This window comes from Pongo abelii, chromosome 11 (assembly GCF_028885655.2).
Source record: "Pongo abelii isolate AG06213 chromosome 11, NHGRI_mPonAbe1-v2.0_pri, whole genome shotgun sequence".
NCBI lineage: Eukaryota > Metazoa > Chordata > Mammalia > Primates > Hominidae > Pongo > Pongo abelii.
In genome coordinates, this window is record NC_071996.2 from 127,346,782 (window position 1) to 127,447,986 (window position 101,205).

The window sequence follows — 101,205 nt, forward strand, 5'->3', positions numbered from 1 at the left end:
TGAGCTGCTGAGGAGAAGTAGAGCTTGATCTTGTTATCACTAGATAGCTCTGTGTGGTCAGAGAGCCTAAATATCCTGCACTATGCTGACTGCTACCTCAAGCAGCAGAGATAGTAATACCCACCCCACCCTTACAGAGAACACAAATGACATGCTAGCACATTCAGGCAAGAGGCAGGAAGAAGGCATGTGCTTTTAAGACAGAAAGACAGACTTAATAACACAAATTCTCTTGGTTTTCTCATCTGTAAAATGGGAGGAATAATGCCTTGCCCAAGTGTTGCCAGGATTGAGTAAGATAATGTAGTGAAAGCACCCAGCACACAGAGGGTGCTGAATAAATGGTTGCTACTGTTATTGCCCTACGTCCAGGCCGACTACAACAAAAGTGATATTAGGCAAACATAGTAACAAGCAAGGAATGTTTTATTGTGTACATTTTCTCAAAAAAAAAAAAAAACCCACAAAAACAGAACCCACAAATAGGAGCAAAGAACAAAGTTTTCTAGCATCTCTGGGATACACAGGGCACCGTATCTTATAGAAACATAGCTAGTACAAGAACAAAGTGTACTAATTAACATTACCCCTTGCTTCCCCAGTCAAAAAAGGTTATAGAGAAAAACACTTTAAATTGTACTCTAATACAAATTTGTTGCACAATTAAACTTCAATTTACTCAAAGAGTTATTGTATTGTAAACTGCAGAAAATAGGCATTCAATAAATCTGCTCACAATTAACAATTAAGCAATAGACACTTGAATAAATATAGCATGTATTACTTATTTGTTAAGCCTCACACTTACAATGAGCAGATGGTTTATCATTATAGTAACAGGTTTTTTTTTACATTTTAGGAGATACCATATCCAATAACGGAAGTGGAAAGTACTTTAATGAAAACTGATTTTAGAAAAATATCTCCTTGGGTCTGAGCTACTATGGTATTTATTACATATTTGGGTCAGTTTCACCAGTTTAAAAATATAGGTACTAACAAACTGAATTATTTCGTGGGAGAACAAAGTGATACATTCTAGAGCAATAGTATTTCTTTGTATCCTTTAGGTAGCAGGACAGAGCTAGGACATAGTAAAGAGATTTACAATGTAATGAATAATTTGTTTCTACCTAATGCTATAGGGGTATTGCTATCATTTGAACTAAGAAAGAACAATTTTAAAACGTGTTTATAATGAAGAATTGGCATTTCCTTATCACATATATACTAGATGTAAATATAAGGATCTTCTCTAATAGTCTGTATTCCTTAATCCCTATCTGTACAAATTAGCCTGCATATTCAGGAATGGAATGACCAGTAAACTGTTACTTGAAGAACTAATTTAAATGACCCATTTAAGAGAAATGCAGTCAAAATAAGGCAATAACCATCAGCCTATCTGTACTTTTCTTCTGTGCCTACTCAGTAAAATTGAGAAAATAATTTTTGCCCACTTCTATAAAAATATCACCCCATTTGCTACCTAGCATGTGAGAGAGACAAGACAAGCCTGTCATGTTTGTCTCTAAAAAGAAAAATGATGATAGGCCTGGTGGAGGGCAAGCTATATGGAAACATCTGCCTTTCCTTTTCTAAGATATGTCACTCCAATTCTTCGTTAAATATAAATTTCCTCCTTGATTTATATTAACCCCTTAGGAGGCACTATAATAACTTTATGTTCCCAAGGAACATAGGGTTTTTTAAGAATTTCTTAAAATAAAAAAGGTTTGAAAGCTATGGAGTAAACTCAGCAGCTATGATATTCCGTTCAATCTACCACAGATGTCAAACAGTCACATTTTACAGAAGTCAAAGGAAAACAAAACCACAGTTCTGCAGTCTTCCACAGGGCAAGGAATTGATCATCTTCTATTTTCCTTTCAGGACTTCATAAAATCCCCAGGATAGCACCTTTGTATGGGCTGAACCATTAACTGAACTAAAATTAATACAGGAAGCTTAACATTCAACATTGTGCTTGAACAAAACTTACCACTACTCAATTTTTCTTCCAAACTATGTTAGTAATATACATTTTGCAAAGAGTCTAGAAAGTTTTTAAAAGAAATCTCTTTAGGTGATGTAATATGAAAACTCTAAGGAACAACAAAACCCTTCAGTCTTATTTCTGAAGACAAGTCAATGTTTAATGCAGATCATTCCAGTACATGATGTGCCTGACCCCCTTTCCTTTCCTTACGTGTGTCACACAGCCATTAAGACATTTTAGTTTGATTGCCTCCTTAAACTTTTCAGTCCAAGACGTCACTATAAAACAAATTTAGTCCTTTAGTTTTATCATATGGAATGACCCTATTGTCTTGGTATGATCCCAACACAGTGATGCAGTACTGAGGTGTTTTTTTTTTTTTAATCAATATCCATTAGTAAGATTAGCAAAGATACTGTTGCTATCTATTTTTATATTTGTCCTTTAAAAAGGTAGGCCCTTCTCCACTTACTTCCACATCCCTAGAGAAATAGATATATGTACTGTTGTCAAAAAAAAATCAAACACACAAATACTGGAATATTAAAAGACAGGCTCCTCATTTCTTCTCTTCCTCATCCTGGTACACAGTGCCCAAAAGCTTTAGAAATGCCATTATGAACAACAGCTTTTGCTAGTTGTTAGGAAAGCAATTTACGAGTTGGGAATTATTGTGGAAGACCTGATGAATGATTACAGCTCTGGGTCACTAACTTCTTTTTATGAAAACATGAATAATACTAGTAATAACTCAAAGTCAAAATAGTGTAAAAGCGGTGGAGTGCTTTTGTGGGGGGTATATTAAATTGCCAGAATATTGCAGAGGCTCATCTTGGAACAACAAGTAGAATGCTGTTTCAGTTAAGAGGACTGGGCTGTTCCAGGCAACAGACTGATCATTTCGCATCACAATGGTGGCTGGGTTTTCCATCAGTCATTACTAATGGCAATGAGAAAAAGTTAGGCGGCTTGTGTGACTCCCATGTTAACAGCACCATAAAAAATTTTGTCCTAGGAATTTGGGGGAAAGGGAAGAATGCAGACTGCCTTGGTTATTACAGAAATTTCACAACTTACTTAATGACAACCTCAAAAGTTCACCTGTGGCATACTGGCTGGGAAGAGAAACAACTGAAGCAAGCCAATGCTAAGTGCAGATTATGGCACTACCTGAAAATAACAGATCTCTTTAAGAAGTTTATCAATAACTAAGTGTAGAGGATATTCACATATTGCCAGCTCATAGGGAAAGGTCTCTGGTTTCGTAAGTTCCTAATGCCACCCCTCAAGAAAGAGAGAACAAGTCTTCCTTCCCCCAGCTCCTGCTCTGACAACAGCCACAAGAACCCTGGAAGGCCCCCTAGGCTAAGTGAAGTGTCTGTACTTGTGACTGCTTTGAGAAGGTTCTAAGCGTTCACTTTTTTGTTTGATTTTTTGTCCCCGCTAAAACTCATTTGCTAGCTCATTCTTTCACTACACATTAGCTGCTCATGGGGAAGTTTCGCTGAAGTAATTCCAGTCTTCAGGGAACCACTACGGATAGACCTTTTCCATGTTAGTCCCCACGGGTAAGTTCCACAAATGCCCCAAAACACACCTTTACATTTTCTTTTTAAAAATGTTGATTTGTTTGTAAGTGGCTACTGTCCATTCACGAGACAGCGCTGTGGAGCTGCGTGAGAAGGACTTCATTTGGTGGAGTTGCTGTTCTTAGGTGTGGACGTCGCCCAGCTCTCAGATCAGTGTGGAGAAAACCCAGTCGCCAGACTGCAGCCCACCACAGGCGTCATGTCCCAGATCTACAAGGAAGGAAGAAACGCGGAAACGGCAGCAGTGATAACCAGGTCTAATGGCAAGAGTCAACACAGACAAACAAACGACTGTCAAAAGGTATCAAAATAATGAATTTTCTCATTCTCTTCTTTCATAACACCTCCTTAAGATTTATAGAAAGAGGCCAGGTGGCTGGGCACGGTGGCTCACGCCTGTAATCCCAGCACTTTGGGAGACCAAGGCGGGTGTAGTGCTTGAGCCCAGGAGTTCAAGACCAGCCTGGCCAACGTGGCAAAACCCTGTCTCTACCAAAAAAAAACACACAGAAATTAGCCTGGTGTGGTGGCACATGCCTGTGGTCCCAGCCACTCAAGAGGCTGAGGTGGGAGGATCACCTGAGCCCAGAAGGCAGAGGTTGCACTGAACCGAGGTCACACCACTACACTACAGCCTGGGTGACAGAGCGAGACCTTATCTCAAACAAAAAGATTTTCAGAAAGATAAAACAATGTAGTTCACTAAAATGTGAATAAAGCATATAGGTAGTGTCTTTACACATAAAAATTACATCATAATAATGTTTTAGTATAAATTCCATTTTTTTTTTAGAAAAGCCCATCAGGAATATATAATATCTCACAGTTTCACCTTTGAAGAGTGGTACTTAGGCCAGGCATGGTGGATCATGTCTGTAATCCCAGTACTTTGGGAGCCTGAGATGGGAAGATCACTTGAGCTGAGGAGTTTGAGATCAGCCTGGGCAACACAGTAGGACCCGATCTCTACGAAAAATCCCCCCAAAATTAGCCAAGCCTGGTGGCAGGCACCTGTAGTTCTAGCTACTTTGGGAGGCTGAGGTGGGAAGATTGCTTGAGCCTGGAAGGTGAAGGCTGCAGTGAGTAGTGATTGTGCCACTGCACTCCAGCCTGGACAACAGAGCAAGACCCATCTCAAAAAAAAAAAAAGAATGGTACTAAGTATAAAACACTTCATTTCAATTTATGTGTTAGTGACCCAGGGATTTAATTTTAAAAATGTGTGGTTATTCCTTATAATGAGGACACATTCTGCCTAGGATGAAAAGGAACATTGACAAGGGTAGGAATGTCTTGAGATGGGTCAGGGGTGAGGGCCCAGCCCAGCAAGGGGGAACCCTGAGGTCAGCTCCACCCATAGGGATATACAGGGTGCCAGACTCACTCCGCCAGACAGACACTGCAGAGGGAGGTGCCACTGGGATTGACCACCACTGAGTGCATGGAAACTCAGAGGCAAGCAATTTGTTTCTCAAGGTTTTAAACTGGCAATCAGTTGCTTATAAAGCTTGCCAATCAGAAAGAGTGACTGTCTCCTGCACATTCACAGCATGATAATGGGCAATCTCAACTGAGATGCTGACAGACAATTAGCCAGCGTACCTTTACAATGCGGTCGGTCCCACAGGTCACCATCAGTCCCCTGGCAACGTCCATGGACATGTGGGAAATGTTATGTTTTCCTTCATGAAAGGTCGCTAGAGAAGTCCGACTAACAAGAGAAAAGAGATCACTGAAAATTTACTTGAGTGTACCTACAGCTAGTGGGGTAAGCTTTTTCAGCAACATAAAATAAGCAAATATGGCCAGGTGCAGTGGCTCATGCCTGTACCCCCAGCACTTTGGGAGGCCGAGATGGGTGGATCACTTGAGGTCAGGGGTTCAAGACCAGCCTGGTCAACATGGTGAAACCCCGTCTCTTAAAAATTAGCTCTGTGTGGTGGCACACGCCTGTAATCCCAGCTACTCGGGAGGCTGAGGCAGGAGAATCGCCTGAACCTGGGAGGTGGAGGCTGCAGTGAGCCGAGATTGTACCACTGCACTCCAGCCCAGGTGATCAAGCAAGACTCAGTCTCAAAAAAAAAAAAAGTAAATGCTTATGATAATAGTGTTAAAATTTGCTCCTAAAATTGTGGCTATGGTTTTGAAAACTAACCTATAATTTAATGATGACAGAAAGTATGTTAAATCACAAGATTGTTTTATAAAACTCCCAAAATAACTGATTTTTTTTTTTTTTTTTTTTTTTACTGGAAAGGCTGATACATTCCTAGATATAAAAACAAGAATCTTCAATATAAAAGAAGAATTGCATTGAATAAAATCATACAGCAAGGGCAAAACATCAGAGAGCTGCCGTTTTCCCTGAAACCTCCACCATGCACAGGAGCAGTGTCTCTTACAGCACCGGCTTCAAAGCCCAGCTGCCCCAATCCCATCACTAGTTCGTTTACCAACACCAGTCGTGATGCACTAGCTTTCCAATGTGGACCTCTGCCAACATTTGTCTCTGCTGCTTTAAAAGATGATTCAAAGGGAAGGAAAGAAAATGGTGGTTCTGTCCTAATAGATTTGCCTAAAAGTCAGGGCAGAGTGGGGTATACAAACAGATGTGTCTTACACACAAAGAGCAATTTAAGAATAGACTGCTAAGCCAGATTTTTGTGGAAGAAAGAACATTGGTCTCTAGAGTTTTCCCACTAAATTTACATGCATGTGTGAACAAAGGTCTGGGCACTGGATACTTTTATAGAGAACCAGCTCAACCACTGCCATCCACAGGTGCATGGACTTATCCCTGCATAGCAGCCAGTGGGATGCGGAGGCTCAGGATGTCCACCCAGTTACTGGACCATGTAACTTAGCATTCCTCACTGTGTTCAGGACAAAGCTGCCTAGTCAGAGGGGCAACTTGAGATGCACACTCATGGTCTTAAGGCATAAAGCTAGGGCAGGTCCTCTCTTCAAAAATGGCTTAGGGGCCAGGCACAGTGGCTCGCGCCTGTAATCCCGGCACTTTGGGAGGCCGAGGTGGGTAGATCACTTGAGGTCAGGAGTTCGAGACCAGCCTGGCCAACATGGTGAAACTCCATCTCTACTAAAAATACAAAAATTAGCCAGGTGGTGGGGGGGCGCCTGTAATCCCAGCTACTCGGGTGGCTGAGGCAGGAGAATCGCTTAAACCTGGGAGGCAGAGGTTGCAGTGGGCCGAGATCACGCCACTGCACTCCAGCATGGGTGACAGAGCAAGACTCTGTCTCAAAAAAAAACAACAAATAAAATGGCTTAGGAAATTCAGGAGAAACAAACACATGGCTAAACATATCCTATCACTTCTGAAGTCCTTCACATTTCAGAGAACCATTAGACAGATGTAATAAGAAGCAATGAGACAAAAATATGCAAACACTCACTCTTCGTCTTTGATGGAGTCGTAACAAGAATCACACACCCGGACTTGGAACTCGAAGCCCATGACTGGGTAACTTGAGCGCTTGCTGCTGCACTTCCCGCAGACAGCCTGCCCGCATTTCCTGCAGTGATGCTTCACGGGTGACCGGGAGGAGGAAAACAGGGTGTTAGCTTTTGCTTTTTGTTTTTTGTTTTGTTTTGAGACAGAGTCTCACTCTGTCACCCAGGCTGGAGTGCAGTGGCGTGATCTCGGCTCACTGCAACCTCTGGCGCCTGGGTTCAAGCAATTCTCCTGCCTCAGCCTCCCAAGTAGCTGGGATTACAGGTGCCTGTCACCACGCCTGAATAATTTTTGTGTTTTTAGTAGAGATGGGATTTCACCATCTTGGTCAGGCTGGTCTCGAATTCCTGACCTCATGATCCACCTGCCTCAGCCTCCCAAAGTGCTGGGATTACAGGCGTGAGCCACCGCGCCTGGCCTAGCTTTTGCTTTAAAGCACATGGTTTCCCTTTAGAGTAGGGGAACAGGAGCGGGGAGGATATGCCTTGAATTGTAATCACCCCAATTCAACGTATCAATTAACACTCATAAGACAGACAATTTTGACACTAGTCAAAGATTTCCAAAAAACTTTGCTGTACTGGTCAAATGTTGCTTTTCATTCATTCATATTATCTGTCTACATGTTAACAAACAATATTAACAACACCAAATTTAGTTCATTTAGGAACCTAATCACTGTAGATTTAGGGAAAGAAAAATTTATTCCTCCATCATAAAAAAGGCATTATTATTATTTTTTTTCAGAGACAGGGTCTCATTCTGTCACCTAGACTGGAATGCAAAGGTGCAATGGCGTACGGCTCACTGCGGCCTTGACCTCCCAGACTCAAGCGATCCTCCCATCTCAGCCTTCCAAGTAGCTGGCACTACACGTGTCTGCTACCATGTCTGGCTAATTTTTTGATTTTTTTTGTAGAGACAGGGTCTTGCTATGTTGTCCAGGCTGGTCTTGAACACCTAGGCTCAAGTGATCCTCCTGCTTCGGCCTCCCAAAGTGCTAGGATTACAGGTGTGAGCCACCATGCACAGCCTAAAGGGTTTTAAAATAAGTTTTATTTATTTATTTTTATAGAGACGGGGTCTCATCATGTTGTTCAGGCCGGTCTCAAACTCCTGGGCTTAAGCCACCCTTCCACACTGGTCTCCCAAAGTGCTGGGATTACAGGCATAAGCCATCACACCGGGCCTAAGATAAGTTTTAAATGCACTATGCTCTCATTAAGAAACTAATGCCCATAATCATATGTTTTGCTATTTTTTAAAATCTCTCAAACTGTGACTCTGGAAATAAGCCTCAAGAACATTACAAAATAGTCCAATTATTATTACTGATTTTGACATATTCTTTTACCACCAAAAGTTTAGTGACCAGCACCTCTTCTCTCTTCTGTTAACTGTTAATAAATGGAAGTAAAATCCATTTCTCTGTGTTTCCTTTAGAAGTAGGGAATACTTCACCTATTAATTATACTGCACTAATTACCATCAGCCATGCATTGTGAGAACTTGGCTAATGACAGACAGAACTCAGGTGCTATTTCAGAGCTTTATAATGGTCTGAGCACTAAAATAATTCCCTTCTTGCCTGCCAGTCTCATATGAGACCTTACTGTGGAGTAGCTCTGTGAGTAAAATTTTTTAGATTTTATTTATTAATTAATTTATTTTTTGAGATGGAGTCTTGCTCTGTCACTTAGGCTGGAGTACAGTGGTGTGATCTTGGCTCACCACAACCTCCGCCTCCCAGGTTCAAGTGATTCTCCTGCCTCAGCCTCCCGAGTAGCTGGGATTACAGGCGTCCGCCACCACACTCAGCTAATTTTTGTATTTTTAGTAGAGACAGGGTTTCGCCATGTTAGCCAGGCTGGTCTCAAACTCCTGACCTCGGGTGATCCACCCACCTCGGCTTCCCAAAGTGCAGGGATTACAGGACTGAGCCACCATGCAGGGCTAAAAAAGTTTATTAACACATACAAACTTTAGGCTAATCGCTCACAGAGGTGCAACCAATAATAAAAGAAATAAAATCAGCATTCTTTTTTACTTACCTGCTTTTTTTTTTTTTTTTTTTGTAGAACTTTAGTATTACAAGAATCCTTTAACAGCACCTTTGAAATCTACAGGCTATTTGGAACATATTTCTTTAATTAAAAAAATTTAAAAACAGTACTCAAAACATGCTTAATAAAAATATTCCAGGTATGCTTATAAGGGAACAATTTAAAATAATCGAAAACTCATAGGGTCAGGCATTCAAGTGAGGACTAAATTATTACTTTTTATCTGTTTGTGACAGCGTAAGGTATATAACTGTATGACTTAATTTATTCTAATTTTGTTCTTGGCTAGCATAAAACACTGACTTTAATAAGTAATAGTCTTAAACTGAAAGATCTTTTATCTATTTAAAAATAGGCTCTCAGGATCTTCTACGCACCCCTGCCTTTCCAATACAGGACAAGCAATGGAACAGTGAGCTAACAGTCTCACTGGCCCTGGGAAAGGTCTTCCTCATTGTTAGCCACACAATGATAAAGACAGAGAAAATGTAGGAATTAATAGCATTTGCAAAAACAAAGTGTGTTTCAAAAAACCCCAGATTAAGTATGCAAATAGTGAAACACACAATCAAGCCAGCGATGACTCGACAGTGGCTACTCACTTGTCTTAGTCCCAGCGTCTTGGTGTCCCACATCTGCTTTATGTTCCAGAAAAACGGCTGCTCACATTTCTGACAAGAATCACTTTCCAACCACTGAGGAGCCTGTGAGAGCAGAAAGTCAAAGGCAACATCAGTGTGTCTATATTTACTCCCATGTTTCAGAATTAATACAACAGTTCTAGACCTTGCCAGGGTTAGTATTTCTTTTCTTCTTCTTTTTTTTTTTTTTTGTCTCCCAGGCTGGAGTGCAGTATGTGATCTTGGCTCACTGCAACCTCTGCCTCTTGGATTCAAGTGACTCTCCTGCCTCAGCCTCCCAAGTGGCTGGGACTACAGGCATGCACTACCACTCCAGGCTAATTTCTGTATTTTTAGTAGACATGGGGTTTTGCCATGTTGGCCAGGCTGGTCTCAAACTCCTGACCTCCCAAAGTGCTGGGATTATAAGCATGAGCAACCATGCCCAGCCAGTTAGCATTTCTTTTTAATTCCACAAAATATTCTAGCTAGTTGTCACATTCAATATTATGTTTGATTGTGTGTGTGGGGGGGTCTTTTTTGGACAGGGTCTCACTCTGTCACTCAGGCTCGAGTGTAGTGTCGTGAACATGGCTCACTGCAAGCTTGATCTCTCAGGCTCAAATGATCCTCCTGCCTCAGCCTCCCGAATAGCTAGGACCACAGGTGTGTGTCACCATGCCCAGCTAATTTTTTATTTTTATTTTTTTGTAGAGACAGGATCTCACTATATTTCCCAGGCTCGTTTTGAACTCCTGGCTTCAAATAATCCTTCTGCCTCAGCCCCACAAAGCACTGGAATTACAGTCATGAGCCATTGCGCCCAGCCTTAATTGTGTGTTGAGTACTCATGACAATTTTAGCCATGGTTACAGGGTGTTCAATTTGTAATCTATAGATAGGAGGGAGTAAATCAGTTTTTATTGTGAACCCTTAAGGGTTGTCTTTATGTATTTCTTTTTTATGCCAAAGATGTTTGAACTCTAAATCCAGCTGAGTAGAAACCCAGTGCATGCAGCAGAATCTGGTGACCTACCACTTGGAAAGGCTTGCGGGGTCACAGGTGACTAGTAGAAGAGATCTGACAAAACCCCATCACCTAGTTGCTCTTGGTAGGGACTATGCTGACAGATTTGCCCCCCTTCCCTTCCCAGCCACAGCAGCAGGTCCCTCCCTCCTGGGGCCACACAGGCATCCTGCAGCTTCACTGAGCAGCAAGCTCTGGTACTGGAACTCTTGGTGCACGTTTCTTCTCCCCTCTAACCAATGAGTTACTTTTTGGTATTATTCATCTTGATCTAGCCACAGCCTGTCACACAGTAGGTTCTTAATGCATTTTTGTTGAAACAGAGGAAGCAGTCTCAAAATTAATTTGTTAAAAAACTTAGAAAATAGGCCAGGTGTGGTGGCTCACGCCTGTCATCTCAGCACTTTGGGAGGCCAAGGCAGGTGGATCACCTGAGGTCAGGAGTTCAAGCCTGGCCAACATAGTGAAACCCCGTCTTTACTAAAAATGCAAAAATTAGCCGGGTGTGGTGGCGCACACCTGTAATCCCAAGCTACTTGGGAGGCTGAGGCAGAAGAATCACTTGAACCCAGGAGGCAGAGGTTGCAGTGAGCAAAGATCGTGCCATTGCACCCTAGTCTGGGTGACAAGAGCAAGACTCTGTCTCAAAAAACAAAACAAAACAAAAACTTAGAAAATATTTCTCTAAACAAAAAATTACAAACTATACACAATTCTAAGACAAACCTGCTAAAAGCCTGTTTAGGCCGGGCACAGTGGCTCACACCTGTAATCCCAGCACTTTGGGAGGCCAAGGCAGGCGGATTACCTGAGGTCAGGAGTTCAAGACCAGCTTGGCCAACATGGTGAAACCCCATCTCTACTAAAAACACAAAATTAGCCAGTCGTGGTGGCACATGCCTATGCCTATAATCCCAGCTACTCAGGAGGCTGAGGAGGGAAAATCACTTGAAACTGGGAGGTGGAGGTTGCAGTGAGCAGAGATTGCACCACTACACTCCAGCCTAGGCGACAAGAGTGAAACTCCGTCTCAAAAAAAAAAAAAAAAAAAAAAGCCTGTTTAACCCCAATCACTTAACATTATATAGGTGCAACAAAAATAGTAGAAAATACTTTTTCTAAAATATATATTAATATATTTGGTGGTTTGAATGATGGGTACCCCTAGTTCTTCATTTTCTCTCCTATTGCATCAAAACTTTTGGCCTTCCTAATTCTTATTTTGGATCTGTCACTAGAAATATTTCTACACATAACAGACATCAGAAAGGTCTTTTTTTGAGGGGGGGTGTGCGGAAGGCACTCACAAGTAGACTGAAATAGGCTGAGATAGAAGAAAGGTTTCCTTAAATAACTGGGGAATGTTGGAGATGAGAAGGGATGAAAGAAGAATAAAGAGATGTGTATCTATGTGAGAAAAATTATTTTCTTGATATGGAATTACTTCTTTGTTTCTGTGATCAATGCAAGGCAGGTGGTGATGGAGGCTGGTGATGTGTGGGGATACTACCTGGGGACACTGTCCCTAAGAGAGACGCAGCAGGCTGTGCTGCCAATGGCACAGGGTATTTAATTGCCGGAGGAAGGAAAGTAAGTATAGCTTCCTAATCTTATGTCTGGGACATGCCTAAGCGTAACTCTTGCAAAACCACAGTCACATGGACCAAAAAACAGCACAAAAATGTATTCACTAAGCCATCTCCAAACAACTTCAGTAAGGGCTAATGTGCTGTAAGGACGACACAACGAAGGCTTTAATGGAAACAGAATAATAGATGAAAGTTTGTTCCCGTTTATACTTTCCATACTTAGCAGCAGGGAATTCAATGTTTAATTTAGTGCACAAAAATGTTAAGTGTAAAAAAGAACTGACTTGCAAACTTGCCCATTATTGCCCAGTGCTTCAGAAATTTACTTCTTTGTCTACAGTTAATGGCTGGATTTTCTATTTTCCTTGACCACACAGTGTCTATTAGGTATTACTTAAAATACAAATCTTAAAACAAACTTTACTGGTCTGGAATTCAGAAATCTCGCTCTCAACTATAACAGAGGGAGGATTAAATTTTCTATTTTTCTTGAGTTAAAATTTGGTTAAAAAAAATAAAGAAAAATCAGTGAATGAAATGTCTGCATTTTCCCCCCTTAGCCTCTCATTTATGACATTACTGGCCTGGTTTGATCCACAAATTTTTAAATTTGTTTCCTAGGACATAACAGATTAAAGGGACTAAGGTGGGTAGAATTGAAAGCAAGAACATAGTTTGAGGAAAAACGTTCTCAGTCCTACACGAAATAGTTTTCTACACAGATACAAAATTGTATTACCATGAAACACACATGCAATATTTGTGGTCAGAATGGTGAACCTGCATCATCAAGAAATTAGTAAATTACATTAAATTTACACTTTTTTTTTTTTTTTTTTTTGAGACAGGGTCTCGCTTTGTCACACAGGCTGGACTGCAGGGGCACAATCATGGCTCACTGCAGCCTCAACCTCTGTCTCATGCGATCCTCCTTCCTCTCAGCTGCCGTAGTAGTTGGGACTAGAGATATGCACCACCACACCCAGCAAATTTTTTGTACAAACAGGGTTTCTCCAAGCTGCTCAGGCTGGTCTTGAACTCCTGGACTCAAGTGATCTGCCTGCCTCAGCTTCCCAAAGTGCTGGGATTACAGGCGTGAGCCACTGTGCCCAGCTGTACATTTTCATCAAAGTGATTGTCTTTACAAGGGGCTGGCATTTGAATTATGTTTCAATTACCCAGAGCATTCCCTTAACACAAAAGGCCCCTATCTCCAGCAATGTCTGTTAAGCAATACATCAATGGATTTCCTAACATCTTAATGTTTTCAAGTGATTCAATTTCAAGCAAGGATTTAAAAAATAAATACAGATAAGCCATTTTTAAATTCTCAATTTTTTTTTTTTTTTTTTTTGAGATAGAGCCTCGCTTTGTTGCCCAGACTGGAGTACGTTGGCATGATCTCGGCTCACTGCAACCTCTGCCTCCCGGGTTCAAGGAATTCTCCTGCCTCAGTCTCCTGAGTAGCTGGGACTACAGGTGCCCACCACCACACCCAGCTATTTTTTTGTGTTTTTAGTAGAGATGGGGTTTCACCATGTTGGTCAGGCTGGTCTCAAACTCCCGACCTCAAGTGATCTGCCCGCCTCAGCCTCCCAAAGTGCTGGGATTACAGGCTTGAGCCACCGTGCGTGGCCTAAATTCTCAATTCTATTTTTTTTTTCTTTGAGATGGAGTCTCGCTGTGTCGCCCAGGCTGGAGTGCAAATGGCGTGATCTTGGTTCACTGCAACCTCCGCCTCCTGGGTTGAAGTGATTCTCCTGCCTCAGCCTCCCAAGTAGCTGAGATTACAGGTCTGCCACCATGCCTGGCTATTTTTTGTATTTTTAGTAGAGTTGGGATTTCACCATGTTGGCCAGGCTGGTCTCGAACTCCTGACCTCAGGGGATTCGCCTGTCTCAGCCTCCCAAAATGCTGGGATTACAGGCATGAATCACAGTGCCCAGCCTCTCAATTCATTTCTAATAGTCATAGCGAGTGGTTACAATCACCAAGTCTAGGAGTCAGATCTCTTGCCTTCCAATCCTGGCTCTGCCACTTGTCAGCACTGTCCTCAGGCACGTGACTCAACTTCTCTGTGCCTAGGTTTCCTTATCCACTGTTATGGTTTGGCTTTGTGTCCCCACCCAAATCTCACTTAGAATTGTAATAATCCCCACATGTAATGGGAGGGACCCAGTAGGATATAATTGAATCATGGGGGTGGGTTTTTCCCATGCTATTCTCCTGGTAGTAAGTCTCACAATATCTGATGGTTTTATAAAGGGGAGTTCCCCTGCACATGCCCTCTTGCCTGCCATGTAAGACATGACTTTGCTCCTCCTTCATCTTCCACCATGATTGTGATGCCTCCCCCAGCCATGTGGAATTGTGAGTCCATTAAACCTCTTTCCTTTATAAATTACCCAGTCTCAGGTATATCTTTATTAGCAGCCTGAGAACGGACTAATACATCTCTAAAATGGGATAACAGTAGTATATACCTCATAAGGTTGTGAGGATTAAGTGAGTTAATATTTGGGAAGTATTCAGAATACTATGTGGCATACAGTAAGTGACACCTAAGTCCAGGCAATGTGCCAAGTGTTTCATGTTTTTTTATTTTACTTAATTTTCATTATGTCCTAGGAGATACCGAGCAACACTATCCCTATTTTACAGGCAAAGAAACTGGCTCAGAGATTAAAGCAACTGTCAATGAGTAGATGCAGATCCTGGGCAGATCCAGAAGTCCAGCCTGCATCTCCCTGTGTATCCCTATGCTCCACACAGCCTCTGTATATGAGGCCTATCCACTTCTACCTGTGGGGGTCTCCAAACATGGTCCTGGGCTAGGGCAACCTACAGATCTGAGCTCTTGCCTCAGGGAGCATGATTCTGTTCACAGGTTTAAGAAAGAGTATTACTTTGGCTGGGCGCAGTTGCTCACATCTGTAATCCCAGCATTTTGGGAGGCTGAGGCAGGTGGATCACTTGAGGTCAGGAGTTCGAGACCAGCCTGGCCAACATGGTGAAACCATGTCTCTACTAGAAATGCAGAAATTAGCCAGGCATGGTGGCACATGTCTGCAGTCCCAGCTACTCAGGTGACTGAGGCACGAGAATCCCTTGAGCCCAGGAGGCAGAGGTTGCAGTGACGAAAATATATGCTTAAAATAATTTGAGATAACAAATTAAAATCAAAATCAGAAACAAATAGCTTTTTAGAACTTATGTTAATATAAGAGATACCCCTAACTTTATTTCAGTTAATACTCAGAATATAGCATTACACTATAAGCTAACATGAGCCATCCTTATACTTATTATCTAAGGAGAAGCTTTTGTTTTGTGCTGAGAAGAGCAAGAGAGAGTATTAATCAGGTATTATAATTGCTTCACTCACTTTTCTACATTTTTTTCCACCTGCCAAATATGAACAAAAATATGGCAAGAATAAATTTCATTGCTCTACTACCACTAACTGCTGCACTCGTCACACTGCACTAGTATATAAAATGCTATACATTCTGTAATCTACTAGCTTTAAAATAAAGTTCTCTTTTCAAGAAGATTCATTCTAATTATTGTTACTTGCTCATTTATATTTTGTGCCTACTTCCAAAAAAGTATCCCTTCTCATTATGATCTGGCAGGGAGGCAAATCTGGTTCCAACTCAACAGCGTAGTGGTTGAAGCCACAGTGGGTAGTAAATGCTCCAGTTAGTATTGACAGGGGACTTAGAGAAAAATTCCAGGCAAGCATTGCAGAGCTAGAGGATCTGGGATCAATCCTCTATGCCCTGGTCTAAGAAAGTCCTATAAAACCCTAAAGGCCGGGTATGGTGGCTCATGCCTGTAATCCCAGCACTTTGGGAAGCTGAGGCGGGTGGATCACTTGAGGTCAGGAGCTCATGACCAGCCCGGTCAACATGGTGAAACCTCGTCTCTACTAAAAATACAAAATATTAGCCAGGTACAGGTATGGTGGCATAAGCCTGTCGCCCCAGATACCTGGGAGGCTGAGGTGGGAGAATCACTTGAAACTAGGATGCGAAGGTTGGAGTGAGCCGAGATCGCACCACTGCACTCCAGCCTGGGTGACACAGCTAGACCCTGTCTAAAAAAAAAAAAAAGCCCAAAAATCCTAAGGCAGGGTCAGAACCTTATAGATTACAGCCTGTTTATCCTTGCAATACATTTTCTCAGTTATTAAAAAACAAACAAAAAAATCTACTAAAAATAATGCATCTTTTTGACACAATTTGCCTTCCTGTCTCTTCTACAGATGCAGTGAATTGTGCACACAGGAAATGCCTTGATTGATGGGACTATTTTTTCTTTCCCTAGACAGAGAAATACACTCCACAATGATGCACTTTGAAGGCAGGAATCCCACTTCTACTTTAAGTACTTTTTCTAAAAGAATTTACCAACGATAAAAACAGCAGGTTAAAATCTAAGTTGTGAAACCCTCGGGAAAGCCGCCAGCAGTGCTGGGCACCAACAGTCTCCTCCCCTCATCATCCAGGGAATACAGCCTCTCTCTGAGTTTTCTGCTCTCTCAGAATAAGACTGAAAAATAACAGGCCAAGAGCCAAGAACAGTTTACTAGCTTTTCTTGGTGCATATAACTAGTAGCTGATAAACGTAAAACACAGTTCCAATAAATATTTGCAAATATAGTATTATACATCCTATAATTTTTATATATATACATATTTTTTAGATGGAGTTTTGCTCGTCGCCCAGGCTGGAGCACAGTGGTATGAGCTTGGCTCACTGCAACCTCCGCCTCCTGGGTTCAAGTGATTCTCCTGCCTCAGCCTCCCAAGTAGCTGGGATTACAGGCACCTGCCACCATGCCTGGCTAATTTTTATATTTTTTTAGTAGAGACCGGGTTTCACCATGTTGGCCAGGCTGGTCTCCAACTCCTGAACTCAGGTGATCCACCTGCCTCAGCCTCCCAAAGTGCTGGAATTACAGGCATGAGCCACTGCGCTGGCCACATCCTATACTATTGAGCCAATGTATCTGTGTTTAATAATAAAATATTCTAAGCCTTACCAAATAATTTTTAGAAAATTCAAAAAGAGAAATTAATCAGCAGACATGTAATCCAAATTTCCTCTATCTGACTTGTCTTACAAAGTTACCAAAAAATCTCACAATCAGTACGTCTCTGTCTGTATTATGGATTGCATTTTATTATTTATAGGGTAGTCTATTTCTTCCACTAGATTACAAATTTCTTGTGGGCAAGTATCTTTGTGTACGGTAGCCATAAAGTCTGGAAATGAGTAATGTCACCATTTAAAAAAAAATAGATGAAAGCCCCTTGATTACTTCTACTGGAATATGCTAAAAATGAAGGTTTAATCAGTGAGAATCAGACTCACAAAGAACCAGAGACAACACAAAGCAGACACATGTGCAGGGATTGGTGGGAATTCTGCATCAACGCATAATGTCTGTTACAATGGTGCACAGCACACTGAACAACATATTGCCATAAAGGACAGGATACTGAACAGATCACGTGATGTCATGCAACATAGTAGGTACTGCAATGCAATATCAATAAGCCATTTATTATATACATTCACTTAAGTTTCCCGACTGTAAGGACACCCTGTGGGTGCCCAACAAATATTTCTGAAGTTAAACTATAAGTCATTAACATCCCTCATGGTCTAAAATCTTCTCTGGAATCAACTTTTTTGCTAACAACATCATAAGTTGTAGATGTCACTTAGAAAAGAAAGATAATGAAAGTATAGGCAGAGATGAGAATGGAAACCTTGATTGGAAATCATTTGACGACATCTATAAAAAGCCTTAAGAATGTATATATCCTTGGACCCAGAAGGTCTATTTCCTGAAATTTGTCTGAAATAAATAATTGATCAATCACACAATGACAAGATCAAGAATATTCACTGCAGCATTCTTCAAAATATTTAAAAAAGAGGATGTACACAGTGCCTCATGCCTATAATCCCAGCAATTTGGGAGACTGAGGCAGGAGGATTGCTTGAGCCCAGGAGTTTGAGACCAGCCTAGACGATACAGCAAGACCCTGTCTCTACCAAAAAAAAAAAAAAAAAATTGAAAAATAAGCTGTGCATGGTAGCGTATGCCTGTAGCCCCAGCTACTCAGGAAGCTGAAGTGGGAGGATCACTTAAGCCTGGGAGATTGAGGCTGCAGAGAGCCAAGATCATGCCACTGCACTCCAGCCTGTGTGACAAAGCAAGACCCTGTCTCAAAAAAAAAAAAAAAAAAGAGAGAGAGAGATTGTTTAGACAATTAGACTGTCTGTCTAAAGAACTGGAAGACAACTGAGAAGTCATTTCATTCCACAATTCCACTTTATGTAGGAGGGAACAGACACTTAGAGAAACTAAGGCACTTAGCACTTAACCAAATAAGGTCTCACAACTAGTTAGTTGCCCAACCAAGTTAGAAATTAGGTCACCTGAAAAGAATACTATGTCGACATGGCCTCAGTGAACTAGAACTCAATGGGAAGTAAAAGCAGAGAAATGGAAATATATTTTCCCAGAAACCTGTCAAGTGTTTAGCTATGTCCCTGACAGCAGTCACTGACGCATCTCTCAGGGTTTCCTACAGGAATGCTACGGGACCACAATGGTGCTTCGGAGGACCTCTATGCAGTCCAAATCCCTGGATATGCCAGAAATCTGTCTCAAAGTGTTGTCTCAGTGTATTGCTCAAGGCTGAGAACCAGCCTAAACGCTGATTGTATATACTGCATGTCATTGGTAGAAACTCTCAAATGAGCAAAGGAAGCAATGCAAAATGACACAAAGGACCTTGTCAGAAATAACCCATTAGCAGAAGGGGAAGCTGGGACTGTCTGCACCTGGACCGGCATTTACAGCTCGCGGGGCGAAAAGCCAAGAAGAAGTCAGGTTCTTGGGGGTCTCCCCCGATCAGCCTGGACTTGCCCTTGTCTCTTACCTCTTCTCTGCTAACATCCATGTTCCACACCGCAATTCCGCCGTCCGAGGAACAGGAGACGAGCTGCCTGGTGAACTGAAGGTAGCACAGCGACTGCACCTTGTCACTGCAAACAGCACACACAACAGTCACTTGTCTCCACGCAGAAAAACACAGGAACTGTCTTCATTTAGGCTCAAATCGCTCTCCTCATTAAAATCAGCAAGTGGTATTTTACCACTGACTATTTAGCATGGTAAAATGAATTCTAGTATAAACTTTACTTGGCATTTTATAACTCATAACACAGAATGATACTTTCTATAAAATATACGACTACTTTCAAATCAGTCATTAAGAATTGTAGGCCAGAGATTTGATGAGGGCTATGGTTTTCGGGACCAATCACCATGATTTCCCTTTCAGATGCATAAGATTTACCTACTTGTTCAGAAACAAGAACAAAGGAGGTATAACTCCCCTACTGGACATAATTCATATGAACAAGGAGTCAAACACCACAAAGATCACTAGTGTGCACACACAAACACACACACAGATGGGGTGAAGACCTCTGTCCCTCCTGCATGCCTGTCATACTACCCCTTAGGATGCCCAAGGAAACAAGCTCTTGGCCTGTTATACTTGTGTATAATATGTTTCCTCAGCTAATTTTCAGCTTGACTATGATTATAGTAACAGCTGCAGCCTAGCCAAAAAGGAAAGAAAAGAAAGCAGGGGGAAGATGTATTTCTTTTTCTTTCAGGGCTAGAGGGCAAGATACTAAATATACAATGGTATCACTCAGGTGAATTCCACTGTCATACTAGACAACATTTCTTAATTTAGTATCTTTTAGAATAAAAAAACAAAGAACAAAAAACAAGTTAGGCTCCCAGCTCAACAATAGCTTAGTATCATGTTACATGAAACCTTTCATGGTCAAAGTCCTCACCTGAATCTCTGTCCTATGCCTGCCTTAATCAGACACTTCAACAGGGTGACTCCTTGAAAGAAAGTGGGAAGTGCTCTTTGGACTAAGGAGGAAGAAAGCCCTGTACTCGTTTTTTTGTTTTGTTTTGTTTTTTGCTACTAAACATCAGACACTCGGGGCTGACAGAAAGCAGTTAAAAGTGAACTGAGCCCTATCAATGATAATTACCATCTTAGAATGTGGGGTTTGCAGAAAGTGGTATCAGACTATTAATGCCTTTCACTAGCTCCCCACTAACTCAGATTCTTTCCCCACCCCCACAAGTGGTCACGCACTGATGGCCCTGAAGTAAGAGCGTCCGGCCTTTTCTTCCTCCGATGTCCCACATGATGATGCTGTTGTCAGATGCTCCTGAGAAGAGTAACCGCTGAATAGGGTCCCACCAGAGGCAGGCGACACTACCTAGGGATTTGTGAGAGAGAGAGAGAGAGAGAGGCAGGGGAGAGGTAAAATATAACTCTACATCAGGATGTACACATTTGACAGCTGAAGACCAAACTAGGAACAGCTGAGTCTTTAAGCAAAAAGGTACCTTCATGGTGTACAACGGGTCATTCAACCATGCTATCATGAGTCATACAGAAGACACAGCACCATTATCCACAGTCATAAGATTAGAATTTTCAACTGTGCACCAAACTACTTGGGGCCGGGCATGGTGACTCACACTTGTAATCCCAGCACTTTGGGAGGCCAAGGAGGGCGAATCACTTGAGGCCAGGAGTTCAAGACTAGGCCTGGCCAACATGGTGAAACCCCACCTCTCCAAAAAAAAAAAGTTAGCCAGGCATGGTGACAGGCGCCTGTAACCCCAGCTACTCGGGAGGCTAAGGTAGGAGAATTGCTTGAACCCAGGAGGTGGAAGTTGCAGTGAGCCAAGATAGCGCCACTGCACTCTAGCCTGGGCAACAGAGTGAGACTGTCTCAAAACAAAAAAACAAAAAAAACAAAAAAAAAACACCACCACCACCACCAACAACAAAAACTGCTTGTAATACAAAAAAAACAAAACAAAAACTGCTTGTAATACAAAGATTTTTAAAGAAGTTTTTCCTTGTTCTGTGCCGAAAATTACAAAGTAGCTTACATACAAAATGTTCAGAAAAAGTTACTGAAGAAAAAAATTGCTACTAATATTTAGTGAGAAAAACCAGTAAAGTTTACTGTGTCCAACCTACACAAGATAAAAAATCTAGATTATTCTGGGTCTCTGGGACCTGGCAGGTGTTTTACGCCAAGATGTCTATGTTTAAGAAAACTACATTAAGTACCACAGAAAAAAAGTCTGTTGTACACTACATAATTATGCCAAATAATTTAACTGAAAAATCTGAACTTCACATTTCATACTTTATATTGGCTAACTTATCAAATTTGAAACCCTTGGGGAAATCTTTCTTTCTACAGGTATATCTTTCAGTAGATCCTTTCCTTGTTCATTGACTGCTGTTTGTCTAGAAAAAACATTAATCAACTTAGTAAAACTGAACCAGCCACACAAGCTAATAATAATAATTTTGGTAGGTATATAGAAAATTAATGATGCCATATTCAAAAACAAACAGAAACTACTTTATCACATACACTTTCCAAAAACAGAACAAAAGTAGAAACAAAGAAATATTCTGCAAAGGCTTCAGGGGTTAGTTTCACATGACTTTCGACCCTATGTAATCTATGTGCCATCCATTTCAGTTAGCGGCTTAAGAGCAGATAAATACGGTCTTTCAGCATGAAAACCAGTACCCATTCTGGTAGTTACCAGAACCCATTCTGCCTTCAGCAACCCTGAAAAAACCGACAAGCCTGGGGTCATGAGAGAATTAGTCATAAACAGAAAGTGGTTTCTTCACGGGCCTCTGCTTTCCTGCCCAAAGCTATTTTAACTTGCTGTTCTCTTTTCTTCTTTTCCCCTACAGGGTCCTTGATTTGATATACTCCATTTCACCTAAATAGATTACATAGAAAGCATAGTGTACATTTATTATAACTTGTTACAACTAAAACGCTTACTATGGTCATAAATAAGTCCATCATTAATTCTTTCAGCAACTCCCCAGTTCTCCATAAACCAGATGGCCTCAAAGCTTGTACTTTGTGACACATATCAGAATGTGATCTTGTGATCTGTATGAAAACTGCAATCCATCACAGCTTAGCATCTGACATAGTTTAGACATGTGTCCCCTCTAAATTTCGTTGAGATATATATATATATATATTTTTTTTTAGACGGAGTCTCCCTCTGTCACCCAGGTTGGAGTGCAATGGCATGATCTTGGCTCACTGCAACCTCTGCCTCCCGGGTTCAAGAGATTCTTCTGCCTCAGCCTTCCCGAGTAGCTGGGACTACAGGCGCCCGCCAACACGCCCAGCTAATGTTTTTTGTATTTTTAGTAGAGATGGGGTTTTGCCATGTTGCCAGGCTGGTCTCAAACTCCTGACCTCAAGTGATCTGCCCAACTCAGCCTCCCAAAGTGCTGGGATTACAGGTGTAAGCCATCGGGCCCAGCCTCTAAATTTCATGTTAAACTGTAATCCCCAATGTTGCAGGTGGGGCTTGGTAGTTGGCTCACGGGGGTGGATTTCTCACGAATGGTTTAGTGCCATCCCCTTGGTGCTCTCCTTGAGTTAGTAAATGAGCTCCCTTGAGATATGGTTGTTTAAAAGTGTGTGGCATCCCCACACCCCCACTCCTGCTTTTGTCATGTGATGTGCCTGTTCACACCTCACCTTCTGCTATGACTGTAAGCTTCCTGAGGCCCTCACCAGAAGCATGCTGGTGCCATGCTTCCTGTACAGCCTGTAGATCCATGAACCAATTAAGCCTCTTTTCTTTATAAATTACCCAGTCTTAGATATTTCTTTACTGCAATGCAAGAATGGCCCAATACAGCATCTAATGAAACCTCTTTATTACACATGTGTATGTGGCGAGTCACTCAATACAATCAACAGACTTTAAAAACCCCTCCACAGAGCTTCACCAACCCACTGCACTATAGAAATGAAATTCCACCCAGTAATTCTTTTCCCTCAGTCCCTACGCAAGGTATGTTTCCCAAGCAGAGGCTGAACCAGCCCACACATTTCTTCTAATTGTATTTATCAGGTCTTGCTCAGGGGCTTAGAAACTGACAATTTTTTTTCAAGTAATAACAACAATTCTTCCAAAAAGGTTTTTACCAGTTAGAAGTAATTTTAAAGGTCTTCTCAGCACAATAACTTATTTTATTTTTATTTCTATTTTTTTTTGAGACAGAGTCTCACTCTGTCACCCAGGCAGGAGTGTAGTGCTGTAATCTTGGCTCACTGCAACCTCTGCCCCCCAGGTTCAAGTGATTCTCCTGCCTCAGCCTTCCAAGTAGCTAGGGGTGGGATTACAGGTATGCGCCACCATGCCTGGCTAATTTCTGTATTCTTAGTAGAGAGGCGGTTTTGCTGTGTTGGCCAGGCTGGTCTCAAACTCCTGGCCTTAAGTGGTGCACCTAATTCGGCCCCCAAAGTGCTGGGATTACAGGTATGAACCAATGTGCCAGCCATAACTTAATTTAAAAAGGTAAGGAACGTAGAAAGTATTATCCACACTAGCAACTTAGAAGGGATTTCGACAATATGAAATGAACCCATCACCCCACCTTCACTTAGTTTTCACTCTAAATCCCGTATCTGGCCAATCAAAATGAAATCTGACAGATCATGAGAAACAGAGCATTCATGAATCCACGTAGTAGAGAACTGAATTTGGATATCCAAGTTAGGCAAAAAAAACCTCTTGGGTGATAATATAGCCTACCTTCATGTCCTTTGAGGGTTGTGATGACTGAACACGTGTTCTGTTCAAGCTTCAGCAGGGTGATCTGCCCAGAATAATCACCAACGAAAGCATACTGAGTGTCAAAGTCATATCTGAGGAGAAGCAGTCAAGGATGTAGAACAGAAATCACCTGAAAATCCTCTCATAAGAGAGATACCAGTATTAGTCAAAGTTAGAAAGCATGCATTTTAAAGAGAATAAGCATACACGTAAACTATAGCAAGAAAGGAAACACCCAACTGAAAAGCAGGCAATATGTAAATATTGAAGGTAAAAATTAAAACAGCTGTTATTACTGAGAAAGTTTATATTCATTCATTCAACAGGAACTCACTGAGTGCCTGTAACTATATCAAGCAAGATCCCAGGAACTGGCAATAAAAAAAGAGCTGATAGGGCAGACACACACGAAAACAAGTAGATATAATCAAGTACAATAAGTGTCAAAGAGTAAAACTGATAACTACTGGGCTGGATGCAGTGGCTCATGCCTGTAATCTCAGCACTTTGGGAGGCTGAGGTGGGCAGATCACTTGAGGTCAGGAGTTCAAGACTAACCTGGCCAACATGGTGAAACCCCGTCTCTACTAAAAACACAAAAAATTAGCTGGGCGTGGTGGCACACGCCTGTAATCCCAGTTACTCGCGAGGCTGAGGCAAGAGAACAGCTTGAACCAAGGAGGCTGAGGTTGCATTGAGCTGAGATGGTGCCACTGTACCACTCCAGCCTGGGTGACAGAGCAAGACTCTTTCTCAAAAAAAGAAAAAAAAAAGAAGAAAAAAACAGAAAGAAAAGAAAAAGAAATTGCTAATTACTGAAAACAGCAAGAAAGCTCTGAAACGTAATGGTTATTTATGAAATATCTCCGAAAATAATGTAAATCTGACAGTAAATACAAGACATGAATCCATGTTTCTTTTGGCCTAGAGAATTTAGCTATAAATGAAGAGGATGTTTCACATTAAATTACTGTGGATAGTTTAATAATCCAAAACACAGTTATCTGTGGTGGTAATACATTTAAATTTAGAAAATATATTAACTATTGGTCACAACTCATTACTTTCTCAATTTGTGGTCATAGATATTTGTGGAAAACCACAAATTTATACACGACAGGTTAACTACTATTTATAATAGGAAAGCTATTTAAAATAGGATAACTATCAGTCTTCCAAAACATGGGTCAAAAAGAGCACCGTAAACTAGGGCATGACTGTGATTCTGTGTCACTTTCTACAAATCCATTTTGAGAGGCTTAGCACGTAACAAAAACACTTATGTAGCGCATACTATATCAGAGTATTTTTTGCTTGTTTGATCCTAAAGTATATGATACTATTTTAAATATCTCATGCTGTGCATTGATTTGTAGCAAACATTTTAAAGAAAGGCTTTCAATGGAGAGAATTTTACTATGCCAGACATTCAACTCTGAGAGAGAAACTACTGCGGGGTGTCTGCCTGTTGTTGATAACCTTGATCTTGCCATCACTAAGATACACAGCAAGCAGAGGTATCCTTAGGTAAGGGCGAGCTCTACATGAAGCAAATTCCATGTAGTAGCAGGAATTTTTTAGGCCGTGATTTTTGGCATTTTGGGGGATCCTGAGCCATCTTTGAGAGTATTATAAGGATTATGGGTCCTCTCCACACAAAAAAAAGCATTAAGCAAAAGTTTTGTGTAAAACTCCTTGTAGCCCATTTAGGAACAAACTCCAGGGCTATAAACCCTTAATATTCAGTATATATACTTACGGAGTCTGCAAATAACCAATTACTAGAAGACAAGTTCCTTTTTTCCTTTCTTCGCACAATAAAAAGTCTTTCCATTAAAAACACAAAGACATGAGAGGAAGAGTTTGCATTAATGGGCTTGGGTTTTCCACAATTTTGAATTAAAAACCTATAGCACCTCCCAGCACAGAACAATTCATTTCATTATTATTTTTAATAAACCCAATTTACAGCAAACTTACGGAAGTTCTTGGATTTTCAGTGAAATATGTATTAGGTTGGTGCAAAAGTAATTGCAATTTTTGCAATTACTTTCCATGGTAAAAAAAAAAAAAAATGCAATTACTTTTGCACAAACTTAAATAGGTTTCATTCAGTCTTTAGATCTCAGTTAGCAATTTGGGATGAGATTCAGAACCAAACACTGAGAATCAGAGGCCAGGGGAAGGAGAGGTCCATGGCTCTGAAGGATACTGCAGACACGAAGCCCAGGACGTGAAGAAGTGCCTCCCGAGCATGTTCCCGCTCCGCGTGCACATCCAGCTCACACACTTGTCGTGGCCGGTACTGATCACCCACTCTGTGGCCAAGCTGAAGATAATCGCAGACACCCGGTTCTGATGAGCTGCAGGAACAGAAAGGTGAAGAGATGTCATCTCCAGAAACAGCACTCTACAGGGACGAACTGAGGCTCAACCTCTCAATCTGCTCAGCCAGGACACAGCTGTGTACAAGAGTGTACTGGAAATGCCTGTCCTCTGTGAGTATATTTCACACAACCCACCCCAGCTCAACAAACTCACTAGCACAGGCTCTCTCCAAGGCCCTGCCCTCTGCTCCCCACAGGCGTGGCCACCAGAAGCTAGGAATCATTAAAGAGTAATGCCCAAGGAGAAATCAAATAATAGATTAGAGAATAGATTTTTTTTTTTTTTTTTTTGCTATGTTCAAGAGAACATTTTTACTTTGCTGTAGAAAACTGTATGAACAAGAACCATGTGGAAGGCAGCAGTTGTAACAGTGCGATGTTTTAATCATCTGTAACTTCAGTGTTTTGAACCTTCAGAAAACACTGGCATTCTAAATAAGAGCAATGGCAGTTTTCTAAAATTAAAAAATGGTGTCATGTGTTTTGTTTCTGGAATACTTTTTATCAGTGTGTAACATTTTATTATTCATAAAGACAAAGCTTTTGTAAAGTTCTCTATTCCAAAATAACAGCTGAGAATGAGGAAGGTATTCTGTCTGTTACCTAACTCCGGAAATATTTCCAGGTCTATCATAAGCCACACCGGGGCGGTATAACCTGCCTTCTACTTCATCTGGTACAGAACTTTGCATGTAGTAGATGTTTAATAAGCATCCAGTCTGATGAATGAAGTCAAAGGCCAGACAGAGAAACTGCTGACCTTGCTCTCAGCTGTACAGACGGCTTAGGAAGAACTGAGGGACTCTCCCCAAAAGTCTACATGAAGGTCAGATTCATCCACTGCTAAAAGGTTACATTGAACAATTAAATACTCATGAAGGATTCTGAGGCTTAAATGATGCCACGATAGCTATTAATCTTAAATTCAGCTGGGCACAGTGGCTCACACCTATAATCCCAGCACTTTGGGAGGCCGAGGCAGGAGGATTGTTTGAGGCCAGGAGTTGGAGACCAGCCTGGGCAACAAAGCAACACCCTGCCTTTACAAAAATTTTTCTAAAACCAGCTGGGCATGGTGGCACTTGCCTGTAGTCCTAGCTACTCAGCAGGCTGAGGTGGGAGGATCTCTTGAGCCAAGGAGTTGGAGGTTACATTGAGTTATGATTGCACCACTGCACTCCAGCCTGGGTAAGACAGCAAGACCCTGTCTCTAATTAAAAAATAAAAATTTAAAACTGAAAATAATGTTAAATTTGAGTAGGCCATATCTCGAAAGATCTGTCTCAGCATCTGATGTGGAGTCTAATGCTTTTTCTGCTTTAATGATATTTAATTTGAATACATACTTACAGGGTGTGTATTATTATACTGATTTTCAGGTAAGAAAACCGAGAAGCAAATATTAACTATTTATTAAATATTTATAAATATAAATTGAATATAAATACTAATATATGCCCAAAGTCTAATAAGTAATAGATTAATTTGGTCTGTCTGACTCAAAACACTTTTTCCACTAAACCTGTAGTTGTTAAACTCGGGCCAAACAGTCATAGGGTTTAAACTAGTTTGTGGTAAAGATGCTGTAGTGAATAGTCAACTATTTTTTCCTAGGAAGAGTCATCCTATTTCTAAGATTATATCCTTTCTACTGTTTGGTTTTTTTTCAGATATCCTTTCTTTTATGAAAGTATGGTGAGATACAGTCATGCTTATTTTGCTTCATTTTTAGTTTTTAAACTCTCACTTGGCAAAATAAAAAATACAGCAATCCCTATATTAGTCCTCCAAACGTTTTCTAAAATGTTATTAGTCAATGAAATATAAAGGTCCAAGAACCACTGCAAAAGAAACCTATGCTGCCTTATAGGCCATAAAGAACTTTGACAACCAGTGGGGCGTGGTGGCTCATGCCTGTAATCCCAGCATTTTGGGAGGCCGAGGCGGGAGGATCACTTGAGGCCAGGAGTTCAAGACCAGCCTGGCCAACATGGTGAAACCTCTTCTCTACTAAAAATACAAAAAATCAGCTGGCCGTGGTGGCTCGCACCTGTAATCCCAGCTACTAGGGAGGCTGAGGCAGGAGAATCGACTGAAGCCAGGAGGTAGAGGTTGCAGCGAGCCAAGATCGTGCCACTGCACTCCAGTGTGGGCAACAGAGCAGACTCTTTCTCAAAAAAAAAAAAAAAAAAAAAACCTGACAACCAAAATATAGATAATAACATGAGATGTGAATATGAAATAATGTGATCCTTAATGACAGATGAAAAATACACACACACATACACAAACACACACAAACACACACACGTTCTTTTTTTTTTTTTAAAAAAAAAAAAAAAAAAAGGGACAGGGTCTCACTCTGTTGCCCAGGCTGGAGTACAACAGTCTGATGATGGCTCACTGTAATCTCTAACTCCTGGGCTCAAGTGATCCTCTCACCTCGGCCTCCCAAGTAGCTGGGACTACAGTGTGTGCCACCATGGCTGGCTAATTTTTTATAGCAGTACAGTCTCTCTATGTTGCCCAGGCTGGTCTCAAACTCCTTGGCTTCTCAAAGTGCCAGGATTACAGGTGGGAGCTACCACAACTGGCCAGATGAAATAATTTATTAAGGAATTTGCCTTTTGACAAAAATATTGACCAGGCATTTAAGGGTCTCCAAGCCAGGCACTTAAAGGTCTCCAAACTCATAGGTATATACCTCATAAAGGAATTTATGGATTCTTGATTATTTTAAAGATAAACCTGCACATGATAGCTGAGAATTCAAAGTTGCTTCTGGTGTTATAATAACACCATAATGCTACTACATTACTCAGTGCAAGATTGGAAAGTGTTATCATTCATTGTTACAAAACAGTTTCCCTGACCAACATACTCTGAGGGCAAATGTATGGTCATTGTTATATCACTTTTCTCCTATTTTATTTATTGATTTATTTTTGAGACGGAGTCTCGCTCTGCTGCCCAGGCAGGAGCGCAGTGGTGCGATCTCGGTTCCCTGCAACCTCCGCCTCCCGGGTTCAAGCGATTCTCCTGCCTCAGCCTCCTGAGTAGCCGGGACTACAGGCATGTGTTACCACGCCCAGCTAATTTTTGTTATTTTTAGTAGAGACGGGTTTTCACCATGTTGGCCAGGCTGGCCTCAAACTCCTGACCTCAAGTGATGCACCTGCCTCAGCCTCCCAAAGTGCTGGGATTACAGGGTTGAGTCACCGTGCCTGGATGCTTTTCTCCTATTTTAAATTTGGAACAGATGAAACAATATGTAGGGAAAAGCAATTTGGCCTTCTTATTAAAGTATACTATTATTAGACCACATTTCACCAAGATGAACAACACATATGTAAAACATCTACACTCTAATTTTTACCTTTATCCACAAGCATTAAGTATAAAATTTTAGAAATATAGAGTGAATAAAATGAGGCTAAATGTTATGTCTTCTGGTGAAGTTTCTGGGAATCAGCTAATTGCTCTGATGGGAATCCACAACTTAATCAAAATGCTTTAGTTTTGCAACTTCAATCTGAAGTTGTCATTGGGATCTTGCTTTTGTTAAGTTTTAAAATATTGAAATTTACAAAATAAAGTAAAAACTGAAAAAAAGGTATATGTCACAGATGCCACAAAGTATTGATAGCTTTGTAGTGAAAAGTGCTTACAATTCAGTTAGAAAACACTCCAGCTCCCTGGGAATATGCGCAAAATCATAAATGGACATTCAGAAAAGATGAGAAATGGTCAACATTAAATAAAGCTTAAATCATTTTCAAATTGAGAACCTTCTTGACTATTAAACAGGAAAAAGAAATTATAAGGCAGCAATGTTGTGAAGACTTCATGAGCAGGTATTCTCAGCCACCACTCGCAGACTGTAAAAACTTACACTATTGCTGTGAAGCAGTTTGCAAAATAAATCTAGGGCATTTAAAAAACTTTTTAATGTCTGACCCTGTTATTCCACTTTGTAGGAATTTGTCTTTAAAAAAAAAAAAAAATTCCTCACTGAGCACCTAGGGATTTGCCTTAAATAATCAGAATTATAGAATTTGGCCAGGTGTGGTGGCTCACACTTGAATTCTAGCACTTTGGGAGACTGAGGTGGGAGGGTCACTTAAGGTCAGGAGTTCGAGATCAGCCTGGGCTACATACTGAGACCTCGTTTCTATTTAAAAACAAAACAAAACAGAAACAATGAATTATAGGATTAGAGTCAGAATAACAGTCGAGAATACCCACAGACACGTATGTGTATACACTTATTCAAGAATACACACACACACGTGTATACACATATCAAAAAATTGTACACACTCAGTTATATACACACACATACATGTATGAAGAGTAGTGTGCGTTATCAAAAAAATGGAAGCAGTACACATATCCAATAATAAAAGAATGGTTAATTAAATCTGATACATGTGACTGATATACAAAATTTTAAATGTTAATGAGCAAGAAAAAGCTGAAATATCACTAAAAGACAACAGTCTCTTGCATAGTGAGGGTAACAAAACTAAAAAAATGTGAAAATCTAATTTTCATCATAAGAGATGATGTTCTAGTTTTGTGTATGTCTACATGTATGTGTACGCAAGATAATGTGTATTATAATTACCTGGGTAGGTCTTGATAAAGTTCATTTTATTAAAATCTTCAGAAACATGAAATTCCTAAAAGCAAATGCACAAAATTAAAAATTAAAAAAGAGTTATGGTTTTAAAAAACAACAGAAACGTAACTTTCTAAAATGAAGTAAAATCTAAAAATGATTATCACAAGACCTGGGACTTTAGACGAGTTATTTAGGAATGATATGAATTGCTTCTTTCACCAGACCTGTCCTCAGGCCAACCATTGCTTTGGGAGAACAGACCAAATTGAATAAAGTAAGTGCTGCTGATCAGCATGGGATTTGCATCCACTTCTTCCTGCCCAAATCAGCACTCCGTGTTCCTTCTCCCTCCTACTACAAAACTTTATTCTCTTAGTGACACAAAAAATCCCTCAAGACACTGCATATTAAAGCAAAACTGCAAACACCCCTCCCTAACAGAGCTCTCAGCTACAGTAAAAACAGGGCACTGGGTAGCTCAGCAATTTAGTGGGGGAAAGTACACCTATTTAATATACAAACACAACAACAACAAAAGAGAAATTTTGAGATTGTAGGTGATTTTTGTCTTTTTATGCTCCCGTATTTTCCAAATTTTATTTATTTATTTATTTAGAGACAGAGTGTCGCTCTTGTTGCTTCCTCGGCTCACTGCAACCTCTGCCTCCCGGGTTCAAGCGATTCTCCTGCCTCAGCCTCCCGAGTAGCTGGGATTACAGAAGTGCACCACCACACCCAGCTAATATTTGTATTTTTAATAGAGATGGGGTTTCACCATTTTGGCTAGGATGGTCTCGAACTCCTGACCTCAGGTGATCCACCCACCTTAGCCTCCCAAAGTGCTGGGATTACAGGTGTGAGCCACTGCACCTGGCCCCAAACTTTCTATAGATGTAATACTTTATAACTTGGAAAAGAAATTTAAAGTACATGTGTTTTATTGCAAAAAAAATCAACCTCAACATAAAACTATAAAGATAAAACTCTAAAGAAAAATCACTAATTACTACTACTACTATTATTATTATTATATTATTTTGAGACAGAGTCTCACTCTGTCACCCAGGCTGGAGTACAGTGATGCAATTCAGCTCACTGTAACCTCTGCCTCCTGGGTTCAAGCGATTCTTGTGCCTCAGAGTCCTGAGTAACTGGGACTAAAGGTGCGTGCCACCACACCCGGCTAATTTTTTTGTATTTTTAGTACAGACGAGGTTTCACCATGTTGGCCAGCCTGGTCTTGAACTCATGGCCTCAAGTGATCCACCCGCCTTGGCCTCCCAAAGTACTGGGATTACAGGCATGAGCCACCGTGCCCAGCCAAGAATACTATTATTGATCAATGCTAAATTGACATGGATATTATGAATTGCTGACAAACCAGAGTGAGGGGGAAAAAAGCACAGAATACAGATTTCTTGTTTTCCATCTTGTTTTTGCAAAGTAGAAAAAATGTATCAGCACTGTATATATTAATCTGTATTCAGTGGAAGAGCAATTGATCAACTGCTAACTAATGCTAAATTGGATTTGCATTGCCCCTTTCCATTGAACAACTGTAACAGTTCTTATGTGCCATCCTATAATGACAGTCTCCCCTTGAACTGAAGGCCACAAGAAGGGTCCCTAGGGAGATAAATGCACCAACACTGCACCACTGCACTATATGAAGCTTGTACTTAATGGCTTCTCATTATATGTGTGTATGCACATCATGATATTCCTATAAAATTTTCTGAAGCTAAAACGGAGAGCTTTGGCATTCACTACTGTGTCATGCATTTCCAGCACCCTCACCTGCTGCCTGCTGCTGTGTGAATTGCATGGGCAGGGAGCCTGTCCCTTCCACTGGATCTTTCTTCTCAGCCCTTACATCAAGGCTGCTGCTGCTTTTTTTTTTTTTTTTTCTTCTTCTTTTGAGACAGGGTCTTGTTCTGCCATCCAGGCTGGAGTGGGTGCAATCTCTGCTCACTGTAACCTCCACTTCCCAGGCTCAAGTGATCCTCCCACCTCAGCCTCCTGAGTAGTGGGGCTATATGGGTATGCCACCACACTAAGCTAATTTTTTTATTTTTTGTAGAGATGAGATCTCACTATATTGCCCAGGCTGGTCTCCAACTCCTGGGCTCAATCCTCCTGCCTCAGACTCCCAAAGTGCTGAGATTATTGGCATGAGCCACCACACCTGGTCCAAGGCTGCTTCTTTCATTAAAAAAAAATAATAAATAAATAAACAAACAAATAAATAAAAACAACAATGAAACTCTCATAACTGTACTTCTACTTTCCTTGACCCCTTCTCAGCCAAAAGCTTCTCTAATGACCAGACCACTCTGGTTACCCTCAGGCTCTCTGGCTCCCTCATCTCCCAGTCACACTTCAGTCCATGGCTCACCAGGACTACCCCACTGCGTGGAAAGGCTCTTCTTGTTACCAGCAGCTGCCTTCTAAGTGCCATCCCAAGGGCACTAGCCAGGCCCAATTTCATCCTCTCCCTCCTGCCCTCGACACCTTTACTCACCTCGTCCCTGAAACTCACTGCCCTCCGGCTTCTGTGGCTGCACTGTCCTGGCTGGCTCTCCTCCCACTTTGCCCATTCTTCCTGTCTCTCCTTTAGGCTCCCAGTCCTCTGGCTTTTCTTTAAATATTGACATTTCCCTAGGAATGTGACCTTGGCCCTCTGCTTTTCTCAATCTACCCGCTCTCTCTAGTTCACGGCAGCCACCGTTGTAGTTTCCACTGACGTCTATGTTCAGGGAACTGCCAACCCCTGCCCAGACCAAACCCTGAGGTTCAGGCACACACACCCAAGGTCAGTTCTCAAAACTGAACTCATCACCTTTCCCCAAAAAAGATCAGCATCTTTTCTGTCTCTGAAGACAGCTAACTCCTGGCTAGAAACCTGAAAGTCATCTTAAAGCTGCTCCCTATTTCAACACGCACCTTTATTCACACACCCAGCCCTGCTTCCCAGACAGTTCTTGAGGCCACAGCCTCTTCTCCATCACCACCCTGGTGTTTCATGATTTCACACTGGGGTCCAGAGGCAGCCTCCTAACTGGCACCTGCACTTTCAGCCTTGTCCCTTCAAAGCCTGCTACACATTTCTGAGCTCACAAAAACCAGAAACCTGCTCCTGCTCCTCAGTGGTTTTAGTGAAACCGTGTAGTTTCCCTAAAGCACTTGATCCTAGGGTTCACCTACAGGACTTGCTACTTATTATACAGATCCCCAGGCCCCTCCCTAGTGATTCCGAAGCTCTGGGTCTGGCATAGAGCCGGGGAATCTGTATTTTAGTAAGTTCCCTCAACGATTGGCGTGACTATGCAAGGTCAGGAAATTCAGCTTACATAAGGTGGTCTGGGCCCCTTAAAGTCACACTCAAGGATCATCATTTCCCCTCCTCCCTGGCTGGCCTCCCCTTTGACCTCACTCCAAAACACTGTCATTATCTAGGCCGCAGGTCTGGGCCCTGACTTCTTTCATTCCCTCTCCAGCTACTCACAGTCATTCTTGTGGCTTGAAAAATGACCTGATGATGATGCCCTCTGCCCAGACCTCTCCGGGACTCCCATTTTGTTTATCCTGTGCCAACTTCACATGGCCAGTTGGAAGCTCACTGGTATCTTAAACTAGGCTGGCTCTCACTGTCCCCTCTCCCTCCAACTGCCTCCCCCGCCCAGCCTTACCCTTCCCAGCGAACAATACTACTTCCTACCCAGCTGCTCAAGCCAAAAACCTGGCTGTCACTCGACTTCTCTTCCTCTCCTCTACACAGTCAACTTATCTCAGATGTCTCTAAGACTTATCTCAGGTCCATCCACTTGTCCTTCATGGCCACCGTCCTTTCGCCGCTAAAACAATCTGATTCTCCCACCGCCACTCTGGCCGTGCCTCAATCCGTTCTCCACCCAGCAGCTAGGGGGATCTTCGAAAAATGTAAATTATATCATGCTATTCATCTGCTGAAAACACTTTAACAGCTTCTCACTGCAATTACAATAAAATTTAAAGCTTTACCCAGACCTACAAGACCTCGTATGACCTGGCCTCTGCCCAATTCTCCAATCGCCCTAGGGTGCCCTCCCTATCACCCCTCACCATCAAGCCACTGTAACATCAACTTCTGGAAACTCTTCCCTGGCTCTCTACCTGGCTGGCTCTGTGACAAAGATGCCAAGAAAATTAAATGGGAAAAAAAATAGTCTTTTAAGCAATTGGTGCTGGGATAACTGGATGTCCACATACAAAAGAATAAATGTGGAACCCCTCCCTGATACCACTATAAGAATCAACTTACAATAAATCAAAGATCTAAATGTAAAGCTAAACTATAAAACTCTCAGAAGAAAATACAGGTGTAAATCTTGGTTTATACTTATCTTTATAAATGTAAATGACCTTGGATTAGGCAATGGTTTCTTAGATATGGTATCTAAAGCTTAAGTAGCCAAAAATAAAATAAAATAAAATAAAAAATAAATTGGACTTCACCAAACTTAAAAAAAAAAAGTGAAAAGGCAGCTCTTAGGAGAAGATATTTGCAGATCATATATCTGATAAGGGTCTAGTATCTAACATACAGAAAAAAACTCTTACAACTCAACAGTTAAAAAATACTCTATTAAAAATGGGCAAAGGACTTAAATAGATATTTCTCCAAAGAAGATATAAATGACCAACAAGTACCTAAGAAGATCCTCAACATCACTAGTCATTAGGAAAACGCGAATCAAAACCACAATCTGGTACCATTTCACACCCCCCAGGATGACCATAACAAAAACAAAGCAAAACAAAACAAGCAGAAAATAACAAGTGTTAGCAAGGATTTGGAGAGCCGGAACCCTTGTGTGTTGCTGGTGGGAATGTAAATGGTGCAGCCACTATGGAAAGCAGTTTGGCAGTTGCTTAAAAGTTCAATATAGTCACCGTATGACCCAGCAATTCCACTCCTAGGTATACATACCCAAGAGAATAGAAAAAATATGTTCATACAAAAACATGTACATGAATTTTCATAGCAACGTTACTGATAATAGCCAAAAAGTGAAAACAACCCAAATGTCTATCAACTAATAAAGGGATCAACCAAGTGCAGTGTAGAATACTATTCCACTGTAAAAAGAATTAATTCAAACATGCATGAACCTTGAAAACGTTATGCTAAGTGAAAGGCAGACATAAAAGGCCACACATATTGTATGGGTCTATTTATATAAAGTGTCTAAAATAGGCAAATCCTTGGATTCAGTAAATTAGTGATTTCCAGGAGCTGGGGGAAGGGGCAATGGAGAGTGACTGCTAATGGGTATGGGATTTTTTTGCAGGCAGGGGTGATGAAAATATTCTGGAGTTAGAGAATGGTAATGGTTGCACAATCTTATGAATATACTACAAGACCACAGAATTATATACTTAAAATGGTAAATGTAATTAGGTTATATTTCAATTAAGAAAAAATAAATATATGCATACAATTTCACCCACAAAAATGCTAGTCTATAATAGACTAGAAACTTAAATATCAGGTCCTTTGCCAAAGATAGCTTGAGAAGTACTGCCTTAAAGAGTTCTGTGAGTTGCTGGCTGAATGGACACACACACACACACACACACACACACACACACACACACACACACACACACACACACACACACACACACACACACACACACACACACACACACACACACACACACACACACACACACACACACACACACACACAGTGACAGAGGCTCTCCACCATCACGGCTGAGGGATGGGGGCTGCTATAGGTGACATATTCCCTCTATGAAGGCTATGATCTGTGGGTCAGCCCGAGCACCCAGCTATCAATTATGACAGCATTCCGAGCTCCAAGGAACTAGTTTAAAATTAAGCAATAATTTAATTTAATCCATTTTTGACCTAATATCTATACTGAATTAAACTTTTTTTTTTTTTTTTTGAGACATGGTTTCCCTCTGTTGCCCAGGTGAAAGTGCAGTGGTGCAATCTCGGCTAACAGCAGCCTTGACATCCTGGGCTCAAGCCACCCTCCCACCTCAGTCTCCTAAGCAGCTGGGACCACAGGCATGCACCACTACCAACTAATTTTTTTGATTTTTCGTAGAGATGAGGTCTCACTATGTCACCCAGGCTGGTCTCAAACTCCCAGGCTCAAGCGATCCACCCACCTCGGTCTTCTAAAGTGCTGGGATTACAGATGTGAGCCACCGTGCTTGGCCTAAATTAAACATTTTTCATGCCAAACAATCGAGCATCCATTGTTAATCCAAAGTTAACTAGCCAATATGGGACATGGGAGGTCAATATAAAGAACATAATATAAAGAATATAATAAACACATTCTAAAAGCTACCTACCATTACGGCTCCATTATCCTGGCCCACAAATATCCGTCTGCTGTCATGATGGTAAGCCATAGCAGAGCAAGGAGCTGCCAGAAAGACAAAGACCACATTACCAGCAAAGCTAAGCGCTTTAAGTCGTTCTTCAAAGTGATTGATTAAGAACTACATGATTAAGAACTGTACAATTTAGGTTCACAGAAAGAGGGTAAAAATGTTTTATACAAATTACGTAAATTGAACATGTTATTAAGGTTCTTTCTGTTGTCTTAGTTTAAAACCTCGATTTCACAAATCTTCTCAGTTATTTCTATAATGCTGGGTGAAGCGAGCAAGCATGAAGTTTCATCTGACTGAAAGTCCTACCTATAGTCTGGCATGCCTTGGGGACCAGTGCTTGCAGTGTGTGACCTGCTGCCCAAAAGTTCAGGAGGTCATCCCGCCCCTGCCACCCTTCCCATCAAATGTCAAAAAGTAGCTGTGCAAAGATGGGTTCCCAGCACCAGAATTCCCATTCTATGGCATAAGTGAGCATATGTGAGGTGCAGATATATGGCATATGTGAGTTGTGAGGTGCAGACAGGTTTCCTTGTCCATAGCAGTCTTATGTGACTGGGAGAACAGCTGCCTCTCCTCATGTAAACACTCCTTCCATGTTCTACCCTACCCTCTTCCAGAAATCACAGGCTAGAGAATGAGTTTCAGAAAGGAGAAATTCTAAATTGCCTCTTTTTACCAAAAATTAGAATTAAAGTGATTTATAAATTAGAACATTTGGAAAAAAAAATTTGGGTTTGTTTCAGCCTAAGGAATTTTAGTTAGCAATGGAAGAACCAAAACAAGGAAACGCATGCTAGGGAAAAACAAAACAAAACAAACAAATTTGAATTTACTTTGGAATAAAACTTCTCGTAAAAGACGGGTGGGTAGGGTGGCTCATGCCTGTAATCTCAGCACTTTGGGTGGCCAAGGCAGGAGGATTGCTTGAGGCCAGGAGTTGAGATCAGCCTGGGCAGCATAATGAAACTCCATCTCAAAAAAAAAAAGATAAAAGAAAAAACGTCTTTTAAATGAAGTCACCATTTGAATATAGTTTAAAGTTCTCTCTCTCTAGTTGGCTGATATCCTCGCCAAAGGAAGGAAGTAAACTATAATACTGGATTGTATCCCAAAGCAAAAACATAGCTAACTGCATGATCAGACCATACAGACTGTTTCAGTTGCATCCAAGAACTATGTAGTTGGCTCTGAAAGGTACATACTGAAATTGCGCACAAAACAATCAGAATTGACTATGAGCCTGTATACCCTTATGCGACATAGTGATGTTTGAGATTAAAAGAACAATCAAGTTTAAGTATTATGACCACAAAGATATATATACATATCTTTATACAATCAAACTGTTCTTTAATAAACCATGCATACACTTATCTTTGACAAATCAAATCACGCTTTGATGCGTTCAGAGATTCACTGTCATCATTTTTGCTTGCTTTCTAGCTGGCACTAAATGCATTAGTTTTAAGCTTCTTTTCAATTTTTTTAATGCCCAACCCTATAACAAACAACATAAATATGTAAAATCCCTCTTTTGTGTAAAAATTACAAAGTGCTGGGTAATTTTATGAAGCTAGACAACTATAACATTTCAAAAAAAAAAAAAAAAGGCTTCCTTTGTTTTGCATTATATAGTAATATCCTGGCTCTCTCCCTAGAAAGGAGGTTTCTAATTGAGATAAGCAATATAAATTTAATGTAGAAGGGGAGGAGTTGGATATAAAGCAAAATAGGAATCATCTTTCAAATCAGTTAGCTTTTTTTTTTTTTTTTTGAGATGGTATCTTGCTGTCACCCATGCTGGAGTGCAGTGGCGCAATCTCAGCTCACTGCAACCTCCACCACCTGGGTTCAAGCGATTCTCCTGTCTCAGTCTCCTGAGTAGCTAGGATTACAGGCACCCACCACCACACCAGGCTAATTCTTGTATTTTTAGTATAGACAGGGTTTCACCATGTTGCCCAGACCAGTCTTGAACTCTTGACCTCAAATGATCAGCCTGCCTTGGCTTCCCAAAGTGCTGGGAATACAGGCATGAGCCACCGTGCCCTGCCAAGTCAATGAACTTTTAAAAAGCCATCACTGCAGTCTGAAATCAAATGTTGAAAACTTTGGATCACACCAGAAGGCCAAATTCAGCTGACTGCATATTTTGTTAATAAATAGTTTTTTTTTTCCTTTGGAACATAAACCCTTTCATTTATGATTGCTTGCGTGCCACATTTATGTATAACTTATGATTGCTCACATGCAACATTTATGTCTTGTTTATGACTGCTTGCATGCTAGGAAGGCAGAATTGAGTAAGTGCCACAGAGATTGGCCCACATAGTCCAAATGTTTACTGTCTGGCCCTTTGCATAAAAAGTTTGTGGACCTACCCATCACTGTGGTGAGAAGCATAGGTTTGGAGTCATAGATGAGCATGGATTGGAATTCCAGTGACAAGCAATCAACTTAACCCTTCTAACCTCAGCTTGCTTATTCACAAAATGGTAAAAATATTATCTGCCTTGCATAGCTGTTGTGATGGCTTCATAAAATTATATTACCAAAAAAAGGTATGAAGTACACAGTAAAGATAGAAGCCAAGAGTTACCATTTTTCTTCAGCTAAAGCAGATTCTGAAAGTTATTTTTTTATGTGAGGTAATGTTATAGAACATAATTGGACTGCATATGGCAATATACTAAGGCTTGGCTTATTGATCACTCTGTCAAGTCGCAGGAAAAAGTTTACATTGGTGGATACAACCACTAAGACATCCTAAATTGGATAATCTGCAGATAGCTTTTAGAACTAACATGACAACCTTCTTTTTGTATCCTAAATTTAATTTTTAAATAAAAAGTCATTCTAAAACAGACATGCAGTTATTTCTCACAATTCGTTCACTCTGTTTTCTTCTTGTGGTGTACCTGCAGTTTTATCAGCAGATACAGGTCCAAATAGAAGCAATAAAGAAGCATCTAGAAGTAACACACTGAACATGTGCAGATACAAACATGCAGGTGTCGACTACCCACTGCGAAGCTGTGTCTGTTCTTTCAAGTTCCTCCTTCCTGAGCTAGAAGCTCCTTCAGGAGGGGACAGTTAAGCCAAGTTAGAAAGGGCTGAAGACAGAGAGATCCACTGCCACTTGCCCGAGATCTAACAGCCAAGAGAGCTCACACATTTCTACTGCTAAGGTTTTGGTGTCCTGGGAGAAAAATTCATTACAAAGTTGTACTATTTGGGGGTAATGCAAGTCAAGGAGTAACTCAACTAAATATGGGACAAAATCCCTCTAGTCTCTGTCTCTATTCTAATGAGCAAGAACTTCAAGGTTAAGGACTCAGGGAGATTAAGCTATGACCAAAATGCTAATGACGGAGGAAGGGAAGAGTGGGAAGCATAAGAGCCATAATATTAACAAAATTTTCCCCAATGATGACAAAACATTTCCCAGCACTGATATGCGTTCCTCAGGCTGTTGCTCCTTCCAGCTCTCAGATCTATCTCTGGGCCACTGGAAAGTAAGGAGTTAGCCTAACAGAAGTCATTTTGGGAGACTGGGGCGGGTTGGGTAACAGCTGAGCTCAGAGACCCAGGATGTCCCACCTACCTCTGCCCTGCTGCCAAAATTTCCAAAGTAAATTTATCAGACAGGCTCCATAAGCACCTTCACTAAGACATTGGTTACTTCATATCTCAAGGTGAGAATTTAGTGTGAGAACCAAGGTTACGCATCCACAGTACATGCAGACGTGGGTAACAGAAGAGATGCCACTGCTTGGCACAATAAATTATGATCAGGTTTTCAAGAAGTCTTCAAATGTCCTATGTATTATAAGGCTTTACTCTTCCTTTCATAATAGTTATCTTTACACCAGGGTTCCAAAAGATCTCTCTCAATTTCACTGAATGACTACCAAGACAGAGAAGCTGGCCAGCCTGCCCAGGCTGTTGGTAGAAGGCAGAAAAATAAAAAATCCTAATAAACTACTAACTTTTTGTGAAAATTATTACAGAATCTAAATGCTGCATGCACAATGAAATATATGTATAAAGGAGAAAGTGCTACCAGAGGAGAGAGGTGCCTGAAATGATGACTAAAGCAGATGTGATGCAGTTTGCTGAATAACTGGCTGCTCTGTTTTTATAACAAACTCCACAGCCCTGGAATACCTCTTAAGAAAGCAGTGGACAGCATCAGCAGCATCTGCAACCACTGTCAAGAGCTCTTTGGAAAACTTGATAATGATCTTCAGTAACAAACCATCAAGCATGCACTAAAGCCTTTTTTCTTTTCTTGCGTTGGGGGGGGGGGTCCTCTGTGTATTAAAACCCTTAACTGAAGAAAATCACTCATTAAAGACCAAACCTCAAGGAAATTAGCAGCTACGGAGGCCTCCTGTCTGGCTACTTGGCATAACGGAGTTGACTCCCCATTTGAACTTTGGTGACATCCAGGCATTCTCTACAGGGCTTTCTTTTCAAGAAAGGTTGAAGAAAGGAAGTGGGAGACAAGGACGGTGACGCTGCTTAGATTCACATGAAGGGCTAAAGTTTATGTGTCATCTTATGTCGGTATATCCCAAGGCTGCTTTTTTTTTTGAGATGGAGTTTCGCTCTTGTTGCCCAGGCTGGAGTGCAGTCGTGTGATTTCAGCTCACCACAACCTCCGCTTCCCGGATTGAAGTGATTCTCCTGCCTCAGCCTCTTGAGTGGCTGGGATTACAGGCATGTGCCACCATGCCCGGCTAATTTTGTATTTTTAGTAGAGATGGGGTTTCATCATGTTGGCCAGGCTGGCCTCGAACTCTCGACCTCAGGTGATCCGCCTGCCTAGGCCTCCCAAAGTGCTGGGATTACGGGCATGAGCCACCAAGCCCGACTCCAGGGCTGCTTTAAAGCCTCAAAGCAGAAGATTCACTGTCCAGATTTATTTACAGAACATACCTGACTGCTGAGAAAATTCTCTATTTAGAATGTGTTGTACCTTGGACCATGTGTCTCGATAGGTCCAGAGGTTGGTGAAAAGGTTGGGCAAAGGTAGTCATGACGCTATGGAGGGCACAGTCCTTTTTTAGTGTCGATATCAGCTACTATAAAGGACAAAGTTACTACTAATATAAGTTGGCCAAATTAAGACAAAGAAAAACCGAGGAAAACATGTTCATTTTCCTATTTTTTTTTTCAGTTTTGTTCAAGTCTGCTTCAGTTAAGCCATAGACTCAACTTCCTTTGCAAAAGAAAAGGACTTTTCCTGCAGTTTATTACGGCCTGTCAGAGGTATTAGGCAACTAAGAAACTCATTTTGAAATCTAGCAGCAATATTTAATCAGATATTTTGAAACTTATTTATTTTTATTTTTTTGAGATGGAGTCTTGCTCTGTCGCCCAGACTGGAGTGCAGTGGAGCAACCTCAACTCACTGCAAACTCCAACTCCAGATGTAAGTGATTCTCCTGCCTCAGCCTCCCAAGTAGCTGGGATTACAGGTGCACACCACCATGCCCAGCTAATTTTGTATTTTTAGTAGAGACAGGCTTTCACCATGTTGGTCAGGCTGGTCTCAAACTCCTGACCTCAGGTGATCTACCCGCCTTGGCCTCTCAAAGTGCTGGGATTACAGGTGTGAGCCACCGTGCCCAGCCGACATTTTGAAATTTAAATCATCAAAAACATTAGAGACATTTCTCTCAAATGGAACAGTTCAGCTACTTACAGGCCATTGTGTGGTAAATGCTGGGCCAGTATTGACCACTGTCTCTTTTCAGCCATACCCGGATGGTTCTGTGGAGAAAAGAAAAGAAAAAATAGAGTAGTTTTTAGTAATTTTATATTTTGTGTTCCATGAGAACTTAATTTTTAAAATTCGTTTAACACTATTTCCTAACTGACCTTATAAAATTAACTGGACAAACTGGACAAATATATACATATATATACACATACGTATATAGTATATAACATATATATTATATACAGATACATATATAGCATATCACATATGCACACCATATACATATACATACTATATATAGTCGCATAAAGTATGATGATATAAGGTAAGTTATGCAGTACCTAGGAGTCAGGATTTCAAATCATTTCAATAATATGAAAATGTTCGGCCAGGCGTGGTGGCTCACGCCTATAATCCCAGCACATTGGGAGACCAAGGCAGACGGATCACGAGGTCAGGAGATCGAGACCAACCTGGCTAACACGGTGAAACCCTGTCTCTACTAAAAATACAAAAAACATTTAGCTGGGCATGGTGGCGGCCACCTGTAGTCCCAGCTACTCAGGAGCTTGAGGCAGAAGAATGGCGTGAACCTGGGAGGCAGAGCTTACAGTGAGCCAAGATTGCGCCACTGCACTCCAGCCTGGGCTACAGAGCGAGACTCCATCTCAAAAAAAAAAAAAAGAAAAAAAAATGTTCATTACTAAATGACATAGAAAGAAAACAGAACTGTTAACTGCTTTTCTTGGTAAGAACAAATTATGTGCACTTGGTGGTTGATCGTCTGGGCCGAGAGGAAGGCGGTGGCTGTGAGTGGGAAGAGGCTCATGGAGGAGCGGCATGGAGAGGGGCGGCATGGAGAGGGGCGCCACGCACACCGGGAGTACACAGCAGGCTCGGGCTTGGGCATGGCAATTCTGCCTTCTGCTCCCCGAAGGAAATCATTCCACACCACATCTCTGGGGCCCTCTTTCATCGGAACACGCGCAGGGCGATGAGGAAATCCTGTACCCATGCAGGAAAATGACAAACGACCAAAATAGCCAAAGTTTAATATTCGGGTTTACGACCTCAGAGAAACAATGGAAGCCCTGCGGTTCCTGCTCCTGCACTCTCAGGGCCTCTGGGTGCCAGGCCTCTCCGTCTCCTGCATCCCTAGGACACCGGGGACTCCACGGGTGATTGCCCTGCTCTGCCTCTGTAGTTACTCATAACCACCTTATTGTCCCCATTGCCAACTCTGTGACAATCACTTTTATATTTCTCATTCATTTATTTATTTATGAGACAAGAGTCTCGCTCTGTCACCCAGGTTGGAGTGCAGTGGCACGATCTCAGCTCACTGCAACCTCCACCTCCCGGGTTCAAGGGATTCTCCTGCCTCAGCCTCTCAAGTAGCTGGGATTACAGGTGGCCGCCAACACACCCAGCTAATTTCTGTATTTTTAATAGAGATGGGGTTTCATCATGTTGGCCAGGCTGGTCACGAACTCCTGACCTCAAGTGATCCGCCTGCCTTGGCCTTCCGAAGTGCTGGGATTACAGGCATGAGTCATCACACTCGGCCCTTATTTATTATTTTTTAAGACACAGTCTTGCTCTGTGGCCCAGGCTAGAGTGCAGTGGTGCAATCACGGCTCATAGCAGCCTTGACTTCCCAGGCTCAAGCAATCCTCCCACTTCAGGACCCCATGGTGCTGGTATTAGAGACATGAGCCACCACATCTGACCCATTTTTATATTTCTAACAGCAATGTAGATTCTGGCGTAAGTAGGAGCTGAATAAATATTTACACCCTTAACCTAAAATACATGAAGCCTAAATATTGATACCATATGCTTCCAGTTTTGAGGCCAAGACAAGTAAAACTGGGTGGTGGGATGCATAGGCAGTGTGTCCTGGAGGCAGTGTCCTCCCTGACCCTTGAGACCAGGGAGACCCTCACACACCCTGACCACAGCACTTCCCAGGAGGTTCATCCACTCTCTCCTCGACACAGTGCCAATCACCACAAGGCCTGCAAGCCAGACCCATGCAAGCACAAGGCGGAAACCATTTGTCTGTGGCAATGAAGGGCATGATAAGACCTTCGTCAGGGACTACCACCTGAGTTCCCGCGTCCTCATTCACACTGGAGGAAAGCTATGCAGCTGGTGGCTATAAGCACAAATTCAACACAAAATCAAACTTGAAGAAATATTTTCAACGCAAACATGAAAATGCACAAAGACAACAGGTATGCGATTTGAAGGCTGTCAGAAGATCTTTAAGAAGCATCAGCAGCTGGACATCCACCAGGGCCAGCACACCAGTGACCTGCTGCTCAAGTGTGCCCGGGAGGATCAGGAAGCACCCACTGCACTCAGCAGGCTGGGCCCACGCAGCCAGGCCCATGAGGGCTGTACAGTATATAGCAAAGGGATGTTCCTTGGTGGCCAAAACATAGAACTTCTGAAACGTGAGAGAAACTCCTAAGAAGGAAATATTAATAACGTGTAGTATGCCAGAAAACATTTACATGGAAAGATGATTTTCAGCAGCACATGAAAACACATCCAAGAAAGGGAAGTGGGTCGCTGCCCAAGAGAAGAACAGGGTGGAACCTGCACAGCTGTATGTAACCTCCAGAGCCACAGTCTCCTTTCAGGAGTAAGAGTGCCCTGTTGTGTGTGAACACGCTGGCTGTGGGAAACCTTGCAGCAAACCTTGCTATAAAACAAAGTCTCACCAGGCATGGCTGGCGCACGATCCTGAGGAGAAAATGGAGCTCAAAGTAAAACCATCCCGTGAAAAAATGGAGTTTGGCCCTTGCCTCAGTGGATGCATCCCTCCTCAAGGGAAAAAGATGGACAAGGCTTATCTTTGCTTAAAACAGAGTGGCTGAACCGTACGGAAGACAAGGTACTCTCGACAGTGGCTATCCTCGCCTTCAGCTAAGCATCACATCGCTTTGTTTACAGGACTGCAGACCAGTGGGCCTGGTTACCTTCTCTCAGAAGTCTGTTTTTCTTTATTAAAATCACTGATGCAGAACAACAACAAAAAATACAAGTAAAACTGGTCAGAGACCAGAAGGACAATCAGAATAGTGGTTGCTTCTGGGGTAAGAGGAGAACTGAATGCAATTGGAAGAGAGAAAACTTTCTAGGGGAACGTCAAGGCTCCGGGTGTTGGTAACCATGGGTACATGTATTTGTTAGAACCTGTCCAACTCTACCCAAGATCTGTACACACTATTATATGATTAAAAGTAAAACTAGTAGTTGGTCTTTATTTATCCAAACAAATAAGATGACCTAGCACCACAGTGAGATTAATGCTATTCTGTATATGAACTGGATAGAAACAAGCCTTAGGGCTAACACAACTGGATCAATCCTCTAGATCCACCAACCAATTGATAGGAAATACAGAGGACATGGGAACATATTGAGCACCATTCAGCAAAGTCAAGACTGCAGGAAACTCCATAGAGAAATGACTCACTTTCTTCTACAAATAATTTGCAAGGGAAAAAAAATAGAGAGGAAGGACAAACCTATGATTAAAGAGATTTTAGAGGTCTATCCAGCAATTAAAATATGTAGCCTTACTTAAATCCTAATTCAACCTAAAGGTTTTGTATAGATATTTGAGGATATTTTAAAGATTTTTTTTTTTTTTTTTTACAGGATTTCGCTCCGTCACCCAGGGTGGAGTGCAGTGGTGTGATCATAGCTCGCTGAAGCCTCGAACTCCTGGGCTCAAGTGATTCTCCCACCAAAGCCTCCTGAGCAGCTGGGGACTACAGGCGTGTACCACCACATCTGGCTGTTGCTCATTCCTTTGGGTGTGTTAATGATGCCGCTGTTTGTTTTTTAGAAGTAAACAATAATTCCTATATATCACGTTTGCCATCTCATTTGTCATCCTCAGCGTGACTACCATGGTCTAGGTCCCATCTTTCACACAGCAGTAGGCCTGCTCTCACAGGAGTAGTGGACTCTTGCCTCCCTCTGCTCCACCTCCAGTGTGCTGACCCCCAGCTACCTCTCCCAAGGAGCCACCTGGATCACAGTGCCCCTATGCTCAGAATCCACCAGTGGTTATCTCAAATCCAGATTCAACTGACAGCCTTAGCGCCTATGACTCCCCATCCTAGAGCCTGCATCCCAGTGAGCTGTCATCCTCACATTCCCTGAATACGTCCAGCTCAGGTTATGCCCTAAAACCGCCTTCCTCCCCACCCTACCAAGAACTCTTCTCTCCAGACAGTGTTTTCTGAGCAGATCACAGGATGGATGCCATTTCGGCACAACTTCTTCATCTAAAAGAATCAGTGGATACTTCTATCCAATGATGATCCTTAGACATGAACGACCAATATATTATTGCAGTGTGTTGACTATATTCCATATTTCTTAAATCAGAACGTTTATGGATACATTCCGACATAGGGGATGAAGCCAAAACCATGGAAATAAACAAGAGGCCAACTTCCTGCTAAGCATTAACTCTGTTCAAGGATTCTCCTCCACCTCCAAACACAAGGTGACAAAGGCCAAGGCACCTGGAGATCAAGGATTCATGTAGCACCACTTCACACTCACAGGCTTCATTCGTACAATCACAAAGTAAACCTGCCAGCTGCCTGTGTGTTTGGGTTTTTTAGGTCAAAGGAAGAATAGAATGCTGACATGTTCTAAAACTCTTCAAATCAATCCCAGCATCTTAGGTCATGAAGGTGCAGGTGGCTCAAAGGATCTAGTGGCATGTGCTCTCCCTCGGTGCTCATGGGAAGAAGGGCACAATTCATACATAGAGAACTCTGCTGGGAGGAGAAAATCTTAAAGATTGTCTCTTCCAACCAAGTATTTAACCTGGAAAAGTCTAATGTTAATTTCATACAGCTTTAGAATACTTAAACTAGCCCAAAGTCAAAATCGAACCTAGACTCCAGCATTTTAAACACAGTATTACTTCCTCTGGAAGACAAACATCAGCATATAGCTTGCTTGGCACAAATTGGACCCATGCTAGGACCCAACTAATAAACTAGGAAATTGTCAAGACTTCCACGATCTCTTAGGGTTTTTTGTTTGAAAACAGTCGCTCACATCCCAGATGAGAGAAGGCCCTCGTTGTCTGGGAATCAGGTTCCAAATGAGGCAACTGGCCTGGATGGTTGGCACTACCTTTGTCTTCACACCTTCACCTGGCATTCCCTTCCATCTCTTTTCAAACCAGACCCTTCCTCTTCCAAGATTAAATCAAGCCAATGCTAAGTTTAACCTTTAACACTATTGTACCCCAAAACCTATGTATTAAACAGAGATGCTCATTTCTATGAGTAATATACGAATGTATTTTGTATTATGTCCAGAATATTTACCAAATGGTTGTAAAAATAGTTTTAAGTTGGGCCACTTATTTAAAATTCAACAAATTCCAGACTAAAAAATTACTATCCAGTAAATTGGAAGTAAAATCTACTATTCAGTAAGTTGAAAGCAACATAATAATAGTTTAGTAATATTTACAGGGGCAAACTATTTCAAAGTCTAGGATAATATTAATAAACTGTAATCCCAGCATTTTGGGAGGCCGAGGCGGGTGGACCACAAGGTCAGGAGATCGAGACCATCCTGGCTAACACAGTGAAACCCCGTCTCTACTAAAAATACAAAAAATTAGCCAGGCGTGGTGGCGGGCGCCTGTAGTCCCAGCTACTCGGGAGGATGAGGCAGGAGAATGGCGTGAACTCGGGAGGCGGAGCTTGCAGTGAGCTGAGATCGCGCCACTGCACTCCAGCCTGGGCGACAGAGCGAGACTCCGTCTCAAAAAAAAAATAAATAAATAAATAAACCATCTAATCACTAAAGTGTCAAGATCAGATGGTATTATTTTTGTATAAATCACAATATTTTCTGTCTAGATTGAATGTCTAAACCACTCTCCACTAAGATAAAACGGCTTATGTTTTCCTTTAATATTTTGACAATTTTACACCCACATAAACTCATCTTATGTTTTTCCTGCTGCTTATTCTGCCCATTTTTCTAATGGCTGGATTTTCTTTCATATTCCAGGACCACATCAGTCTGGGGAAAAGAAATCTTTCCTTAAAACCACAACCTTAGAAACGTGTTCATTCTTTTCCAAGCTCTATTTTTAAGTTGTTTTAAAACAATAGTCTGATATTTTTCCAAAAGATCCTTAGAAAGGAAATTTATTAGGCTGCTTTCAGAGCCTAATAAATCTTTTCCAAACTTCTCCATGCTACCATTCCTGTGGAGGGCTTCTACCATCTATCTCCTCTGCACTTTTAATTAGAGAAGCAAGGACTTGCATATAGCTGCAATGTCTTCCAGGAACAGATGAGAAAAGGTATCTCCATATATGACTATGTTATACATATATAATTTACAGGGTATGCACACCACTACCATCACTTTATTTATTTATTTATTAAACAGAGTCTCACTCCATCACCCAGGCTGGAGCGGTATGGCACGAGCTCAGTTCACTGTAACCTCTGCCTCCCGGGTTCAAGCGATTCTCATGCCTCAGCCTCCCCAGCAGCTGAGATTACAGGCATGTGTCACCATGCCTGGCTAATTTTTGTATTTTTAGTAGAGACAGGGTTGCACCATGTTGGCCAGGCTGGTCTTGGACTCCTGGCCTCAAGTGATCTGCCCGCCTTGGCCTCCCAAAGTGCTGGGATTACAGGTGTGAGCCACCGCACCTGGCCCCATCACTTTATTTGTTTATCATTGTTCAGCACTGTAGATGATTCATTTATTTTCCAAGTAAATAAAATTCCAAAATTGATTCTTTTTTATGCTAAATATTTCAGATTAAAATGTTTTTAAAATGTACTGCTGTGCAGGGAAAGCAAAGGAACAACTCAAAACAATAAGAAAATGCCACCTCTAGGGCTCTCATACTTGTCAAAACTGTAAATTAGAACTAACTCTTTGGCAAGAATTTTGCTCCAATATAGAGAGAAACAAATACACCTGCCCAATAATAATGACAACAACACTAATGATAAACTTTGATTAAGGAATTCCAGGTTGGAAATTATTTAATAGAATAAAAAAAGAACTACAAATTTAAAAAACTTCATATAAGCCTTATCCAAGAAGTAAAAATGGGGAAAATATGTTAAAGAATGAAATGGGTTAATGATAGAGTAATTCAATAGCTTATATAATCATTACAAATAGTTATGAAGTCCTGGAGCCCCGATAAAATGCTTATGAAATGGTCAGCATTTTGTTCCTAAAAAAAAAAAAAAAGCATAACACAGAAATTATTATAACCCTCAGAGATATTGCGGGTTTATCACAATAAAGCAAATGTCACAACAAAGTGAGTCACACAAATTTTTGGTTTCCCATATGCAAGCTGTAGTTACACTACAGTCTGTTAAGTGTGCAGTAGCATTACGTCTAAAAATCAATGTACATACCTTAGTTTCAAAATACTTTATTGCTAAAAAAAAGTTAACGATCATCTGAACCTTCAGCGAGGGGTAATCATTTTGCTGGTGGTGGGTCCTGCCTCAATGTTGATGCTGCTGATCCGTCAGGATGGTTGTTGATGAAGGTTGGCGTGGCTGTGGCAACTTCTTAAAATAAGACAACCAAGAAGTTTGTTGCATCGATTGACTCTTCCTTTCCCAAAAGACTTCTCTGTAGCATGCAATGCAATTTAATAGCATTTTACCCACAACAGAACTTCTTTCAAAATTGGAGTCAATCTTCTTAATGCCTGCTGCTCTTCCATCAACTAAGTTTATGGAATATTCTAAATCTTTTGCTGCCATTTCAACAATGTTCACGGCATCTTCATTAGATGTCGATTCCATCTCAAGAAACCACTTTCTTTGCTCATCCATATGAAACTCTTTAAACATTCAGCTTTTATCATGAGATTACAACAATTCAGTCACATCTACATGTTCCACTTCTAATTCTAATTCTCTTGCTATTTCCACATCTGCAGTTACTGAAGGCTTGAACCCCTCAAAGTTATCCATGAGGGCTGGAATCAACTTCCTCCAAATTCCTGTTAATACTGACAGTTTAACTTTCTCTCAAGAATCACGAATGTTCTTAATGACATCTAGAATGGTGAATCCTTTCCAGAAGGTTTTCAACTTACTTTGCCCAGATCTAACAGAGGCACTTTCTACGGCAGTTATAGCCTTATAAAAAAATTTTTTTTGAGACAGGGTCTCCCTCAGTTACTCAGGCTGGAGTGCAGTAGCACAATCAAGGCTCACTGCAACCTATGCCTCCCAGGCTCCAGGGATCCTCCCACCTCAGGTTCCCCAGTAACTGGGGCTACAGGCACACACCATGACACCTGGCTAACTTTTTTAAGGCTTTTATAGAGATAAAGTCTCATTATACTGTCCAGGCTGGTCACAAACTCCTGGGCTCAAGTGATCCTGCCACCTCAGCCTCCCAAAGTGCTGAGACTACAAGCATGAGCCAGTATGCACAGCAAAAGTATATTTTTTAAATCATAAAACTTGAAAGTTGAAATTACTCCTTGATCCATGAGCTACAGAATGAGTGTTGTATTAGCAGGCATGAAAAACAACATTAATCTCATGGTATGTCTCCATCCTCAGAGTTCTTGGGTGACTAGGTGCATTTTCAATAAGCAAATATACATACATTTACATATATATGTGTGTGTATTTATATATATACAAGTGTGTGTGTGTGTGTATATGTATATTTTTGAGACAGAGTCTCACTCCATCACCCAGGCTGGAGTGCAGTGGCACGATCTCAGCTCACTGAAACCTCTGCCTCCTAGGCTCAAGCGATTTTCATGCTTCAGCCTCCTGAGCAGCTGGACTTACAGATGTGCAACAAACACCGTGCCTGGCTAATTTTTGTATTTTTAGTAGAGCCAGTGTTTTGCCGTGTTGGCCAGGCTGATGTTGAACTCCTGACCTCAAATGATCTGTCTGCTTCGGCCTCCCAAAGTGCTGGTATTACAGCCGTGAGCCACCGTTCCTGGCCAATAAGCAATAACATTTTGAAAGGAATCTTTTTTTCTGAGCAGTAGGTCTCAACAATGGGCCTAAAATATTCAGTAAACTGTGCTGTCAACAGACATGTTGTCATCCAGGCTTTGTTGTTCCATTTATAGAGCACATGGCAAAGTAGATTTAACATAATTCTTAATGGTCTTAGGATTTTTGGAATGGTTAATGAGCAATGACTTCAACTTAAAGTTACCAGCTGCATTAGCCACAGGAAGAAAGTCAACCTATCTTTTGGAGCTTTCAAGTCAGGTACTGACTTCTCTAGCTATGAAAGTCCTAGATGGCATCTTCTTCCAAAAGAATTGTTTGGTCTACATTGAAAATCTATTGTTTAATGTAATTGCTTTTGCCGATTATCTTCGCTAGATCTTCTGGATAACTTGCTGCAGCTTCTACATTAGCACTTGATGCTTCACTTTGTACTTTTATGTTATGTAGACTGCTTCTTTCCTTAAACCTAATGTGCCAATTCTGCTAGCTTCAAACTTTTCTTCTGTAGCTTCCTCACCCCTCTCAGGCTTCATAAAATCGAAGAGGATTAAGGCCTTGCTCTGAATGAGGCTTTGGCTTAAGAGAATGTTGTGGCTGGTCTGATCTTCTATTCAGATCACTAAACCTTTCTCCATATCATCAATAAGGCTGTTTTGCTTTCTTATTCATGTTTTCACTAGATTAGCACTTTTAATTTCCTTCAAGAACTTTTCATTTGCATTCATAACTTGGCAGTTTGGTGCAAGAGGCCTACTTTTTGGCCTGTCTCAGCTTTTGATGTGCCTTCCTCACTAAGCTTAATCATTTCTAACATTTGATTTAAAGTTAGAGACATGTGACTCTTCCTTTCACTTGAACACTCAGAGGCTATTGTAGGGTTATTCACTGGCCTAATTTCAATATTGTTGTGTCTCAGGGAATAAGGAGGCCTGAGGGGAAAGGGGGAAAGGAGGGAGGGAGGGAAGGAGGGAGGGAGGGAAAGAGAGAGAGACAGACAGACATAGAGTAACAGCCAGGTGATGGAGTATTCAGATCACACACACTATCATTTAAGTTTGCCATCTTATGTGGACACAGTTTGTGGCTCCCCAAAACAATTATAATAGTAATATCAAAGATCACTGAACACAGACCACAACAGATATAATAATAAAGTTTGGAATATTGCAAGAATTACCAAAATGTGACACAGAGACACAAAGTGAGCACAATGTACTGGAAAAATGGCACAGATAGACTTGCCTGAGGCATGGTTGCCATGAACCTTCAATGTGTACAAAATGCAGTATCTGAGAAGCACAGTAAAACAAGGTATGCTTGTATCAAATCATATAACTAAATTATGCATCCACACTACATCAGGCTAGGCAGGGCAGGGAGGGAGGCTGATAAGGGACAGGAGAAGGGGAGAAGAGAACCCACCTCCAAGGCAGACAATGTCTTGGGCTCCTTGTGAGAACCCCAGAGAAAAGATGCAGAGGCTGAGTTCTGGCAGAACAGCAGGATACCTGCTGACCTCCCCAGTGAGCCACAATTAAACACTTTGTGCAATGAGCCTTGAGGCACTTAGGGACTTATTTTATCTGATTTTCAAGAGTGGCTACCTAAAACTCTACATGTAAAAATGTTCCACTCCCTAAGAGTCTATCCTTTAAATTGCTGTCCCCACCAGAAGCAAAAACAGAAGTCATTGGAATCAGAAGCAATTTCAAATATAGTGGCACGACTTTCCTTTTTTCAATAAGGCAGATACCAGAGGCTTCAGTTGTCCATCACTGAGGACGCTCACCCTGGCCTATGCTGGCCTTCAACATGAACTTGTGCCTTGGGTCAGGCTTGGGATTCTGGAGCACCATCTGCCCCCAATGAGTCTATCAGGGGATTTGACATGTCTGCAGATGTTATTGCAGGGGGTGAGAGAGCCCCAGGACCAAAAAGGAGACATGGACCTGGACACAAGACTAGAGGTGCCTGGGTAGCCAGGGGCCTTGATAGCATCGTTCCCAAAGGAGCAGTGAGCAGAAGGCAGAGCCAGCAGAGCTGGCCAAGACATCAGATGCAGAAGGACAGTGAAGGAGAAGATGCTCCCAAAAGGCACCTAGCTCTTGGGCCTGAGAGTTATAAGGCAATAAACTGTGCCTCTCCATCAACACGTGTCCCCGTCTAACTTTTTTTTTCTGTTTTTTTTTTGTTTTTTTTTTTTTGAGACAGAGTTTTGCTCTTTATGCCCAGGCTGGAGTGCGATGGTGAGATCTCTTCTCACTGCAACCTCCACCTCCCAGGTTCAAGCGATTCTCCTGCCTCAGCCCCGCTAGTAGCTGGGATTACAGGCACCCACAACCATGCCCAGCTAATTTTTGTATTTTTTGTAGAGATGGGGTTTCACCATGTTGGTCAAGCTGGTCTTGAACTCCTGACCTCAGGTGATCCGCCCACCTCGACCTCCCAAAGTGCTGGGATTACAGGTGTGAGCCACTGCGCCCAGCCTCCTGCTTAACTTCCTGCAAGCTCACAACACTGAACTGTTGTGGCACACACAAGGCTACTGCCTGCATTCTAGACACACATCAAGATTCATGAAAAGCAACTCTGTGATTTCCCACCTCCCTGCACCTCCCTGAACTTCCCTCTACCACCTTCTCTAAAAAAAATTTAAAAAAGTAAAGATTCATGAAAAGCTTGTGGTCTGTTGAGAACGAGGTGCCACATCCTGATGGCAGGGATGACAGGCGCTTCTGCCTTCATTTTACACTTGAGGAAGCAGACGCAAGGAGAGATACGATCTGAAAATCACACAAACCAACAGCAACACTGCATCAGACTGACTTCAGTTAGTTGCTTGACCAACTTTCTCTCTTATCAGAAGATGGTGAAAGTTCCTCTTTCAAAACATTACCAAAGTAAACAATTCAAAGCAAAGCAGCCTTATGTGGTAAGTAAGTAAAACTTTTTTAAAGGCTTTTTAGAAATCCACACTTTATCCTCCAAAGCAGTAACTCCTAAACAATAAGGAAACAAGAAGCATTAAATTACTTTTTCCCCCCAAATAAATCAGAGTATCGAAAAGTTCAGGCCTAACTTCAAAGCTCACTTGGTTCAAAGAAATACTGACCTCTGTGCTAAATAGGAGTGGTGATTCCAACAGTCTCTCACTACCTCCAGCTCTAGATTTAGCCCAATCTGGCTACAGAGTGCGATATAGTATGTAAGTGCCTGTGGTGAAACAATTTAAAAAACCATGTGCTCAATTCTTTACTGCTCCCTGCATCCATGCTCCTTACAATCAGCCATTTTGCAGCTCTTTTCATCAAGAGATGGAATATATTTCTCTGAGCCTTGTTTTTGTTTTGAGACGGAGTCTGGTTCTGTCAACCAGGCTGGAGTGCAATGGCTTGATCTCGGCTCACTGCAACCTCCGCCTCCCGGGTTCAGGCGATTCTCCTGCCTCAGCCTCCTGAGTAGCTGGGATTACAGGCATGCGCCACCACGCCAGGCTAAGTTTGTGTATTTTTAGTAGAGATGGGGTTTCACCATGTTCACCAGACCAGTCTCGAATTCCTGACCTCACGTGATCCGCCCTCCTTGGCCTCCCAGGCATGAGCCACCGCGCCTTGCCTATTTCTGGGAGCCTTGAATATGGGTTGGCTAGTGATGCTATGTTTAAAAAAATGTGGCTGAATGGGGTGCTAGTACTGAGTCCAGAGGCCTGGTTTGCTCTCACTCCGTGTCTTGGAAGACTGCCACATCACATGCCACAGGGGCCAGCCTACCAGAGGACAAATGATGACATGGGAGAGAGCTCAACTGTCCCAGCTGAAGCCATCCTCGGCCCGCCTGTAGCAAGCTCACTCCCAGGCATGAGAAAGAGTCCAGCTAAGCTCAGCAGAGCTGGCCCACGGCTGGCCACAAGCATGAGTGAGTCTGGCTGAGGCCAGAAGCACTACCTAGGTGACCTGTAGGCTCATGAACAATGACAAATCCCTGCTGTTTTAAGCCACTGAGTTTTGAGGTAGTTTGTTATGTAGCACGAGCTAACTGACACCATGCTTTCTGTTGCAAATAAATAATATACCTTTAAGAATCATAGGAATCTGAGGTTAAAATTAAAAATAAAAAGCATTTGGCATTTATTGAATGACAAGGATTTCAAAGTAGATAGTACGAATAACTCCATTTCAACTCTTAATTGAAATACAGGATTCCCATTTTGCACAAGTGCTAATTTGAATCCTTAAAAATGGAAGCAGTCACTGGAAGTACAAAATAAAGTTATTACTCTTAAATATCATATAGTAATGTGTGTTATCCTGTCTACCAAGGATAAAACTTCTGTATGCTTTACCTTCCTATAATAGATACATGAAAAGTGGAGTTATAACTACAGTTATGATTAAGAATAAAGTGTTTATTCCACGGAGATTAATCTTCGATCTGCTGAAAGATATGCCTGATGATCGTAATAAGTAGAAGGATTCCTTTTTATTTCTTCTACTGTTAAACTCTATCAAAGAGCCAATTAAAAACAAGGTTAAAATACACTTAAGGGAATCACTAAGTCTCAAAAGCCTCATCTATTTAAGCCACAATACAGTAGGAGCAAAGATAGATTCAAGGTACGATTTTTTCCTCTGAAAAGCACTGGCTCACAAACCAGGAGGCATCTTGCAGGAGTCATTAATATTTTTCTTTCTTTTTTTTTTTTTGAGACAGAGTTTTGCTCTGTTGCACAGGTTGGAGGCAGTGGCATGATTTCAGCTCACTGCAGCCTCTGCCTCCCGGGTTCAAGCCATTCTCTTGCCTCAGCTTCCCAAGTAGCTGAGACTACAGGCATGCACTACCACACTCAGCCAGCTAATTTTTGTATTTTTAGTAGAGATAGGGTTTCGCCATGTTGGCCAGGCTGGTCTTGAACTCCTGGCCTCAAGTGGTCCACCTACCTCGGCCTCCCAAAGTGCTGTGCTGGGATTACAGGCGTGAGCCACTGCACCTGGCCTAATTTTTTTTTTTTTCCCCGTACCAGAAAGGGTACTGGAAATGTTTTTAAACCTGTAATTCCATAAGGATATACATTTGGGTTCAATACATATTTTCTCGTATGTATTACCAGTATGAGTACCTTTTTTTTTTTTTTTTTTTTTTTTTTGAGACAAAGTCTCGCCCTGTCGCCCAGGCAGGAGTGCAGTGGTGCAATCTCGGCTCACTGCAAGCTCCGCCTCCTGGGCTCATGCCATTCTCCTGCCTCAGCCTCCCAAGTAGCTGGGACTACAGGTGCCTGCCACCATGCCTGGCTAATTTTTTGTATTTCTAGTAGAGACAGGGTTTCACCGTGTTAGCCAGGATGGTCTTGATCTCCTGACCTCGTGATCTGCCCGCCTTGGCCTCCCAAAGTGCTGGGATTACAGGCATGAGCCACCGTGCCGGGTCGATTACCTTGAAATTGATGTCCACACTTTAATAAGCAGACTCAACTAGCACATAATTATTTCTATAAAATCACACCAAGTTCTACCTGGCCTGAAACAGCAACATCTCTAAAACTGAATATCTTTTTTAAACTTTCTCAAAAACACACCCTAATCACTCCAAAAACAGCTAAATTTAAGCAATTTAACCATCCATAAATTCTAAACTGATAAAAAGAGATCATTCAATTAATCATTTTAAAAGGGCATACTATATGTTACAAATTAAGTCCAAGGTCCTGATTTCTTTTAAACTCTGGGCAAACAGTAATTCTGAGAAAATCTGATTTTCTGGTCATTCTTAGGGATGCTGATACTATTTCAAATCTTGGTAAATCTGTGAACATTTCTGTCACCTATAGCAAAGGATATTTTTTCCTAGTCTGACAGTACTTCCAGGGGATACAGGAAAAAAAAAGTGTACTTCTGGCACGCTAGATGGTTTCTATAACATTAAGACGTTTGCCTGAAAGGGGGAATGAACAACATAGCTATCAGTGCCATCTGTTTTTATCGAATAAATAGCAATTTCCTTCCAACGAGTCTCTGGAATTCTGCCCTGTTCATTCTTGCTGCAAAAAGAAGTCTTTCTCCTATGGTAACAGGGAGAGAAAATGTTAGATTGTTATTGAATTTATTCTCTAAATTAAAAGGCAGAGAAACCAGCCTCATTTTGTAGAGGAGAATTAGATTGGCTAAGAAAAACAGAAATTTCCATCCCCTCCCACCATCTAGGAGAGGAATTACTGGACAGCTTCAAGGGTCTATGACCAAGAATTAGACTGCTGATGTCACCACAGGCAGATTTTATCCAGGGAAGAAGCCACTGGGTGGCCCCAGCATTTGCACCCCCTTTAAACAAATACCGCCCTTCCAGAAGCCAGATTGGCTGAAAACCTGCAGTTTTTTTTTTTTTACTCCAAACCATTCTTGCTGTAATCTTTTCACTGTTAGCATAAAAATAATTTTTTGTGATCCTTGTGCCATCAAGAAGCCTAGAAACTATTCTAATCACTGAAGAGCAGGAATAATCTAGACAGGCTGGAGTCCATGGAGGATCTAGGCAACACTTTTCTTACATTACAAAAAGTCTGGCCAGGCACAGTGGCTCAGACCTGTAATCCCAGTACTCTGGGAGGCCGAGGTGGGAGGATCACTTGAGCCTAGGGGCTTGACACCAGCCTGGCAACATAGCAAGACCCTGTCTCTACAAAAAATAAAAATAAATTAGCTGGGCATGGTGGCACACGTCTGTTATCCCAGCTACTTGGCAGACTGAGGCTGGAGGATCACTTGAGCCCACGAGTTCAAGACCAGCCTGGGCAACATAGTGAGACCCCCATCTCTACAAAAAAAAATCAAAAATTAGCAAGGAGTGGTACTGCATGTCTGTGGTCTCAAACTCAGGAGGCTGAGGTGGGAGGATCGTTTGAGCCCAGGAGGTGGAGGCTACAGTGAGCTCTGATTGTGCCACTGCACACCAGCCTGGGAGACAGAGTGAGACCCTGCCTCAAAAAAAAAAAAAAAAAAAAAAAAAAAAAAAAATCTCAAACCCTATCCATAGCCTAGAAGTCTTGAAACACAAATTAAAGGAATCACAAAGAAGCACAGTTTCTAATAAGGAATAGTAGCCTTTTTTTGAGAAAGAGAATCTCACTCTGTCACCCAGGCTGGAATACAGTGGCACAATCTCAGCTCACTGCAACCTCCACTTCCCAGGTTCAAGCAATTCTCCTGCCTCAACCTCCCGAGTAGCTGGGACTACAGGCGCACAACACCTCACCCAGCTAATTTTTGTATTTTTAGTAGAGATGGGGTGTCTCACCACATTGGCCAGGCTGGTCTCAAACTCCTGACCTTAAGTGATTGACCCACCTCGGCCCCGCAAAGTGCTGGGATTACAGGCGTAAGCCACCATGCTCAGGTAGTGGCCTGTTTTTAGATTATGTTCCATGCTTCTTTTTCCCTAACAGATTTGTTGACTGATTCAATCAAACTAACACTTGAGACATTACTATAAGCTTTACACTGTTTTTCATGTTAGAAAAATTTTATTTTATTTTTTTAATTTTTGAGACAGAGTCTCACTCTTCTCACCCAGGCTAGAGTGCAATGGTACGATCTCAGCCCACTGCAACCTCCACCTCTCGGGTTCAAGAGATTCTCCTGCCTCAACCTCCCCAGTAGCTGGGATTACAGGCATCTGCCACCATGCCTGGCTAATCTTTGTATTTTTAGTAGAGATGGGGTTTCGCCATGTTGGCCAGGCTGGTCTCGAACTCCTGACCTCAGGTGATCCACCTGCCTCGGCCTCCCAAAGTGCTGGGATTACAGGTATGAGCCATTGCGCCCAGCCAGAAAAAGTTTAAAGGTCACCATTTAATTAGTAAAGACAAATATGTAAATGAATAACAATAACAATATAATGTGGTAAGAGCTATGAGGACAGAAAAAGGGTAGATTAATGATAGGGAGTGGGAATGGTGGTATAGTACGTTGGGGGATTTGGCAAACATTGCACAAGAAGTCCTAGTGGATGAGAAGGAGTTAATCAAGCAAATGTAACTGAGAAGAGGGTTTCGGCGAGGGAGAACAGCACAGCAGGACGAAGCCTCTGTGGGACACTGCAGGTATCCCAGGAATTCCATACTAGGCTGTATTTTCTACAAACCATAACCTAGAAACCAAAAATGCCCCCCATCAATACTGGTTGCACTACAAGCACCCTCATCTCCCCATTGACCTTTGCAACTGGACTCTACTGATGCAGTGTCTAAATCAAGTATAAAGACGAGGAGAAAGAAAAAAAATCCAGATAGGCGACTTTTTACTTAAAATTTCTTTGACGGTGATCTGCTGTAGATTCACCTTGACCTTGAAGGAAGTGTTTTGAGCAAAGTAGTATGTGGTTGACAAAGAAAAATGAATAAAGAAATTATTTCACCATGAAGTATGACAAAAACACATCATGAAATCAGTATATATGTGCTCATAATGTCTTAACAACTCTCAGAAAGATTTGCTGAGCATACTTTGTAGACAGGGAAGATGAATACCTAAATTCTAGAAACAAATATCATTCATTATATTACAATCTGCTTCTTAGGAAAGAACTAGCAGATTATTAAAGCTAAACACAGCAGAGGAAATGTCTACTGTGCAGAAATGGTTAAGTCTGTATCATTCAACCAGTAGCTAGTTATGCAGTACCTGGTGGAGTACAGACTATGTGGGAAGATAAGATGAATAAACACAAAGCAACAGGAACTAATACCTGATTGTAATTAACTAGGCATCATCAGTAATATACTAGGAGTGTTGAAGGAAGCTCAGAAAGGACAGAGAATGATGGGCAGGGAAGAATTATTCAATGGAGGAGGTGGAACTTGAAGTGGATCTAGGAGACGAAGGAGGGTCTGAATACAGGAGACAGGGCAAGCGAGGTTCCTGGTGAGGGAGACAAAGGCACCCAGGTGGGAAATGTACCAGATGTGAGTGGGACAGAACACACACTGACTTCACTGGACACAAAAGAACCATAATAAATGAGAGATAAAAGGTGGAAATAAAGCTTAGCAGGGAGTAGTTATGGGGTTCCCAAAGTCTTTTTTTTTTTTTTTGGAACAGAGTCTTGCTTTACTGCCCAAGCTGGAGGGCAGCAGCACGATCTTGGCTCACTGCAACCTCTGCCTTTTGGGTTCAAGCAATTCTCGTGCCTCAGCCCAGCTTCTTGGGAGGATTATAGGCATGTGCCACTACACCTGGCTAATTTTTGTATTTTTAGTAGAGACAGAGTTTGACTATGTTGGCCAGGCTGGCCTCTAACTCCTGGCCTCAAGCAATCTGCCTGCCTCAGCCTCCCCATGTTCTGTGATTACAGGCATAAGCCACCGCGCCCGGCCCCCAAAGTCCTTTTACAGACATGATTAAATAAGGAGCTAATGAAAGGTCATGAGCAGGAAAAAGACACAATAAAAGCCTGGTTAGATAGGAGATTAGAGGGACAGATCCAAGTACAGCATGCTTGAACTCAGGGAAGCCAGTTAATAGGCTTTGAAAAATGAGGTTTAAAAGATGATGAGGGCAAACACTAGGGTAATTATGGGCAGGTGGGCAGAAAAGAGTTCCCATAGCAGGCCTGATGCTGCTGTCCTTAGAAAGGCTTGCTTGCGAGGTTGGCCCTTGGCAGGTGTCTGGGACCTCGTTTATTTGGAGGGGACCTCACCATTCCCTAACTCCTAAGAATGACTCACTGTGCTTCATGCCTGTATAAAATATGTGGTTTATGTTGACCACCTACCTTCCTTCTGAGAGTCTGGAATTTTGGAACATTAGCCAAGGGCACCTACATGACCAGCCTCTAACACTGAATAAAGTCTCTAAGGAGCTTCCCTGATAAACAATATTTCACACATGTTGTCTTAATTCAATCTGAATTAGCATGTCCTGTGACTCCACAGGAAGAGGACCCTTGGAAGCCTTGTGTCTGGTTTCCTCTGGATTTCACCCCATGTGCTGATTTTGTTTTGCGTCTTTTGGCTATGATAAATCACAGCCATGCGTATGACTATAATGTGTCAGTCTTTCTAGTGAATCAATGAACCCGATCTTGAGGATCTCAAATACAGCAGGTGAAAGATGTCTAAGTGAAACTAATCACTGACATGACCTGCAAGTAACCAAATATGGAAATAAAGAAAAGGCATGACTCAAAGGCAGTTCTAAGAATTTAGGATTGTAAATAACCCCCCAAATGGTATCGTCCTATTCAAACAGGAAAAATCTTTTTATTTTCACATATGCACGTGCACACACAAACATGCATACAGAGTAAGTAGAAACATATTACTCTTTCATAAGATTAAAGTAATAAAATGCAAAATAAATGGAAATGAAAATAATAATAGCTAACACTTGTGTAGTGCTTTCTCTGTGCCAGTCTTTGATAAGATTAAAGCAATTAAATGGAAAACAAATGGGAATGAAAACAATAACAGCTAACACTTGCATAATGTTTTCTCTGTGCTAGGCACTGTTCCAGGCGGTTTAATTCATCTAATCCTCACAAAACTCTGTAAAGCAGGTACAAAGTGGACTCACGTCCATTTTGCACACGAGAAAACTGCGACACAGTGAGGTTAAATCACTTGTCTAAGATCACAGGGCTGAGATTCAAACTGAGGCATTCTGGCTCCCAAGCCTCTGTTCTTAACTATGCTATAAAAAGAAAATGATGGTAACAATGAAGGATCACTCTAACAATACAGGAGTAAATGTGTGGCCGCCCAGGCTTCCTGCCTTCTCAAGTCTTACGTTTATTTTATAACACAAGTAAAGTCTACTTTTAGGCTCTGCATGACAATGAAAATACAGCAGTTAACATCCTGGTTTTCTGTATCAACTAATGAATTCCAGCTATGCCAGCCTTCCTCCCAGGCATAACACTTAAAAATCAAGTTATTTATTTAAGATTGTTTCTATGTGAACAATTGGTAAATATACAAATTTTTCCCCAAACCATCTTAATAAACTTAGATATATCTGAGTGGAAGCAAATATATTACATATTTGGTAGAATTTTTAAAAAAGGAAAATGCTAAAAAACATCTAAAAGTTGGTTTTCTGTAATCTTTGCTCTCTCCCAGCCTAAGTGCAACATCTTAGAACATTTTAAATCGCATGAGATTTATCTTTAACTTGGGACAAACAAAACTGAGTCTCCTGCAGAAACCAGTCTTGGCCTACGAGCCCCTAATGCAACAGTATAAGTATGTCCATCCACAAACTCTATTTCTCAAAAGTGAGGACAGTAGGCCTATAGCCTTAACTCACTTATAAGGCTTTTTATAAAGCTTTTACCTTTTAAAGACTGTATCATTCAATCAACTGACGGTCTACATTTTTGGTGCAGTCCACAGCAAAAAAGTCCAAAAAGCAAACTGTCTCACCATTTTAGTTCCGTTCTGAAAGCAGAGTCTTATTTTCTGTTTCCCCTACCAGGAAAGTCACCACTGTAGTTCAAATTCTTAAACTTAAATTTAAATTAAAGAGCTTAAGGTAATTATTACTTCAGCAAAATACTAATGACTTCATACAAGAAGTAGTACCATTTTCTATTAACCATTCACGAGACATTAATCCATAAAGGTTTCTAAGCAGAACCCTAAGCTGACCACCCAAACCACTAATGACCTGTGACTCCCAGGTGTAATGGCATTAAGCTTTGATATTCCACATTGGCTTAATACTCTTTGGAGGGCCGACCGTATCTAGCTTTGTAATATGCAGTTTGATTACAGTGAACTAGGTGGCTATCTGTGAATGACCCCAGGTAAATATATCGCAGAAGGTGACAAAAAAAGAGGATAAAACGTAAGCAGTTTTTTTTTTGTTTTGTTTTTTGTTTTTTTTTTTTTTTTGTTGAGACAGGGTTTTGGTCTGTCACCCAGGCTGGAGTGCAGTGGCACAATCTCAGCTCACCTCAACTTCTGCCTACCGGGCTCAAGTGATCCTCCCATCTCAGTCTCCCAAGTAGCTGGGATTACAGGTGCACACTACCATCCCTGGCTAATTTTTGTATTCAGTATTCTTTCTTGGTGGTTGTACCTAGGCAAGCACAGTGACAAATAACCCTCCTTTCTTGTAGAGTCGTGGTTCTAAGTGTGGTCCCTGGACTAGCAGCATCAGCATCAACGTCACCTGGAAACTTGGCAGAAATGCCAACTCTCAGGCCCCACCTGACTTTCCAAATCAGAAACTCTGGGGGTGGGGTCCAGCAACCCGAATTTCAACAAGACCCCCAGGTGATTCTGATGCTGACTCAAGTTAAAGAACCAGTGTTCTAGAGAGGCCAGATAAACAAGTACATGAAGCCTGGACTGGGGTTTCTCAGTATCAGCACTATGGATATTCGGGGCTCAACAATCCTTTGGTGTGGGGCATAACAGGATACTGAGATGCATCCCTACCTCTACCTAGATGCCAGCATTAGTTACATACAGTATTAGTCCGTTTTCACACTGCTGATAAAGACACACCAGAAACTGGGTAATTATAAACAAAATGAGATTCAATGGACTCACAGTTTCATATGGCTAGGGAGGGCTCACAATCATGGTGGAAAGCAGAAGGCACCTCTTACATGGTAGCAGACAAAAGAGAAATGGCAACCAAGCGAAAGGGGTTTTCCCCTGTAAAACCATCAGATCTCCTGAGACTTACTCACTGCCACGAGAACAGTATGGGGGAAACTGCCCTCATGATTCAATTATTTCCCACTGGGTCCCTCCCACAACACATGGAAATTATGGGAGCTACAATTCAAGATAAGATTTGGGTGGGGACACAGCCAAACCATATCACCTCCCCCACATCATGACAACCAAAAATGTCTCCAGATATTACCAAATGTCCCCTTGGGGGGCAAAACCACCCCTGGCACAGAACCACAGGCCTAGATTTTACCAAAGTGGACACTAACTTCAGGAAGACCTTCATACCTTTCACTTTTCTTCTCAAAATGCTCTCAGCTAGTTCTCACTGCTTTTAGCGTTTGTAAAATGAATTTACTTCAGCTGGACCCTACTTTAAATGTAAACAGCTACTGGCTCATGCCTATAATCCCAGCACTTTGGGAGGCTGAGGTGGGTGGGTCACGAGGTTAGGAGTTCAAGACCAGCCTGGCCAAGATGGTGAAACCCTGTCTCTACTAAAAATACAAGTTAGCTGGGTGTGGTGGCGGATGCCTGTAATCTTAGCTACTCGGGAGGCTGAAGCAGGAGAATTGCTTGAACCTGGGAGGCAGAGGTTGCAGTGAGTCAAGATCATGCCACTGTGATGCATGCAGTAAATAAAGATTACAAACAGTCTCATTTGTTCAGGCAAAATTTTAGCACCAAATGAGCTTTCAGGTCCAATTTACACACACACATACACACTTCTGACATTTAGAATGCACTAAATTTTGGAACTGCTGATAAGAGAAGGTGACTGTACTTGCCTTATAGGGAGGGAGTGTGAGGATTGGATCCAATAACACATAAGGTCCAATTCTGTACTCATAGAGAAAAGGGACTTTCAACAGGTTAGCTATTGTTATTTCTAAATTACAAATTCTGATCATATCATTTGCTTGTTTTGAACTCTTTGATGGTTCTATATTGCCTGCAAAATAAGGTCCAAATTCCTAAGAGTGGCACACAGGAAGACCTTTCCAAAACTGGATGCTGGTCAGGCATGGTGGCTCACACCTGTAATCCCAGCATTTTGAGGGGCTGAAGCAGCCTCCTTTTCCTGTGTCTTCCCAGCACTGGATGCTGAGTCCAGTGGTTCGGGCTGCAGTGAGCTACGATCACACCACTGCACTCAGCCTGGGCGACAGAGCAATACTCTATCTCTTAAAAAATATATATATATATATATATTATTTTTTTTTTTTGAGACACAGTTTTGTTCTTGGTGCCCAGGCTGGAGTGCAGTGGCATGATCTCAGCTCACTGCAACCTCTGCCTCCCGGGTTCAAGTGATTCTCCTGTCTCAGCCTCCCAAGTAGCTGGGACCACAGGTGTGTGCCACCATGCCCAGCTAATTTTTGTGGATTTTTTTGTTTTTGTTTTTTGAGACGGAGTTTCACTCTTGTTGCACAGGCTGGAGGGCAATGGCATGATCTCGGCTCACTTCAACCTCTGCTTCCTGGGTTCAAGTGATTCTCCTGCCTCAGCCTCCCAAGTAGCTGGGATTACAGGCATGTGCCACCACGCCCAGCTAATTTTGTATTTTTAGTACAGATGGGGTTTCTCCATGTTGGTCAGGCTAGTCTCAAACTCCTGACCTCAGGTGATCCACCCGCCTCGGCCTCCCAAAGTGCTGGGATTACAAGTGTGAGCCACTGTGCCCAGCCAATTTTTGTATTTATAGTAGAGATGGGGTTTCACCATGTTGGCCAGGCTGTTCTTGAACTCCTAACCTCAGGTGATCCGCCCTCCTTGGCCTCCCAAAGTGCTGGGATTATAGGCGTGAGCCACCGCACTTGGCCTCCAAAAACTTTTTTTTTTTTAATTTAAAAAACAAAACTGGACACTGGTCCTTCCAGCTCTCAGTCCTCTCTGTTGCTATTGTCACTGCCCACCTTTTGCTCTGGTCACCTAGAAATAGCTATGGTCCTTTCCTCCTTCCTCTGCCTGGGATGAGGGTGCATCCCTTCTTCCTTTCTAGATGCCACTCCTCTATCCATGAAGACCAGCTCAACGACCTTCTCTAGGAGGCTGTCCCCAAACCCTAGCCCCAGCCCAAAGAGCCTCCTCTTCCTGTGTCTTCTCAGCACTGGATGCTGAATACACAGGGGCCATCTCTTCACTAGACTGTTCAGCCCTTGGGAAAGAGCAACTTAGCTGTCAGCTGTCTCTCCCTGACAGGTCTAGCATGGGCCCCACACAGGTGCTGGGATTACAGGCGTGAGCCACCCTGCCTGGCCAAGGTAGTGTGGCTTTTGACCCCTATTGTATCCTCAGGGCCTGACACTCAATAAAAAAGCTTTTTCTAAATGAATGAGTAAATGAGTGAAGAGCATGACACATATTTATGACAATGTGAAAACAAACCACCATGGCCAACACCAAGAAAAAACCCACACCCATGTGCTTTCATTACATCTCATGATGTGTAGCACCTACTAAAAAGGTTGTTCTCCCTTCAAGGAAGTTGCAAGAGCCCGAACACAACATGAACCTCAAATGCCAATCCCCTCCTGGTCCAGTCGTCTACCTGGGCTCTGCAATAACAGTGGTGTGCTAATGAAAAAGTGAGCAGATGCAAGCTCCCCCAGAGCAGCTTAGTAATCACTTTCCAAAAACATTTATCAGCACTGCTCCTGACCAGCAATCTCAAATATTCAGCAACTTACCCAACACGCATGAGTCATGAATAAAATATTTGACTGAATAAAGGCTAACTTTTTTTTTTTTTTTGATACAGAGTCTGGCTCTGTCGCCCAGGCTGGGGTGCAGTGGCGCAATCTCGGCTCACTGCAAGCTCTGCCTCCCAGCTTCACGCCATTCTCCTGCCTCAGCTTCCCCAGTAGCTGGGACTACAGGCGCCCGCCACCACGCCCGGCTAATTTTTGTATTTTTAGTAGAGACCGGGTTTCACCGTGTTAGCCAGGATGGTCTCCATCTCCTGACCTCGTGATCCACCCACCTCGGCCTCCCAAAGTGCTGGGATTACAGGCATGAGCCACTGCACCTGGCCAAAGGCTAACTTTTAAAGAGTGTTGTCTACATCTACGTTCACATCATGCAAGAGTCATTATTCTGGCCGGACACCAGTAGCTCACACCTGTAATCCCAACACTTTCAGAGGCCAAGGCAGGTGGATCACGAGGTCAGGAGATCGAGACCATCCTGACCAACATGGTGAAACCCTGTCTCTACTAAAAATAGAAAAATTAGCTGGGCGTGGTGGCAGGCGCCTATAGTCCCAGCTACTCAGGAGGTTGAGGGAGAATCGCTTGAACCTGGAAGGCGGAGGTTGCAGTGAGCCAAGATCATGCCACTGCACTCCAGCCTGGGTGACAGAGCAAGCCTCCATCTTAAAAAAAAAAAAAAGTCATTATTCTGTCCTTGCCTTTTTCAGGTCCCCATCTTCTCCCCATGTCTCATGCACTCGCTCTCTCTCACTCCTTTCTGCTTTACACACCCACACCCAGGTCCTACCAATCACTCCCCTCCTTGTTGGAAGTCAGCTACAGGTGAACCAGCAGGGAGAGGCCACTGCCTGCTCACAATCAGCTCATTATCTAATTGAGGAAAAAGGCACAAGCTCACTCAAAAGCAAAATCCAAAGGACCAACAGGAGTTGGGGGCTTCAGGCTTTTTCTTCCCATTCAGGACAGGGTCAATGTCACTTCAAAAGGTATAATTACAAAAGGCTAGAGACTATGCCTTCAGCTTTAAGAGAATAGCAGTACCTTCCATCCTCCAGAAAGCTTTTGGACTTGTAGACTATCCCTATTTAAGACGGCTCATTGCATCAAGGAAACACGGTTTCATTCAATAAACATCAGTCATTTCCTTCAAATTCCCACTGGAAAGCTACTGACACTGTAAACCTTTAGGATTTGAAAGACGCTAAAGTTTAAAGTCGCATCATAAATACTGTTCCAATCCAATCATTCAGGCCCAGAGCTGGTGGGAGTCCTGGATTGCATTTCCGGCTTCACCAGTATCTCTGTAACTTAGTAGCAAGCTACACCTCCACCAGCCTCGGCTTCCTCTTAGGAGAAATGAGAAAACTGGACCCAATCAGTGTTTCCCAAAGCATGGTGCGCATCCAATGCAAGATGTCACAGTACAAGAGAGGACTCTGTGCACGCCAATTAACACGTTTTAGTTATTGGTTTACTCTGGTGAGTAATGTTAGTTTTCCTAATGACATAAATAAAATTTCCTTTTAAAATAAATGCATCCAAGTATTTTTAAAAATGAGTCACTTTCACAAAAACCTACTTAGTACATAAGAGTTCAGGTGATTCTAGCAGCCGTGGCAAAAATAACTGATCTAGAGGCCTGGCGTGGCGTGAAATCCCTGAGTACAGGAGAAGGAAGAGAGCGAAGGCGGCTGGAGTTCCTCGCAAAGAAGCAAACCCCAGGCAACAGGGTCCGCAGTGACCAGCCGCCGGTCCTCCAGGCTTCCAAAGGAGACGATTTGGAACTGACCCGGGAGGGGCAAGAAACACCTTCCGAGTACCAGGCTAAACCCCGCCAGGGAGAGAGACCGGGACGAAGGTCCCAGGCTAGTGCGACACCGCAGGTCGGGGTTCCCTAGTTGGAGGAGCGCGGTGGACAGGGGTCCCGGGCTGTAGGGGCGCAGGGGGCTGGGAGGGGCGCGTTGGTGCGCACTGGAACAGGGGTCCCGGGCTTGAGCAGCACGGTGAGACACAGTTCCCGCGCTGGAGGGGCGCGTTGAGACAGGGGTCCTGGGCTAGAAAGGTGCGTTGGGGCGCACTGGAACCGGGGTCCCGGGCTTGAGCGGCGCGGTGGGACAGAGTTCCCGGGCTGGAGGGGCGCAGTGGAACAGAGGATCCGGGCTAGAGGGGCGCGGTGGGACGGAGCTCCCGGGATAGAGGGGCGCAGTGGGACAAGGGTCCCGGACTGGAGTGGCGCGTTGGGGAGCATTGGAACAGGGGTCCTGGGTAGGAGGGGCGAGGTGGGCTGGGAGGGGCGCTGTACGGCTCACTGGAACAGGGGTCCTGGGCTGGAAAGACGCGTTGGAACAGGGGTCCCGGGCTTGGACGGCGCGGTGAGACGGAGTTCCCAGGCTGGAAGGGCGCAGTGGGACAGGGGATCCGGGCTGGAGGGGCGCGGCGAGACCGGGGTCTCAGGCTGGAAAGGTGCAAGTAGAGGCTGGAGGACCGGCGGGAGGGAACCAGGAACCCGGCGGAGCAAAGGGGCGCAGAGTGGGGGTGGGGCCGTGCTGCCGGGGGGAGCCCCCTCACGCAGGAAGGACTGGGGCCACGGACCCCACCGCCCCCACACCCCGTCGCCGCGGAGTTCGGGCCGCCCCGGCTGCGCCCGGGTCCTACCTGTCCTCGCTGGCCGTGATCACGCCGTCCTCCTTGGGGATGAGCAGCGCGGCCGTGACGGCGTCCTGGTGCCCCTCGATCTTGCTCAGCAGCACCGGGCGGCTGCTCTGCGGCCTGGAGTGGATTTCGGCCGCCATGTTCGCGCGGCGACGGCGGCGGCCTCCTCGGCAGGCCGCCCATCAGCTGACGGCTGGGCGGGCGGGGACGCGCCGGTTTCCCTTCAGCTGCTGGGGCCTCGTGGGCTCCGCGCCGCCGTAAGCCCCCGAGTGCTGCCGCCGCACCGTATTGCCTGGGGATGCCGCGCAAGCTAAAAGTCTGTGGCTGGGAGAGGATGCCACAGGGCTCCTGCGGAGAAATGGGGAAAGTAAGCAAGGTTTAAAAGTAAAGCCATTCACCCAGGAACAAATTGAGCACCTGGAGGGGACAAGGAATTGTCCCCCAAACCAGAGATTTCAGAAATTACAATACTACATTTCATCCATTCGAAGAAGCCATTGTTTGAAAGACACACACTTTCAGACATGTTAAAATGTGAAAAAATATAGTGCATCTTAGAATCTTTGAACTACAATACATAGCACTCATTGAGTGGTGACCATATACCAGGCATTAACTCAGTGTCTTTGCATCTCATTTAATACTGATAATCTTAAGAGATGAAGAAATAGATGCTCTTGTATTCCCATTTTAGAGATGAGAAAACAGCCAGAGAAGTTTGATCACTACCTTAAGGTTGCATAGCTATGAGACGGAGAAAAGCAGCCCTTGATCTCCAGGAGCTGCCTGGTACTATCAGCCGAGCTTTGGTGTTGCTAGGAGGTGTTTGCTTCCTGTGGAACATAAACATCAGATGAGGCCACTCCATAATCACATCTAAACACGGCCAAAATATGAGCGATGTACAAGCCACAGAAATTACCAAACATCCTCCTATCCTGGCTAATATGAGTGACTCTTATTTCTTTATTAATTATGTTAACCGCTATCTAGTCTTCCTCCATTTAGATAAGATTTACTAAGATATGCAACCTTAGAATTATACCCATTTCCTGACAACATCCAGTCCAGAGGAAAGCCTCTCTTCCTTAAGCTCTCCCAGGTCACCTAACACAAACACAAATCCTATAATAAAACTGTCCTAACATCCCTTTACCCAGACACCTCACCATTCCCAGTGGTGTGTCTTCTCCCTCCAACAAGCAATCAACCCCATTTGTTCCTGGTGGTTTTTGGCTAGAGGTCATTGACAACCAGTAAGTTCAAGAGCCAAAATTTGGACTCAAGAAGTCAATGACTCCAAACTTCTGCTCCACTATATTATTCTGACACCTGAATTGCAGAATTGCATTAGAACCGTACTATCCACATGACTATAGGGCACTTGAAATGTGGCTTGTCCAAACTGAGATGTAGTACAAGTGCAAAATACTACTAGATTTTAGAGACTTAGCACAAAAAAAAAAAAGATGTAATACAGTTCATCAATAATTGTTACAATGATTACATGTTGAAATGATACTATTTTGGATATATTGAGTTAGATACTATTAAAATTAATATGACCTTTCTTATTTTTTTAAGGTAGCTAATAAAAACTAAATTATGGATGTGAATCACATGGTACTTCTATGTACAGTGATGTACTAGAACTTTCTTTTGTTTTTGTTTTGTTTTCTTTTGTTTGTTTTTTGAGATGAACTCACTCTGTCACCCAGGCTGGAGTGCAGTGGTGCGATCTCGGCTCACGGCAACCTCTGCCTCCCAGGTTAAAGGGATTCTCCTGTCTCAGCCTCTTGAGTAGCTGGGATTACAAGCACCTACCACCATGCCTGGCTAATTTTGTATTTTTACTAGAGACGGGGTTTCACCATGTTGGTCAGGCTGGTCTCAAACTTCTGACCTCAAATCATCTGCCCACCTCAGCCTCCCAAAGTGCTGGGATTACGGGCATGAGCCACCATTGTGTTAATACTTTCTCATGATGAAGTTATTAACAAACATTCACGAATTTATTTATTCATATATTCAACAGACATATATCGCACACTTACTATATGCTGTATGCTGATGAGATTAATAAGACATGCTTCTTGTGAGGCTGTACATTGTAATGACTAGACAGGCTACTGAACAACTTTGTTTAATCAACCAACATTTCCCAAGTGCCTGCTGTGAGCCAGGTGCCATTCTAAATGCGGCAGTGCTCAAGAGAGACAAAAATCCCTCTGCTGTTAGACTTACATCCCAGTGAAGGAAACAGATAGTAAACAAAATAAATTATATATTAGAAGATGTTCAATGCTATTAAATGCTATGGAGAAAATAAAGCAGGGAAGGGTGATACGGACTCTAGGGGATGTTGCGATTTTAAATAGGATGGTGTGGTAGATTCAGGAATACACTGCACAGATCTGCTTTCAGGGAAGAAGAGTGGTCAGCAGAGAGCCTCTAGCCTTCAGCTCCTTCAGGGACTGCCCCAGCTGCTGAGAACCATTGGGTCTCAGTTGTTCCCTTCACAGGGAAGCCCACATTCAGTAACTGAACAAGATAGGGGATAAAAGCCTGACCGTCAAGACAGACTGATGAGCAACACTTGCTCTAGAACTCTCTCCTAGATTGGACAAGGCTTTGTAAGGCGTGTACTGCAGCTGACTTCTCCTGCCTAATCCTGTTGCCTCCCCCTCCCTTCACAGGCATTGATTCCTAATAAACACCTTCTGAGCCAACCTCTATCACCGTATCTGCTGCTGGAGAATGCAACCTGAGACAGGTGGCCAGTAAAAGCCTCATTGTAAAGTTACATTTTGAGCCAAGAAGGAGAGAAGGGGGTAAGCCATGTGGAAATGTGGGCCAAGTATTGTTCTGGAAAAGAAAAGAGCACGTGTTAAGGCCTTGAGGTGAGCACACGCCAGGGGTTTTGTAGAGACAGCCAGGCACCCCATGAGGCTGGAGCAGGGTGAGTGACGGAGTGCTCAGAGAAAGACTCTACAGACAGGTCACCAGACAGACCATGTTGAGCCCAGAGACCATTGATAAGGGCTTTGGTTTTTACTTTAAATGAGATAGGAAGCCATTGGAGAGTTTCAAACAGAAGGCTGGTTTAATCTGCCTTCAAGTTTTTAAATTTGTATTCATTTATTTTTCGAGACGAAGTCTCACTCTGTCGCCCAGGCTGGAGTGCAGTGGTGCGATCCTGGCTCACCTCGTGGGTTCATCCTCCACCTCGTGGGTTCAAGTGATTCTTGTGCCTCAGCCTCTCAAGTAGCTGGGACTACAGGCACACGCCACCACACCCAGCTAATTTTTGTACTTTTAGTAGAGACAGGGTTTCACCATGTTGGCCAAGCTGGTTTTGAACCCCCAACCCCAGGTGATCCACCCACTTTGGCCTCCCAAAGTGCTAGGATCATAGGCATGAGCCACTGCGCCCGGGCTAATCTGTCTTCAATTTTAAAAGGCAAGAATAGAAGCAAGGTGCCAGTCAGGAAGTTAATTGAGAAATTAACAGGGTAATTGAGAAAGGATGTGGCTTTCTAAGGGTGCTGGTGGTGAGAGGACATCAGATTCTAGACTTATCTAGAAGGTGGTACCAGTGAGATTTGTTGAATATGGAATATGAAATAGTTAAGAATGATACCAAGATTTGTGGGCTGAGCAACTGGAAAAGTGGAGCTGCCATTTACAGATCTGTGGAAAATGTAGGAGGAGCAGGTTTGGAAAGGAAGAAGGAGAATTCAGTTTTGGACACAGGAAGCTTGAGACGAGTATTAGGTCTCCAAGTGAAGGGGCTGAGTAGGCAGTTGAATACAGGAGGGTTTTTTTGTTTGTTTTTGTTTTGTTTTGTTTTGAGATGGAGTCTTGCTCTGTTGCCCAGGCTGGAGTGCAGTGGTGCAATCTTGGCTCACTGCAACCTCCACCTCCTTGGTTGAAGCAATTATCCTGTCTCAGCCTCCCCAGCAGCCGGGATTACAGGCGTGTGCCACTATGCCCGACTAATTTTTGTATTTTTAGTAGAGACGGGGTTTTGCCATATTGGCCAGGCTGGTTTCGAACTCCTGACCTCAGGTGAGCCACCTGCCTCAGCCTCCCAAGGTGCTGGGATTACAGGCGTGAGCCACCATGACCAGCCTGAATATAGGAGTTTTGTATATGCTACTGAATAGTAGAGAGGTCTGGACTGCAGCCATTACTCTGGGAGTTCAATGCACAGGTATGGAACATGCTGTGCCACCCTCTGCAGGGTCAGCAGATGCTCACTGGGTGGTGGTAGAGTTCAGGAGCCAAGTTTATGCTTGATCTTAAGGCAGCAGGATGGTCAAAATTAAGTGAGAGAAAGGCCCTCTACAAATAATTGTTCAAAAATTTTAATCAGGGCTTTGCCTGTTAAACTAAATTAAAATGGAAACCAGGGCTGAAGAGTCCCTGAAGAGACAAAGCCAGTCAGTCCTCCTAAGTGATCTTAACCTTGCTTGATTTGCAAACATAAGTGAAACTTAACTTGAGCTATTTCTTGTAAATGCCTGTATTAAAGAAAAACAAAACTTAGGCTCAACCATTCAGAAGCAGTCAACAGACTTATAATTAAATAACTCGGGATATTCCCACAGGATAGACCAAATAAAGCCACTTTATAACTGTAATCAATTATTTTCTTTGCATTATTTCTGCATTCACTCTTCCAAGCTTGACCCTTATGCTTCTCCAACAGAGCCCTGGAAACACTTCAGGTTTAGAGCTGCCCAATTCATGAATTGCTGTTTACACAAATAAGCCCTTTAAAATATTATTGTGCCTTGGTTTACCTTTTTTTTCTTTTTTTTTTTTTTGAGACAGAGTGTTACTACTCTGTCACCCAGACTTCAGTGTACTGCTGGGATCTCAGCTCACTGCAACCTCTGCCTCCCTGGTTCAAGCAATTCTTGTGCCTCAGCCTCCTGAGTAGCTAGACCTACAGGTGTGTGCCGATCATGCCCTGGCAATTTTTGTATTTTTAGCAGATGTGGGGTTTTACCATGTTGGCCAGGCTGGTCTCGAACTCCTGGCCTTATGTGATCCATCAGCTTCAGCATCCCAAACTGTGAGGATTACAGATGTGAGCCACTGTGCCCAGCCCTCTTTTTTTTTTTTTTCAGTCAGGATCTCACTCTGTCGCCCAGGTTGGGGGGCAGTGGCACAATCTCAGCTCACTGCAGCCTCTGCCTCCTGGGTTCAAGCAATTCTCCTGCCTCAGCCACTGCAGTAGCTGGGAGTAGGCATGCACCACCATGCCTGGCTAATTTTTGTATTTTTAGTAGAGACATGGTTCAGCATATTGCCCAGGCTGGTGTTGAACTCCTGAGCTCAAGTGATCCAACTGTCTCAGCCTCCCAAAGTGCTGGTACAGGTGAGAGCCACTGTGCCTGGCCTGGTTTACCTTTATAACAGGCCTTATGTATTGAGTTGTCTTACAAATAACATGAATCATCAGCCAGAATGGTTCAATGTGAACAATAAGGTAAGGCCCACATAACTCTGACCTTGCACAGTGACAGTGAACTGACCCAAAGATGTAACATTGATCCAGTTTATTGCAAAAGCAGCTACTCTCTGTGATTTCTTCCAAAACACATGGAAAACATCTCAGCTATAACACATTTTGAAGGCAATTTACATAAACAAATTAAGCTCTAAATTTAACTCACCTTTATACATTTTGTAAAATCAGTGCTTAAACACAAAATGATTTTATAAAGTACGCGTATAGCATTTGCAGCCATAAGAGTACATGAAGTCCAAGAGGGAGTATGTGTGTAAATAACGAAGAGGTACAAGGACAGAAGCCTTGGAAACATCAACAGGTCTGGAAGAGAAGGAGGAACCAGAAGAAAAGACTGGAGAGGAGCCAACCTCCCCCTGCTCCCCTTCCCCCTGACTCTATGAGGTAGGAGGAAAATGGATATTGTGTGTGTTGTCCTGAAGACAAAGGAAGAAGGTGTTCTAAGGAGGAGGAAGTGATCGACTGTGTCAAATGCTGCAGATCAAGCAAATGAAATGACTGAAAGTTTCCATGAATGGCAGGGGTAAAACCTGATTGAAGTGAGTTCAAGTGGTGACAGAAAAGCCTTAGCACAGCCTCTTGGAACTGACAGACTCTAGGTACACAAAGAGAAATTATTTATTTTTTTATATCCATGGCTTTTGGGGAACAGGTGGTGTTTGGCTACATGCATAAGAAATTTTGTGATTTCTGAGATTTTGGTGCACCCATCACCTGAGCAGTGTACACTGTACCCAGTGTGTGGCCTTTTTGTTTTGTTTTTTGAGACAGAGTCTCGCTCTGTTGCCCAGGCTGGAGTGCAGTGGCATGATCTGGGCTCATTGCAACCTCTGCCTCCCGAGTTCAAGCAATTCTCCTGCCCCAGCCTCCCGAGTAGCTAGGACTACAAGCACCCCCCCACACATACACACCCAGCTAATTTCTGTATTTTCAGTAGAGATGGGGTTTCACTATATTGGCCAGACTGGTCTCGAACTCCTGACCTTGTGATCTGCCTGCCTCAGCCTCCCAAAGTGCTGGGATTACAAGCATGAGCCACCACGCCTAGCCCAGTGTGTAGTCTTTTATCCCTCACCTCCCTCCCACATTTCCCCCCAAGTCCCCAAAGTCCATTGTATTATTCTTATGCCTTTGCATCCTCATAGCTTAGCTCCCAGACACAGAGATAATTGATTTCTGAGCTGCCCTGCTGAGTTAGAAGGCAGAATCTATGAATAAAGTTCTACCATCCACTGCCAGCTATGTGATCTTGGACAAGTCACTTTACCCTAACAGTAGAAACAGCATGGTCTTTATAGTGAGAGAACTTTACTGTTAACTAGCACTAAAATCTTTGGCAAGCTATTGTCTTTACCAATCGTGCATTTCTAAAGTGAGAATAATAATGTTACCTTTTAATGGTGATGTAGGAAGCAGAGATAATGTGTGGTATTTATTGTTAACTCATGGCTTCTTACCTTGGACTTTTTTTTTTTTTTTTTTTTTTTTAGACAGAGTCTCCCTCTGTGGCCAGGCTGGAGTGCAGTGGCACATTCTCGGCTCACTGAAACCTCTGCCACCCTGGTTCAAATGATTCTCCTGCCTCAGCCTCCAGAAAAGCTGGGATTACAGGTGCACACCACAACGCCAGGCTAATTTTTGTATTTTTAGTAGAGATGGGTTTTCACTATGTTGGCCAGGCTGGTCTCGAACTCCTCACCTCAAGTGATCCACCCACCTCAGCTTCCCAAAGTGCTGGGATTACAGGCTTGAGCCACCGTGTCTGGCCCCTTACCTTGGACCTTGATCTCTAAATGTCTATCCCGCCATCACCTCCTCTGACTCTAAATACCTGTGTCATGCTAGACTTCCTTGAGGGAGTATTTTATAGTTGTACTGTAAGAATGATAATGATGATAATCATAAATGCCAATATTATTTATTGTAATAAGAAGTTCCTACCTTTAACATTTGGATGGACTAAGGTATGTTAGCTTAATGGGTCAGCATTGTAATGTGGCCTTGACTTTCTACTCTTCACATTTCAGATACTTTAAGTGTAATCACAGGCTAGCCATTTGCCTGTTGCTATCAGATCCACTCTATGTGTACCTTGTTTGGTCTATATTGCAGGGGGTTGACTTCTGCAAACTACATATCCCAGACTTCCTAACCGACTTGCTTCCTGATAGGTTTGTATGATGGAGGCAGTGGTGGGACATTGGAAGGTAGGAGGAAAGAAGAAACCAGGGTATTTCTCCTCCACTCTTTCTGCTTAGGGAGTGTGCCTTCTCTGTAGCTCCAGTCCCCACTGGCTATAGCTTCCCTGTTTTGTCCCAGCCCTCAACAGGCAGTCTCTGCTGGGGTTCTTGGTCCCGTTGGGCTCACCTAACTCCTGTGCTCTGGTACCATCTGTTCCCTTTGTCTCTCCAGTCTTGCTGTCCCTAATCTCTTAAGCTTTTCAGTTCTTCTAACACCTTTGTAACTAGTTCCTTGTATTCAGTTTCCTTCCTGGAACCATCTGGTGTGCCTTTGTTCTCTTGGTAAGACCCTGACTGACACAATTATGGCGATACTGATACTTAACTTGTAGTACTGTTAAATTCAGTTTGGACTAACACCTCCGCTGTACATATTTTAATTTTGGCCTAAAGGTTTCTCAGTACACAGTGAACTGTAACCTAACTTGATGTGTAAAAGACTGTCACCTGCGCTTGTAAAAGTAGCCAAGTCTCATCCAACCACAGGCAGCCCTATTCAAATAAAGCAGACACCAGCTGTTTCTGTCCCTCATTTGCATTTTCTGTACATACTTTTTCCTTTTACTGTCCATAAATGTTATCTGACCATGTGGCAGTCCTGGAGTCTTTTTGAACGTGTTCTGGTTCTGGGGGCTGCCTGATTCACCATTCTTTGCTCAATTAAACTCTTAAATTTAATTTGTCTAAAGTTTGTCTTTTAACACCATCATGAGGATTGTAGGACATAACTCACTGAGAATATGATATTACATATGTAAATTATAAGGCAATATTTCACTAATTGAGTATTTTCAAAAATAGATATAAACCATATAATGATATAAAATAAAGAATAACTTATTCGTATGCAGTATCCAGATTATCCAGATTCTTTTTTTTTTTTTCCGAGACAGAGTCTTGCTCTTTCACCCAGGCTCGAGTGCAGTGGCGCTATCTCGGCTCACTGCAATCTCCACCCCCCAGATTCAAGCAATTCTCCTGTCTCAGCCTCTTGAGTAGCTGGGACTACAGGCGAACACCACCATGTCCAGATAATTTTTGTATTTTGAGTAGAGACGGGGTTTCACCATGTTGGCCAGGCTGGTCTTGAACTCCTGACTTCATGATCCACCTGCCTCGGCCTCCCAAAGTGCTGGGATTACAGGCATGAGCCACTGCGCCCGGCCCAGATTCTTAAATTTATAACTTTTAATGGCTATAATCTGGTTAACTCTAATCAAGAGGAAATACTTAAAAAACTTTTCAGTGTCTTTCAGCAGTTGTTATAATGTATACCTAATCAATGTTTATCTGTTCAATACATGTTAAATCTGTGGAATAGACTGAAAAAGAAGTCTACAGTGATTTATTGCTTTTGGACATGCTTCGTTTCCTTGGGCCTTGCCAAAAGATCTGGAGACACAGTTTCATCCCAGACAGGAAAGAAGACTTGGTAATTTTGTTCAGTAGTTTTGCCAGGAGTTCTTTTAACCCATTCTCTAGATTTTACCCAAGTTTTACACTGCAGGCCAGCATAATAATCACATTGCAAAAATCTCAAACCACTTTTACAATGCTTTATTTAAAAAGCAAAACAAAAGTGTGAAGTTTCAATATTATAGTCATAGTGGCCTAATATCTCTACTTTCCCTCTCATTACCTGTTTTTACTTATTTTTATAACCCTTTAAAATATTCCTTTTCCTGTAGTAGGTATCCCTCTCTCAGATCCAAACATTGCTCAGTTTAGCAGAAACATCAAGGAACATGGGTAAAGTGGAAACACTGTGCTCGACATCTTCTCTGATATTTCCTGGACTTGTTTCTCGAAAGCATCCCTAATGACAGGAAAGGGGATCTATACCTACAGGGGTTAAAGGGTCAGGCAGCTTTTATTTTTGGAGGGGAATTTACTAAGTCATCATCATTCCTGACGACTTTGTGCATGTTATGGAATGTTGATCCTCCTTTCCATCTCTTCCGCATCTAGCAAAATCCACGCTTCCATCTAGATCCAGCACTCTGAGGCCATCCCCTAAGTCTCATGAATATAGAGTATTTTTTATTTTTTTATTTTCTTCCAATTGATTTGACCCTAAGTGTATTAATTATCTGTTGCTGTGTAACAAATTACTTCAGAACTTAGTGGCGTAAAGCAACAAACGTTTATTATCTCATACATTTCCGGAGGGCCAGGAGTTTGGGAGCAGTTTAGCTGGATGATTCTGGCTGAGGGTCTCTCATGAGGATGCAGTCAAAGCATTGGCCAGTAGGCAGTCATCTGAAAGTCTGACTGGGAGTGGAGGATCCAATTCTAAGACAGCTCATTCATTCACATGACTGTTAGTGGGAGGCCTCAGCTACTCATCACATAAGCCTTTCCACATAGTTTCTTAGGCAACATCATAACATAGCAGCTGACTTCCTGATAGGAGACTAATCCAAGAAATACAAGGTATCTGACCAAAATGGAAGCTATGATGTATTTTATTACCTAACCCCAGAATTGATAAAAACATCCATGGTCTATTGGTTACACAGACTAATCCTGGCACAATGTGAGAGGGGAATATACAAGGGTGTAAGTACCAGGAGGTGGGGCTTGTTGAGAGCCGTCTTGCTGGCTGCTAACACACCAAAAAAGTTTTTGCTTCCATAATTATGAATTACAGTGTTTATAACAGAATTATACTAACATTGATGCTAACATTTTTAAATTAAAATTTAAAATTTTAATTTTTTAAGTAAAAAAAATTATACTAACATTTTTTTGAGAAAATGTTTTCTAGAATAAGCTCGATGAAACCAATTAAATTTCTTGATCAATTTTCTATACAGCACAAGTATCCTATTTCTAATTGTATTTTCATGTTTATATTTTTTATTGTATTTTCATGAATTTTTTTCCACATTTATTTCCTAAGATGTTATTTGTTGCTCAGGTTTACTAAGGCTTTTTGCTAATCAGTTTTACTATCATGAGTTTTCTGTTGCAGCTTTTAGATCTATCAAGTCAAATTTTCCATCAAGTCAAATTTTCCAAAGCTAAGTTGAACAGATGCAACTTTGGTGAAGACTGATTCTATATCGATATTTATCAGCAACTCCAATTTTGTATTTTGAACAGTTGTAACTATAGTAATTTTCATTCTATGGTAATTATTTCTGTCTGTAATTTTCCTTGTGAGTTGGATTAAAGGCCACTATTTGGTAGTTATTCCTTAGCTAATCTATGAAGTAGTGGTGAGTAATCCCAGGTGGTTCAGAATTGCTTGATTGTCCAGGAAGGTCCTATAGCAGAGCTTACTAACGTTGTTATCCATCTTTCTGTGCCCTGTATTCCAGCTGCCCTCACCATCATTGAAGGAATATATAAGCAATATCCCTGGCATCAAAACATAAAAGGTTGTGTTCCCCAAGGGTTAAAGTGAACCCTCAATCGCCTCACCTCCTCTTCCTAAGTGCGACTTTTCCCCACCCTTCCACCTGACCTTAACCCAATGAAAACCTGAAAGTTGTTGACATCTGTGAGCTTTGATCAAATTAGGGCTAACAGCAGGTTAAAGGAAAAATCAGGTTTTTGAGGGCTGAAAAACACATTGGCCTTTTTCTTCCTTAAAGTTTTCTGAGCCTGGATCCTGGAACCAAGTGCTCCTCCTATTAGGTGTTTATTGAATAAATTAACAAATGTATGAGCAAATTTTAAAAAACTGCTTAATTCCTGAGTTCCATGAAGGGCGTTAGTAGGAGAAATCTTTTGAGGACCTACATTTTTTTAATCTGCAAATGATGCTCTCATTGTTGTATGACTGAGAAACTCTCAACACAGAGACACCTCATTTTAACTTGATTATGCTACAACTGGCTTAGATTATTTTTCCTAATAAATGAAATTCTACAGAAATGACAGTTCCCTGCATTTTCTCCTAATCCATTTATTGGATTGATGTTCCATGAATTTTCAATACTTTACATACATTGTAACAAGAAGGTCAATCGTAACCTCTTTTCACCCCTTCTTGGAGAATTTCCTTCAACCAGAAATCCATCAGTTTGTTTTTTGGTGTGTGCTCGGCCCCTCTTTTGCTCTCTCCCTTCCCAAAGGGAACCCTTTTATAAGCTGAGATGAACCATTTAGATTCTCCCTTTTGAAATGGTCAAGCTGAGAAACCCAAATTGAGTTCTATGATCCTGGCACTGAAGATTCTCAGGCTAAGTCATAACATGCTTTGTGGTCTGTGTTTCAGAGAGATGAATGTAGGTGAGCTGTGTCTGGGGAAGGGAGGAAGGTACCAGGCCAATTACAGTAACCACAGAAAGAGGTGAGGAGAGCCACCACGTATCTGCAGTGGAAATAAATTGAAAAAGCACTTGGTGGAAACTGCACCGAAGAGGGGGTTTGTGGAAACAAAAACAATCAAAGACATAGGAGTTCAATCTGGGTGACTGCTGGGGACACAGATGCCTTTAACAAAGAGATCACAGAAAGCACTGCTCCTTTGAGGGTCTAGATGTTCAGCAGGCAACTCAAAACTGGGAATTCAAACAAGCCTCCCTTTGTGACTTAATATGTTCTTTTAAAAATGGTACTGTATTGTTTGGTAGGAAAGCAATAGAATTACATTGTTAAAGAGTGTTAAGATAAAGAAGGAAGAAACCGTAATTCCACTGTTACAGTTTTATGTTTCTTTTTTCCAGTCATTTTCTGGATGTTTAAAAATATGTACTATTAGATTGCTTTTAAATAAAAATTTTAATTTTGGATAAGCCAACATTTCTGAGTCTAGGGTTTCCAAAACTAAGGCTTTTGGAGGCGTGCTGGGTCAAAAATAGAAGCTCGGTAAATACTTGCTCAATAGTGGCCGGACTGATGGTCTAGAACACTAAATATAAATTTAAAATGTTTTCTTTTTTTGAGGATTTAAATGTTTCCTTAACCTGAAAGCGAAACAGATTTTTGTTTGTTTTGCTGTAACGAGAGAGGAAGGAACAAGAGAGTAACTGACAGGGTGAAGCAACTTCTCCCAGAAACTTTTGGACCCAAACGCCTTCAAGCCCGGATCACTGGAAAGTAACTCGAAGAGAGAAGAGAACGAGCGCAAGCGTAGCGTCAAGGCGGCTGCAGTCACCCGGCCCCGGGGCTGTCTCCGCCCCTGCCCTCTCTCAGTCGCCCCGCCCCGGGGGCTGTCTCCGCCCTCGCCCTCTCTCCGCGTTCCGGGTTCCGGGGGAAGTGTGTTACCCGGACACTGGCCCGACTACTTTCGTTCCGTCCTCCATCGTTTTCTCCCGTGCAATGGCGTCCGGGCTGGTAAGACTGCTGCAGCAGGGGCCTCGCTGCCTCCTGGCTCCAGTCGCCCCCAAGCTGGTCCCTCCGGTTCGGGGAGTGAAGAAGGGATTCCGCGCCGCCTTCCGCTTCCAGAAGGAGTTAGAGCGGCAGCGCCTTCTGCGGTGCCCGCCGCCGCCCGTGCGCCGGTAGGAGCCACCTCGGGAAGAGGTCTCAGGGTGGCGGTCGCAGACACTGGGTCTTCTTCCCGCGGTGTCGTGCCTGTGGCTGATGCGCCCCTGGATTAAGCCTTAGGAAGTTTGCGATAGAGACACCCGTGAGCTGTGGGCGCGTGGCCTGAGGCAAAGAAAATGGATTTGTGCCGCGGGCGGTAGAGCTTCGGGCTGCTCCCGACATTTTGAAACTACCATTTAGGATTTTGTCTACTGAAAATTGGGAGAAATGGGGCTAGCTGGAGGGTCTTCCTTATGTGAACTTGGATGTTGTAGCCCCATTTGTAATGCCTGAGAATTCCGATAAGCGGGAAGAAAGCAGTCCACAGCATGGTAAATTAAGGAGAAAAAAAATTAATCTACAACCCGAATTCTGCTGTCTAGAGTAAAAGGAAAAAAAGTTAGCTTTAGATTTTTGCTCTAATTAATGTTGTTCTGGTAACAGGTTTGGCAGAGAGAGACACAGGTTTTTATAGTTTCAAACCAGATCATACTTTACGTAATTTAAATTCCTTCATCTTGCTTTTTCTCTTTAATAATGTGTCTTTGACATGTTGTCATGGCATTACAAAGAGATGTACCTCACTCTTTTTTATGGCTCTGTATATGGGCCTATGAGCTCCATATTATTGCCATTAAAACCTGTGTAACAGCGTGTAAAGGGAACGCATATGTAGTATGAAATTTTGAAAGCTGTTAGTACTTTAACATTGCCCTCCAAAAAATGTTGATCCACTTTGTACTCCTACCAGTAGGAACTGTCTTCTAACAGAGAAGATTATGGCAAAAAATAAAATCTCTTCTTAATTCCCATTCCCTTGTTTATTATAAGGTTAAGTATTTTAGACTCTCAAAGTTGGAAGAAACTTTATGGGTTGGACAGATTATATAGGTGTATATGTTATATGTATATTTTACGACTTTCAACCCAGGTTTTCATACTTTGCTTCCCTTTGTTTCTTAAAGGGGTTTTATATTGTGTTACGTATAAGTAATCCACAGATGACTTAAAGTATACAGAAGGATGTGCATAGGTTATATGCAAATACAGGTATACTTCATACATATCGTAGGGTTGGTTCTAGACCACGACAATAAAACGAGTCACATGACTTTTTTAGTTTCCCAGTGTATACCTAAGTTATGTTTATACTATTCTGTAGTTTATTAAGTGTACAGTAGTATTGTCTAAAAAGCAATATATGTACCTTAATTTAAAATACTTTATTGCTAAAAAATGGTAACACAGAGACACAAAGTGAGCACAAGCAGAATTGCTACAAACCTTCAGTTTGTAAAAATAAAATGCAATAAATCTGTGAAGCACAATAGACCGAAGTACAATGAAATGAAGTGTGCCTGTACTACACCATTTATATAAGAGACTTGAGCATCCATGAATTTCAGTATCCAGGAGAGTCCTTGGAACCAGTCCCCCACAGATATTGAGGGATGACTGCAAATATAACATACTAGTATTTATGGCTTGAATCTGTGAAATTAACATTTATGTTTCATACTTAGGTATAAAATATAGTTTCATGGTTAGAGCAGAAATAAGGAACCTAAAAGTTAGGCTAATGGCTTGGTCTTTTATATTGAAGAACCAATTTCATGTGACAATTGGATCAAAGGGAAAATTAATCCAGTCATATATGTAGAATACAGCAAAGGACTGCCATATTTATCCGACTTCAGTCTTAACATTTAGAATATCAACCTGGCATTAAAAAGAAATATAACCTTCTTTCATTTCCTTCATATAATTAATAACATTACAACACAGTGAACAATTTTTATATCACAGTAAGAGGTTGTTCTCTTTACCATCTCTTACTGTCTTTACGTTTTCAGTTCAGAGAAGCCGAACTGGGATTACCATGCAGAAATACAAGCTTTTGGACATCGGTTACAGGAAAACTTTTCCTTAGATCTTCTCAAAACTGCATTTGTTAATAGCTGCTATATTAAAAGCGAGGAGGCCAAACGCCAACAACTTGGGATAGAGAAAGAAGCTGTTCTTCTGAATCTTAAAAGTAATCAAGAACTATCCGAACAAGGGACATCTTTTTCACAGACTTGCCTCACACAATTTCTGGAAGACGAGTACCCAGACCTGCCCACTGAAGGCATCAAAAATCTTGTTGAGTTTCTCACTGGTGAGGATGTTGTGTGTCATGTGGCTAGAAACTTGGCTGTGGAGCAGTTAACACTGAGTGAGGAATTCCCAGTGCCCCCAGCTGTATTACAGCAGACTTTCTTTGCAGTTATTGGAGCCCTGTTACAGAGCAGTGGACCCGAGAGGACTGCACTTTTCATCAGGGTACGTAATTATTTTTTATTTATTTATTTATTATTTATTTATTTATTATTATTATACTTTAGGTTTTAGGGTACATGTGCACAATGTGCAGGTTAGTTACATATGTATACATGTGCCATGCTGGTGCACTGCACCCACTAACTCGTCATCTAGCATTAGGTATGTCTCCCAATGCTATCCCTCCCCCCTTCCCCCACCCCACAACAGTCCCCAGAGTGTGATGATTCCCTTCCTGTGTCCATGTGTTCTCATTGTTCAATTCCCACCTATGAGTGAGAATATGCGGTGTTTGGTTTTTTGTTCTTGCGATAGTTTACTGAGAATGATGATTTCCAATTTCATCCATGTCCCTACAAAGGACATGAACTCATCATTTTTTATGGCTGCATAGTATTCCATGGTGTATATGTGCCACATTTTCTTAATCCAGTCTATCATTGTTGGACATTTGGGTTGGTTCCAAGTCTTTGCTATTGTGAATAATGCTGCAATAAACATACGTGTGCATGTGTCTTTATAGCAGCATGATTTATAGTCCTTTGGGTATATACCCAGTAATGGGATGGCTGGATCAAATGGAATTTCTAGTTCTAGATCCCTGAGGAATCGCCACACTGACTTCCACAATGGTTGAACTAGTTTACAGTCCCACCAACAGTGTAAAAGTGTTCCTATTTCTCCACATCCTCTCCAGCACCTGTTGTTTCCTGACTTTTTAGTTATTAATTGGACATGCTTGAGATAGACAGAAGGGAAAATATTCTTTTGTAATTCACTTCTTTGATATATCACCTTGGAAGTGAATTTTTCTCCCAAGAAAAACTGAGAAAGACCTAAAGCTTTTTTATGGAAGGGCTGTAATTATTCCAGTTGTCTCTTATTATGGATATCATCAGAAGTGAATATTAAATTGTGAATTGTGATTTCTGAAGGACCACAAGGCATATCATCTTTAAGTTTACATCCTTAGGGCCAAGGATACTGCCTGCATGAGAGATACTCAGTAGATGTTTGGTGAATGAGTGAAGTCAAAGGACACTATGCAGAGGCCTGTGCTTCAGTACCAGCTGCTGTCTGCTCTTCCAAGTGATGAAATCTTGGATTTCAAGTCCCTCTAATGTATAACTCTTTGTTAGCTAGTGGCTTAGCTAATTCAGATTCTTATGTAATTGGTACAACTTGACTCCCACTGTCCTTTTATAATTTATTAACTGGGAGAAGTTTTATCCTCTGCCACTGGATAAAAACATGAGGTTTTGTTCACTTTTTGATAATAGAGATTCCACACAATCCCTTTAAGTCATAAAAACAGTCTTGATTCAGGCACCTATCTGACTGACATTCAGTCTTTAAACCAGCATTACATGCTGTTGGAATCTGTTCATTTAGTTTTGATACCAAGTTTGATAATTTTGCTAGAGAATATCTGTATTTACTGACACTTCAGGCTTTGTTCATAGGTAAGACCTATGTTTCTCCCCCCAGTTAGTTTTTTCTATAGAAATTCTGACAAAGTCCTTTTTGATTTCCAAACTATAACCTCTGTGGAGTAAGTTTTAAAACTCTAAATAATTTTTGGTCACCATTTTGAAATTCTACAAGGTAGTCATTAAACTATGTTGGAAATATTTACCATATTGTAATGCGTCTTAACAGTTCCAAGTAAAGATCTTACGAAATGTAGATAATTCAAATATCTATTTCTAAGTTGAGCTTTGATGTCCCTTATAGTAGAATTGACAGGTTTGGATTGTCCTGTTTCATTTGTTCATCCACTTAATGTTGAGTGCCCTACTATGGGCCAGGCACTGCTGAGCTCTGAAGCCACTATCTAAATAGGATTTGATCCTACTCACAGCTCATTATTCAGATGGAATGCAATGTGGAAGTGCTTTCCTAGAGGTGTTAAGGTGCAGAGTGAACTTAGAGGAGGCAACAACCAACTTTAGTAAGGCTAGAAAAGGTTTTACAGAAGTGATTTGTGCCCCTTAAAAGGATGTTTTGGGAAGACAATGTCAAGGATGAGCTTGTGCTTGGGAACTACAGTTAATTTTTTGTGGCTGGATCATATTGCATTTGGCGAAGTGATCAGAGATGAGTCTGGACCTTTAAGAGCCAGTGTACAGAAGAGCTAGCAGTATTACTAAGAAAGTGGTTTGGGCATCAGTATCAGCATCACTGGAGAACTTGATAGAAATGCAAATTCTCAGGCACCCCCTCAGAGTACATAATCTCTGGGAGTAGGGCCTAGAAGTCTGTATTTTAACTAGCTCTCCAGGTGATATCTCTGCATCTGGAAATTAGAACAGCACTCTTAGCCATGCTACAGAGTATGTATTTTGATGGTCTTGTGTAGCGACAGCTGGGGTTGTTCTAAGTGGGAGGTTTTTAATGATCAAATGTGCATTTTAGAAACATCATTTCTTCATACTGCTTCCCTACTCTGGGGAGATGAGATTGGAGTATTCAACTCACACCCTACTAGAAAGTTCTAATAAATTATTAAGACCAGGAGCAAATAGCAAAAAATAGAAGGAGACAATAGAAGGTAATCACTTAAGAAAAATTGAGCTTTCTTTCTATATTCCTACTAATATCTTAGATGATGGGAAAGAGTTGTGTTTCTTTACCTTACACTTGGTTATTCTATATGACAGATAGTAGTTCAGTGATTTTTATATATGTGTGTATACATACATATCCCATAAGGCATATCTACCTCTGTACATTAAAACATTTCAAAATCCCCTACTGAGAATGGATTTGTAAGTTTTTTTTTTTGGAGACAGTGTCTCTGTTGTCCATGCTGGAGTGCAGTGGCACAATCACAGCTCACTGCAGCCTCGACTTCCTGTGCTCAAGCCATCCTCCTATATCAGCCTCCCTAGTAGCTGGGACCACAGGCATGCGCCACTATGCCCAGCTAAATTTTTTTTGTAGAGACGTGGTCTCATTATGGTCTTCAAGCTGGTCTTGAACTCCTGATTTCAAGTGATCCTCCCATCTCAGCCTCCCAAAGTGCTGGGATTATAGGTATCAGCCACCACGCCCGGCCTAATATTTTTTATTAATGAAGCTGAAAGTGTTCTGGTGCTTGGAGGAGTGTTGTAATGAATTGACTTCATTTCATGAACTAAGGGATCTTTTTAAATTTCTTCCCTCCTGCCTCCATCCATCCATCCATCCATCCATCCATCCATCCATCCATCCATCCTGTTATCATATTACTAATGTTTGTTAATACAAGTTAATTGGAATATGTAAATTCCTGTGAAAATTAATGTTTGCTTCCATAGTTTCTATACAACATAATACTTTTTACTGGCAAAATCAATTCTGCTTTGAATGTTCATAATTTCTCAGTTATGTTAGTCATATAAATAATTACTAGTATGTTACAGTTTTAAAGGTTTATGTGAAATTATTAAACGATTTTTTAAAATTATTTTTTATTATTTTTTGAGACAGAGTCTTGCCGTGTTGCCCAGGCTGGAGTGTAGTGGTAGCATGATCTTGGCTTACTGCAACCTCCACCTCCCAGGTTCAAGCAATTCTTGTGCCTCAGTCTCCCTTGTAGCTGGGTTTACAGGCGTGCAGCATCACGCCTGGCTAGTTTTTGTATTTTTAGTAGTGACAGGGTTTCACCATGTTGGCCAGGCTAGTCTCAAACTCCTGGCCTCAAGTGATCTGCCTGCCTTGTCCTCCCAAAGTGCCAGGATTACAGGTGTGATCTGCCTGCCTTGGCCTCCCAAAGTGCCAGGATTACAGGTGTGAGCCACCTCACCCAGCTGAGTTTTTAAAAACATTATTAATGGAGGAAGTATTGTTATTTAGAGGCCCTGAGTGCCATTTTACATGAGTTTCTATGAGAAGTTACTACTTTTTATTCGTTAATTCTTTAAATATTTTTTTCTTACTAGTAGGAATATAATTCTAAATTATAAGATAGGGCAGGGTACGGTGACTAATGCCTGTAATTCCAATACTTTGAGAAGCCAAGGCAGGAGGATCCTTTGAGGCCAGGAGTTGAGATTAGGCTGGGCAACTTATGGAGACCTCATCTCTATAAAAAATTTAAAAGCTAGCCAAGTATGGTGGTGTGCATCTGTAGTCTCAGCTGCTGAAGAGGCTGAGCTGGGAGGATTGCTTGAGCCCAGGAGGTCGAGGTTTCAGTTTACTTGTGATCACGCCTCTGCACCTCTAGCTTAGGCAATAGAGTGAGGCCCTGTCTCAAAAAAAAAAAAAAAAAAAAAAATTATAGGATTCTACCTTCTGTGGAATTTTGGTAGATCATACTGCTTAAAATAGGTTTCTCGGGCTTGCAAATTTTTTTAATCCAACTATGATTTTTGTAATAAAATTTGTGTAAAAACTATGGGAATGAAAAAGAATAGTACATTTTTGTCTTTCGTTTCCCATTAAGTTCTAAATTTCTGTTAAAAATGTACTCTGTGCCTTCTCTAATTTAAAAAGTGTAAAAAATGTATTTTGAATTGTGGTCCTAATGTTCTTTCTACTAATTAAAATGTATAAATTATATTTTTATATGCAGGACTTCTTAATTACTCAAATGACTGGAAAAGAACTCTTTGAGATGTGGAAGATAATAAATCCCATGGGGCTATTGGTAGAAGAACTGAAGAAAAGGAATATTTCAGCTCCTGAATCAAGACTTACTAGGCAGTCTGGTGGCACCACAGCTTTGCCTTTGTATTTTGTTGGCTTATACTGGTTAGTGAAATTTTAATCTTAACTTTATAACTTTGAGGAAATCCTAAAAACAGACTCCTCACAAAGCCTTAAAAACACTCTTCACATTCCATAAGGAATGTTAACATAACCTCTTCAGATTCCTTAACGTAACTTCTAATTGCATGAAAAGATTTTTAAAAAATCTCTTCCCCATGGTTATTATTTACTACTTCCCTTCCCGCTAGTTATGCTTAGGAGGAATCTGAGTTTTGCTAATAGTAGCTTTTGTCAGCCAACTATTTGCTATAGACTTTCGGTGTGTTATCTTAAATTTTTCTGCGTAGAAGTACAAATGTTGACTTGTTCGTGTTACAGATTTAACCTTAATCCATTCTTATCAGTAGCTTCAACTGAGCCTAGAACTGGAAAAGGAAGGGCCTTAGTTATCCATCAAAATGTATAAATCAACCCATGTTGAGAGCTTTTTAATTTTGTTAGTAAAAAGTTGACCTGCCCCAAATTAATCTCAGATGTTAAGATTAAAGTGTTAAATGTAAATATTGAATATTTAAGATAGCTAGATTAAAATTTAGGTAAATATTTTTCTAATCCTTGTATCACGAAAGACTTTATAAGTATAAAAGAAATAGAAGTTATCACATGGGGAAAATGGATAGTGTTGTAAAAAGTTTTATTTATTGAAATGCAGAAACAGTGAGATACTCTTTATTACTTACCTGATTGGCAAACCTTTTAAACATATCTTTTATCATCAGTTTATACACTGCTGGTAGGAAAAAAAGTACCATATTTCTGTGAATAATTTTGACAAAATGCCAAGCATCCTAAAATTTTTTATGTTCTTTGATTTTGGTATTTCAACTTTTGGTTGTTTGCCTTAAATTTGCAGGCATATTTTGTGAACAAAGACATTTGTTGTTTATCTCTTTATGCTCCATACTTTGAACAGTTGCTGGGACATGGTGGTCAGTAAATAGTTGTTGAACTAAAAAACAATTAGAAATAAATTTGATATTCCACAAGAGGGAAATGATACATGTACATGATGGAATGTGGTACAGCTATTACAGGCGACATTTTAAAAGAATTTTTAATGAGATTGGGACATTTTGGAAAATGATCTTTTATCTAAAAAAAAAAAAGTAAGAAGTAATTTGCCATATCACTACAGTGATTACTATTGCATAGTAGTGTTTTTGTAGATTTTACATAATGACTTTTTAAAACATGATCAGTGATAAAACCAGCAACATTAGACTAAAAACAAAATTCTATGCTTGTTATTCACTTTAAGATGACTTTTTCTGATTCTCAAACTTTGTGCAAATTTGTACGTGTTTATTATTATAAAGTTTAACTTACATAACCTTTGTTTCATTTCCAATTATTGTCATAACAGATGTTTTTTAGCAAATTTATTCCATATTGTTGTTGTTTTATTTGTGTAGCTTCACTAGTTTTTCTTTAATTTGGTTTCGGTCTTCACTTTCAAATCAGCTTATATTGAATCTGACTTAGTAAATGCAGTTGCCGATTGAATCTGGTTTAGTAAATGCAGTTGCCGTGCATGAAACTTTCAGGAGATGCTTCTTTTAATTGCACAGATGAAATTTTAGGTCAGAAAATTTCCAGGAAGTAGTTAAATATATTTCAGAAGTAGCAAAACAAATAGGATTATAGTTATTTGATGTGCACATTCTACATTCTTTGCTCCCTTGAAGGAACATTTTACATTTTTAAAGAAGATAAATAGTTACGATATAGAAATATCAGTAAAGCAGAGGAATACCTACGTTAGATTTATCGATAGAATACTCATAGCCAACATTGAGTGTTACGTCACTTGGGAATAAATTAGAGTGGATTAGAAATACATAAAATGATTTTAAAATCTGAGCCTGTTTTGAAGCTCTAACGTTCTTTTTTTTTTTTTCCTTTTTATTTATTTACTATTTATCTTTTTTTTTTTTTTTTTTTTTTTTTCAGAGGTCTCACTATGTTGCCCAGTCTGATCCCAATCTCCTGGGCTCAAGCAGTCCTCCTGCTTTGGTCTCCCAAAGTGTTGGTGTTAAAGCTGTGAGCCACTGGGAGGCCAAGGTGGGCGGATCACAAGGTCAGGAGATCGAGACCATCCTGGCTACGGTAAAACGCCCGTCTCTACTAAAAATACAAAAAACTAGCCAGGCGTGTTGGCGGGCGCCTGTAGTGCCAGCTACTCGGGAGGCTGAGGCAGGAGAATGGCGCGAACCCAGGAGGTGGTGCTTGCAGTGAGCCAAGATTGTGCCACTGCACTCCAGCCTGGGCAACAGAGCAAGACTCGGTCTCAAAAAAAAAAAAAAAAAAAATGTGTGAGCCATCATGCCTGGCCTAAAGTTCTTAATTTGAAATATAGAACTGGTTTCTGGTTTCTCATTTGTGTTAAAGTTTACATGACAGACTCAAAAGGCATAATTTTTTCAACAGAATTTTTTCCCGAGTTATATCACACATTAAAAATAAAAATAGTCATAATTCCTGATAATATTTTTACTAGTTTCAGGTTTTTTTAAGGAGGTATTTATTTACATATTCTTCCAATTCTCTCATCAACAATTGAAAACGTAGATATGACTTGCTTTTTTGACTTGATAGAGTTGTATATATTTCTCAGGAAACATAAGTGTATCTGTCTAATGACCATATGTAATGAACTTGCAACAAATCTAATTAAAATCCAAAAGACGATCTATCAGAGCTATTGTGTTACTTCTAATGGGTGTTATTGAAATAGACGTAGAAGGCATAATTGCTTTATAACTGCTTTGTGTACTGTCTTATAATATTCCATGTAATTTAAGACTACTATTTGTTCTCTTTCTAGTGATAAAAAGTTGATTGCAGAAGGACCTGGGGAAACAGTATTGGTTGCAGAAGAAGAGGCTGCTCGAGTGGCCCTTAGAAAACTTTATGGATTCACAGAAAATAGACGGCCTTGGAACTATTCCAAGCCCAAAGAAACCTTGAGAGCAGAAAAGAGCATCACTGCCAGCTAGCCAGCCGTGGATGCAGCAGCCTGAAACTTGAGAGCGAAAGTGAGATAAATGTCAAAGGTGTTTCAAGCCAGACATTTTCAGAATTGTGGAGAAATAGATGTTGGTTTTGTTTCTGTTTTTTGCTGTGTTCCCAAAATTAAATAAATGTTAACCAAGTCACAGTGTTACTGGTTTTGTTTTTCTAAAATCTTCGTTTGATCAAATCTTTTTTTTTTTTTCTTGAGATGGAGGCTTACTCTGTCGCCTAGGCTGGACTGCAGTGGTGTGATCTCGGCTCACTGCAACCTCCACCTCACAGGTTCAAGCAATTCTTGTGCCTCAGCCTCTGTAGGGATTACAGGCACCTGCCACCATACCCGGCTAATTTTTGTATTTTTGGTAGAGATGGGGTTTCACCAAGTTGGCTAGGCTGGCCTTGAACTCCTGACCTCAGGTGATCCACCTGCTTTGGCCTCCCAAAGTGCTGGGATTACAGGTGTGAGCCACTGTGCCCGACCAGATCAAATCTTTTTTTTGACATTTTTGCAAGAAACTTTCCTAATGTTCTTGATTTAATTGTATAGAATTTGTATAATTAGGTGTATTTTGTTTGCCTCTAGCTTTGAGGTTTCGTAATTTATGTATCTTATGTGAATTTTTTGCTGTAATACCAATAAAGTTTTTTTCTCCACGTTACATTGCATTTTAATTTGATATACCCAGTAATGGCAGGAGGTTGATGAACTTTGCTTCTGTAATACAATTTTAACTAAAATAGTAATGTTAAAACTCTTTGGGAAATGCATAGTACATATTATAAGTAGGCAGCTATTTACATGATCCCTAAATTCTAAGTTTAAAATTCTGTATACTTCTAGTATGTTTCTTGTTCAATTTCTGTTATAAATAGCAGGAAAAGGCAAATTTTATGCTTTTCAGAAATTGCCTTTTCTAAGAAGTTGAAACTCAAAAACAGCTTAAAATATTAATGGTGAAGGGAAAATAAAGCAGGTATTTATCAGTTAAATTTAGCATTCCAGTCATAATAATAGTATGTACCAAGCACTGTTCTAAGTATTGGAACACATTTAATTCAGTAGAGAGGTTTTGGTTTTCTAATCCTTTGTGGTCAGTTCAATAATCCCCTAACTGCAAATTCCTTTTGATGTATCATTTTTTAAAAACTTTGGCAACAGTAATTTTTAATTTGAGTCTTCCAGTAGTCACTCCCGGGGGTTAACAAGAATAACAGTTCCTACAAGTTGAGACTAGAAAAGAGGTAAAATGTTAAAACCAACAGTACTTTTGCCATGAATTTATTTATGTTTTTATTTATTAGAGTCTCGCTCTGTTGCCCAAGCTGGAGTGCAGTGGCATGATCTCAGCTCACTGCAACTTTCGCCTCCTGAGTTCAAGCGATTCCCCTGCCTCAGCCTCCCAAGTAGCTGGGACTACAGGTGCGTGCTACCATGCCCAGCTAATTTTTTTGTATTTTAGTAGAGATGGGGTTTCACCATGTTGGCCAGGATGGTCTCAATCTCCTGACCTCGTGATCCATCCACCTCGGCCTCCCATCCACCTAGGCCTCCCAAAGTGCTGGGATTACAGGCGTGAGCCACTGCACCCAGCCTGACATTTTTTTTATAAAGAAAGATGAACTTTGAAATACCTTTCCTGAGACTGGCTAGGAAAGTGGAACTTGAGTTATCTTACAGGGTTTATAGCTCCCAAAGGTAAAGCAGAGACTTTTTGGAGGGGAAAATTTGAAAAATAACTAGTTGACTGCATTAGTAAGTTAAAAGTGAGTTAAAGTTGACCCTCGAACAACGTGGGTTTGAATTGTGCAGATCAGTATGTATATGCAGATTTTCTGCTTCTGCCACCCTGAGACAGCAAGACCATCCCCTTTTCCTCCTCCTCTTTAGCCTACTCAGCGTGAAGACAAGGATGAAGACCTTTTTGATCATCCATGTCCACTTAATGAATAGTAAATACATTTTCTTTTCCTTTGATTTCTTTAAATTTTTAGCTTACTTTGTTGTAAGAATAAAGTTTATAATATAAAATATGTGTTGATTGTTTATTAATATATTATCGGTAAGGCTTCCAGTCAGCCATAGGTTATTAGGAGTTAAGTTTTTGGGAAATTTAAAGTTATATACAGATTTACTGCTACATGAGGGGTCAACATCCCTAATCCCTGCATTATTCAAGGGTCAACTATATTTTACCTTTTTTTCAGAGTTAACTTCAACTCCTAGTAATGGAACACAAGGATAGAGGACCAAAACCAGTGGTAAAATGCCATTTATGTGTGTTACAAGTAAACATGATTTGATACGCATCTCATTGGCACTGTAGGAGAAAAGAGATTATACGACGAACTTTTCTGGAAAGCAAAAGACATGTCTTCTAACCACTTATCCAGCATGTGTGAGATGGCAGAATCTAGCTGTGGTATGATTCTAATTTTTTTTAAGGTAAACATTAAGAAAGTCTAGGGAATTCATTTGCAAACCTAGTAATCCTTTTCTTCCCCCCTCCCCCACTAAATAGTGCTGATTGCGCATTCCCAAATTTCTCCTGCTCAGGGGAGTTTGCAGGACCTTACCCTACAAGCTTGGAGGGGAACTATCCTTTTAGGTTTTCAAGCTTTTAAACCTTGAATGCTTCCAAATTTACATGTGGGACAAGTCTAGCTCTAGTTCATAAAACTACTTTGCGAGTAGAGATCCATATGCCTTATGTAGAATGTAATTTCAACATATTTCTAAATAAAGCCTTCTTTGAACTTAAATTGTACTTTTTAAAAGCACCCTCTAAAATAGGGTAGAAATGTAGAAAATTTAGAAAAATTGACATACGTTTTCAATTGCATATCAAATATAGCTTGAAATTTGGAACCAGTCTCTGAGTAGCTATTTGTCCTATGAGCCTAACTGCATAAGTATGATATGTGGGTAGAAGGAACATGTGGGTACAAGAATGTCATCAAATGATGCATGTGACCGAGAGCATTCAGTGACCATGTGAAGGACTAGCTCTTTGACTAATACCTCGTCCATGTTGCGAAGACACTCATAAGACTGGAAGGAAGCACTGACATTTGAATTTAGGTTCACACCAGAGAAAGACATTAGTCATTTACTTTGAAATTCTGACTTTTTCCACCTTTTCCCACTGTCCAGTTTCCTGTGCCCAAAGTATAATTGTACCAAAAAAATCCTCTAGCCAAAAATGTAACATTAATGTCTACAGACTTAATTACATAACCCCTATTCTTTTAAATTCATACTCTTTATTATATGCATATGTATAATGAGGAATATTTTTCTCAAAATGTTGTATGTGGTCACAAGAAAGTAAACTAGAAACTAACACTAAACTCCAAGTTAAGAATGGAACAAATTGGAGCTTTTTGTGTTCAGAGCTGTACTGATTTTGGCCACAAGATGGTGCTGTAATCCTATTGCACAATTTAGTATGTGAATTGGCCATTATGGGGAACCTATTTTCTACCGATACAGGAAAGATGATGTCTATATGGCACAGGATTACCATGAAATATGACTTTCCAAGGCCCCTTTCGGCTCTAATATTCCATGAATACTTCTTCAGGAGCCAGCTCACCTTGTTCTTCCCTTGCCTTTGGATGTTGTAAGAATTTGATGTATGAACAATTCACCTGTGATGTGAAGGTATGGATTTTTGAGCTCTTTTCTATTCACCGGAAAGAAGGAAGAGTGCAGGGCTGCCATAGATAAAACTTTTAGAAGACCTTTTTGCAGGCCTCATCTTGGTGTTTCTTTCTTCCTACTTCCTTTTGTTGATAGGAGAAGATGCACTGCGGAGGCAAGGGAATCCTGTGTTCATCGGGACAGTTCCTGAAGCCAGACGTAGACATCAGGGCGGCCAGCTCATAGCATCCCTCAGCAGAGGGTTATGCACTGAGGATGCTCAGCTGCCGGCATGCTGCCCAAGTTCTCCATCCTAAGCCGACTTTGTTTTTCTTCCCCTCAGTTCATCCCTGTTCCATTTTCCCCAGCCTTAGTTTGCAAAGTCCCTCAACTATTGTCCTCTGGGACCTAGAGTCTCTTAACTTTGGTTGGGTATCAGAGCACTTACTTGAAAGCCATGGTTCTCTCTGTATAATACCAAGAATGATTGCTAGATCTAATCCCATCATGCAAACTAATAACAATTTTTCCTGGAACTTATGCAATCAAAAATCACAATCACACATGCTCCTGAAAAAAGAAAGCTGTTTTGCCATTGGTGGTCTTTGTGCTTTCCATGACTACTTATTTGTTGTTCATTTATCTGCCTGCCTATTAGTGTTTACTAACTACAGAAGACTAATGGTTTAAGAAAACTTTCTGGGAGAAAAACAATTAGGAAAATTAAAAACATTAACTTATTCCTTCTTCGGTTGAGGAAGAACTACATTATTTGATTATTCAGAGGAGTTCAAGGAGTATCTTTTCACCTGAGCTGTCCTGTATTAAAATTGCAAATGAAGGCCTGGCACGGAGACTTATGCTTGTAATCTCAGCACTTTGGGAGGCCAAGGTAAGAGGATTGCTTGAGCTCAGGAGTGAGACTAGCTGTGAAGCGTAGCAAGACCCTGTCCCTATTTCATTTTTCAAATTTCAAATGAACTCAGTTTGTTCTATTCTGATCCTCTTTTTTGCAGAAGACATGAGTAAAGAGGTCATTGACAGAGAAGGATATTTCCGAGAGGGGAAGAGTTTGACTTTCTGATGATGCTTCCTGTACATAAACTATTGATGTCAGCATCTTCACATGAAGACATATCAGTAAGGGCCAGGAGACATTTAGCAATAGACCTACACAGTTAATAAGACAAATCTAGTAAAAAAAAAAAAATCAGCTGACCATCATCAGATGAACTGACTTGACAGTGATGTTCATGAGGCTCCTGGCAGTCCGCCACCAGGACTCAATTCTTGGTCCTGGGATTTTTTATTGTTTTTTGTCTAGGAAGTATAGGCATGGAGGCCTGCCATTCTTCACTTTACCTTTGGCAAGAGATTATAAACTTCAGATGAAGGGGGTATAGCACTAAGAAATTTAAAATTTCATTTTCATTTTGCCACCTAATAATTTTTTGTTTTTTAAGAGATAGGGTCTCAGTAGGTTGCCCAGGCTGGTCTCACACACTTGGGCCTCCCAAAGTATTGGGATTATAGGAGTGAGCCACTGCACCAGGCCCCTAATAATAATTTTATCTGCAAACATTAACAATGTACTTGGTGTGATGAAGAACGGTGATTTCTCATTTTGCAAATTTCTCATTTAAATCACACCATCTCTATTTTTAATCTTCAAGATTCAAGAGAGGGTCAAGGTGGGATCATAACCTTCGTTGAAGGAGGTATGGCACTAAGAAATCAAAAATTTCACTTCCATTTTGCTACCTAATAATTTTATCTGAAAACACTAACAATGCACTTGGTATGATGAAGAACAGCTATTTCTCATTTTGCAGATTTCTCATTTAAATCACAACATCTGTATCTTTTTCTTCAAGATTTAAGAGATGGTCGAAGGCACAGTTTGGGAATCCCCAGAGAAATGGGGCTTTAAAGCCAGTAGTGTCTTCCACTCTTTGGCCTCCCAAAGCCGACTCTCAGTAGGCAAATGACACAGTGTCTTTCAACATTCACAGGAGGTCGAGGACATAGAAGTCACCTCCCAGCTTACCCAGCTCACACCTCTCTCCCAGCTGTCACCACTGATCACTCTTAGTAAGTGGGCAATTGCTACTCTGCTGGCCCAGGGGAAACGCCTGCATCCCTGCTCTTTCTTACCTGCCCTGCATGTGAAATCTCATGTATTATTCAGTTTTTCATTTTCAGAAAACAGCACTCCCGGTACAAAGGCCACTCCCTTGGGCCTCTTTGTAAAACTTCTGTTATGATTGGGATTTTCTTTTGCTTCAAAATTTCCTGTCATCTCTCCTTTTTAGGACAGAGTCAAAGGCCAGTTAAGTCAGAGCTTTCAGTGTATTTGGGTCAGTATCTACTCTCTTCCTCCATGGTGTCCAAGGCAGAATCGGAAGTACCCATCTCATGACCTGTCAAAAGAGTGACTACACTGATGGTTTGTCTCAGTTTTAACAAAGGTCTATCATTTTGTTACTTTAGGAAAACTGCAGCCTGTCTCTTGTTCAAACTCAGTGTGACATCTAATCTATAAGATACATTATTTGCTCAAACATGTCTATATACTGAGGCTGGAGGACTGCCTGAGGCCAGGAATTTGAGAGTAGCCTGGGCAACACAGCAAAGACCCCCATCTCTACAAAAAAATTTTTTTGAAAAATTAGCCAGGTGTGGTGGTGTGTGCCTGTAAGTCCTAGCTATTCAGAAGACTGAGGCAGAAGGGCTGCTTGAGCCCAGGAGTTCAAGGCTGCAGTGAGCCATGATCACACCACTGCATTACAGCCTGGGCAACTGAGAGACCTTGGAGTGATGGTATGATTTAAATGAGAAATTTGCAAAATGAGAAATCACCATTCTTCATCACACCAAGTACGTTGTTAATGTTTGCAGATAACATTATTATTAGGGGCCTGGTGCAGTGGCTCACTCCTATAATCCCAATACTTTGGGAGGCCCAAGGGTTTGAGACCAGCCTGGGCAACATAGGCAACATACTGAGACCCTATCTCTAAAAAAAAAAAAAAACAAATTATTAGGTGGCAAAATGGAAATGGAATTTTAAATTTCTCAAAAAAAGTTTTAGGGGAAAAAAAAAAAACATGTCTACACAGCAAAAATGATCTATCACAGGCCTGTAATTTTTGTGGCAGTCTCCAAGTCTAAATTTATTTCAATTTCCCTCAGGGAAACGAGTTTCCATAAATTTGATCATTTTGAAGTAAGACAAGGCCTACAGACCATTGACTTAAAGATATCAAAATGTAGTCCGGGCACGGTAGCTCACACCTGTTATCCCAGCACTTTGGAAGGCCGAGGCAGGCAGATCATCTGAGGTCAGGAGTTCGAGACCAATCTGGCCAACATGGTGAAACCCCCGTCTCTACTAAAAATACAAAAATTAGCCAGGCACAGTGATGTGTGCCTGTACTCCCAGCTACTGGGGAGGCTGAGGCAAGAGAACTGCTTGAACCCGGGAAGCGGAGGTTGCAGTGAGTCGATATCATGCCACTGCATGCCAGCCTGGGTGACAGAGCAAGACTCTGTCTCAAAAAAGAAAAAAAAAAGGAAAAAAGAAAAAAACAAAGTACACATACATAGTTGTGAACAGCAAAGCTCAGCCCACTTGACAAATAATAATTCCAAATGGCAAACTGATGGAGTGCCAAATGTCAGGTTTTAATGTAAAGTTAAAGGCAAGTAGAACTCAAGGGCTAAAAAGAAAATGTTTTTAAGTTTTGATAAATGTTTTAAAGTTAAATTCTGATTTAGGTTAGACTGCATAAATCTTTAAGAAATTAGTTTTTTAACAAGCAGGCAAATGGTAACCTTAGAATTATGATATTTGTAGGCTGAATGCCAGTGGCTCATGCCTGTAA

General features: G+C 41.6%; 2 protein-coding genes across 5 annotated transcripts; one reads left to right on the forward strand and one right to left on the reverse strand.

The window, feature by feature from the left end:
- Positions 1 to 405: 405 nt before the first annotated feature.
- Positions 406 to 70,663, reverse strand: WDFY1 (WD repeat and FYVE domain containing 1). 4 transcript variants are annotated; one of them, XM_024243206.3, is made up of 12 exons: positions 70,348 to 70,663; positions 43,250 to 43,317; positions 37,495 to 37,568; positions 31,126 to 31,180; positions 26,324 to 26,474; positions 24,091 to 24,203; positions 20,570 to 20,696; positions 19,322 to 19,427; positions 9,726 to 9,827; positions 7,002 to 7,132; positions 5,191 to 5,299; positions 406 to 3,798 (listed from the first exon to the last, which is right to left on the reverse strand). In XM_024243206.3, the coding sequence occupies exons 1-12, from the start codon at positions 70,482 to 70,484 to the stop codon at positions 3,739 to 3,741; spliced, it is 1,233 nt and encodes a 410-aa protein (XP_024098974.1). In that variant the 5' UTR covers positions 70,485 to 70,663; the 3' UTR covers positions 406 to 3,738. The 4 variants fall into 4 exon arrangements, with proteins under 4 accessions (XP_024098974.1, XP_024098973.1, XP_054405878.1 ...); XM_024243205.3 differs by having other exon boundaries at positions 5,191 to 5,320; XM_054549903.2 differs by lacking the exon at positions 5,191 to 5,299.
- Positions 70,664 to 83,385: 12,722 nt separating this feature from the next.
- Positions 83,386 to 94,338, forward strand: MRPL44 (mitochondrial ribosomal protein L44). Its single transcript, NM_001133711.1, is given in 4 exon segments — positions 83,386 to 83,573; positions 85,452 to 85,920; positions 90,473 to 90,651; positions 93,494 to 94,338. Coding segments are annotated over 4 exon segments (999 nt in total). The 5' UTR covers positions 83,386 to 83,394; the 3' UTR covers positions 93,666 to 94,338.
- The last annotated feature ends 6,867 nt before the right edge of the window (positions 94,339 to 101,205 follow it).

Excerpts from the sequence above, each read along its gene's own strand:
- WDFY1 (XM_024243205.3), bottom strand. The coding sequence starts at position 70,484 with ATGGCGGCCGAAATCCACTCCAGGCCGCAGAGCAGCCGCCCGGTGCTG. Across the intron at positions 43,318-70,347 it reads ATCACGGCCAGCGAGGACAG|AACCATCCGGGTATGGCTGA; the intron begins GTAGGACCCGGG and ends TTTTCTCCACAG. Across the intron at positions 20,697-24,090 it reads AACCCTCAAAGGACATGAAG|GTAGTGTCGCCTGCCTCTGG; the intron begins GTAGGCTATATT and ends ACAAATCCCTAG.